At 39.9% G+C, this 143,499-nt stretch overlaps 3 protein-coding genes across 9 annotated transcripts; all 3 read left to right on the forward strand.

The window, feature by feature from the left end:
* The first annotated feature begins 22,846 nt into the window (after positions 1–22,846).
* Positions 22,847–60,053, forward strand: LIMS1 (LIM zinc finger domain containing 1). Of its 4 annotated transcripts, none has more exons than XM_030457661.1 (11): positions 22,847–22,961; positions 41,294–41,453; positions 48,242–48,308; positions 50,327–50,447; positions 51,243–51,392; positions 52,548–52,698; positions 53,906–53,998; positions 55,401–55,449; positions 57,646–57,721; positions 57,976–58,167; positions 58,558–58,642. In XM_030457661.1, the coding sequence occupies exons 1-10, from the start codon at positions 22,855–22,857 to the stop codon at positions 58,121–58,123; spliced, it is 1,122 nt and encodes a 373-aa protein (XP_030313521.1). In that variant the 5' UTR covers positions 22,847–22,854; the 3' UTR covers positions 58,124–58,167; positions 58,558–58,642. The 4 variants fall into 4 exon arrangements, with proteins under 4 accessions (XP_030313521.1, XP_008494586.1, XP_030313506.1 ...); XM_030457646.1 differs by lacking the exon at positions 22,847–22,961 and adding an exon at positions 38,684–38,989; XM_008496364.2 differs by lacking the exon at positions 57,976–58,167 and having other exon boundaries at positions 58,558–60,053.
* A 4,333-nt stretch (positions 60,054–64,386) lies between these two features.
* On the forward strand, positions 64,387–96,659 carry LOC103530800 (E3 SUMO-protein ligase RanBP2-like). 4 transcript variants are annotated; one of them, XM_030457611.1, is made up of 30 exons: positions 64,387–64,674; positions 67,023–67,090; positions 67,564–67,675; positions 68,627–68,779; positions 69,540–69,770; positions 70,184–70,329; positions 71,718–71,910; positions 72,594–72,684; positions 73,523–73,732; positions 74,249–74,427; positions 74,525–74,700; positions 74,999–75,122; positions 75,495–75,656; positions 75,990–76,127; positions 76,219–76,365; positions 76,829–77,011; positions 77,092–77,175; positions 77,653–77,791; positions 77,962–78,059; positions 78,579–83,304; positions 84,666–84,743; positions 88,879–89,064; positions 90,455–90,547; positions 90,787–90,983; positions 91,488–91,722; positions 92,243–92,341; positions 92,514–92,656; positions 93,489–93,762; positions 93,917–94,251; positions 96,084–96,659. In XM_030457611.1, the coding sequence occupies exons 1-30, from the start codon at positions 64,600–64,602 to the stop codon at positions 96,387–96,389; spliced, it is 9,381 nt and encodes a 3,126-aa protein (XP_030313471.1). In that variant the 5' UTR covers positions 64,387–64,599; the 3' UTR covers positions 96,390–96,659. The 4 variants fall into 4 exon arrangements, with proteins under 4 accessions (XP_030313471.1, XP_030313476.1, XP_030313485.1 ...); XM_030457616.1 differs by having other exon boundaries at positions 90,790–90,983; XM_030457625.1 differs by lacking the exon at positions 84,666–84,743.
* Positions 96,660–97,970: 1,311 nt separating this feature from the next.
* Positions 97,971–136,794, forward strand: CCDC138 (coiled-coil domain containing 138). Its single transcript, XM_030460963.1, has 15 exons — positions 97,971–98,033; positions 100,317–100,377; positions 101,049–101,130; positions 101,836–101,951; positions 103,943–104,127; positions 105,144–105,302; positions 108,612–108,731; positions 109,845–109,922; positions 110,002–110,112; positions 112,218–112,382; positions 113,178–113,294; positions 114,201–114,393; positions 118,846–119,022; positions 135,213–135,351; positions 136,464–136,794. Exons 1-15 carry the CDS (start codon positions 97,971–97,973, stop codon positions 136,633–136,635), a joined length of 1,938 nt encoding a protein of 645 aa, XP_030316823.1. The 3' UTR covers positions 136,636–136,794.
* The last annotated feature ends 6,705 nt before the right edge of the window (positions 136,795–143,499 follow it).

Consider the following 143,499-nt stretch of genomic DNA (forward strand, 5'->3'; position numbering starts at 1 on the left):
TGGGAAGGTGCATTTGAGCAGCGTAAGCAGACGTTAATGTTGGCCTGACAATAAAGCAGTCAGGATGCTCCCCTGAGCTGAGGTTGTTGCTCTGAACCCCAAAATACAGTTTTTTTCCTCCAGTTCCTGTTTGGAGGGCAACAGTAGTGTACAACAGTGCCTGCAGTCACATCCCACCATCCAAGTAGGTATGTGCTATTTGTCATAGTTGGCCTTTACAAATTCCTTAATTATTTTTTTTTTTAAATAATAATTTCTATTGTGTTTTACCCAAGTACAAATAACATCTTAAGAAAGATCTCCATAGCTGAAAGGAATTCAGCTGGAAATCCTGTGGCTGATCTGACCACAACGAAAATTTTATCTTCATTTGTCTTTCTTTTGCCTCTTACTTGCAGTATCTAATTGCTGTTCCACAGTTCCTGGCACTGGTGATTAAAGCTGAGGGATGATTTGGGATGATTTATTTTATTTTTTTTAGCATCTTTTGGCATCTATAGGCTGAAAGTTAGGACATGGAGAAACCCGAATTGAAAGGAACTTTGGGCGTTCTTTGTGGAAACCAGATTTAATTTCAAGTTTTAGGTACAGCATAGTTTAAGGGAATTTAAATCTGGATGATTTAAAAGATGTTTTTCTGTAGTAGTTCCAGGAAGGCACTGGGTTATGAGTCCCATTTTTGGAACTGCTTTCGGCAGGAATTCAAGATGTATTTCCCAACCTTCTTTCTGAATTCCCATTTTGCATAATATATTTCATATAATACTGTTGTATATCATCTTTTCTGGCTCCTTGAATCCATTTACTGGAATTCTTGTGCTTTCTTTCAAGCTTTTACTGCTAGCCACTAATAACTCTGGAACATAATGGGACTTGGTGGGATGTTGGACTTCATTGTTTCCCGTTACAGGCTGTGGCTGGCAATTGATCTCCTCTCCCTCCCACCCTTGGACATCAAAACTTCTCTCTTACTGCACCAGCCTTTTCTACCCGGGCTGTCCCTGCTCATTGCTGCCTCTGTCTCCACTTTCTGCCAGTGTCTCATCCCAGGGTGGCCCTGTTTGGAAAACATGACTGCACTTGCTTCTGCATGGGGGGCAGAAGGCTCCTGGCATGGTCTTCTGCAAATCCCATCTGATTCACTTCACAGATGCAGTGACTGCAAGAAATTTAAGTAACCTGAAGTGACTCAGAAGAGCAGCCAGAGTCTCAGTATGAGAAATAAGATTTGAAGTAAATAAAGAGTACATGCCCCAAATCACATCTTTTACTGAATTGTCTTTTTCATCCGTTTTGTTTTCATTTCAGGCATTTGAAATGGGAAGTGCATTTTCACATTTCTGTGACTACCCCATGTATTTTGAAGCTCTTACATACATACTTTGTTTACATACATACATACTTTGTTTACTACATAAACAAAATGTAGTAAAAAATGCATCCCTTAAATCTCTAGTTGTAGCAGACACCAGCATTAAGTAGCGGGTTTCATCAGCCCAGTCTGATCCACTGTCTCTTCCTGGCTTTATGTTTGCAGTCTCATGGCAATGAAAGATGACAAAAATCTTCCATTTTCCCCCCAGTTTCCCCAGCTCATAGGTTGCAGCATGGCAGAGCTGGAACTCCTCCCCAGCCATGGGGGTACCTGGGACAAGGCAGGGAATGGGGCATACAGAGATGCTGCAGGGAGGTGGGCACCTACAGCAGAGCTTCCTGATGAGTGTGGGTTTGTCCTTGGGGTTTTTGTGTGTTCAATAAAAACTTCCTCTGCATTATTTTTCTCCCTTAACTTAAGGGAACTCAAATTGTTTTTCCATGTGTGGTTTCAGATGACAATGCTTTTCTTCCTCTTTTTCTTTCTGTCAAAAGAATGAGTGGAAAATTTTTTGAGTATTGTTCAAAGAGCTATATTTTTTTTTCCCCAGGCTTACTCTTTATTTTGGACTGATGCCTTATTTTTCAGTAGCAGATCAGAGCTACCAAAAAATGTGTCTGCTAGATGAGCAAAATAACTTTTAAAAAATTAATTTGGTACTCTCTTCATAATTATATGTCATAGGCATTTCTTTGATCTAAAAATGGTGGTAAAAAAATATATATATATATTATTTGTACTAGCATTTCTGTGCTGTCCTGAATGAAATCTTCTATGGGCTGTGTTCAAAATAACTTGGGATCCTTGCAGCTCAGTGTTAGTTAGAAAGCAAGGAAGTAAAATTTGTAACTTCTTTCTGTTACTGTAGTGCACAGAATTGGTGTTTACTTTTTGTTAGGCAACATGCAGGAATTTCGGTTTCTTCTGCTAAATCTTATCTTGAGATAAGAGTGGTGACATTTACTTTGAAAGAAGCACCTCAGGTCTTTTTGAGCTGTATAGCAGCAATGTTTTCAAATGATTTCTTCATAAATTTTGAGTGTTTATGGAAGTCCTGTGTTAAAGCCCATTTCCTTTGAGGGGTTATGTTTTCCTCATCTATTCCTATCATTATAAATGTGTAACTTACCGTAAGAGAATAAATTAAGGAAAAAACCAAACATATAATTCTAATGTGTGTTTTGGTACTGCCCTTTATCTTTTTCACATGAATGTGAAAACTGCCCTATTTTTCACATGAATAATAGGTCACCTCTACCTTACCTCAGGCATGATGTTAATACTAATATTATTTATATGCTGAATACTTGATGTACTAATGAACTTCATGACTTACTATTTTTATAGGAGTTAGAAGTAAATGGAAGTAGAAATGGGAATGCCTGTTGTCAGAGGAAGCATGAATGATGTACCAAAAAAACATTGCAAATTAGTACTGACTTTAGACCTCAGTTTTTAACTGCCTGTTAAGGGTACACACTGAGAGTGATTCTTTATCTGAACATGATCACTTATATCCATAATACCAGACCCCCCTAGAATCCCCAACCCCCCCTCCAGGACCCCCACATCCACCCCAGGGACCCCAAATCTGCCCCCAGGGCCCCCATTGAGACCACAGACCCCCTAAGTCCCTCCAAAATTTGACCCCAGACCCACCCTATGGGACCCCAGACCCCTCCAGGACCCCCAGAGCCCCCCCAAAATGGGACCCTGGACCCCCCCACGACCCTAAATGGGGTGTCCTGGGGGGAATTTGGGGGTCTCGGGAGGGATGGGGGGATCTGGGGTCTCCTTTAGGGTCATGGAGGGGTCCAGGGTCCCATTTTGAAGGGATTATTGGGGTCCTGGAGAGGTCTGGGGTCTCATTTTGGGGTGACTCAGGGGGCCTGGGGTCTCAATGGGGGTCTTGGGGGGGGGGGGGATTTGGAGGTATTGGGGGGGATTTGGGGATTCTAGGGGCATCTGGTGTCCCATTTGGGGGGGTCTGGGGTCCTGGGACCCATTTAGGGTCGTGGGGGGGGGTCCATATTTAGATAGTTTCTAGGATCCGTGTGAATGCTCCTTCTTCACGTTCTTTCATGAAGGGTGTGTGCCTGGAGAGGCTTTAAAAATTACTTTTAAGGGAAAAAATTTCTGAGAAAGACAACACCCTATTACTCCAAAGAGGCCTTGTGCTTTTTTTCTTTTGGTTATGTTTCTTTTTATTTTCTTTTTCTTTGCTGAGATTCATGCTACCTGAAAGTTGCCCTGGGGTATCTGATGGTGATAGTGGCATAAAAGACTGCATGATGGGCTGATACCAGGGGACAGATGGCATTTGTTGCATCTGTAATCCCTCTTAAATTAGTGGTGTATTGTGCAAGGGATCATCAAGTTAAACCTAACAAATCCAAACAAGAATGGTTATCCTAGTTTAACCAAGTAACAGCTTTTCAACTACTGCAATCTTGATGTGTGAACAAATACACTTGCCTTCTGGCTGTTCATATATGTTCATATACCTTTAAATTTTGTGACTAACCTTGTCCCAGCAGAACCTGCAAACAGCATTTTTGCTAGTGGTGGCTCTCGGAGGAGGTGTAGCTGCAGGTGGGTAGAACTTGATGTGATCCTTATTTTGGTCCCCACCAAGGAGAGCAGGCTGTGGAGGGGCTGTGTGGGGACAACTTTCCTAGGATAAGCATTTGGGAGAAGACTAGGTGAAGTAGAAAAGGTTATAGAAGGCATGCAAAAAGGCCCAACCTCCTGCTACCCTGCTCTAGTCTTAATTTCCTAACTTCATCATTTGTCTGTAAATTTCCTAAGCTGGCATCAGACTGGGTGCTTGCATTTCAGTAATTGTCTGCTAGTTGTTGATATGAATCCTACTTCTGTCACCATATTATGTGGCACGACCATCCCCAAAGCAAGGTGCATGCACTGGACAATGCATTGGGCGGCAAGAAGAAGATATTAGGACTTCAGTAATATATACACATAATTTATAAATAAAAAATACCCACATACCAGGGTGCACACTAAAGAGTTTTTAGTGATAGAAGTACACGGTTAAAACAATTTGGAGAACACTGCACTGGGAGATGAAATATCACTTTTCTTTTTTCCCCCTTAATTTGCCTGCTGATTGTGACTCTGTTAAATCCATCCCTCAACAAATACAGCCTCCTTCCAACTTGTAGATGTTGTGTAATGAAAAAGAATCCTGCAGGCAGTTCTGGTGAATGCCACCCCTTCTGGCTGAAGAGAAAGCATCCTGCCTCTCCAGTGCAACTGATTGAAGTCCATCCACATGATCCCTTCCTTTGGATTTGAATGGGATCTGGATGGTTTCACTGTGCAGGCAACATAGCTGCCTGAAGAATTTCTCCTAAAGTTGAAATGTCTGCTATTAGAGGCTCAATTTACTGAAGGGAAAGAAGCACATTTGGGCAGTGGGGTGACTGAGGTGGGGGTCGTGTTTGTGTGCGTGTGTCAAAATTTGCAGGGCTGGGAAGGAGCAGAAAACACGGAGCTTGTGAGGTGACTTGGGCAGCATCCCTGCCGGCCCACCCTGCCGTGCCTCTGGGCTCAGGTTCCTCCCATCCTGCCGCTCCTTTTGTCTTGGAATGGTGCTTTCCTGCCCTCTCTGTAAATGAAGAAGTAGGAGCTTTGGAGGATGGCCTCCCCGATGGAAGCAGGGTGCTGCTGCCAGCAGTTGCCTGACAAACTTCGGGTGAGCTTTCAGTGTCACCCCTGCTGGAGTTATGAAGATGGGCTCGTGAAAATAGCCCCTGCCAGGGCACCCAGGAAGGCAGCTGGCACTGGGGAAGCAATTCCCTCCCTTTTGCACCTCCTGGTGTCAACGCTTAGACAAAGAATTAGGGTAAAAGGAGTGTGACACACAAATGGACATCCCCTGCATAGCTGTGTCCCCAGCCAGCACTTTCAGAGCTGGCTCTTAAAAGCCAGAACCCCCCAGCCCAGCAAATCCAGCTGAGGTGGGACAGTGCAGCTACTGAGTGCTTTGCTCATGAGCTTGAGAGCCCTGAAGTCCTTATTTTTTGTTAAGAGTTGAACTATTCTGTTTTTGTGCTTTTGTTCTGTTTTGTTTTTTTTTTTCCTTCTTTCTTTTCTACTAAAAAGCCTTTCTGCTAGAGCCTGTGACCAGACTTCAGGTCTGAGGTGAGGATCCAAGCTCAGGGTGAGGGTTGTTTCCTTGTGCTACACCCTCTCCTGCTTCTGGACCTTTGATAAGTGGTGTTGCCTCTATTCCAGCTCCACAGCTGCCATGGGAGCCCTGCACCCACCTCCCTGACCTACAGGAGTGCTTGAGGGCAAATAGTTTATGTGTTTAAGGTCGGACACTGTAGTCAGACCCATACACAGCAAAGGGAAGCACCTTGCAGAGGTCTGTGGTATGTAAAGAGGTCAGTTATCTGGGAAAGGGTCCCTGCCTTGACACCTCCTTTGTCCTACTTAAATTAAGCTAAATCAGGTAAAAATGCAAAAGGAATACAATGCTGGGGTCACAGTGTGTTTAATATTCCACAGGTGGAATTGCAAAAAAACCCCAAAAGATAAAAAACAAACAAAACACTGTTGATAGTAAATGACTACATTAATTAATTTTATTAGTCAGTACTAAGCAGTAGGGTGGTTGAACTTGATTTTAAATGAAAGTGGTTTTGTTTCTCTTTAATGACTGCTTTTGTTACACCTACAGAATGGAGTAGTACCTTGGGTTATCCTGCTGCTATGACTGCCCTGCTTTGATGTAAGGTGTTCTCATTTTTCAGGGGGGAAAAAAAAGCATGAGATTATAGTCCTCACTTGGAAAAGTTATTGGAAAGTTATTGTGTAGCTGTTGTCACATAAAGCAGAATTTATTCCAAGAGGTTTAAAATATGTGCAGTATGTGTATTGACTTTCTACAAACATGGACTCTTAGCAGTTGCCAACAGGATTTACGCTAAAGCTTTATGCTGGTAAGGTCAAAACAATACTTAAATGGTGAATGATTACAGAGAATTTTTTTTTTAATTTATGTTCTGAAGGGTATGCTTTTGGTCCTTTCTGGCTAAAACATACAGCATAGACTCCAGCCTCTCTTCAGCTGCATGTGATGCAGCAGTTCCTGCTGTGCTACTGTAAAAGCACTGATACGGAAAGCAAGTCCCTGGATAAGGCAGTGGGTGAGAGGAGGAGGTTGCTGAGGAAGGAAGGGAGGGTGGGAAGGGACAGGCAGTCTGCCTGAATGAAAAAAGGGGAATGAGATGCTGGGATGACTTCTGCAGAGGCATGACCTCAGCACTGTTGACCTTAAGGGGTGGAGGTGTTCTTGAGGGTTCTTGCACTGACATGCAAGACAGACATGTGGACTAGAAAGGGCTGTCCTGTGAATAAAAGTACTTCAGGCTATTATGGCCTTTCAGAAAGCAATGTTGCATGTATTTCCACTTGGTTAGAAAGTCCCTCTGCTTGGAGATGAATTCTTAGGCAGGTTTTTCGTTTTCTCTGTCTCCCAGTGTAGGGTGGGAAGAGGACAAGGAGCATGGTGGGTGAGATGGGAGGGTGACTGGTGAGGACAGAAGTTGTCAGTGTTACACATATGTGGTAATAATTTCTCCAGCTTCTAGAAGATGCAAATATGCCAACCAGTATGAAATGAAAAACTTCAAGGCAGCTTCATGTGGAAACACAGATTTATTAAAAATGGGGACCCTGTTAATAATGTGACTGAAGTCCAGTAATCAAAACTATTATATGCAGGTGGGATGTTTGAATCATAGAGCCTGCACTCTCTTTCTAAGTCTTGAAAGTACTTTTCAGTCTTGTGAGAGACTGTATTGAGAACACTTGAAATTTTGAAGTGTGACTCACTGTATTTTCCCTTCCAAACAATGAAGCTGCTTCACTGAGCTCATCTTCTCTGGTTTGATATGTAATAACTTGTTTTTCCCTCTGCTGCTGCCTAAATTTATTCCTCTAGTAGTGTTGCTAAGTGTGAACCTTTTTATTGACTTTTTAAAAAATGCTGCAGTTGATCAGCAAGCCCGAAGTTCATAGCTGCATGGAGGGTTGCCACATATAACGTAATTCTGTGCAGCTTCTTCATCTGGGCATTGAGCCCAGAAAGAAATCCAACCTTTGCAGCAAGGAGGTTTTTCTGAGTTTGACTCAGGTTGGGGCAGGTGTTTACGCCCCAGCTCTCTTCTGCTCCATGGTCCAGAGCTGACCAGGTGGGCAAGTCTGGACAGGTGTTAACCTTGGGCTGATCTTTCACCCAGAGAACCATGAGGTGGCTGTGAGATTCAAAGACAGAGTAAGTGTCCCCTGCTGCTGTGGGTGTGCTGGCTTTCTTCACCAGCTGAGATGCTACCATTGTCTTGCAAAGGCTGAGACATGGAACAAACCCTTGCAGTGCCCTGGTGAGACACTGGTAAGGAAAAATCATTTGGTATCACAGGGGGGAGAGGGGAAAAGAAACCATTTATACCCCCAACTCCTGCTGTGTGAGACCGTAGGGAGAAAAAAGGATCCTGTTGGAACTGGAAGCATTTCTTGAATGAGAGGAGCAAGCGCTGGCTCGTAGCAGGGCTTGGAGGGAGACAGGGGCTCAGAGGGAGGCAGGACAGCCAGCAGTGGCCAGCTGGCCCTGGGTCTGTGGCAGATCGCCTGGGAGGGAGATCCCTGGTCTCCTGCCAGTGAATTTGGGAGGAAAGCAGCTACCGATGGTGTTAGTCAGAGTGCAGCTGCTGAGGGCTGTTCAAAAAGCTGTAGCTACTGTAAGAATGACGGGTTGGACCTTATCTCACTTCCCCTTTTCAAGTAACCCCAGGGACAGGGATGATCATTAGTGAAACCCTAGTGGTGAATGGAGCCAGAACCAGGCTGAAAAGTGTATATAATTTCTCAAAGAAGATTTGTCTTTTGGTCCTTCGTATCATTCCACAGGCATAACCTTCCAATTTGCATTTTGTTTATTTTCCCTGGCTGTCACTGCTCCTGTTTAATCCTTAAGGATAGTAATCTGCAGTAATAATGCTGAAGAAGAATGTTTTTCTTAACATTAATGTCAAACAGGGTATAATACAATTTCTTGAATAGTTTGGCTTACTACTCTGTGCATGGTGCCAGCAGTAGTACTGTATGGTTCAGAGACTGCTGTAATGCTCATTAGCAATGCTTTTTCAGAGGTCATTTAAGATGCCCCAGAAGACATGCAGAAGGGTAAATGCAGTATTTATATTTGAAAATGGTGGCAAAAATAGGCTGCTGGAGAATTAAAGCTCAGTCAGCCTAAATTTGATCCCACCAAGGCATGAATGCAACTAACTGTCAATATATAAGCATTTACTGAATATTATAGCATTAAAAAAGCAATGAGGATTTCTAAGAAGAGATTGTTTCAAAGCAGCCAGTTTTCCAACTGTGACAGATGAGCATGCTTCACAAGCAGAAAGGAGGGAATAAATGAGGTGCATCTGCTGGTGCTGTCCCACGTAAAATTTCATGAGCAAACAAGAGACAGAGGCTCTGGAATTAGAGCCATGGTAATTAACTTTGCTGGAACACAAGCCTTGCAGCTTCTCTTCATCTGTGTATCCAACAATCTGTTCTTGCTACTGGTTTGTTGCTGTCCTAGACCATTCCAAGAAGTGCTGCTGCTACCACCTCCCATTCCTTCACTGACCCCTTGAAAGATGGGTTTGTTTGGTCTCCGTGCTAGTTTTCACTTCTGCTGGCCTTGTTGAAGTGCATGGCAGTTTGGAAAAAATAGTCTAGGTGGAAGTGCCTAGAAGGGAAGTTCCCTAGAAGGGAAATGGGCAGCTTCTTTAAAAGAAGTATTTGACCAGGAATTCAGGACCTTCCTGATGGCAACTTTCAGGAATGTTTCCTTTCCAACTTGCATTCAGTAACTTGATTAGTGACCCAGATGCTGGAGCTGCAAGTTGGCTAATGAAGTTTGCATATGTCCTTTACTTGGAGAAAACCTGTTGCGGGCAGGAGATGAATTCAAAATGATCTTGTCAGGTTGGAGGTCAACAATGAAGAAGTTGAAATTTTATGAAGTAAGATCTGAGAGTTGTAAAGGAGAATTCATATGGTCATGGGCTGGGCCATTTGGAGGATGTATTGAAATTACTTGGTATTTCTTATGATCTGCTTGTATAGAAAAACAGATCATGTTCTGGAAACATTATGTGTGAAATTTGAAGGAGGGACGACCGAGATTTTTTTGAAAAGACTGTGTACTCACTACTGAAAAAGCCTGAGAGCCATCCTGCCAGAGAAGGATAACAGAGAGGCCTTGTTAAAGCCAAAGGACTTGAAGAAGATTGGAAAGAGTGCAGCAGCCCTAGCTCGTGCGTGCTGCTTTGCTGAAATCGAGGAACATGATTTCATCTGTGGATTGCAAATGTATTTTGGTTGTGAGTTAATGAATCTGGAGTCTCTGTCAATGAAACAGGAAGAATACAATAGCTCTGCCCAGGAATTATGATCACATTTTTCTCTGGAACAGCATTTCCTCCTTCTGTCTGCTCTTCTGTCAGAAAGGTACAGCGGGGTAGGTAGGTGAAGTCAGAGGTCCTGAAATGGGACCCATGCCCTGATGTGTCCTTGATGTTTCTGTGTTGGTTGGAGATGAGAAGTGCCCACTGCTGTTCTGTCTGCATGTGACAGGGTATACGTCTCCCCATTTGTTGGGATGCAGAATGCAAGGAACTATCCAGCCATTCTGGCCAATATGTAGCCTTGCTCTTTGTCTTAACCCCATCCCGAGAAGCACAGAGGAGGCCAGTGAGAACAGCTGGGATGGTGTCTTCCCTTCCTGGCCATGAGGATCCTGGGGTTAGGATCTGGTCAGTGCCTCTTTGGCATTTGTCTTCAACAAGACCAAGTTGCTGAGAGCCCTGTTTCCAGCCTGGCCTTGAATGTTTCCAGGGATGGGACTTGAACCACCTGTCTGGGCAAACCATTCCAGTGTCAAAATTTCTTCTTTACTTGATCAGCTGCAGTTTTGACACCTTGCTTGAACCTGAATCATGCAGGTTCAGAGGCCCAGCTTCCATTTAAGTGAAATTGGTGTTAGCCTTCAGTGACCTAAAGGTAGCTGCTATGAACGGCAGCTTGGATGACGCTGAAAGGAAGGACAGCAAAGGGAAACCCCGGGGACTTTTTTTTTTTCTTCTTCTTCTTCTCCTTTTCTTGCGAAGGAAAGCTTTGATAAGGCTCTGCCTTCCCAACCTGTGGGGCTTTGAGGGGAGAGCGGCGGGCAGGGCTGGGGCTGACAGGAGGGCGGTAGGAAGGACCTTTCGGGGCGGGTAGGAGGGGGTTCTGAAGGGGAGGCTCTTGCTGGTGAAGGATCGCGGCTCTCCGGCTCCTCCTGCCGACTGCAGCCTGCCGGGACCGGCACCTGGGCCGGTGGGGCCGGTGGCCTGGGACGGCGGAGGAGGAGCAGGCAGGGCCTGTGGGTTGTCGTGCGGCTCGGATGCTGTCGTGGGGGGCATCGGCTTGGGGGCGGTGGCTGCAGGAGCTGCGGGGAGCGCTCGGCGTGAGGGATGCGAGAAGCGGTGGCTCAGATCTGTGGCCGATCTCTGGGCCACGACGTGAGTCGAGGGTTTGAGGTAACTTCGCTGGGAGGACGAGACAAAGCCTTGAGAGGGCTGGAGTCACAACGCCCTGAAAGGACAATAAAAGGAGTTCTCACGAAGTGCCCCTCCCTGCCGGTGCCATCCTGGCCGAGTGCTGCTGCCCCCCGCTTTCCTCCCTCCTTCCCGACCTGCGAGGTCGGGCCTGCTGCAGACCTGGATGGAGGAGATGTGTCTGCCAGTCCCGGGACAGTCATCCCTGTGCAGGTCCCTGCCTTCTCTCAGAACATCTCCCTTTTGCCAAAGTAGTGACATGCCTCTTCTCCCCTGCACTGTGTGGTGCTCACCAGTGCTTTGCTTTGCAGCAGCTGCATGCGTAGAACTACAGAATCATTTAAGATGGAAAACACCCTTCTTTAGGATCATCAAGTCCAACTGTTAGCCCAGTGCTGCCAAGTCCACCACTAAACCATGTCCCTAAGCACCACATCTACATGTGTTTTAAATACTTCCAGGGATGGTAACTCCACCCTAGGCAGCCTATTTCCAGTGCCTGACAGCCCTTTTGGTGAATAATTTTTTCCTAATACAAAATCTGACTCCCTTGGCGCAACTTAAGGCCACTAACCCATGTCCCAATACCCAGTCTTCTGCCTCAGCTGGGAGAAGGCTCTGTGAGCAAAAGAAATGGTCTCAAGGGGGATGCTGCTCCTTGTGGCTGGGGTGGAGGTGGGAGGAGGAAGGAGCGTGGTGGTGGAGGAAGGAAGAGCAGTGGAAAGAGAGTCACAGGAACTAGCCCTTGCCTTTTTGGTGGCATTGAGCTCCTAGATCAGCTCAGATGTCTTGTGTATACAGTCACAGCAAACAGGAACAGCTGAGCATGAGTATGTGTTTCCTTCTCTTATTTTGCTTCTGGTATGGCGATCTCACAGGGTGGTGAGAGAGACAGCTCCAGGGTGTGGCTGGCTGGCTTCTTCACCAGCTCCTGGCAATGAGGATCTCAAAAGATCTACTTGCAGAGGGTTACCCAAACTTACTGAATCAGGGTTTTAAAAGGACATAAACCATTGCCAGGAGCAGCAGAGCACTGAGCATCCTGGAGCAGCTCTGGAGATGTGTCTATACCTGTGTGCTGCTGTTCTGGTTCAGGGTGGCTTGCTAGAGGAGCAAAGACTAGTACAAGAAATGTTGTTGTGAAGCAATGGTTCCTTCCCATAGTCAACCTTAGTTTGACAACACTGCTCTAATTTCATGTCTAGCCCAACTCTAACCCTCTCCTATACCTTGGGACCTTCATCATCACGGCAGAGCTGCAGCTGCCAGTCTCATCTTCCACTGGTGCTGGAAGTCCTGGCACTAGGACCAAGGTGATGGGCTTGGTTGGCTCGTGTGACTTTGTCTAGAGATGTTCATATGGCTCTGTGCTGCTCTTCCCCTTAACACCTGGTCTGGGTGACTGCAGGCTGCTTGCTGGCCTTGCCCTGCTCTCCTCAGCTGGGATTTGGTTCACAAGTTTTCACACCTCTTTTGGAAAACAGGTTAGTGATACAATGGGGCCAACAACTGAACAAAACTGAAAAACAGTTTGGCCAGGCTGGACTGGTTAATAAATTACTCAGATGTGCTTTAGAAAGTGTTAATCGAAGAGTTAATGCTTGTTTTTCTAGTTCCCTTTAAAGAGGTGCTTATTGGCATTCTCCTTAAGGACTCAGAGCTTTTACAGTCATTATGAATCACTAAAATGTCCGTGGTTTCCTAGAAAAGTGGAACTGCTGGCATATGAGCGATGTAAGAAATAATATGGATTGCAAGACTAAGCGAAGCCTCTCCTCATTCTGTATGGCAACTGTTTTATTGTGATTTTCTTCAACCTTGAGAACAAACTGCTCTTACCTTGACACTTGCCACATTATTTTGAGAGACAAAGCTGTAGTGCATTCTTTCTCCTAGGTTAGTAGCTGTCTAGTGATAAGGTTAATATAACTTAGCTGCTGTTTTTGTACTTGAAGGGCCTTTGCAGGATGAGATAAGAAGTTCAAATGAGGAAGCACTATGTGGTGGTATGGGAAACAGCAGCTTTGAAAGATAACTTAGATTGTTAATTTGTCCACAGAAAAGGGTTAGTGATAAAGTTAAGTGGCCTGAGCAGAAATAGAAGGAGTAAGAAGGAGGATGTCGAGAGACATGGTGGAGATGAGAAGGCAAAGCAAGGCTCTGTTGGTACAGAATAGCATTATTTGGTGCGTGTGGTGAAAGCAGGTAAGAAGGATTAACCAGATGCACGTGCATTTTCTAGCAAAAATCTTGTATGAAGGCAAGGTATTGTGTGTCAGGCTTCACCAAGGTACAAATTTTGCAGATAGATACACTACAGTGCATTAAGGACAGTTTTAGTTACCCAAAGAGAGAAGATTTCTGCATTGCCTTTAGGGTCACTGTCAAACACCAGCATAAATGTTGTTACCTCAGAGCAGCACAACAGTTCCTTGGTTAATGCTGCCATGGGACATGGATCTGGGCCTGATGCTGCTTGGTTTCACAGCTTTGGAGCATGGAGGGCAAGTAGTTATGTTTTCATGTGATGTTTTAAGTTCCGTTCACTAAAACAAATGCTAGGCTGAAAAAGACAGGAATGCTAATAGTGGTCTTGCCTGTAAACAAAGTAATAAATACCCTTCTGAGAGACAAAAAAAAATATCCATGTTCTTTTCATGTGATATTTTAAGTTCCGTTCGCTAAAACAAATGCTAGGCTGAAAAAGACAGGAATGTTAATAGTGGTCTCATCTGTAAACAAAGTAATAAATACCCTCCTGAGAGACAAAAAAATAGCCATGTTCTTTAATTCCTTTATAAACTCTACAAGCTTGCTACTTTTCAACCCCAGCTGTGACTGAGAAGTTAAGTAATGTTAGGAGGGTTAGATATTTGTGATCACTGCTTTAACCTTCAAAGGGTTGCCTTTGCCCTTTGAAAAGGTGTGCAAGTTTCAGACTGCTTTAGGAAAACTGAGTTTATGCCTCTGTCCACAGATGAGAGACACAACTCAACTCTGGTTTGGTCATGCAGGTTGTTCAGGTCATCCTGACCTGCTCTTGGAGGTGAGGGTTATTTTCTGTTCCCAGTTGTCAGAGCTGTCAGAGGTCTTCTAGGAGATGGGGAGTGACTGGCTGCTTTCATCTCAGAAAAGAAGAAAATCAGAGGATATTCCTTGCTTCTCAGCAGATGAGAGGGCAGGGAGAGCCAGTCTTCCCACTCTCTTTGGCATTGACAGAGATGCTTGCAGTGGGGTAGCATGGACTGGTGTGGTGATCACTGCTCACCAGTGACTCCAGGGGTTCCTCCTCCCAGGTGAGGACCTGGGACCCTCTCATGCTTGTTGAGATGTCTGAGGTTATGTGCAGAGTTGTTACCCGTTCCTTCTCTCTTTGTCCTCTGAATAATACTGTAAAAAGCCCCAAATTAAGGTGTACCTCTCGAGGGACTGAAGTTGTTACGATCATCTTCAGTCCCTGGAATATCTGGACATAGAACACCTCAGTGATCCCAAGAAGTGGATCTACAGCTTCTGGCTCTTTTCCTGTCAACATTTTTGTATTTTTGTCATTTAAAAAATGCTGATGGTAGGATTAAAGCTATACCCTTTCTTGTGGGGTGGAGGATTTGCTTCCTTTACTCTCCATAGCAATTTTGGGGTAGAAAATTGGTGTTACACAGTTTGTGGAACCAAACTATGAACTTGGATGAATTTCTCCTCCTCTTTACAGCATGCATTTTTTACAGGGTGAAAAAAGGAAGTGGTTTGCTAAGTCACTGTCTGGTTTGGTTGTTTTTTTAAACATGTTTTATCACAACTACCAGTTATAACCACAGGGAAAACATGCAAACAGTGAGTGTTTGATGTAAAAGTATATATGGGAAAGGCTGCTCATTGTGAACCTACTGTCAGCGAGGCTACACCCTGCCAGTAAGTATCTACATGGTTGCTTGGGCTGAGGGTCTCGTGTTTGCCTGAGTGCACCTTGTGCCTGGCAACAAATGATGTGATCTTTTTGGCATTTGTGGGTAAATTCTTATGAGCTGGAGCCACATGAGGAAACAGCGATAAATAGAATTATGAGGAGATGGATAATAGTTTTGCTTGCTGAGTTTTGTAACTACTAGAAGAAAGTGGCACTATTAACAGAGCTTTGAGAAAAGTCCTTCACTGTTCTTGAAATATGTGGAGGTATCCTGGTATTCCCAGTAGTTTTTTGTCTGTTATTCATCTGTAGTGTTTTTAGGGATGCTATTTTGTCCCCACCCAAAACAGAGGATTTGTGGTTAGTTTGAAGGTACCCTGTCTCTAATGGGGGTTTTTTGAGCAATGGGATAATTGGCAGTGAATGAGCAGGAGGTGATGAACTCAAAATTGTAATTGAGATTGAACCCAGAAGATTAGTATTAGTGGAAGTAATATTTTTTTATAACTTCTGAAATGATTTGAAGGAGTCTTCATATTGAGAAGTCAGTCACTTTTCCAGCGAAGCAAACCTTCTACAGTAGGACAGCTGTGCACTTTTGGTTCAAAGCTTTTGCTCTAATTTAGGAAACCTAAATATTTTCTTCATGTGCTTTAAAATATTATGAAAAGTCCATGTAAAATTGTATTTTATTTTTTTGTGCTGAATTCAAAAGTCATTTTTGCATTGATAAAGGGAGGAGGGTGGTATTTCTGCTTTACGGTATCTGAATTTTCAGGTTGAATTAGTTTTGTTTCTTTTGCATTGTGGCATTCCTTTACAGTGTTGATTTTTCTGCATGGATGTGGACTGCAAGTTTTAATAGCTTTGGAGCCAAAACATACATACTGGAAAACTAATATTTTTTTGGAGTTGCTGAAAATTGCACCTTACCTCTGGTTTCCTAAGTGTTTACATGTGTTTGGCTTTCATTTTCTAAACATATGATCTACTCTGTATATTATACTTTAGGGAGGACGTTCATTCTTACACTAGAAACCACCAAACTGCTAATCTCTGATCTTTTAAAGGATATAATCTCTAGGAAAGCATTGTTTTCAACCTTTCTTGAAAGTGCTGGTCAGAGTATAGGACCACCTTTCAGTGTATCTGTTCTCCCTTGTTATCTCAAATTTGTTGTCTCTTTGCCCCCACTGTCATCTCTCCCCTTTCCTTTGTAATGTGTTTCCCCATCCTTGCTTTTTGAGCAGTACAGGCTATGTGAGGTGGCTGTATGGGATGTTCACAGAAGTACAGCCCAGAGTGGTTGCTTCTTCTGGGATGCTAAATTGACCGTCCCTCACCATTCAGTTCTTCTTACAGCCAGCAGCATTCAGAGTTTCTGAATACCCTCTCAGGACCTCAAAGATGTGTTGTCCTTCTAAAAACCCAGCACCTTCAACCATAAAGTAGTGTCACCTTCTGTCTTGGCCATTGTGCTTGATCGTGTGCCATAAGGTGGATGGAACCTTCAAGCATGGGTGTGTTGTCAGGATCACCCTTTGCAAGGGAGTATGCTTCCTTTTCTCCTTGGCAGTTTAATTTAATTTCAGCATAAAGAATGCAGAACCTTGAGGAGAGGTTTTTCTTTCTCTATGTGTAATGTAGCATTAGTCATTTGAAAAGTATTTGTGAGATGGAAAGCAAAGGGGCCAGCAGAGTCATTGCTGGACAGCCAACAGAGGAAGCAGTTTGTAGGCCGCTGTGTTTTTGTTATTGAACCTTGGTGAATGGTGTTTTGGGGAAATCTGAAGAATTCCCAGTATTCCCATTCCTTCAGTGAAAGACAAGGTCAGCTTGGAGCCTGTTTTGAAACCTCCCATTAACTCTACAGCAAAACCACTTCCCAGCAATTGCCCATCTGGAACACCTCAGACCTTCTACAGGTCTGGAAGGGCTTGCTGGCTTTCAGGGCACAAACCCAGACATCAGAGCACGTAATTCCCTGGGATACTTTGGGCAGCAGCTCTATGGGCAGTTTGCTTCTTTTGGCAATGATTTTCAGGTTCTGCTTCTGGTTTTGTATTTTTCTTGGAGGCTTCCTCAGTCTTTTGTAGCATCTACTGGTTAACTTTTAAAATCACTCAGTAAGCCAGCTGGCACCAGGGGCTTTTAACCTCATTTCCAAAGGCATTGTATCCCATTACAGTAAAGTAAACATTCTGCATATATTTACAGTTGTAGGGGGCAACTAGAAGTTAATTTCTTTAAAGATAGCTTTTTTCAGTCTTTCTTCTTTTGCAGACTTAGTATCCTCATGCGTCATAAACTAAATGCTGAAATGTAAAAAGTAGATTTCTGACAGGGTTTGAAAACTGCTTTTGGAAAGAGACTTGCAGTTCCAAGACAGCAGAAAGTATTCAGAAGGGAAGGTCCTGTATCTAGAAAATAAATTGGGAAATCTTGGTATTTTTCCACATGTTCCATGCTAATCTGAACTCTGAATTTGCTGGCATTAAGCCCTCCTTCCTCCCATCACTTCAGTGTGTAGCTTTTTCTTTTCTCTCTTTAGCTGCTTATCCCATATAGTTCAGGGTCCCGATGAGTAATTTTCCCCATCTTAAAGCTTCAAGTGCTTGCCAGCTTTTTACTTTTTTTAAAGTGTCTTATGTACAAACTGAACTCCAAAACTGCTGCCTTGTTTTTTCTTAGCACAGCTACTCATGTGTTGATCATTCACCAATTAACCACATGAATTTCCAGCTATAATGCCAGCCTGCAAGTTCAGCCACTGCTCTGTCATTCCTCTCTGCCCTCCTCTCCTCTCAGCTTAGCCCCAGTCTAAATTATTAAAGCAGATGTAGGTTAATTCATACCTCCCTCTGGCTGTAGAGAGAAATACAGGCACTGAGAAATAAGGCAGCCTTTTCCCAGTAGAGGGAGGTGTTGTAAAGCTCAGCCAAAGCAGGATTTAAGTTGCTGGAGAAAAATATGCCTTAAGAGGTTTGTGGGGTGGTTGGTTTTTTTATTTTGATTGTTGATGTTTTGTTTTTGTTTGGTTTTGTATGGGTTGGGCTTTTTTGTGTTCGTTTTTGTGGGCTTTTTTCGTCTGAGTTTTAGGAATTCATGGGGCAGTGTCTGCAGAGAGCTTGGAGGAAGCATCCAAAAGGCCTTGCTTCACATTCATATAGACAGAAGATTTTTTCCATGCTTATTTTTATTATTATTATTATTATTATTATTATTATTATTATTATTATTATTATTATTATTATTATTATTATTATTATTTTATATTGTTGGTGGTGGTGGTGGTGGTGGTGGGATGGAAGCAGGGACCTCTGCCTTGCCTCACCTAAACTTTATGGGCCACCTAGAGTGGAGGTGGAGATGCCTTTGGTACCACAAGGGTGAGGAGGGATTCCTATGCCCACTGAAACAGCCCCTCTGCCTTCCCTACTCCTCCTCAAATCCCAAAGAACTGTGGTGGGTCGAGTACTGTGCCTCTCTGAAGGGTATTTAGCACACCATTCTGTATTTTTTTTACTTTATATTGTGTGGCAGGGAAGTGTATCTATAGAAGTTTAAAAAAAACCTCAGTAAATGCCATGAAATTGCAGCAAATGTGCTTGCTCAGCTGGAACGTGGGCATGAATCCATAGTACTGCTTTGCAGTGTCCACACAATCCTTAAGGTGCCTCAGGATTTAGCCTATTCCATGGGTTAAACATCCATGTTTCAGGACTGATTGCTGGGCGGAACAGGGCAAGAAACATCAGAACAGATGCTGGAGTCACAATGGACAAGGAAGGAAAGATGTAATTAGTTAACTTAACTCCTTGAATCAACAATTAGAGCTTCAGTGAAGCTTTGGAAATTTTTTTCAAGGTTCACATCCTTTGATCTTTGGCTTGTTTTATCTCCACTCGTTTATCACTGCTTGCACAGTAGGCTGTTCCTTGACACTCAGACCCATCCGTGGGTATTTGGCCACAGCAGCCTAATTCAGAGAGGTGCAAACCTTCATTTCTGCTTGGCACATCACTTAACTGCTTCAGGGGTTCTTGCAAAACTGCTGGAAGGGTTTTGTTCACCTTCCTTCACTTGCTCTATTGAGTCCTGTGCATTCCTGCTGATACTCAAGCCTTTTCCTTGGCTTTAAGGAGTGTTATTCTTCCAGACCTTGAAAGGAATAGCAGAAAGTCAACACTTTTGGACACATTCCTTTGGAGAGACTCATCCCAGTGATAAGCAGGGCATAGGGAATGGAGAAATGTACTCCCTCATAGCAGCCACTTTTTAACCATGTGCATGCCAGGTTCACTCCTATGCTATTCTTAATAATGCTCTTCCAATTACTTTTTGACCATTTATGCTGCCCTGAAAACCAGATTTTTCTGTCACTTTGAAAATCTTTAATGAAATTTAATTTAATTGAAATTTTATGGTTTCTTTAAAGTCTCAAAACAAACCAAAACAAGATCATGCCACTGAAGTAGAAAAAGTGGTCGGTCACATTGATAAAGGCTTCTCTGCGTGGAATGAGAAAGCTAAAACTTTGTCTTCTCTGGCTTCTGTAGTTAACATGCATTCAGTCTAAACGCAGAATTCTGAAGAAATAGACTGAGTTTGAAGTATTTGGTGGGGTTTGTTGTTCCTAAATTCAATGACATGGTTTCCAGCATCATGGATTACTATTCACATCCGCTTGAGCATAGTAAAAGTACCGAGACATGACCCATCTGTCTCTAAAGATTCTTAAATTGCAAAGTTCTGCTGAATACCCACAGTCACCAGAACAGCAGTACTTTCACAGAAATTCAAGAGAGGCCTGGTATAGCAAGATAAATGCTTTCCAGGACTGAAATGAAAATTCAGGTGTGAGCTTTGTGCCATGTAATAAAAAGTTATTTATTGTTTGGGATGAATGAAGGACTGCATAGTACCTTTGTAGGTCCTACCTTTTGCTGGACAATGTTTTCCTCTAAGGAAATACTGATAATACCATACTTATCCATCAGTTTGCAGTAGCAATTTTAGCTTTCTCTGAGGAGGGCTGGTTGCATGGGTGAAGAAGCACATACTGGAAAATGAAGAGAGAACCTTCAAAGAACAGGATGGAAAAGCAGGCTGAGAGTTAGCGGTAATAAGAAAAGCCATGGTAACTTGGCCAGTCCTCAAAAATCCTCACGGAATGTGAAAGGTCCAAGTGGCCCCATCCCATGCAAGAAGAATGTAATCTCTTTTAAAAAAGGGATTATAAACATCAGATAGGGGCTGGAAGGTGAAAGAGGGTGTGGGGAGCAGGAGGCACTCACTGGGCAAATTCCTCTTCCTGCGGAGCAAGGTTTGTCTGAGTTGTTTTCTGACAACCTTTAAACAAGTTAGTGGAGAAGTGTAATTTTCATTCTCCAGTGCTTCTCCAGAAAATGCCCATACACCATACATTTGATATTCAGAACTTAAGGTTCAGTTGGTTGAGTAATACCATTTGAGGCCTTGTATCTTGTGAGGATTAGTAGAGGATCCCACAGGGCAGAAAAGAAGTCCAGTTTGGATTTCTTGTAGAAAGCTTTTGGCTTGTTCTCAAGTTCTCCAAGAAAGTCTTTTCTAAATCAGCTTTGACTGCTGCTGGAGTTTGCTGAAGAAGCCTGTGTAATAATGATGTTGCAGAGCTGACTCCCAGGTCTCTTTAAAAAAATTAATCATCTTTCCCTGCCTTATATTGAGGTGGATCTGTTCTCTATAACAAACTCATTTTTGTGTCTGGATTTCTCATATTTCTTCAATTTCTTCAATGTGCACTGCTTGGTGGCCTTGATTTTAAATTTTAATAATACCTCTTTGGTGCAGCTGTGGTTTTGAAGTACATTTTAGTAAAAGCCATCGTCCCGTAGGCTGTCCAGGCACGGCAGCTGTCTGTGCAGATAAACATGAATTTTAATGCTACGTGCTTCACACTCACATAGCTTGCAGCAAAGTGGGTGATGAGTTGTCCTTTAATTTTTGATAGACTCATGTCATGATTAATACAAAAGTATTCAGTATACACTGAAGAGACTGCTCCTGTAGTGAATAAAAATCTCATTAACAAATCTGTAGGTAATAGTTCAGTCTCATTGGTTTACAAAGAGCTCTTGACAGCAAAAAAATCTCTTCAGTCTTCACTTTTTATATTGTTATTTTCTAAAACAGTGTTTGGACCAAGATAAATCATCAGTACACTGATATTTAAAGTACATTCAAAACTGTTGGTAATGTCTGAAAGCCAATGTGCTGTGAGCATCTGTCATCTGCTGTCCTTAACATCCACTCGTAGCAGCATTAACTTTTCATTGAATCCCTGATTGACTGCAGGGAATTGGCATTTAACTGTGTTTAAGCTTATCCTACTGTGTATTGAGAAACAGTTTTAAATACTTTGTTTGAAACTGGAATGCAGCATGTTTAGGCAAATATCACGACCATTCTTTCTTTTATTTTCTGAGGACTGAAGCTCAGATATGTAGCTCTTGTTGACATTTCAGTGTGTGCAATATCATATAAATCACTTGAATTTGTCCAACCGTATCTATTTGGCATGTTATATGATTTCTTTTCCAAAGTAATTTCTCTTATTTTTCCATTGTGTGATGCTTTTATATGATATGTTGATGACATTCCAGGGTGAAGTATGCTGCTAGCATTACATACAATGCTTCATTTGTGTTAAGTCTGGTAATCCTGATGAAACTGGTGTCTGATAACACAGACAGTATTACACGTGTTACACTTTTCTCCATTCAAAAGTGCTCTCTTGTAAGTATTCCTCTACAAAATAAACACTTTGATAATGAACTGTGATATTCGTACCACATAGAACTTGTTTCTGATCATAAACAGGTCTTGAAAATTGTTAGATTTCTTGTCTTTTCTTTTAAAAAGGTCATTTGTTTAAAAGATAGCACCCCTCCCCCAGCTCTCAACATGGAGATAAAAACTCTGAATTACATTTCTGTTTATATGCATCAAGGATAATGTCAAAGAAATTGTAAGAATATTTTTTTAAAATGGCAAGCTTTTTGGAAGCTTCCTTTTAAGTTGAAATTAAAAGTTTTTTTGCTGAAAAGTTGCTAAGTGAGATGAGACTCAAGGGTTTGCAAATCCCTGCTAGTCACCTTCCTGTCTTACAGGAAACCTGCGCTTTCATTCCTGTTTTACAATTACACAGAACACTCCATCACTGCAGCGTGTGACAAAGAGCTGCGGTGGTTATGTTTTGATAGCTGAGAGTAGGAAGAAAAATAGATCAGGGTTTTCTTCTGATTTTTCAGGATGCTTGGAAAAGAGCAATGTCTGACAAGCCCGGTGCTACTGTGTTTCTAAAAGTGTATTTTTACTGAAGTTACTTTGCTGAAGACTTTGCTGCAATAATCTCCCTGTCGGAGTTTGCTCGCACATAGCTCCACAGTGCAAATCACCGTCTTTGTGTCATAAATTATATATCACATAATTCATAGCTCAGGGCAGCCCTTGGAGATTTTTAGCTGATTGCAGCAGGGCAGAGTCACTCCGGTCGCTCCAGCCCGGGAGAGCGCAGAAAGCCGGAGGGAATCCGGTCAGCTCTCCGCTGACATACATCCCTGAGGTGTGCTCGAGTGATAGAAGGAAATGTGGTGCCCTTCGGGAGGGTGTGTACCTCGGAGGAGAAACAGGAAGCCGGGCAGCGGCCTCCTGCCTGCCCTGCCCGCAGAGGTTGGTGGCTGGGGCGGGCGCAGGTGTTGCCTCGCAGCCTCTGCTCTCCAGGCATCTTGGCAGGCGAGCTCCTCGGCAGCAACATCTGGAAGAGGCGGGAGAGGGGAAGCAAGAAGCCCAACCCAAAGACAAAACATTTTTTCTCCCCCCCCCTTCCAACCACCACCTCCCCCTGGCTTAAAAAAAAAAAAAAAAACCCAACAAAAAACCAACCCTCCAGGTAGAGAAATATGACGGCCTTGCAGCTGAAAGAGCTGTCACAGTCGGGTCTGTACAGGAGGAGACGGGATCGCCCTGATAGCGTGGGACTGCCCGGGTTGCATGAAGAGAAGCTGAGGTGAGTTGTGAGTTGAGGGGTACTGCCGGGGCACCCAGTCCTTTTCAAACAGCCTGCTTGCTGCCGTGGTTCCAGCAGAACAAAAATGCAAACCACTGCTGAGGAAAAAAATCGCCGCAGAACACCCGCATCCAGAAGCGTTACGGGAAAAAAACCCAAAAGAGGGGGTAACAGGAGGCGTAGGGTGACCTTGTGGGGTTTGCTGATAGTGTGGCTACCTTTCCTAGCTCTGGGAAGGGGCAAATGTTAGCTGGTGTTTGCTTCTGACAGCCAGCACTTGCAAATCTGTAACTTGGCATAGCCTGACAACTTTGCTCCGTCTGATACGAAGTCAGCGTTGGGTCACCTGGGTGCTGTGGGTTGTGCTGCTTCTTGGGGCTCTTGGTGGCTGGAGGGGCTGGGGCTGCTCCTGGGCTCTGGCTTTCTTCATGGGGGGGTTCTTTGTTGTGGAAAGGAAAGGACTTTAGACAAAAGAATGCAGCAGGACCACTTAGCCTGACCTTAATCAGGAAGGGTGACCAAAAATCGGAAAGCCATTTAACGTCCAGGGTTACCTTCCTGATGCTGTGTGCCTTTGGAAAAATTAACAGGGAGTTTTCAAACAGTCTTGGAGCTTGTTTGCTCCGAGATTGTTTGTAATCTGAGTAAGCACAGACACAGACACACACAAAAGAGTGAAAATGCAAAGTTTCCTACGTGTGCTTGGTGTGAAAGCAACCACTTCAAGCTCCTCAGAAAAGGATCCTAGTATAAATGCTAACAAAAGCCTAACTAGGGAGGAAGTACTTCCTACCTCCTAATGCCTGCTCCCTCGTTGTATTTTTAGATATTTTTTTTTTAGGTGGTGGTTGTCAGATTTAGGTGGTTTAGTCAGATTGGACTGCTTTGTAATTTAAAAGGTTTTGTGTTACTTTACATTAATTGCATGTGTTAGCAATTTCAGAAGGACATGCATTCATATTTGGGGGATTTACCCTATTGTTATAACTAGCATCTTTATCAAAAGTTATTGTGGCAAAATGTGTAATTCTAACCTACTGAGATTATTTGACATGAGATATCAGAAACACTAGATTGTAGAATACTAGTTCTAGGAATGTGTTAACTTGCAAAGCTGATACATGTGCTTGGTATCTACAGTATTAATTCTGAATTGATTTCCTAGATGGATTTCTAATAGTATTAGCAGTGTATATTATATGACTATAGATGGAAGAATGATGAGACTTAATAGAGATGTGTGAGTTTTTTAATGTTAAATTTCTTTTATACAGAACTATGAGTGAGGAAGAACAGATCTTGTTCAGGAAAAGAAAGCTGCTTTTTAAAGAATGTTCATAAAAGTGGGTGCTATCTCTATTGCTGTATTGTTGTTTTGTTTATTTTTATATATATACATTCATGATGGCAATAAGGTCCTTTGTGGGCTGGAAATAAGGATAGGTTTGTCTGTCCCAGCATACAGCTAGGTCTTTTGATCCTTTCCTAAGCCTCTACTGATTAAAGATAAGAAATATGTGAAACAGGGATTGGTTTTGAGAAATAAAATCCAAGTGGAGGAAAAAGCAAATCAGGGGATTTATGGCTGTGTATTGAAGATAAAAAAAAAGGTAAATAGATGATACTCCTAGAGCAGGGGGACAACATGTAGCTAAAGTCAGAACTACTCTCTTATTTGCTGATGGCTTAAGATGGTTCTTATTCAAACTAAACCTTGCTCCTTCCTAACCCACTTTGTGATATTTCAGTGTGCTGCCAGGCAGCCTTATTTGTCATATTTACTGCGTGCTCCATGACAGAAGGCCATGGCATTGTAAATAAAAAATAATGACATGACAGGAGGGCAAAGAGCAATCGAGAACAAAGAGAAAAAATTCTTTCATTTTTTTAGAACTGGAAACCTCTGGCTTTTTCCACGTGCTCTCCCTGGCAACACTTAGATGCCTGTCCTTAGCAAATACTTTCAGAGTATCCAGAGTCCACAAGAAAGACAAGAGGTTTCTTTTATGTCTGCTAAATATAGCTTGCCATCCTCCATGGCTTTGCAATGCCCTCCCATATATTCTCTCCAGCTCTTTGTTCTGGTGCCTTTGTGTTTCATTTTACATACATATTAATCCGCATGTATTAAATAATATCAGCCCTCAAGGAACAGTTCCCTGAAAGCTGCTTTCCCAGTTCAAGTACCATATTTTTCTAATCCTGGGCCAAAATGTACTCGAGCTGCCAGTGTCCTGAGGCTGTCCTGTGAGAACTTCTGTACGGGTTATCTGCCAGGTTTCCCTTTACAGCCTTTTACACCTTACCACAGTATGAAGTGTCTCCCTCCTTCCTTTTTTATAGAAATGCCTCTTCTTTGGGAGCAGTTTTCAGGGCTGGGGGCTGGGGTGTTCCTCTGAGAAGGAAGGTGGTAGGCAGCCTTCCTCACCCCTTCTCCTTGGCTGCTGGGTGCCTTGGTCTGACCCTGTGCTGCTGATGCAGCACCAAGCACCACTGTGATTGGGGTTCCTGGGTCCCTCACAGCAGGAGCAGGAGCAGGAGCAGGAGCAGGAGCAGGAGCAGGAGCAGGAGCAGGAGCAGGAGCAGGAGCAGGAGCTGAGCAGTGCAGGATGGGGACTTGTGTGCCTGCAAACTGGGGGATAGATCTAGCCAGGTGTCAGTATCAGCACTGCAAAGCAGCTCGGGGAGGAGGGCTTGGTGTCCAAGCCTTTGCCCTTTCCTGAGAATGTTGGTGTCATTTGAATCTAAAACATGTGAGATTACTGACAGTTCTGAAATATTAATAGTTCTTCAGGGACACCCTGTAGCATCCTAGTACCTGAAAGGAGCCTACAAGAAAGATGGAGAGGGACTTTTCACAAGGGCATGTAGCAGTAGGGCAAGAGGTGATGGTTTTAAGCTGGAAGAGGGTAGACTTAGGCTAGACATTAGGAAGAAATTCTTCACTGTGAGAGTGGTGAGACAGGGTGTAAGGGAAGTTGTGGCTGCCCCCTCTCTGGAAGTGTTCAAGATCAGGCTGGATGGGGCTTGGAGCAACCTGGTCTGGTGGGAGGTGTCCCTGCCCATGGCAGGGGGGTTGAAACTAGATGATCTTTAAGGTCCCTTCCAAACCATTCTGATTTTATGATCGAATTAGGGCCCTGTGAAGCAGTATGCTGGAACTCCTAAACATGTACAGGGCATATGTTTGTCATATAATGAATCACATAGATTTTATTTTCCAAGAACCAAATTTTCTTGAAACAATTATCTTTACAGTATAAAAATGATTTCCTGTGTTGATGTAACTTCATGGTGGGATGTGTGCAGTTGGGACTCAGAGCTCCACAGCAGGAAGGCAAAGGCAAGCTTTACCTTCTGCCTCTCTGTCCACTGATGTTACTTCAGCCAGAGGTTTGACCATAATTATCTTCCAGATCTGCTATTCAGTTTAAAAGTCAGTCTCTATGCACATTTTTCAAGAGAGACCTGTAGCGGGAGGAGCCATTCTTGCTCCTGAAGCTCGACGAGCTGCAGGTCTCTTCCAGGACTCCAGCCACCACACAGCGCTTCCACGGTAGAAGTGTAGTGGGAAGAGCCTTTCTTGCTCCAGAGGCTCAACGAGCTGCTGGCCTCTCCATGCCTCGCACCAGAGTGAGCTGAGCTCTTCTCTGTGGGTGTGTGTCCCACCTTTATTGGCCCCCTGGTCTTGCTCATGCCCAATAGGGGCCTGTCCTAATCAGGCACAGGTGGACTCACACCCACTCACTGGCAATTCAAGGCACCTGGTTTATCTGGTTTCTCTACAGAGACCATAGGAATATAGTTTGGCCCTTTCCATTTTTTTTTTTCTCCTGTCACCTCTTGCTCTAGCAAGTTGGTGTCAGGTCATCTGGAGGTGAACTTATCTCATGCAGCTGTGGCTATCTGTGGTGCCTGATTCACAACAGCAGAGCTTACTTTAGTGTATGGTTTTGCTCATTTTGTTTATCTGGTCACTGTGATTCCTTATCCCCTTGTGGAAGGGTTTGACACTTTGCATTGCAACCACATCTTTTCTGGAATTTATAGCCTGGTGCTCAAAATCTACTCCAGCTACCTCAGTGTTGCAGGTGGTAAGGTCTGGTGCTGGTCCCAACAGCAGAAGTCTGGACCTGAGAGGGCTGGGGAGGACCAGCAGAGTCCATCCAGTTAAGGAGAGTAAGGGCCTTTCAAGGGATCAAGGGATAACATCCTTAGCGATAAAGAGCCCTAAGCTCATCTGGGATCAGGACTGGGATGGGAGAGTAGGGTTCATACTCTTGTTTTCAAAAACTGTCCTAGGATAGAGTGAGTTGTCCTCCCAGGAATCCTCTCTCATCCCTTCCACCCCACGCTGTCCTGGTGTAACCCACGCCCATTATCCCATCATCTGAGGTGGAAGGAGTCCCTTGTACTGACAGCACAGCACATTGATGGAGATGGGAAATGTGGCTTCTCTTTTTATCTCTTCCACTCCTTGGATCACCTATCAGTTCACTCTGACAGCCTTTAAATCTACTGATATGGGTGTTACTGACAATTTACTGATGTTACAGGGAGCTGGAGCCTGCCCATCCCATGCATAAGGTGGTCTGGATAGCTCATGCTTTTCTTGAACTTGCACAGCACAATTATGGTGTTCAGATCTCTCTGGGAACTAGGAGCAAGGGAAGGCAGAAAGTAAAATCTGTTTGCACTTGGGAGCATTATTGGTTTAGACATCCACTGGGCTAGGGATGCTGAATGGATTCCTCCCTTCCCTTGCTTGAGCTGTGCACACCAATGCATAGACCTTTAGTAAGGAGGATGCTCCTCAGGTGCATAGTTCCTAGTGCAGGGATCTGCCTGGCACCTTCATCTCCTCAGTCTGCAGCAAGTTGAGCAGTCACTGAACAGGATGCAACCTGAGAAACCTTCAGAATGGAGAGGAAGGCTTCTTTTCTAGCTATATTGATTTAGTGGAAAAAAGTGACAGCTCTGATAAATCTTGTCTTTCCTTGTCTTAGGATAATGGCACGTAAAAAATTCTCACTGTATACTGAGCTATTCTTTCTTCCTTTTCTTAGCAAACAGGATGCAAAGGAAATTGTATGCATACATTTATGATTAATCATTAGGAGTCACTTTAATAGCAATATGCTTGCTATTTTTGCTCTTTCCCCTTCTCAGCCCATGGCCTTTGTAAAAATAGAATGATTCCTCTAAAAAATTTGATACTATTAATTTCCTGTGCTGGTTTTGGCTGAGGTTAAACCACAACATTTCCAACACTCAATACAAGGTACTTTTTTTCTTTTTGACAACTACACTTAAAATGAATTTGATCAAAGTGTTGTCCATAGCTCTTTTTAAATTCTTATCAGTTCAACAATAGAAAATAATCATTGGCCAGCTTCAGTTGGTGGCTGTCAGCTACTCAGGTAGTTCACTTCTCTGTTCTCTTGTGCAGAAAGCACCGTAGACATTTTCCACATTAATAGCTTTAAAGTACCTGCTTTCCCTTTGCACTCTGCTGCTGAAGCTGATGAGTACATCTGCGTGAGTAGGTGCAGGCAATCTTCTGCTGGCTCTGTTCAGGCTCCCACCTGCCTCTCCACACTGACTCGAGGCTGGGAGGCATGTGGATTTGCCCCAAAATTTCATGCACAAAGACTCCCTCGCAGATGAAATAGGAGACATAAGCACATTCTTACGTCCCACTGAGCCTCGGGGGGGAGAGGCTCTGCACTGCAAAGCTTGTAGGTGAGTATAAAAAGAAACAAATGAATAAAATCCCCCAAACATCAGCAATGCGGTAGGGCTGAGTGCCTCTCTTTCTTCATGAGGTACAGAGAGTTTTGCAAGGTCACAAATCTCAGCTTGCCATCAAAAGCCCATGTATAGCAGCCAGCCAAGGTGTGCAGCTGTTTCCAGACACACGTGCTCTCTGAAGACCTCCTGCTCTTCTTCTAGGAGAGAGAGAAGATGCTTGTCAGAAACTGTCTGAAGAAACAGGGACCCTGTTGGGTGTTCAGATGTCTCTGGGTACTTGAGAAGAAGGGAAGGCAGAAATTAAAATCTGGCTGCACTTGGAAGCATTCTTAAATTTTATTTCCAGGGCTAACATTTCTTAATAGTATCACAAATGTTAATATTTATATAGCCTCTTTCTTTATGTAGATATTTCACTTGCTCACAGTGCTAGTGTCAGCAGGCAAAGATGTAACTATTGATCACATTGGTTAAAAAAGACTAATTTATTAAACCAGAATGAGCTTGAAAAGACATGTTAGGCCACAAAAAAATTATACTTCTTTATTTGTTGTGGTTAGAAACTCTGCTGGAATAGTAGAGAATTAGGACCTAGAAATGCTCATTTAAATCAGATGCTTGGCAATTCTTGATTGAAAAACTCTTTGGCTCATCTGCTAGGTGTTCTACATGAAGAAGGGATTTGTCAATGTCAATGTGATACTGAGTTACTATTATTAATTATTGTAACTTCCAGCCAACAAAAATGTGCTTCATGGTTATACTTTAGTATTACAATACTTAGAATTGAGCCTTGGTTTGAGGTTATCCAAATTATTACAGGCTTTACTGTTCATTTGTGCTGTACTTTTCTTTGCTCTAGGGGTTAAAGTAACAGGAGGAACACACCCTTTTTTCTTGCCTTCTCTCTCACCCCTTGTCTCCTGCATTGCATAACAACTCCTCAGCAATTTTGTTTGACTTGCTCACCCTGACTGTCACCTCCCATGACTCCAAATGACCGGGGGTAGCTGCTTGTGTAACAGAAACCCAGGCAATTACTACTGTTCCTTTTATGATTGCCTCATTGGAATAATCTATTTCAGTAAATTGTTAAGCTTCAATTAGAGCAATTAGGATTTTCATTGCTTTCATTTTCATTAGGATTAGCTGGCTAAACATGAGTTGTAGGTTTCTTTTTTTTTCTTTCGTGTGTTTTGATAGTACCTCATCAGAGGTGTTCTCTGCAGAATATGTACAGTGAGTGCTCCTTAGTCTTTATTGTAATTAAGCTCTCCTTCGAATGCAGTCTATCAGCCTGCAGTGAGCAGGGATGTCTTCACCTAGATCAGGTTGCTCAGAGCCTCCCCCAGCCTGACCTTGAAGTGAATTTACACACAGAAGTGTTCTGAGGAAGAGATAAAAATTAAATTATGGCAATGTCACCATTTAATTAAAATTACCAGCTTGCAGGCTTTGGTGAGAAGAAGCTTAAAGGTTGTTAATTTTGCTTTCCCTTTCTCTTTAATTTCTGTTCTTGGGGTCTCTGAGCTGTTCTGGGAAATGCAAAGCCAACAGACACGGTGTCCTTGAAAGTACCAAGGAGCATTTTACGTGATGCTGTCCAGACATGGGAATGACTCTTGCCTGCCAAGTATGTTGCTTCTGACAGTGGCCAAAAGCTGATGCCTCTGGAGGGAGGTGTAAGGAATGAGCTGGCCTTTTATGGGATTTCCTTTGATAGTAATCCCAGTTTGCCACTAGCTGTGCCTCAGAGGCTTCCTACAGAGTTTGTGGCATTCAGTGTTTTTCACTTCAGTTAACTCCTCCAGTCTCGCCTCACACCCAGCAATCCTGATGCATTTTCCAAACATGAGTGATGCTCTTGAGTGTTCATGTGTATTAGCTGATGGCATTGAGAGCATGGTTATGTGTTCATTTTTTTATGTGCCTGACGTATCATAGCAGCTTTGGGCATCTCTGTTCAGTTTTCATCTCTGTATCTGCTAGATTTATAGAAACTTCTGATTTTAGGTAGTTCCTGGTAGCATTCTAAAAAGATGGTTTTACATACAAAGCTGTGTGAGCTGTGGTTTTGGATGATGCTCAGTTTTGCCAGTGGGTTGCAAATGATCCCCTGATGCACCTCTTTACATAGCAACAAAGGGAAACTTTGTGATCTTTTCAAGCCTTTTTACAACAAGAGGGGTTTGGTTTATAACTTTTGTGACACATTTTCCTGCAGCATTCATGCTTTTTCTATCTGCTCTAATGGCCATGGTAGGGATAGAAGAAAATGAGCTATTCATCTTAAAGGAAGTAACATTTTGTCAGACACAGCTAGCAGTACCTACTTGGCAGCATTTCTCAACTGTGTGTTTGTAAATGAAAGATCCAAGAGATAAAAGTTGTTCCAGCAAGGAATGAACAGATGAAGGTGAGGTGGATGTGAAATGGTGTTTTTATTTTCCAGCATGTTAAATCCATGCATGCCACACTCTCCATAGATCATAAAGTTCTTGATCCTGAGTTGAGTCTACCTTTTTAATTTTGTGCAGCTATTGGAAAAAATCTTACCCATTTGGTGTCATGACTCAAAACTACCCTGGCTAGAGCCCTTCTTGTCCTGGTGTGGAAAGTTTGCATTGAAAGCTGTTTGTCTCGCTTGATGTTTGGCTTTGCAGTTATTGTCTTGTGTGTATCTCCTTGCTGACTTTACAAACTGAAGCATACACTATCTTTGTAATGTATTTAAAAGGACATTATTTTTTAAAGGATGTGGTAGCAGTGCAGCTTCAGGATAGTTCCTTGAGTTACCAGGCTGCAGGTCATGAATTTTGTGTGAAGTCTACAATTAACTGCTTAGTTTTAAACTACATTCCTTTCTAAAGCTAAAACTCAAATTATACCCAGTTTTCCATGATAGATAGCAAAAGGGAAGGAGGATTGGCAGAACTTCTCTGATACAAAGCACAGAACTTCATTGTTTACCCTTTTCCCTTTGCTTCTGTCCTGCCAAGCAAATCACCTGCACCCCTCCTGCAGATAATCCCAGCAGTCCACTGTTGCAAGGGGGAATTTCTGCATCTTCCCTCACCATAAGTGTAATAATATGATCATTCTGCATTACTGTAATAATTCACTCCTGCTTTATGTTCTGGATAAATCAGTTGTTGGGGTGCAGATCTGTTACACTAAGAAAACCTTATAATAGTTACCAAAACCTTCAGTTCCCAAAATATGTCGAAATCTTGCTTTGCACTAATTGCTACTGAAGTTCATTCATGCTGATTTCACAGCTCTGCTACAAGTATTGAACAGCTAATAAAGACATGAAGACATTTGAGTTTGCGTTACTCAAAACATTAAGACCATCATAATGAAGTACAAAAGCAATGCCATTTTGTATTGCTTTATAAGGGAATACAAAACATATAAAGCAATACAAACATTACTCATGCTTGACTCTTAAGACTATAAATTGCTTCTGGTTAATCTCTTGAACATTAGGGCCACTATTTAAGTCCACGGTGTGGGCTGCAATCCCCTGCTCTTTTAAAGCCTGGTGATGCTGCAATGAATGTGGAAATTGAAAACTGTTAAACAAAACCCTAGAGTGACTAATAATTACAATTTAATTTGTGTGAAAGAGAAGAGCAACAGCTGAGGAGTTGTTTTTTTACCGCATTCTACTTCTGCCCAAAATAAATCCATTCAATTAAAAACTTTGCAGTTTCTCATAGAGAACAGAAAAACAAACTTAATGAAGGTGAAAAATGGTTTCAAGAGGTAATGTTGCTGGAGGTGTAGATTAACAGTAATTTGGGAGGATTCATGTATGGAAGTGACGTGCTGGTGAGTAAAGCTGAAGGTCAGCCCTCAGCATGATGTCTCCAGTGGAAACATGAGTATAATCAAGATGTCTCTGTGAGCCACAGAGCCTGGTGTTACAGTTCTCTCTGCCCTAAAAAAGAACTATGTGGATGTATTGGAAGTCTTGCCTGGTAGCCAGGGTGTCACGTTGAGTCATGGTTTTAATTATAGCTCTTGGATGAACCACTCGGGTCATGGTGTCTGCTGTGTGAAAACATGGGTTCCAGAGTGTGTGGGCAGGTGCAAAGGCAGAAGCAAAGGCTGGCTTTGCACTAAGGATTTGGTGAAGAATTTCCAGTGGATTTTAGTGACAGATTACTTGAACTGAATATTGGTGCTAGGAAACTGTTACCCTGAAGAGAAATATGCTAGTACAGCATTTTAGAATCATGGAATCCTTTAGGTTGGAAATAACCCTTAAGATCATTGAGTCCATCCACTAACCTAGCACTGCCAAGTCCACCACTAAATGATGTTCCTAAGTGCCACATCTATATGTCTTTTAAAAAACCTACAGGAATGGCAACTCTACCACCTCCATGAGCAGCCTTTTCCTAGTGCTGGACAAGAAGAAACTCTTCTTAATATCCAATCTAAAGCTTCCCATGGCACAACTTGAGGCCATTTCTTCTTGTTCTGTTGCTTGTTTCTTGGGAGAAGAGACCAACACACAATTCTTTACAATCTCCTTACAGGTAGTTGTAGAGAGCAATAAGGTCTCAGCTCAGACTGCTTTTCTCCAGGCTAAACAACCTCAGTTCCTTCAGATGGTCCACATAAGATTTGTTCTCCAGGCCCTTCACCAGCTTTTTTTCCTTCTTTGGACTTGCTTCATCACCTCGATGTCCTTCTTGTAGTAAGGGGCCCAAAACCGACATAATATTTGAGGTATGGCCTGTCCAGTGATGGGAACAGGGACAATAAAATCACTTCCCTACTTCTGCTGGCCACACAAATTCTGGCAGAAGCCAGGATGCTGTTTTCCTGGAATATCAGAAAAAGGCAAAGATCAACCACATTCATTTTTACATATTTGAACTTTAAATTTCTGCCTTAAGCAATGGGGAGAAGTATACATACACTGAGCTGGAATTAGCTTTCAGCTGCCTGATCACAGTCTATTGTGTGTCCTTTGTCTTTCCAGTGGCTTGGTTTCCACCATTTTAATATTATTCTGCTCAAACACTTTCAGATTTATAACTTTACTTTGGTGTTGTGAAGTTCACTGTGTGTATGTCCAAACAAAGAGGACGCTTCTAAGCTTGGTGGGCCTGATCTTGTCTCGCTGGTCTTGAAAAGATGGTTCTTGTCACACCAGGCGTCTCAGAGACATTTTATGTGCAGCCCCTCATGGCTGACCTTTTTTTTTACTATTCTGGAATTAAAAACGGGGATAGAACTATTGTTATATGAAATGCATTGTTGCAAAGGCATGTTTAAAATGTGTTGAACTTTAACAGTTTGGATACATTTCTTTACCTTAGTTAAGTGTACGTGCAGTCGGCCACATAGGGTACAGATTTTAAGAATAACTGTATCTCATGCAATGCAGCTATATTAGAGCTCTCATGAGCTTCTCATATGTGGTACCATGTATTTTTGTTGTTTTGCTTTTCCTGTCTGTGTAGGATTCAAAAAATAGCAGGGTAAGAGGAAAAAAATGGCTTTTTTAAAGTACATAGAAGTAATTCCTTGTTTTACATTGTTTGGATTTTAGTAATGTTTGTAACCAACAGAAAGAAAGAAAATACAAGTTTTTTTTTTTAATATTATAGCAGGAAAGTGATGTAATGAAAGATTGCTGTCTCTATGAATTCTGTCAGAGACTGATTTTTCACTGTCTTTGTATGGCTAATAAAATGTGTGTGTGGGAAGGTGCTGCTTACCTGTTTATTCCAGTTATATTCATTTCCTTATGGAGAGATGGAATGTGAACCTTCTCTGTTTGTGGAGACCAAAGCATTTTTTGGACATGTTTATACTAGAAGAAATTTATATTGAAGTATATAAAACAGCTAGAGTTGCCTTTTTGTTTGCTCTGTTTAAACTCCCACCACATAAGCTTAATCATGCTTTTTGTGGCAAAGACTAAAGGATGGAACTTCTAGAAGCACTCAGAATTCATCGGGTTTTTATTGCAGTGGTTTTCCACCCTTTTTACTAGAAACAGAAGTTAAGAGCCATGTTAGGCGTATGTAAAAAATCCTACCCGTAATGTGCAGCTTTATTCTAGAAAAGATTTATACTTTCTTTAAAATTGCCTTAGGAGACCAGCTAAGCATGGGAAGTATTTTATTGCTTAAGAGGTAAACAATTGCAGCAACCAGAACTCGAGTGGTTTGAATTTCAATGAAAAAAGATGCAAAAGGTCAATGAGTGCTTTAAAAAGCTGATGCAGAAATCAGTGCTGGGTGCTGCAAGCCCACTCATAGTTTACAGCAACTTCTGTTCTCCTTGTTCTGTATTTTGTGTGCGAGGACCTTTGCCTAACATCTGAGTTAAAGATAATGAACGTGAAATCACCCTTACCTATGTGGGAAGCAGAGGGATGCACTGTGCTTCCCTTATCCCTCCCGGCACACTCCCATGGGGCACACGGCCTCCCCACAGTGCTGGTGACGCAGTCGTGTTTCGTGGTGGCATGAGTAGGTTGCCAAGCAGCAGCTGCTTTTGCCAAGCACCTTGTTTGGAGCCGTGACTGCTGGGCACGTCTATTTGTGGCATGGAGCATAATGCTCAGCGGGGCTGGCCGGCCACACAGCCTTCTCTGTAAGAGTCCCTGTCTGCCTCTGGCAGCCACTGGCATGGGCAGCTGGGTTTGAAAGCTCCCCAGAGAAAGCTGTGTGTGTGAGCGGGGTGGCAGTCATCCATCAGCAATGATAAAGCAGTGAGGTTTATCCTCTCCTCTCCTCTCCTCTCCTCTCCTCTCCTCTCCTCTCCTCTCCTCTCCTCTCCTCTCCTCTCCTCTCCTCTCCTCTCCTCTCCTCTCCTCTCCTCTCCTCTCCTCTCCTCTCCTCTCCTCTCCTCTCCTCTCCTCTCCTCTCCTCTCCTCTCCTCTCCTCTCCTCTCCTCTCCTCTCCTCTCCTCTCCTCTCCTCTCTCCTCTCCTCTCCTCTCCTCTCCTCTCCTCTCCTCTCCTCTCCTCTCCTCTCCTCTCCTCTCCTCTCCTCTCCTCTCCTCTCCTCTCCTCTCCTCTCCTCCTCTCCTCTCCTCTCCTCTCCTCTCCTCTCCTCTCTCCTCTCCTCTCCTCTCCTCTCCTCTCCTCTCCTCTCCATTTCCTTCCGTGTTTTGCCCACCATCGGCTTTGGCTTCTGATAAGATCTTCAACGTGCCAGCCAGAGCCTCTCTCTTCTTCCTTCCCATGTACCTTTTCCAGTTAAATACTCAAGTTCTCCCTTTTCTCCTTGTCACTGCTTCCTTAACAGCTGGCTGGTAGGTTTTGTCCCAGATCCCAGGTAGTGGCCTTGGGAAGCTGCTGCAAATCAACAGGTCCCTACATTCTTCTTGCTCCCCATGAACAGCTTCACCTCTGAGTAACCTAAAATTCCCTAATGAAAATCCTGTGTATTTTTAACAGCAAATTTCTGATCTTGGCTTCATGCCTCCAGCAAAATGACAGAAAAGAGAAAGACAGCGAGCTGCTCTGCGTTTGTGGATTACTGTAGAAGCTGTGCTCTGCTTCAGTAGCAGAAAAGCCCTTTTAAACTCATGGCAAGCTCCTTTTTTGCTTAATGGAAAACAAACTGGGAGGAATTCCACCAGCAGCAATGGCCACAGGCCTCAAGAACCAGGCAGATTCTACTTAATGCACATACAGAGTCACATTATCTTGTAGAACTGCTTCCTGCAAAAAGCTAGGATATTTACAAAAGGAGTTCTGGATGCATCTTGGTACACTGACTTGCTGTGCTACTTGCTTTGCTATATCCATGCAGAAGGCTGCACAGTAGCAAGCTGAAGAAGCAAACAAGTATTTTCCCACTGATCGCAGAAAACAGAAAAAAAGGCAGCAGAAGTGGCTTCCAGCCCTGGTAGCCTGGGGATTTCATGTTACTGCAAGGACTGGAGCAGTCCACAGGGAGAAGGAACTCTTCAGGGCTCTCTGATTCAGTCTCCCAGGAGAATTGCCTGCAATCTGAGACAAAATACAAGAAAACAATTGAGGAGATGGTCAGTGACTTGCTATTTCATCTCTAAGTGACTTGGTGCACCTGCACTAATCTTGGATGAATCAGCATGGTTGGAACATTTCAATCAGTCTACCTGGATTTTCTCATATTCACAGAAGCTCAGCATTGAGCTGTTCAGGAAATGTTGGGAAGCAGGATGGAGAAGAAGAGCTGGCATCACTATGTCTGCATCTCTGTTGGCAAACAGCACTCATTTTCATCACTGGTGCTCCAGCAAACACAGAAACCTTTTCTTCCAGTACTGTTTCCTGCAGCAGTGCTCTGGCAAGTTCACCATGGCCTGGGGCTACAACCTGAGCATTTGCTTGATCTGGAGCTTGCTCCAGGACAGATAAAAATAGGGCTTGAGCTCCAGCCAAGCTGTATCATCGGTGAAGGTGCAGCCCCTGTTAGCCTGTTACAACTTGTGACTCCCTGTAGCTCAGGTACAAGAGGGATAATCACACCTAGGGATGGATAAATTAGCAGGGTCATGGAGCCATGTTCCCACTGAACACGGTGTCCCGTGGCATAGGGGCATAGCTTGCCCAGAAGTTCTTCCTCCTGAGGAGAGGTGAAGCAAAGACACCCAACCAAACCTATCCCACAAATCTGGCAGCAGCAGAAACGTAGTGCTGTGCTGGCCAGGCTGCAGGGAGGAGGCTCCGTACAAGCCCAGGCCTGTGGTGATGAGTGCTGTGTGTGCTACTGCTCTGCAGCTGAGCAATCTGTCCCATCGAGTGGGAGGAGATTTGGCCCCAGACTGTCACAAAATAGACCCTCTGCAGTAGGTCCTAGGAAGATCATTAAAAAAACCCCAAACCAGTAGCTTTCTGTCAAGTCCTTTGTCACCTTTTAGTCCTCATTTTTCTACTTGTTCCCTCTGTTGGTCTCCTTCCTCTCCTTCTCTGCTTTCTTAAGCTCCCTTGCAGACCAGCAGATTCTTTGAATATGAGCACAAAGTGCACATGGTGTTGGAGTTCAGGCAATTGCTAGCAAGACTGTGTTACTACAGTGCTAGAGGCAGCTACTCAGGATGGCTTCCCAAAACTTTGTCTGCTCTTACAAGTTGCTGGAAGCTGAGCATCCCTCGTTGGCTGCAAGTACTGCATTTCAAGCAGGAAGAGCTTGCAGGACTTTAATTATTAGATGCAGAAATGCAGCTAATTGACCCTGCGTTCCTTAGTAAGGAGCACGCAACATGGTTTGAAACAGAATGTAACTGTGAAATAACTGCTGCTTTAGAAGGGAATTCTGAGATGAAGGAATGATTAATTTTGTTATTTTTTTCTGGTCTTGCTCTCTCAGTTCCCTAATGCCCACAGCAAGTTACTTCAGTAAGTGTTCTTACAATAGATAACTGTTCTAAACACAGCACATCACTGGAAATCAAGCTTCACTTTTCCTCTTTCATATATTGCCCATGATAGCAGTTTGGTTAATGACTGATCTGTGCCTACACCTTCTCCAAAGTGCTGGCAGGAAGAAAGATGCCTACAGATATATTCAGCACATACAGCTTAGAAGACACAAGTGGAACATTAAAGGCCATTTTTACACTGTAGCTAATATACTGTAGCATTAAAGCAATATTTACCAAATAACAAGAGTCTCCTCTGTGCTTTCCACTGATGGTTTGCCCATGATAAAGTATTATTGGAATCTGCCTCCCCCTCCTCAGCAGAAGGTAGCTCTGGACAGGTTTGGCAGTGCTCCTGTAGGTTACCTGCAGGGTAGCTCTCCTGGCAACTCCTCTCAGCAGCAGCCGGCAGCAAAGCCTCTTTCTAGCATCTAAGTTTGCATGAGGGGCTGGCAGGGAGGGGAATGTGCTCCCTTGCTCACAGCCAGTGTCAGTAAATCCCAGCTTGACAGGCTCACCGCCCCGGCGCTGAACTTTTAACTTGAAGCTGTGTCAGGGCACTGAGCAGCTCCGGCTACATGACACGGGGCTGTGAAAGTAAATCACTTGGCTGGGAACAAGGGGAAGCCCAGCGTATTGTTTTGCAGACTTTGCCTGCAGCTTCTTCTCAGAATAAGCGCGGAGCATATACACCTGGGGAAGCACTTAGAGAGAGATGGATTTCCAGGGCAGAGCTCACCCTTATCCCATCCCAGAGGATGAAGAGGTTGCACACAAGGTCGCTCCTGATGCTCACAACTCCGCAGGAAATGAAAGCGAGAAACCGGTGTCAAAATTGCAACGTAGGCACAGTGAGATAAAGCTCTACAAAGAGTTTTGTGACTTTTATGCAAGATTGTAAGTTCATTCTCTTCAGTGTTGGGATGTAGCTCCGGTGATGTTACTGGTGTGTTGTACATATGTGTTTTATTTGAGCTCTGGGCAGGCTGTACAAGGCGTTTCTCAGTGCAGCCTTTGCCACGGTTCTGCTTGATACATTGCCAGTCGTAATCATGAACAAAAATTTGAGCTGTTGCTTTAAACTTCATCATTAATTGTGACAGAAATTCTTATTGTCAGTTGAAACAGGATTAGAATTTGTCAAGTAGTTTTTTCTGGCTTTAAGTTGTTTGCCTGTTATTTTGGGCAAATGGATAAACTGCTTCACTAATGCAGAAGGATTACATGTATAATCATGTACATATAATCATGTAAAATATACATTTACATGTATGTGTAAATCTCCAGTTTACATATATGATGTGTTTCAACTCAAAGTACTTCTGCATACTGAGGGAGGAAACCTTTATGCTTCCATTTGGTTTTGAACTTTGTTTTATGGTTTTGCTCGGATTATTCTGTGTGTCTGGCAGCTCTTAACATTAAATAGTTTTTTAAGTTTAACATCCTTAGTGCTTGAGAACTGTTGAGGTGAGAATGAACATCCTGGTCTCTGTTGTGATTATTCTTCACTTAGATTAATAAGGAGTAGGGGTGAAGTGGCTGAGATTTTCCCCTCACAGAAAGCATACACAGTTCATGGAGACCATGAATTTATAGTTTAAGTGAGCTTTATAGTTATCCACAGTTTATACATGTAGTCTCTGCAGTTTGTCAGCTTGTCTGTAATGTGTGGCATAGTATGGGATAAACCGTTTTCTGTCTGATCTCCTTGTTTCACTGAGCAGGCAGTGAATATTTGGAAAGCAGTCACTGTTTTCCTCTTCTGCAAAGATCTCTAAAGAGAGAGAAATAAAAAAAAAAAAACAGACCAGCTAATAATAACTGGTCAGATGTGACCTTGTCTAGGGAACTTCTGTGGGACAGTTAAGAAACAGATAAAGCACATTCCTTTTTGAACCACGTGCTAGGTGTTTGCTGACTCCCTCAGATGCTGAACAAGGAATTAATTCAGGACCTTCTGAACCTGGTGAGAGCCAAAAAGTCTTATCCCCTCAGAGGGAAAGGCTTGGCATCTTTCAGAGGACTAAGGGCTCTGCTCTTACAGGTGCAGCACGATACCTGTATCAAAACATGTGCGTGTGTGCACGTTTGTTTAAAATAATATCAATTGTTTAATCAGCTTCCAGATAGCCAATGCTTTTGTCAGCTGTGGTCAGATTGTAAAGTAACTAGACCATGGCCCTGCACTTTCTCTCTGCTATCAGATGGTATTAGGGCAGAGAGGTGATCCTGAAAGGCATGGCTGTGAGAATCTAGCTATAAGAAGAAAATGCTTGGGAAGGAAGAATCAAGTGAGACTTTTTCTGGCAGAGGAGCCTTAATTAACTGAAACACAGCTGCACTGTTTGCTGCAGATGTGCACACAATCCCAGTGAAGTAGCCAATTCCTCTGATGGATTGCAGCTACTGTGCTGTCATTGTGTGGTCACTTGCCTTTGAGAAGCAACCGAGGTTGCAATTTGGGTAATTTTTGCATCCCTGGCATGCCACATGTTGGCCTACATGTGGGCTGCAGCGAGTCAGCTGGAGAATTCACACCCTCCCCCTTGGCCCTTTTGACTGGCACAGGCATGCCATGAACTGATCTCCCTGAGATGAACACTAACAAACCAACCAAAAGTTGCATGGCTTCAAACTCAATTTGTAAAATGATTTCAAGCTATGCAAATCTTACGTAAGGGATAATTGTGTACCTGCTCTGGATTTCAGTAATACCTGTCAGACTAGATACCACACAATCTTTCACATTGTTTATTGAGAGCTTTTGGGCCAACGCTGTTACGTATATTTTATAATTAGGAATGATTTTGGAATTACCATTTACGTTTCCTGATGCGATACCATTATTGTCAATATTTCCCCTTGTTTTCTCTCATTCTATTGTATTTTGTCATTTTTGTAGTACTTCCTTGAATTACTCGCCTTTTCTCATCACAAAAACCCTGTAAATATATCTAGTAACAATTTTTAAATTAATGGTTATCAGAATGCATCATGGGGTTTTGATTTCTGAAGAGTTTGGGAGCAGGGGAAAACAGCAATTTTATTTCTGAGGAGATGCCACAAGTCATGAAGTCCATTTAAAAACTTTGAGCAGGAAAAAAAAAAAAAAAAAAGAAGATGAGACCCACAACCAGTGGTATTGCCTGTTTGGGCTAATTTCTTTTTATTCTTTTTTTTTTTTTCCCTTAATGACAGCAACATGGCGAACGCCCTTGCAAATGCCATCTGCGAGCGCTGCAGAGGGGGCTTTGCCCCTGCCGAGAAAATCGTCAACAGCAACGGGGAACTGTACCACGAGCAGTGCTTTGTCTGTGCCCAGTGCTTCCAGCAGTTCCCCGAAGGGCTCTTCTACGAGGTAAGGTCTGCACAGTGCTCCCCCTGAAGCCCCCAGCACTGGCCTTCTGCCTTCACTCCCCTGCCAGAAGCAGCTCCAGGCAGCTCGATAGCTTAGAAAGTCCCGTGGTAAGAACTGAGCTCTGAAAGGATGTGTCCCAAAGAGGGAGAAAGCAACAGATGCAGTTCTGTGCCAATGTGGAGGGCATCAGTGTGGGGAACCTTATTTAAATGTGTAAGCCTCATGGTATCAGAGCTGGGTGAGGAGTTGCTGGAGGTTTCTCTCTCACTGCAGACTTTTTCTATTGAAGTCTGTGAAGACAATCTGTATATCATACTGGAAATATAGAGAAGTTATTACTTCTTAGAGGAGAATCCATGTAGAAGGAAATCCTAGCATACTGTGGTCCAGAGGAGGTTTATTGCTGAACTGAGTAAGGCCAGCACAGTGTGTGAAAAGTTACTTGTAGTGATGAGCTGTGAGCCGTCACACTGTGATCAGGCTGTGCTGACAACTGAAGCCAGACAGGGCCAAAACAGTGTCACGGAATCGTAGAATCCTAGGAAGTCAGGGGTTGGAAGGGACCTCAGAAGATCATCTAGTCCAACCCTCCCTGCCAGAGCCAGGTCACCTACAGCAGGTCAACTCTAAGTTTAACAAACTGGAGCATTCAAACTTAGCAGTCCTTACACACTTTCAAGGGCTAAGACCCACTCCCACTGATATTTCTCAACCCCGGGTAGATTTCCCTCAGCTCAGATGGGTATTTTGTTATCGGTGTCATTTTCTTCTGCCTTCCCCTCTCGTGGAGATTCAGCATGTGGCTCTGCTCTCTTAAGTACAAAGTAGCTTTTGTGAAAGCTTTAGGCTAGTTCATAAAATATGAAGCAATTGGTATAAGGGAGGGTAGATGATGTAAGACAGGGGTTACTGTGTGAGAGATAAGGTCCTGCTCAAGTAGCTTGTTGTCCAACTTACAGTTGCAGCTACAGGATTTATGTCAAACTGTGTTTGGGAGGGGGAGGTGAGCGATGTGTTTTAAGCACAATGTTGTGCCCTCACTGTGTGCCATCTTTGTGGTAAGAGTACAACTGTTTATCTACCAAAGTAGTTTTTATAATTTTACGGAACCAGGTTGATGAGGAGAGGCTGAGGGTGGAGTGTGGATTGGAAAAGGGACTGACAAAGGGGATTCCTTTCTCTCGTCTTGTTTGAGGATCAAAAGATTTAAAGTGCTGTAGGGATCGTATTGCACAAATTATGGTAAATGAGCCACCAGTGTTCCATAAGACATCAAAAGGTGAGCTGCAAGGCAGTAGCAATTAGAAAAAAGCAACAAAAAACCACCCCCACCCTCTAGACACACATTACCTTGCAATTGTAATATATACTGAGCTGCTGCCTGCTTACAGGCATGGTAAAGGAGTCCTGAAGTGTTAGGACCCGAAGCAAACATAAAGTGATACTGATGTTTCAAAACTAAAATATTTGTAACTGTGTTAACAAAATTGTCTTAAAACAATAAAGAGTATTTGAGTATTTTCTCTAATAATAAGTACCTTATTCATCCTTTTTCTAACTCAAAAAACAGTGGGTCCAGGGGCCTCTTTCAGAAAGTTGAATGGTCCTTTGAAATAAAAGTTTGAGAAATCCTGCTCTAGGCAGCCTGTATCTTCTAGAGTCTGGCGGAGGACCACAATGGACATAAAAGTCTTAAATTTGCTCATAATTCAGGAATATTACGGTGTCTCTGTTGCTTACATTGGCCATACCTGAATGTCCTTGGCAGGGGTAATTATCCTGGTGATGTTCAGATATATTGGATGTGAGCATTTTGTTTCCTGATGCTACCTAGTTGTCATTCATAGCCATATTGGCCTTTGAGCACTCTTACTGGAAAGTGATGCTCCATGATAAACACAGTAAGTCAGAAGTAAGTGTTGATAGATTGTCCTGGGAATGAAAACAGCCTCATGTACTAAACTTGTTTTGATTAACATTGCTAGGCTGTTGTTTTGTGGTTTCTTTTCAGTCTGGGTAGATGCTTCATTCTTAAGAACTGTTACATACAAAGTAGAAAGCTACAGTTAAGAATAGAAACTTTTTGCTGCAACTTTTACAGAGGTAAACAATTGTGATGAGCATTTAATGACTATGTAAAGACTTTTTTGTGGCTTGAACTTCACATCACCATTTTGCCTCTAGGCCTTCTAGTGTCCACCACAAGATCTTGCAGTTTCTCTCTGCACCAGCAAGTCTGTCTGCTGCTGTTGAAGAGAGGTACTTTTTGATTTGTTTAAGCTCTCTGACAGCCTTCAGGTGATGGCTTATAAAACTTACCCAGCCTTCCTCCCCCATTTATACTGATCTGTCCTGGGCATCTTCTAGGGAGTGAAGAGGTCAGTAGATAGTGTTGGAGCCCATGTGCCTTTAGGGCTTTTTCATCTGGGAAATCTTTGTCAGGGCTTTCTCCTTTGTCTGTGCATTCTTCAGGGTGTCCACGTGTGTCCTGTGCTGCCAGGATGGCTCTCAGTTCTCACTGAAGTGGTCAGTGAGACAACTGCAGTGAAACCCTGGCATGTTTCCTGGTGATGCTGCTCAGGAAGAAGGGAGGACAAGGCCATAATTTCCTTTCATTAAGCACCTTGGCACAAGTGTTTGGAATGTCCTGGGTGACAGTGTTTGTGTGAGGCAGAGGGACAGCCCTAAGCAGATAGAGGATGGGCTCAGTTTGAGCAGTGCTCTGGAGTTGGCCGACAGTGGTCTGAAGACTTGAGACAGTTTGTATCACTGTCAAAAAAAAGTGATCGGAGAAGACAGGCAGAAACAGGATCTTCCTCTGACTGGCTTAATGCAATCTTTGAGCAGACGAGTGTGTTTGGAGGTGTGGCCAGGTAAAGTGCTTTTCTGATCACATTCTCCATGGGTAAACACAGTCAGTCACTCAGTGTAACTTTGTGTTTATTCTGTGCCTGGTTTAGCTTAGCTGGTGTTTCTTGGGCATGATTTCCATTGCTCTTAGCAAGGGGGAGGCAAATAGTTTCTTCCCCTGCTTATCTCAAACCTTGCTGAGTTACCCCAGTTAGTCATTAAGCCACTTACCATATTTGCTGTTAGATGCTGCCCTGATAAGCTTTCATGTTCTATTCCATGAGTAGAAGCTGAAATGGTCAGACTACGTGGGAAGAAATGCTAGTGCAGTTCTTCTGCAGCATGGGATGTGTCTCCAGGCTGCTTGCAGGGACCTCTGTCAGCACAGCTCACCATGGTCTGGTGTTGGAACTGAGCTGCTTGCAGGTACGAGCTGTGCCATACCAGAGCAGCAACCATCTGTAGCACAGCACAGCAGGAGTTGTGTCCTCATGAGCCTATGTTAGAAATTATAATGTGGATTCATAATCAGCCAGTGTCTGCCTTTTGCCTAAGGGCATAAGCAAGAGCTGTGTGCCTAATGTTGCATGGGACCTGCTAGGGTGTATTTCTGTTCCAGCTTCCTCAGTATCATCAGTTTAGAATGTGTGCTAAACCAAAACAGATATTAGCAAAAGCATAAGCCAGCAGAGTTTCCAAACTCAACATGCTTTGCCATCAGATGTGAAGTGGTAGCAGTTCTGGTTTGCTTTTACTCTGTCATCTTGAAGCTTCATATTCCCTATGTCTGCTCTTTCAGAGTCTTACAGCTGGTTGCAGCACACTGTCCTGTACTCACAGTAGCAGAACTTCAGCAGCAGTGAGCCCAGAGGCACAGGCTGGCCCCACTGTAGTCAGGCAGAGGGCATTTCTTCCAGCCCACATTAATCTCTTATTCAAGAATGGCTTCTCCCTTCTAGAGGTTGCCTGTCTGCCCCACTGGGGATTCTAAGCACCTCACTTACAGAAAAGGGAGGTTATGAGAGGTAAGTCCTACAAGTGGTCCAACCATTCATTAAGAGACCCTGCTGGGTGCTTTCAGAAAAAGCCCAACCTGCTCTGTCTGTGCTGGGGGTTGAACAAGACAAGAAGGGCTTAGAGAGGTGCATCCCACAACAGAAGAAACACATTAAAATCCTTACAAAGTGCTCACAAGAACTATAATTGGGGAACCTGGATCATTATTATTGTTGCTGATGCTGTTGTTGTTGTCATTATTGTTCTTTATTATTATCAAATGGCATACTACTCTTGTCTTCTAAATTAGAGGGAGTTCCTTTCAGTTTGGGTTGTTTTCTAAGATATCTGAAATAAACCATGGAAAGATTAAGAGAAGGCCCAGCTGCCATAAGCTTTTCGGATTTGTTTTGATTCCAGTTGCACCTGGAATGTTTTCTTAAAATCTGCTTTACCAAAAACCAATCCTTTGTGCATGTCTTTCCACTAAGTTAACTAGAAACTTGGAGATCAGCTGGAGGCTGTGTTGTGGTGAAATCATAGAATCACCGAATGGTTTGGGTTGGAAGGAACTGTAAAGATCATCTCATTCCAAGCTCCTTGCCATGGGCAGGGACACCTCCCACTGGACCAGGTTGCTCCAAGCCCCATCCAACCTGGCCTTGAACACTTCCAGGGAGGGGGCAGCCACAGCTTCCCTGGGCAACCCCTGCCAGTGTCTCACCACCCTCATAATGAAGAACTTCTTCCTAATATCTAATTGAATTCTGCTTTCTTCCAGTTTGAAGTCATTACCCCTTGTCTTGTCACTACACACCCCTGTAAACAGTCCCTCCTCAGCTTTCCTGTTGGCCCCTGCAGGTACTGGAAAGCTCCTATAATATCTCCCCAGAGCCTCCTCTACTCCTGAACAACCCCAGCTCTCTCAGCCTTTCTCTAGGAGAGGTGTTCCAGTCTTCTGATCATAGTTGTGGCCCTCCTCTGGACTTTCTCCAACAGCTCCACATCCTGGAGAAGTACTCCATGCAGAGCCAAACATGTGGACCTTCAGAATAGAAGTGACATGACTTTGCATTTGAAATATGTTCTGTAGGTTTTATTATAAAAGCTCAAGCCCTTTGCTGATGGATGAACTGCTGTGTCATTCACAAAAGGCAGCACAAATGACCTGAGAAGGTTGAAAATATAAACAAGACCCAGTGGTATTCAACCTGCCTGATGCAAGCCAGTGGAGAAGAAAGCCTGTTTGGTCTGCCCAGATCAAGATAGAGTGGCTCTGAAATTCAGGCAAACCTATGCATCTCCTGTTGGCCCACCTGTTTACACAAAACAGGAAGTTTTGGGATTTTTTTTCAGTTTAAAAAGGTTGTATCCAACAGGAAGCAAGCAGAGTTCTCAACCAGTAATTTCCATTAAACTTTGAAGCAGTAATAGTGCTCTGTATCTCAATATATATATACAAAAACAAAAACAAAAACAAAAACAAAAAACCACCCCAGTTTAAAAAGTCATTTGTTTTAGAATATTACACTGGAAAAACACTTGATACATTGCTAGCAGAGACAAATGAAAGAGTTGGTATAGAGCTCATGTCTTTCTGTTTCTAGTAGGTGCAAAAAGTTTAAGGAAAGGCTGGATGAGGCACTTAGTGCCATGATCTAGCCAGTGTGGTAGTGTTAGGTCATAGGCTGGACTTGATGATCTTAGAGGTCTTTTCCAGCCTCAATAATTCTGTGGTTCTGTAATGCAGGCTGGGCACAGGAATTAGTTTCTGATCTCAGTTATCTAGTGACTTTTAGAGTGTTTTGTTAGATCCACATCCTGCTGGTGGCTCAGTATATTGCATGAATAATCACTAAACTTCCATTATACTTGGTCCTTGGAATTTCATAGTATCAAACAGGTAATCTTGAAGCCCATTTCTCTGTTTCAAAACTTAATTTGTGGGTAGTATTTTATGCTCTTCACTTTGTTTTGTCTTAGACCAAGTAAAAAGAAAGGAATGGGGTTTCCTGCTGTCCACCTTTTTCCAGTGTTTTAAACTGATGCATTCAAATTCAAACATTGCACAACATACCTAATATTGTCTGTCTGGTTTTGACATGCTAGTTGACTTGTGTGTCTAGTAATGATGTGCCTGAAGGTATCTAAACATTTCCCTTCCTTTCAAGACATTTGCCTACATGTTTTTACATATTCTTCTGCAAAGTTGCTAATGCAGTGCTATAGAACTTTATTTTTTCCCATATGTTTTTTTTTTTCTATGCAAGCTTGAACTGTAGCTGAACTTCTCTAAGCTGGAAAAAAATTGAGATCCAAATCTCATTTCATCTGGTCTATGTAGTAAACTTTGTTCCTTAGCATTTGGACTTGATGATCTTAAGGGTCTTTTCCAACTGAAATGATTCTATGAAATAAGCATCCCAAAGGAAAAGCCTTATTTCCCTTCATGTAATGGCTGCACAATAAATTGCAAAGATTTCTGTCCCCTGGGTGTTCTTCCTTCCCCCATACTTATTTCCTCCGGTATGCTGGGTCACTCTTGCAGGAAATGTAGAGTGGGGAAGAGATCAAATGGGTTGAGGGAAAACACTTCCCCTCAGGAAAGGTTTTTGTTAGCTCATTTCCTGACCAGAATTTGCTCAATTGCATCAGAGTTTCTGCTGTCTCAAAATTCAGATGTCTCTTGTGATATAAATGGGTGATGGAAAACGTGTTACACTCCCAGCACAGAGGACTGCTGTGCTATTGATGCTACATGCTAACCAGTAGCTGAATTTGTGGATTTAATGCCTTGCACATGCTCTTTTTTATTTTATTTTTGTGTTGCCCTTCATGTTTTAGTACCTAATTGCATCTGGAAACAAACTGGTGTGTTACAGTATCTACGTTAAGGGCATGCTCCCTATTCCTCTAATGCTCAGATTTTTTTCCATTTGCAGTTTGAAGGGAGGAAGTACTGTGAACATGATTTTCAAATGCTTTTTGCCCCTTGCTGCCATCAGTGTGGTAAGTTTTACTCTGGGGTGCAGCACTTCAGACTGAACAGAAATGGGAATGTCATTGTGGGAGGATGTGCATAACCCCTGCTGTAGGGAGGTGGCCCTGTGGGGCTGAGAAACTGAACCTCCAGATTTAGCTAGACTTAATAGAATTTGGGGAGCTAAGGTCACCTAAAGGTCACCAAGCAGAGGGATTTCAAGAAAAGTTTGCACTTTTTGAATGAGTAGTTTAGCTGTTGATGCAGTGATCTGATGAACAGACCATTCATGACTCCTCATTATATACACCTACGTGCATGTGCTTGTGCAGCTGAAACCCTGCAGCAAGTATTTGTCATCTGCTTTGACTGTTGTAACCCATCCGTGCTGTCCTACACCACAAAAGCAGGGAACAGTCTTTATCAACTAGTCTTATAATCATCAGACAGGCCAGCTGGTCCCCATTCCTATTTTTGAAACAAATACCTTTAAGCTTCAGGGTCTGATGTCGACCCCATGTAACCCTGAGGTTATTTTTATATATATATATATATATATATATGTATATATGTATAAACACACCCTGCTGTGTTTTATTTGCCAGTGTTGATGTGAATGCTTGCTTGTTTGCTGCACTGTCATCATTGCATGGTATTTTTTATTGCCTATGTGTGACACATCATGCTTGGGCAGGGCTGTGAAGTCATTACTTGACTATTGCTTACACTGGTCTGGAAGCTTTTGTGTTTCCATGGCACGTTGGCAAGGTGCTTCAGCTTTCACTTATCCCAGTGAGGCCTTTCCCATATAAAGGGAGGGGTTGCACACCAAGGAAGAGGGAAGCAGATGTTAAGGACCTTTGAATTTGAAGCTGCAGATATGAACAAGCTGAAGAAGAGGAAGAAAGAGGTTGGTGGTAATTTCTGAAGAGATACACTGCCTATCTCCTGGACCTTCCCTGCCCAACCAGCACAGCTCCCACTGCTCCTGCCTTGGCTCCAAGTAGTGGCTTAAAACTCAACAAGGTCCTGGTCAAAGCTTGGCTTTGCCACTTCTTGGTTTTAATAAGAACAGCCAAATCAATGGGGTAGTTGTCAGTGACATTTCTGGAGTCCATCAGGTTTTGTTCTGGAAAAGCTGTGGCTTCATGGGAATGCCACAGAGCTGTGTGTTGGATGTGACCCTCTGCATTGGTCACCTGCCCGATTGCTCCCCTGGGGCAATTTGAGGCACACGTTCTCCAAATCCAGGACTCAGCCTCCTTGGGAAGTTGAGGTCCCAAGACATTTTGAGCAGACTTGGCACCACTCAGGGGCCTTGACTACAACATTTGTGTGGAGAACGACTGAATCAGGTGTGTGATGGAAGTGGTTTCACTGCCTGTGCAGTACTGTCACACCCTGCATGCAAAATAGTAGTTCTCGTGCTATTTTTTGAAATCCCTCAGAGGACAGGACTCCTCATGGTAGGTCAGAAGTTGTGTGTGTTGGATTGACTGCTCTGTAGCTTCACTATGGCTTTGCATCTTGATTCCATTTTGCTGGAGTCCACAGCCACCCAAGCTCATTTATGTTGTGTTTTGATTATAGAGCCCTACCAAGGCTTGGTCCTAGTGGAGTAGAAACCACTACTATGTACCTGACAAGTTAAAATCATCATCTTCTAAACGAAAAGAAGGAGAAAGATGATGAGGATGCAAGAAAGCCTTATTATATAAAGAACTAATTTCTTGAGTTCAGCTTGGAAACAGATAACAGGGAAGTGACTGCAAAAAGGATGATGGCAGAGAGGAGGAGTGTGCATGTAGAAGGACTTAGATGGAAGGAACAGAGCAGCAAGGATGTTTTCTTCTGACCCATGGCAAAAAAACTCCCAAGCAAACCCACATGCCACGGTTTAGAACCAGAACTGGGCTACTGAAAGCAACATATCCCACCAGATTTGGGAAGGAGGAAGAGAATGGTGACATTGTAGCAATGTGGTTGAAGGTTGCTTTTAACTTTGTCTAGCACAGCATTTTACACCCTGGTGTTGTCTTTCTTACAGGTGAGTTCATTATTGGTCGTGTTATTAAAGCTATGAACAACAGCTGGCATCCAGAGTGCTTCTGCTGTGATATCTGCCAACAAGTATTGGCTGATATTGGATTTGTCAAGAATGCTGGCAGGTAGATCTTCACCCTTCCTTCTGTTACTGATCATGAATAAAATGAACTGAGAGAGAGGACTCAGAGGTTTTGGTTCATGAAACTTTCCAGCTGAGGTGGAGCATCTTTTGTCAGGAAAAGATCTAAATATGGGTAGCAGTTTACCTACTTTAGCACTAGATTTCTTGGCAAATGTGTTCTCCAGCCAGGGACCTTTTAGGGCCACTAGTTTTACATAGTAAGAGAAAAAAATCAGATAGAGGCATTGTCTTTATTTTTTTTAATAGAAACTTTGACTTTCTTTTTCCAATTGGGTTTCCAGTTTTGGTCTAGTTTGGCACTTTGTTTATGTATAAGTGCTTGAAGTTCAGTGGGTTCCATCAGAGCAGGGTATTTTTACCAATTGTGTTGAGAAGAATGTTTTACAAGTGGATTCTATGGCCACTGGTATATATGTGATATGATATACAGTTATCTACAGAATTAGGACATGCGTGATCATCCAGTTTCCAATCCAATTTTTTAAGATTTTGAGTGTAGAACATTTAGCAATGAGAATCTAGAGCAAACATTATTTTTTGTGTTTCAGCACAGCTTAAACTCAAATCAGCTGAACAAACAATACTCCTGAGGTGACAGAAAATAAAATTATCAGCCTGTCTTTTCTGAACTTGTTTTGCCTAGCAAGGAAATTTTTAAAAGACTATTTTTCCTCCCCAAAGGGCTGATTGGAATGAGATTCTAATAGATTTTTCTTTATATTTTGCACTGTAGTACCTGATACCAGTACTTACTTCTCTTTTTATGGTGTTTCAGACATCTCTGCCGTCCTTGCCACAACAGGGAAAAAGCCAGAGGACTGGGAAAGTACATTTGCCAGAAGTGCCATGCCATTATTGATGAACAGCCTCTCATCTTCAAAAATGATCCTTATCACCCTGATCATTTCAACTGTGCAAACTGCGGGTAACTTGAATTCTGCAAAGGAAAAGAGGAAAATGTTGGGTTTATTTGCTTCATTGATTTACATCTAAAGTTAAAACCTGTCCTGTACAAATGGCAAGAGGGGTGAGGTTTGGGTGCCTTGTGGCCAAATGTGTGTTACTGCTCTTGGGATGGTGGAGTTGAGCCTTTAGCTGGAAAAAAAGCTGAGTTGTTGGGGAGTAATGAAAAGGTCAGACTCTGCAAAACAAGGTAATGCCTTTGGAAACGTGGACACAGATAACAATTTCTGTAGCTGCAAAATGGTAGCTTGTTATTCTTTTAGAAGAGGAAAAAAAGTGATCCTCTTTGGCAGCTTGAATTAGCATCTTGCCTATGTTAATTCTTTTTAGTTGAGTTGTATGCAAACGTTGTCTCCTTTCAAAGCCTTTTAAAGCTTTCTCCCACCTCATTTTATCAGCTTCTGTAGCTGCACGCTACAAAGCAGCACATTTCTGCACTGATGCACAGATCATGGGACACTGCAGAAAATAGCATGGATTATTAGCTGTTCGGGTTTGGTGCAAAAGAAGCTGTCGTTTCAGTGCAATAGCAAAGGCTGATTTGAGTAACAACACGTAGTGTTGTGTCAGTGACAACCAGCTGAGGGCATTAGTGAGTATGGTCACATTTAAAATTTAGCTTTTCTAAGTATTTGACTACTCAAATTATTAAAAAGTAGAGATTCTGCAATTGGCAACAGAATTGGCAATAGCTCATGTGGGGCTGTTGTTTTCTTTCTCTGGAGTTGAATACAACAAGAAGAATGTACCTAGAAGTACAGGACTACCTTTTACTTTCAGTTACAGTTATGCAAATCTAAAATAAACTGGTATTGAGTGCCAGAACATAAACCAAACATGTCTACAGCTTGCACACATACATTTGTGCTACGAAACTGGGATGTAAAGTGACAGTAACTCCATAGAGCTTCAGAGAAACTTTGTGCATCTCACTCAGCAGCTTATTCTCAGCTTTCTATGGACTTGAACAGTCTCAATGCTGCTGCATTTCTGCAGTACAAATATTATTTCTAAAACAAATGCTTAATTTTTTTTTTTTCTTATCAGAAAAAATTCTCAAGAGTTGACATTTTTCAGCACCTTTATTCATGCTCTCAATTTGTTAACTTTTGAACAGGAAGGAGCTCACTGCTGATGCTCGTGAGTTGAAGGGAGAATTGTACTGCTTACCCTGCCATGACAAAATGGGTGTCCCAATCTGTGGGGCATGTAGAAGACCAATTGAAGGTCGGGTAGTGAATGCTATGGGCAAACAATGGCATGTGGAGGTAAGCATCAAATGATACATTGTCTTCTGTAAGTGTTAATATCCTCATCTGTGATTTTGCTGATCAATTTCTATGAAAGGTTTAGCAAAATCACAGAGAATCACAGAGAATCACAGAATGGCTTGGCTTGGAAGGGACCTTAATGATCATACAGATCTAACCCCCCTGCATGGGCAGGGGTGGAGATCCCCTTTAGGTGGGTCTGCCTTCAGTGAAGGAGAGAGAAGGCTCTGGGGAGACCTTAGAGCACCTTCCAGTCCATGAAGGTGGCTACAGGAAAGCTGGGGAGAGGCTTTTCACCAGAGAGAGTAGTGACAGGACAAGGGGTAATGGTTTTAAATGGAAAGAGGGTAGATTTAGGTTCAATATTAGGAAAGAAATTCTTCATCATGAGAGTAGTAAGATAAGATAATGGAATAGCTTGCCTAGAGAAGTTGTTGCCCCTAACCTGGAAGTGTTTAAGGCCAGGTTGGATGAGGCTTTGTGCAGCCTGGTCTATGCAGCAATAGTTAGGAAATGCCTTCTAATCCCGTCTTCAGCCTTCTTGTGGCTAGTCTTCCACAGTGAAATAGGAGTTATCTTGTACCTTACAGAGAGCTTTAACTCTAAATTTTAGCTGTGAAGCTAGAATTGGCAATCAAAGGAAGCACCTGAGGTCCTCATGAAAGAAAATATCAGAGTGCAAAACAGTACAAGGCAGTAAAATTAGGTGACAAACATAATATTGCTGAGCACTGTAATCCTCTTATGTCTTCCACAGTCACCTGCCATGTAAATATCTCTAAAACACTTTACGTGAGGGGTCATATTTCAGGGCTATGTACAATATTTAGGAAGATGAACAGTCTATTCCTTTTGTTGTCTGGAAAATCTCCAGCAAACACTTTCTTCACAAGAGTGTTAATTTTGGTAAAATTATTTAAAATGTCTTTGTTCTGGTAATATATAATGTATCAGAATACCTTTGGTTTTTGTTTCTTTTTAACTTTTGGATTGAAATGCTGAAGATATTGAGAGGAGCATTATTTAAGTGGTGTAAATAAAGAAGGAAAAAAGTTTCAACTCTCCTTTTCAGCATGGCACAGCTAGCTCAGTAGAATTCAGTCATGTTCAATACTAGGCTTGATTGATTTTTGTTCCAGAAAAAGTACCATTACTTCTAAGTAAGCTAGCAAATAACAAAAAAATTATGTATTTTTCTTTGTAGCATTTTGTTTGTGCAAAATGTGAAAAGCCATTCCTGGGTCATCGTCATTATGAGAGAAAAGGCCTGGCCTATTGTGAAACCCACTACAATCAGGTAAGGTTGAATATTTAAAAAAAAATGGGGTCAGTTAGTAAACTCATTTATTAGTTTTATTAGATAGAGATGGAAACCTGTGGACATTCTTCTGTTTTCTCACAGACACCTGTCAACTAGCAGTGTAATGTCCTGTTGCAGTTAATTTATATAGTTTCTCTAGGTAGTGGTCTTGTACCGAGAAATAAAGCTGTAGGTATTTCACACAGGCTAGGCAGGACAATCAGTAATGAGTTGTTCTTCAAGCTTAGTGTTACTTAAGTAGAGCTGTTTTGAGCTTTGACACGTCTGTGAGATCAGAGCAGCTCACGCCATCCAGTCCTTCCCAAGAAGCTAAAGAAGTTCTGCCACTCAGCAGTCCCTCCCTGGTGACCAGCAGGGATCTCCCGACAGCTGCTGCTTTAAGATGACTGTGTTTGAACATGCACTGCATCACCACCCGGCACATTCATCACCTTTCTGAATACTTCAAGGACTGAATTTGTCAGAGGACACCACCTAGTGACTGCTTGCATTTACATAGGAGTGATACACCATGGTACCATCTTGCTCCAGGCTCCTTTGGTCATATTGCCCAGCACCACAGACCTGTTTTATGTGAAAGCCTTCTGCCTTCTGCTTCTGTATCACATCCACCTCTTTGCCTGTATACACACAAGAGTAGGGGTTGGAGACATCTGGGGGTTGTAAGGCATCTGCTAATTACAGATGGATTCTTAATCTGTCAGTGATGAAGGGCAGATGATTGAAATGTTGCTCTCATACTTTAGACAATAAATGCCATGATATTAATAGTAATAGTGTTGCAGACATGGTGAGGCAAGTACATATACCAGTCAAGAACTGTGTGTAAAGTGGATATCTTTTACTAGGTTAACTACTACAGATAGGAAAAAAAAACCAAAATTTATGTAATTTCTTAATTATTACATTGTGGACAAATGTTAATGAATGAATAACTTTTGGACTAAATTTTCCTTTTTTCTTTTTTTTGAATAAAAGTAACATTTCCATATGATCTTTGCCAGAAGCAGCAGTATGTTTTTCAAATGATAAATTGACAGATCAGTAGCAATATGTATGGGACACCGACTGCTATATTTCAAAAGTTCAGGATTAGAAAAATGTTAAAGCAAAACAAAAAAAATTGTGTTTGTAAAGGATCAATCAGGTGTAAAACAATTGTTTTCACCTTTAACATTGTGAAGACACTTTGTGATGACATGATGTAAAAAGTACTTGGGAAACCAAACCAGACTGTCCCACATTCTCTTTATTTTACTGAAATAAATAGGAAAGCTATTGTGCTCATCACCTGAAACATAGTTATGTTGTTAGCTTGAGAAGCTGCCCTTGATAAAATAATTACATTAAAACTTCATTATTTCTCTTTTGTCCTCAGCTATTTGGTGATGTTTGTTTCCATTGCAACCGCGTGATTGAAGGAGATGGTAAGCACTTTCCTGCTTCCTAAGTGTTCCTCTCTGATGAAAGTTCTCTTCAGAAGTGGGAATGAGGGGAGAGCAGCTCCCTGTTGAACCCTTCTGTGTTCCCACTAAACTAAAAACGGCCATTCTCTTAATCAGAAATCAGGTCAGAGCTAATTAGTCAGAGAATAAATGGTGTTTCATGATTGTGTGGAAGACCACTCTGTGACTGAAGAGAACTTGTGGTCAACTGGAAAGAAACCCTTTTGCGACACGCAGAGGTCAGAGGTGCTGGGAGATGCACAGAAGTGGCTTTCTGCCCCACTGACCTCAAAAAGAGCTCAGGCAAGAGTGAGGATGACCACACAGGCATCTCCTCAGCAGATCTAGAAATGATGAATTAAATCTGAAGAAGTATTTAGATATTGAAAGACTTGGGTGTGCACTTCAAGGCATTCTATAAAAGTGCCTTGTTCCCATTGTGTCAGTTTGGTTCCTAGAGATATCTACCTCTTATTTGAAAATCTATGTTGATGATAAAGTCACAAAACCAGGAAAGAGCATACTTGGCAAGAGGTGTCCTGTAAAGGAAGAACTGGAAGCAAGTGGTTCAAGTTTGGTTGTTGTTTGGTTGAGGTTTTTTTCCAGGGTGGTGATGATTTTGAGGGGGTTTCTTTTTTTTGGACAACTGACTATGATGAAATGCCAAAAGCAAATTATTTTACCTGAAATAATGGAAGATGATGTGTTTCTTTACCCCTGCCCAAAGTAAATACCAGTGTTAGCCTCACGTAAGGCAAAGCAATTAGCAGAGTGGGAGGAAGCCTCAAGTGTGTAAAAAGAGACATAGTTTATAATCATGTAACTATAGGGTGAGACCTGCATTCCAGACATTGGCTTTCCCTGCATTTTCTCAACTGGACTGTACCTGCAGAATGATGATCCAAAACACCTTGGAGGAAACAGTGTCCTCCTCTTTAGTAAACTACTAGAATGGGCAGAACTGGAACTTGAAATGAATGAATAAATTGAGCCTTGTCTGATAACTACATCTCTGTATGTTTCTAACCCTTCACCGTATCATTTGGCGCCCATATTATATGTTTTGCTCTCTGAACCAAACAGAAAATAGTGTAATGCAGTAATTTCTTCATTTCCAATGTACATCATAATTACATTTCTTCTTTCATTTCTGCACACAAATTCGACACTGCTGTCAAAAAGTATGAGCATCCAGTATTAATTTTTCTCTGTTTAGTGAAACAAACATGCATGGCAGTAGTTTTTCAGGAGAGTGTCTGTTCCAGAGGTAGCTTGGGAGTGAAGACTTTCATCTGACTACTATTATTTTGGCAAGTGGTGTTCTAACTACTCTTCTGCAGATGTGCTTGCTCCGTAGTGCAGGAAAAAAAGCTCTGCATGACAGAGTTTTATTTCTGATCATTGCTGACCAACCACTGTATTTGATGAGAAAACCATTGTCCTGCATCTTCTTACTTAGATTAAGAAAAGAGGCAAATTCTGGCAGGGAAAAGTGGGAAGGTATGTTAAAAGAGAGGACGCACAGAAAGCAGATTGAGATACAGAACAAAGATAAAATATTTACTGCCTCTACAAAACAGAGAATAAAAATATATCCAAGTTTCTCTAGAACAACTGATTTATCCCATGAGTCCATAAATATTTTCACCTCGTTAGTGCAGATTTATTATCAGTGTCCTGAGTGCTGGCTTCATGTTATTTTCTTTGGCTGGGCAAGTGCTACTATTGATGGCACTGCAGCCTGAACAGGAGCTGAGAAATGAAACCAAATGAAAACATAAACACCTTCCTGCTGGATTGCTGTCAGCTGAAAAAAGTCTCCTGGCAAAGCTGGAAGCATGGCCTCGTAGAAGACTTGCCCGAGGTCGGCATGCTATGAGATGAGGTGGAAGCAGGGAAGATGAGGCAGGAATTGGTTAAACTGGTCTTGCTGGTGAGCACAGGGTGTGTGTATGTACCTGAGAGACAGCTTTACCAGTGCTTCCCAGTCCTGCTACACCGCACTCACAGGTGCCTTCCCAGCCTTGCCATGTTACTGTTACATGCCTTAATGCTTGATACAAGAATAATCTGACTGTTCTTCATCCCTCACGAATGTGTGAGCTTAAAATTTTTGTAGTACCTTTTTTTTTCTTTTCTGTAATGCTAATGGTGTCTTTTTTTTCCCCATCACCCCAGTGGTGTCTGCTCTGAATAAGGCCTGGTGTGTGAACTGTTTCGCTTGTTCAACTTGCAACACTAAGTTAACACTCAAGTAAGTTTGTGGATAAGTGTGATGCCTTCCAAAGGTATCAGTGGTTATCTCTGAAGTGTAGATGTTGCTGTAGTGTAACTGTTATGGTATGAAAAACATGGAAGCCACACTGAGAAAATACTTGCCTCTTTTTCCCTCTTGCTCCACTTACTAATTTCCATCTTTTTCAGCTGTCTGTTCAGGTCTTCCTTCACTTGGCCTTCCTAACTCTTCTCCTTTTCTGTCCTTTATTTTTCCTGTGTTGAACTCTAAAGGGATAAGTTTGTTGAAATTGACTTAAAGCCTGTCTGCAAACACTGTTATGAGAAAATGCCAGATGAATTTAAGCGACGGCTTGCCAGGCGGGAACGTGAAGCAAAGGACAAAGAGAAGCAGAAAAAGAAAAAGCCAATCTGTCTGTAAACTTTTTTTCCTTCTCACCACCACCTCTGCTTCTTTCTTCTTTGGTCAGTGCTAAGGTTGCTTTTCTTTTAAGTTTTTGCATGAATTTTTATGCCAATCAAACCCAAAATATTTTCCATGCATTGCAACTTCAAATACGAAGTTATTACTCTATTGTTTTACGTTTAGTTTGTTTAGCTCTACAATTAGGTTTCAAAGGCTTTTTAAATGACACAGCTAATAAATATGGACATTTGGGTAAAAAATGCCTAAGTACCTCAAGGGGGTACTGTTAATTACTGTCTACAATAACCTTGTGAAAATAACTTCCTACAAATATATAAATTGCAGGTTCAATTTTTTACCTGTGCACATGCAATAGAATACTTTTAATGATTAGTTTTTTCACTCCCCCTGCTGCTAAAATTTTGCTTGGTTTTGCTTTGTCATTTTAGAAATAAATTCGTTGAGTTTGATATGAAGCCTGTCTGCAAAAAGTGCTACGAGAAGTTTCCTTTAGAGTTGAAGAAAAGACTGAAGAAACTAGCTGAAACTTTGGGAAGGAAGTAAAGGCTTCACCTGCTCTCCCTTTCCTCTGAGAAAATCTTTTACATATTACTTGGTAAAGGGCTGCTCCGAAGCTGCAGTCAGACAACAAATAATGATGTATGCCTTCTACCTAATGGAAATATCTTAAGATTCTTTATACATGTACATGTATGCTTATTTGTTGATAAACAGACCACTCTTCCAGACTAAATTAAATACCAGCTCACCTGAAAGGTTTCTGACCCAGGTAAGGTGCTTGAACTGATGCAAAGTGGCCCATTCTGCACAGTCATCTGCAGAATTTGAGAGACAGCAGCATTGCTTATGAATATCTGCAAAGACAAACTGTGCAAATATGTCCACCTTTAAGGGCATGTGTTGTAATTTATATTAATGAAAGTATTAAATTTCGTATTAAGCATGTACACAAGTTACTGGGCAAGAAACTAAAGTACTTTGCCTATGGAAAAATTCATGCTTGGATTTCAGGCCAAGTCATCTCATTAAAGGAGCCTTGTTTCAGATGGTTTGAAAGTATCATATTTCTAAATACTGTACAAATGAGCTGCTTCTGATAGATTATGCTTACATGATGAATATTTTTGCATCAGGCTTAGCATGAAATACCTTTATAAAATATATATTCCTACTGCAAGAAATGAGCATACTCAGAACTACTTGCATTTTGCTGTATTCCACTCAGAATAACACATTAACTTTTATATATGCCTTTGCATTCTATTTACTTTTTGTGCCTTATTCTGCTGGACCATACATAACAATGTTCCATTAAGTATATATATATATATATATATATATATATAGTTTTATTTTTTATTTCATATTTTTATGCAGAAACTAAATGCAAGGTATTTTCAAAAGATAACATACATTGCCTTACTTATACAGGATGCAAGGAGTATTTTATTTCAGATGTGAACACCTAAGCTTAAAGTTTAGCTTCTAGACTTCATTAATTTTCAGGAAAATACTGAAAATGTGTATTTCAGTTAACTGGTAATATTACTTTTACACCTTTGAGTGTAAATATGCAAGGTTTGATCCTGCTAGGATCTGTTTCTTTAGCCATCCTCAAAAGCTGAGCTCACTAATAATCAGAATTCCTTATAATATACATTTAATTTTTTATGCTTTCGACTTCTGTCCATGCAAATCTGTTTTATTTTCCCCTTTCTTATAGAAAATACAGTTACTTAGGACTTCTTGATGGTACTGCATTATGAAGTATACAAATTTTTTTTAATTTTTTTATATTAGTGGCTTAAGTTTTATATAATTACGTCATAGGAAGTAAAATTTTCTTTCCCTATTATTAAAACTTAGTTGCTTTAAAACATCTGCTTTCCAGTGTCATCAATAAAGGCTATGTTATTAAACCTTGTATCACCTCTCTTAAATGAGTGCTTTGAGAAGGGTGGGAAAGCAACTGGATTCTCTTGGTTCCCGATGCTTTTATCTGTGACTGTACACAAATACTTCCCTACTGTCCTGATTTAAAGGAGACAAATGCCTTTCCTAAGCATTCCACTGTAGTAATTTTTTTAGGTTTATGAGAGATACCACGGTTTGTTTGGGGAAGAACACCTTGATTCTTCTGGATATTTTCTAAACTGGCATAGTCACTAGGTTTTCCTAAAAAAAGCATCATCTTTTGAGTTTAAAACACACACTTTTCTATCAACTTTTATTCTCCTCCTTTCACTGTAGTACAGAGTCTCACCACAAAAGTTCCAGTTGAGTGCTAGGTAAGGTATTTTTAAATTATTTTGTCCTGTATAGTTATTGAAGGCCGCAACAGTTCAGTAACTGAATGGAGTTCTGACTGTGTTAGAGGCTGGAAAATGTCCCCAGAAAACATTGACACAACTCTCGTGGTAGCACTGTTGGGATTTAGGACCATGGATTGCCATGGATTCAATAGACAACACCTAGCAAGGCTTCTTTTCAATTGTAACTCACTTTTTACTCTAGGTTTTTCACACTATACTGGCCACACATCTTTTCCTTCAGCCCCTGCCTGCACAGCCTTACTGCTCAGAGCTGGGAAGGATCCCTCAGCCTGAGGCTGAATGCCAAGACGTGGCTCAGGAGTTACACCCCTCACATCGTCCAGCACAGTGGCCTCGTTGATGCTGTGCAGCCACAGGTCCCCTCCTGGCTCTGTAGCCCTGTGGCCCTACCATGAGAGGGGTCTTTTATTGTTTCCAAAGTTGTGTTTTCTACAGCTGAGACAGTGGTTTCTGTATCATGAAGAGGAGCGTGTGCACCTGAGACCTCATGACACAGCTCTGAGAACATCTGAAGGTACTGGAGAGCTCAAAGCCTGATGAATCATGGAAAAATGATGGTTGGAAGGGACTGCTACAAGTGAGCTGTCCCAACCATGCACTCAAAGGACGTCTAAGTTCAAAGTTTAGTCAGTACTGAAGGCCTTGCTCAGTGTCTCCATGGAAGGAAATTTCACAGACTATTTGTAAGCAATAAGTTCCAATACTTCATCTCCCTCATGGTGAAGTTTTACTATTATTACTGGAGTCCTGTCTCAAGTGAAGGGTTACCCAAATCCACACTGCACTCTTTGGAGCCAACTGTCATTGAAATAACATCCCTGGACACTCATGAGGAGGATTAATTAAAAGGAGTAGCAAAACAGAGCCAGGGAGCAAGCTAGCAATTAGGCAGCCAGGACAGTCACAGGTCTGGTGTTTAAGCTTACTTCCTGGCCTGTCAGCATCAGAAATACTTTGCATAAGTGCATATACTTTCCTGAAAAAGGTAGAGTTTATTACTGGGTTTTTTAACCATAAGCCCTAGTGGGTCTCTCAAAAAAGGCTACCAGGGGATATGGGAACGGACATCTCGGAAGCTTTGCCCCTTTCTGCTGCATGGGATGAGTTGTGCACGGGCAAGAGAAACTCCTTGTGAACACCCTGCTGGGACTAAAAGTAGGCAGCACTTCAGAAATCCCAGTGGATGTAACTGCAGGGGGAGGAAGCTGAGCCTGAAGCCTGAAGCTTTCTGTCTGCCTGTGCTCTGCTCCAGCAGACAGGTAGTGAGCCACGCTGAGCACAGCCAGGTTGCAAGGGCAGCACGAGCCAACCACTGTCCCCCCTGGCAAGCAACCTTCCTGGTGTTGTGACCTCTAAAGACACCATGGAGGGTGACACTTCCCCAGGGATGGGTGAGAAATGGTCACCAGTGTCCAGGCACTGGATCTTCTCTGTGTGAAAGCAATTTCTCATGCCTCCCCACCAGCTGAAGAACAGAAACTTCCTACAGGGAGATGAGCGAGACAACTCCTGGCATTCTCCTCTGGACTAGCAGCAAGATTTTTGTTAATCAGCCTGGCAGGTGCTGATAAATTGTTTGGCAGCCTCAGCTGTAGACACGATCATTTGAAAAAGTACAGAGAAGAAAAGATGTCTCTTTTTAGGAAATTTTATCCTAAATAAATATATTACCCTTAATAGAGCAAATTCTAAGAGAGGATTAATTCTTTCAGTCAGGGTGTTACATGGGTGCTGCTGATCGCCTTACAAGAACAAGTTGGGGTTTTTATTTTTCCAGCAAAGATGGTTAAGAGCTTTGGGGATGCCTGTTTTTCAGGTGTAGCAAGAAATGTGTGGCTGTCAATGAGTTGCTTGAGACTGAGAATGTGACAGAGCCCAGTGGCCTCATTTTCAGGGAAGTGTCCGTGCTAGCACAGGAGTGACAAGATGGGTAATTGCAGCAAGCCTAATCTGAGGCAGTCAGCTGGAAACAGCACCATGGGTTCCACCACTGCTGCTCAGAACCACCCCTCTTAGACCTGCAACTTCTGAGTTTCTCATGTTTTGTGGGCTGCTGACTTCACCACAGAATACCAGGTCGGAAGGGACCTCAAGGATCATCTGGTTTAACTTTTCTAGGCAGAATCATGAGTTAGATGTGATGGCCCAGTGTTGTCCCGAAGAGTGGGGTTTGTCACCCAGTGTGCAGGAAGCTGATCTGCATGCAGTCAGGATCCTGGCTTTAATACCCAGGTCTGTGCAATGCAAGCTGCTTCCCAAAACACAAGGGTTACTTTTATACACAGAAACATGTAAAGTTACTTTAATTATAAGCAAAGAACTAGTTAACTAGTCCTGTATGGGAGTGATAGAATGTTAATAGTACAATAATATGCTCATGTTACTTCAGGGAGTCCTTCCATCCCTTTCATCTGTCTCTCAGCCTTGTATCTGAAGCTGTTTCAGTGTTACATAAGCTCCATTTTAATTCTGTGTGTCTCTTTGTTCTCCTTCCCCAAACAATTTTTACTTATTTCAATTACTAACAGACATCACCAGCACCTTATCAAGCTGAGTTTTAAGTGTCCAGTGTTGGGGAATCCACCCCTTCCCTGGGAAGATTATTCCAACGTGCAACTGTTGTTACAATTAAATTTTTTCTTCTGTTGTGCAACTGGGATCTCCTCAGGAGTGGCTGGAATCTCCTCAGCAGTGACTTGCACCCATTACTCCTTGTCATTTCCGTGTGACTTGTTATATAAAGGGAGTCTCCATCTCCTTGGTAGCCACCCTTTTAAGTACTGGGACATGGCAAGATCTCCCCTACTCCACCCTTTTTCTCCAGGCTGAACAAACCCAGTTCTCTCAGCCTTCCCTTGTCCTGCAGGCTTCCCAGTCCTTTGATCATCTTCTGATCCATGTTCCTAGCTGTACTTTAGGATGATAACGAGGAGTGCAATTATGCAATTCACACTACCTGTAAAATTGTTTCTCACCATAGCCACTACAGCATTTGGAAACTCATTTTCTGGAGCATTGGCTCTCAGCAATAAGGCTCTCACTTATGGATTGGATTTATGGTTGTTGAGCTTCAAAAAGGTGAGAAAATCACTGAATCACAGAATTGCTTAGACTGGAAGGGACCTTAAGAGATCACCTACTCCAACCAGGGAGGGATGCCTCTCATCTAGACCAGGTTGCTCCAAGCCCCATCCAACCTGGCCTGGAACATCTCCAGGGAGGGGGCAGCCACAGCTTCTCTGGGCAATCTGTTCCAGAGCCTCACCACTCCCGTACTGAAGAACTTCTTCCTAAGATCTAGTCTAAACCTATTCTCCTCCAGTTTAAAACCATTTCCCTCTGTCCTATTGCTGGACACTCTTACCAAAAGTCCCTCTCCAGCCTCCCTGTAGGTTCCTTTCGGGTGCTGGAAGGCTCCCAAAGTCCCGGAGTGTGGCTGCAAGACCCGTAGATCTGTTCCAGGGGCACAACGCCCACACACCAGGGGACGACTGGAAGGAACCAAAGATCAGTTTCCCCTTAAAATCCATTGGGATACAAAGGCCAGGCAGCCAGGCTTCCCGTTAGGCAGCACCATTACCCGAGCCTCGCTCCTCTCGCCGGGCCGCGCACCGCCCGGGAGCCCTGCGCCCCTCACCCGGAGGTGGCTCCAGCCCACGGCCTGGCGGGGGGGGGCGAGGAGAAGATCTACGATCCCTTCAGCGACCCGGACCCCTCAGCGGAAGGAGGAAAGATGCCTGCGCTCCCCCGGTACCGGCATTACCGAACGGAGCCGACCACTGCGCTTCCCCTGCGCGCCCCCGCTTCCCCTCTGAGGCGGCTGCGCGCTCCCGCTCTCTCTGCCCTCCCGCCCCCGGCTCACTCCTCCCCGAGGCGCATGCGCGGAGTTGGCGCGTGCGCAGCGGGCGGAGCCGCCCGAGGCCCCGCCCCCGCCTGCGGCCGTTGGCGCTGAGGGGCGGCCGGGGCCCGGCGCCCTCTACGGTTGCGCGGGAACTTGCGTAACGCGGGGTTGCCGCCGCCGCTTCTCTCTCCGTCGCTTCCTCCTTCCCCCGCTCTTTCCCTTCCGAAAGGCCGGCGGGTGAAGCTGTTCCGCCTGCAGGGAGGCCCGGGGCGCGGCCCGGCTCCCGCCGCGGCGCCATGATGAGGCGCACGAAGCCCGAAGTGGAGCGGTACGTCGCCTCCGTGCAGGCCGCCGCGCCTTCTCCCAGAGAGGTGAGTGCCGCCGGCGGAAGGCCCCAGCGGGGACCGCCAGCACCCCTCCTATGGGCCTGCCCTTCCCGGCCGTACCGGTCTCGGCGGGAGCCGGTTCTTCCTGGCTCGGTGCGGCCCGTGGTGGGGTCCCTTCCCGCCTCGCGTGGCGCCGGGCCTGAGCAAGCGGCTTTGCCTCGCTCTCTGAGGGGCGATCGCTCCCCTCACAGCCGGGAGGCCTGAGTGCTGCTCCTGCCCGCACGGAAAAAACCCGGGAGGGAGGACTAAGGGGGGACCGGCTGCTTTCTGAGTGTGTTGCGGTTCTAAGGGTTAGTCTGCTCTCCCCCCGTTCGGTCCCCGGCGGTAAGAGGAAAAGGGAGCTGAGGTGTCTCCGGGAGTATTTCTGAGCCCACGTTTATTCAGGGTTTTGCTGACTGGACGTGCTTTCCTTAACCAGGAGCAGTGGTTTACCAGAGGTGTCCACCTTCCACCTGCCTTTTACACCTGGTGACCCCCAGTGTAGCTTTGAAGAGCCCACAAGTTCTCTTAAGTATAGAGTTTAGTTTTGTGAGGGCAGGTCCTAAGTTTCCAAAGTTTTGTTTCTCTCTTCTGTGTGCTGCGTGATTCTTGGCTGTCCGACTGCTTTGTGAAGCAATAGTATTGAGAGAAGAATATTATTTTTTTTCTTGTATTTTAGTAACTGGGCAGAAGGATGAAGAACTCTGCATAATTGGTTGCCTTTCCATTATATCTGGAAAATTGTATACAGGTCACAGTGAGCAGTCTTATGCAATTCATGGCAGCTATTTAATCCTGAAAGATCCTGTTCTGCTGCTCTGAATTGATTTTTATTGCAGAGGTAGAATATTCAGCAGTGAGTTGTATAGTGTGAATGCATCCATGTTCACCATTATGTGGTAGAGCCTTTATGCTGGACCTGTGAATATCATCATTTGTACCTTTCCCAACAGCAACAAAGTTGTCTTGTGACTTTGTTTAATGGATTTGGGTGCTGTTTATACCAGACAATGTCAAGTGCATCACTGACAGAACCAGAGATACTCTTTAATTGCTTTAATATTCCTATTGAATTCAACAAAAAATTCCTCTGTTGTGCTGAAGACTATGTGGTGCATATCTAGGGTTGGTTTTAGTTTTGTTGTTGTTAGGTTTATGTGTTTTTTGTTTTTTTCTTCTTTAAGTAATGCTTGCAGCTAATTGTAAAGCACAGTCAAGGGTGGCAATAGTTACTGTTTTTCTTGTTGTGTTGGTTTTAGGGTGAGGGTGCTTATAAGGCTGTGAAGCATTTGTTTTGAGGTTTCTTTTCATCCACATTTAAAAGGAGATGCCAAGTATGACTCCACTCTGACATGTTTGAGGCTTTCCTTTTTATAAGGTACTTAGAAATAAAGACTGAAAAGCTGGGAGACCCTGAGGAGGCCTGGTTTCATTCTAAACTACTTCTCAAAATTTTGCATGAATTGCAGAGATGGGAAAGGGAGGAAGCTGGCTGGCTAGTAATTCAGGCACATTCATAATGTGCACACTTTTTGGAATCACAGATGTAACTAGTTCCAGTATTTCTTGGTTCACAAGCAAAGGCTGCTTTTGAACTGATAGTGGGAGCTGAAGCTTTAAGTTTGTCTGGTCTACTTCTGCCTTGAGGTTTTTGCTTGTGACTTAGTACTTTATCTCAGTCTTTTCACTCTTTTCCTCATGTCCACGCTTCTGCCGTCTTGTCCTCTGTGTTTCTTTTTTCATTTTGCTTTGGTTGCTTCCCCCCAAAAATACCCTTGGAGAGATTTCAGCTTTTGCCTATAGAGTATGTTCGAGCTCTCTTAGGCCAACTACTCCAGAAGTAAAATACTGCAGAAATACATTTCTTATTCAAACTGAGAATGACTTTAATAGAAATTGTATTTTTTACTCAAGTGTATTTAAGCAGTACTCTGATGACAGCATACTGGAGCAGGATTAAATTATAGGTTTCTCTTGGTTTATAAGTTATTTTTTTCCTTTGCTGCACTGCAACAAAAGAGATCACACATTGCTGATGCCATTCTCCCACTCTCTAATTGGAAGTGTTTATGAAATGTCACATCTGTAAGGGCGTGTTGCTTGCCTCACTCCTAATCTCTGTTTTGTCTAGTAGTAATCTTTGCCAGTTAGAGGAAAAACTCATAGTCCTTTCTTAATCGCACATCTTTCAAAAACAAATCCTTAAATATGAAGAGTGGATTCAAACTGAAAAATAGCTGTCAAATTCAGTAATTTAAAAGCATTACACATTGCAGAAAAAAAAGGGTCACCCTAATAAATTATTTTTAAAGTACCATGTATCTAAAGTGTGTCTTGTTTTTTTTCTCTTTCAGAAATCTATGAAAGGATTCCTCTTTGCTAAGCTCTATTTTGAAATAAAAGAATATGAACTTGCTAAAAGGTAATGTGTCAATGTGTGTTTCTTTTTCTATTCTTTAAAGTGTAAGAGAAAAGCTAAATGAATATGGAAGAGGCCAGAGAAACCAAGTATAATGCTGCTTTAAGATAGCAGTAAATGTGGCTCAAGTGCCACTCAAATCTTTATAAAACAAGAACTTAAAAGAAGATTACTTTTATGGTACTGACAAACTTACCTGGTTGAAATGGCTTTTTTTTTAATTATTATTCTCTTGTAATATATAGTCTTAGCATTTCTGGGAACTAGTGGTTTTTTAATGAGCAGAAATATTTGCTGGCAAGTAAGTATCACTTGTAGGTGTAAAATAGTGTTGCTATTTAAGGTCTAGACAATGTATCTCGAATTAAATAAATCTATACTTCTGGTCTGGCAGATGAAGTTACCATTTTAGATTGGGGAAGGAGTCTTAATGAAAAATATTTGCCATATAACTGACTTTTTTTTCACCTCCATAGGTATATATCTACATACCTCAACGTACAAGAGAGAGATCCTAAAGCACACAGATTTCTTGGACAAATTTATGAAGCTGAGGATAACATAGAAAAAGCCTTTGGGTGTTACAAGGTAGGTATTACACTGAGCCCTAATGTCCCACTTTATTCCTTTGTGAATGGACTTTAAAATCCTTCTATGCTGGACATTCTCAAACCCATAGAAGACAATGTGTTTCTGGGAAAACTATAGTTTATACACATTGGATACTGGAAGGCACATGAAGCACTGCAGAGGAGATTCTTCACTGGATATCACTTGCTTCAGTAGTATATTTTAAAGTTGATTCTTCTAATATATTTTTTTTTAATTATTTTTGTTCTGGACTTGATCTTTTTACTTCCTGTTTTTAAATTCTTCCCATGTCAAATATTCCTTTTTGGACTAATGATGTTGTGGAATTCCTTTATGTGAACTGATGAAAACAGGAACCTAGTTGCTACAAGAAGACTGTAGGTCCAGTGTTTTTTTTAGTTGGTTGATTATGAAGAGGATGGGGGCAGAAGGGAGTGGCAAATCTAATTTGGATTAGGCATGCATGATAAGTGTCAAATTCCCAATCAGAAGGTCTTTGTTCTGGTTTTGGGAAAGGAGGTGATGTGCTCAGAAGCCTGGTTGCCATGCAACTCCATGAAGTGCAATCACACTTGTTAAACTGGGTGTCTTATAATTATTTTTTTTTCTTAAGTGTCCACATCTGGGTACAGACCTGTTGTCTGTGTATAGCAGTAGGTAGTGATAGATGCGGAGGAGATGGCTTTTGCATTATTTCTGTTACACTCTTCTGAATTCCAGCAGTTGTCCCTCGGTACTGTAAGACAGTGGTGGGTGACATTTAGAAAGTTTTAAAAATAATTTCTGTATCAATAGTTACAACTAATTTGAATAGCTGTCTCTGCTTTTGGGGGGATGACTTACTTTCCTGTTTAATATGGATCATAAGATCAAATTCTGTTTGTTTTTTTTTTATTTCTTCTCCTCCCCCCCCCACCCCTTCTTCTGTGTGTCCATGGGGAAAACTAGCGTTCTGTGGAGTTGAATCCAACACAGAAAGATCTTGTATTGAAGATTGCAGAGTTGCTATGCAATAACAACATAACTGATGGAAGAGCAAAATACTGGGTTGAGAGAGCTGCTAAACTCTTTCCTGGGAGTCCTGCTGTTTACAGGTTGAAGGTAAATTCCAAATTACCTTTGTCCAGTGGCTTCAAGAAATTCCAAGCAAAACTCATTGTGGCGAATTATTTTAGAATCTTTACTATCCAAACCATTAGATACTACTTTCTTCATAGCCTGACATTTTTTTCCTAACTTTAAACAACGCTGCAGCTACAGGCTTTCTTACCCTTTTTAATGTTTCAAGGTTAATCCTCTTCAAAAATGCCAAGGAGCTGTTATCACATCTTCAAAGTTGAGACTAGGGAGGCAGTATTGATATTTCTGCAGCTGGCAGAAAGATAGCAGGCCTTTAGACTCAGGCTTTCTTCCTCTATGCAGATTTTTGTTTTTTAACCTGCATTGTGATCAACCAGTGAGAAATACTGTAGTTTTCAAATACTGTGTAAATATTTTCAGTCAGGCAATCTCACTTTTTGCACAGGTATATTTTGTGTAGCTAGGCAGCAACCACATTGAAGCCTCAAGTTGTTTGCTTTTCTTTAAGCAAGATAGTCTATGGCAGGGTATGCTGTCATTGAACCAAATGGTTAGACAAGCATTACCTAAGAGGCAAGTTTTGAAAATTTTCTTCTACGATGGTTATCTCTGTTTTTAAATGTTTGAGTATCTCATCAAACTTTGTGTAATACCTGAAAGCTATTAAGAATAGTGTAGTTTGAGTAGTGTAGTGGAGGAGAGATAACTATGTGGTACTGTAGTTGCTGAAAAGACTTGTATGGGAAATGAAATATTAACATGTTGCCTTTATGTTTAACAGGAACAGTTGCTGGATTGCAAAGGTGAAGATGGATGGAATCAGCTTTTTGACCTGATTCAAGCAGAACTTTATGCAAGGCCAGATGATGTCTACATCAACATCAGACTAGTTGCACTCTACCGTTCCAATAATAGATTAAGAGAGGCTGTGCTCCATTGTCAGGAAGCGGAGAAGAAAATACCTTTGCAGTCAAGCTTGGAATGGTGTTCCTGTGTTGTAGAGACATTTGAGGTGTTTAATCATATTTTGATCCTGTGATAGTCTTCCATATTTTTTTAGCTGGTCTGTTTCTCTTAGTGTCCTTACTCTTACAGCTATTTCAAATACAAGTCAACTGAAACCAGTGGAATTACAAAATACTTCTTGTTTTTTTTTTTTTAATTGAAATATTCTCTCAAAATTAAGCCTTATAGAGCTCTTGAGTTTCAGACTTCAAAAGCTGAGTTATACGCAGCAGTTCCATTAAGGATAAAATTTCTCAGGCAAATAGTTCCCTGGAATTTTGCTGCTGAAGAATACTGTAGGGTCTCACCTGTGAAACTGGATTATGCAGTAAATACTACTGATAGGTTTTGGAGAAGTACTGCCCTTGCATTCATGGAAGGATGACTGTTCCTTATCCTGTGATGAACTTTCTTCTTTAGGAATATCTGGAGTCTTTACAAGACTTGGAGTCTGATAAAAATAACTGGAGAGCTATCAAGAAAGATCATCTGCTGGCCTATTCCAGCTTTGTCAAAATGACACTTTCTTCTAGAGATGTGCAGGAATGCAGAGAGGCATTTGAAAGGTACTGTTTTAACTTTTCTAATAGGAAAAAAACCCCAACAGACAACCTCTAAGAATCACTCTTTTTTGGGGGGGGGAGGACGTGACAGGGTGTATGTGTCACAGATAATCTACCAAGCTTCTGTTTTGCTGCTTGTTTGTGGATGGGAGAGGAAATTCTCTGTATTAGCCACTAAGAATTGTGCTTAGTGGGTTTGAACCCTAAGCCATCTTTTGATAGAGATGCAAGTCTTGTTTGGAATAGTCAGTATGCAGGCATGGAGAAGGCTTATTGGTATCCTGAGATGAGAATGTTCTTCTGTACTTCAACAATTGACTAATTCAAATTTTTCAGACAATTTTTTTTAAAAAATCAAACACCCAACAACAAAAAGCAAGAACCCCAAACCACCTCTTGTGTATCAGCTTTGTTCTGGTTATTTTGTTCTAAATTAACACAATGCATACAGGAATAAGGAACTTCAGGAATGCAATATAATTGAGAGGGTGGAAGCTACTTGCAGTAAGAACACTGCTTCCAGAAAAACTGCTGGCATTATAGAGCCAGCTAAACCAGCTGACTCCAAAGCCTATCATCTCTGGTACATGTAGGGTAATACAAAACAGTATTTGTAGTCAATATATTGGCTAAGATCTGTGTTCCTTTTTTATCTTTCCTTTCTTACTGGCTTTTATTGACTTTATTTTTTTACCTCAATTATGTAGTGGCTGTTAATTGTGTTTTGTAAAAAATATTCTTCAGTCTTAATCTTGACAGAGTATTTGCAGCAATACAGCTAATGGATGAGAAATACTTAATGCCCAAGTATGGTTTTTGTTTTCCTCCTCCAATACAGACCAAAACCATTTTGAGCTTTCTGCTGCTGTTTTTTTAGAGCCTTATAGTTCTGTCAGATTGGAAGACTGTTTCAGTTGTTTTCTAGAAAACCTCTCCTGGGAGAGGTGATTGTGTACTAGCCTTCAGCTACTCAGATTTCTACAGTACCTTCAGTTTACAAAGAGCCTTTTCAGTTGTATTTTGGGCCCTTCTGATAAGTGAAGGAAAGGGAAATGCAGCTATGAGTGCTTCCTGCGTGTCTCTAAATCTGCTGTAGTGAACAAGTTTATCCATATGGTTTGGGAGAATATTTTTGCAAGCAGCTGTTCCAAGTTACGCTGAAAATGCTAAGTATCTAGGTAATATTTAGTATGCTTTACTTCAATAATACATGCTGAGAGCTTTGGGAGTTTGAGACCATTATTGTACTTTTTAGTGCTACTCAGGTTTGAGTGACAGAGACAGTACTAACCATTGACTCATGAAGTTACTTGATTTATGGTTAAATAACATCAGCCAAAAGCTGCAGCTTTTCCTGGGACTCTGTTTAGAATGAGTCTTCTCTGTTTTAGTTTTGATCGTGCGCTTCAGTCGGTGAAGCCATATGTGATTGGGGCTGATGAGTTGTCTCGTACCTTTGTGGAAATGAAAGGGCAGCTATACATGCATGCTGGAGCTTTGCTACTGAAAATGGCCCAACACAATGAGGCCCAGTGGAGAGGTGTGTGTCAACTAGCAGCACTTTGTTATCTGATAAGTTTCCAGGTGAGTAATTTTTCAGTTGATCCAGTTCTTGAAATGTTCTTGCTGTACATGTGTTGAACTCCTTCCTGTATTCCTAAGATAAACTACTGTTTGTGTGCTCAAGGGAAGGCTCTCCTCGCTCACCCTTTCATAATTCTTTAAAAGAGGTAAATGACATGAATAGGGTAAAAGTGTATCTTCATCTGTTTTCTTTGTCACAGTAACCAGATTCTTACTAGTGTGTTTATTTCCTAGGGAAGATTCTGTTTCCTGTAATACACCTGAGCATGTATGTCAGGTGTTAGGCTTATTGCTATAAGGAGGGAAAGGCATGAACTGAGTAGTTTCCATATACTTGTGTAGACAGTAGAACTAAAAAATCAAGCTTAAGTCTTTGCTTCATGAAGTAAAATTTGTTGTCCTCCTTATGTCACTGCTTGAATTCCAGGTAAAACTTGCTCTTGTGCATGCTTTATGCTACTTGCAACAGCTATAATTGTCCACCTCTAGATTTTAGGGTGGTTCCCTGCCCTGTCCTCCACCCACCCCCTGGGTAATGTGACATAGAACCTTCAGAATGAATTACGTATTTTTTTTCCATAGTTTTCTAATGCTAAAAAGAAGCCTGTTCCCAAGCTCTCAGGAATCGTTTAAATGATCTGCTCATATTGTAAAATAGCTGTAACAATTCTCTCCTTTACCAGGTTCCTAAACCAAAGTCAAAAGTAATAAAGGGGGATCAAACTGGACAAGATGTGCTAGAAATGTTGGCCTGTGATCGAAAAAGCCAGTCAGGTAATAAAAATAGCTACATAGTTCCATTTAGTGTTACAGATAGTTACTTTTAGAGCTTTGTTAAAAAGCTCATTCCATTTCTTGAAATACAATGTTAACAGTTCAATAAGCTAGAAAACCTAGACTCTGACTACATAGGTAAAACAAAGTAGTAGTTTCATCCTGCCACCTAGAGGTTTTTTCTTCTCTTTAGTAGGTGCGTTCTTTTTTATGTGTGGTTTTTTTCCTCCTTTTTGCCTCTCCAACACACTTAGATAAATTTTAACTTGATATAATGGAAATGGCATCTGCTTGTTGGTACTATTTTGCAAGTATTGTTAATTCTAACAGGAAAAGAAAAAATTACTTTCTTTGTCCTTTCCATACATTTTCTTGTTCATCAGCTTTGCTTTTTTTGCAGCTAGGTGTAGATAGTTTTCAGTCTCCAGGCTCTTTTCAGGGCCTAGGTGTAAACAAACAAACAAACCACCTGCTAGATATCAGGTTCATTGGTTTCAGAATGGATTTTGATAAGAAAGACTTCTGCTTGTATTACAGCTGCTTATTATTTTAATGACTGTTGCAGTGACCCTAGAGTAATAATAATATGAAGATAGCTTTGTTCTTCATAAGAATTGGATTTGTGAATGCCTTTGAATTGTTGTGACTAAAGCTTGGAAAGCCTGTGTGCTTGAAACACTGACCTAATTACACTGAGAGTATAACAATCTACAGGTTTCATAAGGGGAGATCCTGATTCCCACCTAGCCCTCGACAGCAAGAGCAGTCCAATGTAGCAAATATTGCTTACCTTATGTTCACTGCTCTATTTATGTGAAGTGATATTTTTGTCTACTAGGTCATATGCTGCTGAACTTAAGCCATGGCAAGCAAGACTTCTTTAAAGAGATTGTGGAATCGTTTGCAAACAAAAGTGGTTCATCTACGTTGTTTGACAGCCTGTTTGAGAGTGGAGCTTCTAGAGAGAGGTCTTTTATTGGCACGGATGATATTGGAAATGTCAGTGCACAAGCACCAGTGCAAATGGAACTTAATAGATACGATATTGGTAAGAGTTGTTACTTTCTGTAACTCAGCATGAATTTCTGTAGCAGAAGCTATTCTACAAATACCTCATATTGCAATTCAAGACAAATACCTGAAATAGCTGCCCAAAATTGCCCTAATGTCCTAGGCAAGCCTTAAATTTTACTGTAAAGTAGAAAAGTGCTTCTTGAATAATTCCTTAAAGACTTCAGGAAGTAAAAAGGTTTGCTAAAAGTAGTTGCTATTGGACTGAAAAGGGTAAGGATGGAAGTGAAAGGAAATCTGAGAGTCACCTCCTCAGAAGCTTTTAAGGGGCTGATGGCTTGAGCACTCAGATGAACTGTCCACTTGATCTGTTTGGCTAATTTTAAGCCTGCAATCTTTCATAAGTGAAAGTTGGAATCCTGATGCTCATTGGTTCTGGAGGGTATCTTTGGCTGATCTGATGGAGTGAAATGTGAAACGCAGCTTTCGTCAGATACAAATCTTGCTGACCTGTAGGAAGTTGAAATCTGTATCCAACTTTGCTTTTTCACAGGTGCCATTCGAATGCACAATGGCAGTCTCCAGCACCTGGTGTGGCTTGGCTTGCAGTGGAACTCAATGTCAGTCTTGCCCCCCGTGCGCAAATGGTTAAAACAGCTTTTCCACTTGCCCCAAGAAACATCAAGACTTGAGACAGATGCTCCAGAATCCATTTGCCTACTGGACCTTGAAGTAAATAAACTTTCATAATCCTTTAATGCACTGTAAAATTTTAAGACTTTTAGTATTTAATACCTTAATTCTTATTCATTTATTTCTACAAAACTAGGTATTTCTGCTCGGGGTGGTATTCACAAGCAACTTACAACTGCAAGAGAAGTTTAATTCTCAGTACGGCGCACATCAGCCTCAATTCTTACCATTGCCAGTGTGCAAACAGCTCTATACTGAAAAACAAAGATCCTGGTGGGATGCTGTTCGTGCTCTTATTCAGAGAAAAACAGTGTAAGACTTTTTCAGTTTGGAAATGTTTGACCAAGCCTTTAGGCAGTTTCTACTACAGCACCTTGGGTTGATTCCAACAGGTTCTCGTAATATTAAATTTCTTTTTTTTTTTGACATGTTTTGGATGTGGAAGCTTCTTGAAAGATTTCTGAAAATGGAATTTTTGTTTCTAACTATGCAATTCTAAACTAGAAGCAGGTTAGGACTAAAACTGGGGGCTGTATTCATCAAGCAAGTGATGTGAACAGATGAAAACTTAAAAGAATACTAACTGAGGACTGTTTCTTCTAATATTCAGACCAGGAACAGCAGCAAAACTGAGGCTTATTGTTCAGCATGGAATAAGTACTCTGCGAACACTGGAGAAGCATGGCCTTCAACCTGCCCTAATTATACACTGGGCAAAAAGCCTGCAGAAAACAGTAAGATGAGATTTTTTAATATGTTGAAGCTTAGGTGGTTTTCCCTCTATTTTCCAAGCTATAAACAGCTTGGGGGGGCTGGTGGGGGACCAGATGAGTATGTATTATTGGGAACCATTGCTTATTTTGTCAGATGAATTATTTGCTCTAGTCACCTTACAGAGTATTCTGTCTTAAACTGCAGTGTTTTGTTCTGCATTCATGTTATTATACGTAGCTCTTGAGATAAAAATGTTTATCTCCAAAGTTTATCTCCAGTATTAGAGAAGAACTTCTGGAACTTTTCAAGGAAATAGGAGAAGGATATGTATGAAAAGCATTTTGGCTTGAATTTGTTGAAATAACATGCTTCTATTCCCTTCTCTTCACTAGGGCATTAGCCTTAACTCCTTCTATGACCAGAAGGAATACATTGGACGAAGTGTCTACTACTGGAAGAAAGTTTTGCCTATGCTGGAAATTATTAAAAAGAGAAGGAGTATTCCTGAACCTATTGATCCTCTCTTCAAACACTTCCATAGTGTAGACATTCAGGTACAGATTGATTAAGATAAGGTTGAAGTAAGAGACAATCTATGTCAGAAACTTACACAGCTGTGTGATTTTTCTCTGCATTGTACAACTCGTTTTTTTATTACTATAAATCTGCTAATGATGAGATTTGGTAGTATCAGTGTCTAATAAAGGGGGAAAAATCCCTACTTACAACTTTATTCTTACCTTTAAAACTGTGTGATTGGAAGGCAATGAAGATGCTTTAGTAACAACTTTCTTTAAAAGGTATTTTTCCTGTATTATAGGAAGCAAAATAAGAGTGGATGTGTCACTCCATTGTTAGGTATGAGGTGCCTTTCATTTTCTTTGTAGGTCTCCCAGGTTACAGTGTATGAAGAAGAGGCACATATAGCATTTGCAATGTTGGATGCAGTTGATGGCAAAACTGATGATGCTTTGTCAGCATTTGAGGCTATTAAGAATGTAGTTTCATACTGGAATCTTGCCCTGGTAAGTTTATGAAACTTCACTACCCCAAAATGCTCTCCTTTAGTCAATTGCCATCTACCAGATTCTAATTAATCTGAGTCTTGTTCTTTAGATCTTCCAAAGAAAGGCAGAAGAGATTGAAAATGATGCTATGCTGCCAGAAGAACAAGAAGAGCACAAAACCTATCTTCTTAAAAGCAAGCATTATCTAATGAAGATCATGGAGGAAAGTTCCTCAGATATGTCAGTAACTGAGAAAGTAAGTAATTCATGCTTTAAAAACATGTTTCAAGAGATACAGTGGCTTTGGGTACAAAACCCTTCGCTGTTATATTGGTGTTTTTTAAACCATGCTTTGCATTATGGGAAGTTAAACTAATTCCTTTGCTGAACACAGCCTGCTTAACAGTGATTTGATAAACTGTGTGTGACTTCTGTAACCTGTGATTCTATGATTCTGACTAATCTGTGTATGAAAGCTTTAGTCTGAACACAAATAGCTTTTGCAACTATGTTTTTATAGAGGTTAGTCGTTTGAAAAAACAGAATTAATGTTTGTGTGGATTGTTTTCATACATCAACCTTAAGTTCAGAGCTTTGCTGAAAAAAATCCCAGAACAGTATTGAGCCTTGTGAATTATTTTGCCAGAATCCTGAATGTAGTCTTGTTTTGCTCTGAGGGAGAATTGTAATCATGACTCATGTTTCAAAAAATTCTCCAGCTTCCAGTCTCTATTGAAACTGTGAGGGAAATGCTAGACACAGTGATCCAGGAACTTGGTGAGAACAGTGAAGAGGGAAGTCCTGCATTCAGAAACGGTCTGACACAAGCTGTAGATTCAGAGCTGAAACATTCCACCCCATCACCAACTAAGTTTTCTGTTTCACCAACTAAAAGCTACAAGGTATGTTAGCCAGCTGTTATTTCAGGGAATTTTTATTTTTGGATAAAAATTCACAAAATTTAAATTAACTTTTTTTCTAGTTTTCTCCTAAAACTCCTCCTCAATGGGCAGAAGATCACCGATCTCTACTTCAAATGATCTGTCAGCAAGTTGAAGCTTTAAAGGTAAGCAAATTTGTCACCATATTCAGTGAAGAGCAGGTAGCATTTTAGTTACAGTAAGGAAAACTTTTAGACTACTCCTTAAATCAGTGGAATTACCTTCTTTTAAACATCGGCCTAAAATGAGTGCAAGGATTAATCTCTATTCCTTAAAAACTTCTTTGGGACTTGGGCAGAGGTGCAGAGGCAACTCTTCGAAGAACTCTGTGCAGAAAGAACTCTGCTTTCATCAGCTTGATTCTCATCCACTTGGCTCTCATTGGTGTTTTGTTTTTACTTTGAGATCTGAAAATCTTAACAATCTTAACACTTTGTACTGCGTGGGCAGGTCTTGGATGATTCTGGCAGCTACCTCTTGATTTATTTTTGTTTTCTGAGCTTGAACATGTTTTTAAGTAGCAAAAGGGTAAGGAGAATTTCTTACATTTTCTTTTACAAATTTTTATGTAATACTTCTTGATTGGCACACTGTCTCAACAGAATGAAATGCAAGAACTGAAACTTAATAATTCCAATGCAAATGCATCATCTCATCGGTGGCCTGGTGAAAGCTTTGGAACAGATTCAATGTCAGAGGGTTATCAGAGAGCACAAAATCTTCATGAAGCTCCACTAACGGGTAAGCTGCTGCTGAGTCATTTCTGTAAATGCTTAGCTAAAGTAGGTAAGACCTCTAAAAATATTGCAGAAGTGTTTTAATGATTCACAGTAAAAAACTGATAGCTGGGAAGAGTCCACTTAAACAACAAAAAATAGATTATGAACTGGTTTTCTGTTGTTCCTTTTCAGTTGCTACCACTGGCCCACCTGGTTACTACAGCCAGTCACCTGCCTATAACTCTCAGTATCTTCTCAGAACTGCTGCAACCAATGTAACACCAACAAAGGTGAGAACAAATCTATCTACTTAAGGTACTTGCAATTATCTACTGAAAATGACTACTTTTTATTCTGTGTGTAGTTGGATGTAATTGCAGTTCCTTGTATATTATTTTATAAACTTGGACTGGTAAACTGATAATTTTTCTGCCTAATTTTTGGCCTGTGGTGTTTGGGAGGAGAAGCTAGCAAAATACGTCTAAGATATTAATACATTTCCCCTACAGGGCATGTATGGTAGCACTTAATCTTTTTTTTCTCCCAGAGTAGAGGGCAAAAGAGCATGGGGCTTTCTAGGATGATTTTTTTCATAACAAACCACCCCACTCATCTTGTGCCCCTTTTTCAATGCTTCTTTTCAGGTGCCCTTCGAGATTTAAACTAAGTCAAAATCAGTTTAGATTTGAACTCCTACAAAAACATGTCTTGATTTGTAAGAGTACCTTCATGTGTGGGCTTCATCACAGTCAGACACTTGCCTTTGTTACCCTAATAAGCAAGTAATTTGTTTCCTGCTTTTTCTTTAGGCTCCTGTCTATGCCATGAACCGACTTACACCTCAGCAACACATCTACGCTTACCAGCAGCCGATGCATACGCCACCTCTGCAAAGCAGTTCTGCTTTTATGTTTTCCCAAGACATATACAGCACACCTCTGCGTTTTGATTCTTCTGGTACTGGACTCATTTCTCCTCATGGGGGGGATGATTACTACAATTACAGTGTTCAGCAGGCAAGCACTAATCCACCACTGCCTGAACCAGGCTATTTCACAAAGCCTTCGGTTGCGCCGCCGACTTTAAAGCCTGTAGAATCAAAAATGACAGAATTTCCAAAATCTAAATTTGGACAGCCAGGAACAGCAGAAGGATCAAAAACGTCGCTTCCAACACCAGCACAGTCAAATCAGCCAACTTTTAAATTCAACACTAACTTCAAGTCAAATGATGGAGACTTTACCTTTTCTTCTCTTCAAGTTGCACCGCAGCCTCCGAATGCAGGTTTTAACAGCAGTGAAAATCTCTTGGGTCTTCTGACAAATGATAAACCTTTACAGGATGATAGATACATTGAACAAAAAACAGTTAATGATCACACAAATAGTTCAAGAAATGTTTTCAATTTTGGGAATAAACCTATTACAAGCATCTCTTTTAGAGATAATGTGGGACAAAATGTACATAAAAACCTAGGTTTTGAGAAGAGCGATATGTTTAGTGTCCAAGAACCCAGCAAGCCTGTATTCATGACGTCAAACTCGGACTTGGCCAATAGAAGTCATGAAACAGAGGGAGGAAGCACCCATGGTGGAGATGAGGATGATGATGGTCCTCATTTTGATCCTGTGGTGCCACTCCCTGACAAGATCGAAGTAAAGACAGGAGAGGAAGATGAAGAGGAATTCTTCTGCAACAGAGCCAAACTCTTTCGTTTTGATGCAGAATCTAAAGAATGGAAAGAAAGGGGTATTGGAAATGTGAAAATACTGAAACATAAAGTATCTGGCAAATTTCGTCTCTTAATGAGACGGGACCAAGTGCTGAAAATCTGTGCAAATCACTACATAAATACCGACATGAAATTAACTCCAAATGCTGGATCAGACAAATCATTTGTATGGCATGCTTTAGACTATGCAGATGAGTTGCCAAAACCAGAACAACTTGCAATTAGATTTAAAACGCCTGAGGAAGCAATGGTTTTCAAAAGTAAGTTTGAGGAGGCACAGAATATTTTAAAAACCTTGGGATCAAACGTTGACGCATCCGTGATTCAGAGTAGTGGGACTTCAAGGGAAACAGCAAATCAGGATGTCAAGGAGCCCAGCAAATCTGTTTCTGGGACCCAGACCTTTGGCTTTCAGTTCTCAAAAGATGGAGTTAGCAGTGAATCTGATAGCAAAGGCAACCTTCCAGCTACATCAACTGTGCCTGGCCCTACCTCTTTTTCATTTGGAACAGAAGCCTCGAAACCCTCCTCTGGTGGTTTTGGGCAACATCTCCTGAAGAAAGATCAGTGGGAGTGTAAAGTGTGTTTAGTTCCAAACGAAGCAGGGGCAAAGAATTGTGTATCATGTCAAAGTCCAAATCCAGATAAGCGGGAAACACGTGGCACCCCATTAACTGAATCTGCTGCAAGTTTCAAAGCCAGTGGTAACACTGTGCAGGACACATTTGGATCTGCTTTTGCTAAAAAGGAAGGCCAATGGGAATGCTCTGTCTGTCTAGTAAGAAATGAACCCACTGCTTCCAAGTGTATATCCTGCCAGATTCCAAACAAAACCAATACAGCAGTATCTAGTCAACAAACTTCCTTTAAATTCGGCCAAGCAGTTTCTCCAAAGTTTATTCAAAATGACTTGGGAACTCCTTTTTCTAAAAAGGAAGGTCAGTGGCGTTGCTCTGTATGCCTGGTCCAAAATGAAGCAAAAGATGTGAACTCTTGTACCTGTCAGAATCCCAGCTCTCAAAGTCAACCTACTGTACCTTTACCTACTGTTCAGGCATCCTCAGCTCCCAGGTTTGGTTCTGTTGCTGACACAAGTAAGGCACAGAAAAATGGATTTGAAGGGCTTTTTGCTAAAAAGGAAGGGCAGTGGGATTGTAGTACGTGTCTTTTGAGGAACGAAGCTTCTTCACCAGCCTGTGTAGCCTGCCAAGCACCAAATCCATCTGGTAAGATTGCTGCTGGTGATGCTTCATCGACTCCTACTTTTGGCTTGAAAAGTAAATTGTCTGAGCCTGGCAGAGGACAAGCAACGGGCTTTAAGTGTGATTTCTTAGAGAAGAGTTTTAAGTTTGGTCATACTGAGCAAGGCAAGACACCAGCATTTACATTTCAGATTCCTTCTGATACTGAAGCTAAGCCTGCAAAGGGAGGATTTAGCTTTTCAATGCCAGTGCCTGCAGATGGATTTAAATTTGGGATACAGGAACCTAGTAAAAATGCCACTAAGAAAGATGAGCCATCCAAAGAGAGTACAACTGGCTTAAAAAGCATTGATGAAAAAGATAAAAAGGAGCTGCCTTCAGATAGTGGAACTGCATTCCAATTTCAAGAAACAGGAAACAAGGAGAAAGGTGACTTTGTTTTTGGGCAAAATACCAGCACTTTTGCTGAGCTTGCAAAAAGCATTGATGAAAAAGACAAAAAGGAACTGCCTTCAGATAGTGGAATTGCATTCCAATTTCAAGAAACGGGAAACAAAGAGAAAGGTGACTTTGTTTTTGGGCAAAATAGCAGCACTTTCACTTTTGCTGAGCTTGCAAAAAGTACTCCTACGGAAGGCTTTCAGTTTGGAAAAAAAGACCCTAACTTTAAAGGCTTTTCAGGTGCAGGTGAAAAGTTGTTTTCTTCACAGGATTCTAAAGTGGATCCCAAAGCAAACACATCTTCTGACCTTGGTGAGAAAGATGATGATGTGTATAAGACAGAAGAGAGTGATGATATCCATTTTGAACCTATAGTTCAGATGCCTGAAAAAGTAGAACCCTTTACAGGAGAGGAAGATGAAAAAGTGTTATACTGCCAAAGAGTAAAGCTGTTCAGGTTTGATCCAGAAACAAGCCAGTGGAAAGAACGTGGGGTGGGCAACTTGAAGATTCTTAAAAACGAAGTTAATGGCAAAGTAAGAATCCTAATGCGGCGTGAGCAGGTATTGAAGGTGTGTGCAAATCACTGGATAACAACAACAATGAACTTGAAACAGCTCTCTGGCTCAGATAAGGCATGGATGTGGATGGCCAATGACTTCTCTGATGGTGATGCAAAGTTGGAACATCTGGCAGCAAAATTCAAGACACCAGAGCAGGCTGAGGAGTTCAAACAGAAGTTTGAGGAATGTCAGAGGCTACTACTAGATATACCTCTGCAGACACCCCATAAACTTGTTGATACAGGTAGGACAGCTCAGCTAATACAGAAAGCAGAAGAGATGAAGTGTGGCTTAAAAGATCTCAAAACTTTTCTGACGGATGACAAAACTAAACTTTCAGAAGAGGAAAATGTCAGCTCTGCTTGTGCCAGCAGTACTTCTGATGTGGTTATAAAGCCACATGCTGAAAGTACGGGCCCTACTCTGGAGTGGGATAACTATGACTTGCGTGAGGAAGCGCTGGATGACAGCGTGAGTAGCTCTGTATATGCATCACCTCTTGCAAGTAGCCCTGTTCGGAAAAATCTGTTTAGATTTGGAGAGTCTACCACAGGTTTTAGTTTCAGCTTTAAATCTGCCTTGAGCCCATCAAAATCTCCTGCCAAACAGAACCAGAGTAGGACATCAGTAGGGACAGATGAAGATTCTGACGTTACTCAAGAAGAAGAGAGAGATGGACAGTACTTTGAACCTGTGGTACCTCTGCCTGACCTCGTGGAAGTGACCAGTGGTGAGGAAAATGAACAAGTTGTCTTCAGTCACAGAGCTAAGCTGTACAGATACGACAAAGATGCTAACCAGTGGAAAGAGAGAGGTATTGGGGATATCAAGATTTTGCAGAACTATGACAACAAACAAGTGCGTATAGTCATGAGAAGGGACCAGGTACTAAAACTCTGTGCTAATCATAGAATAACACCAGATATGAATATGCAACAAATGAAAGGATCTGACAGAGCATGGGTATGGACTGCATGTGACTTTGCAGATGGAGAAAGGAAAGTAGAGCTTCTAGCTGTGCGATTCAAGCTGCAAGATGTTGCAGACTCATTTAAGCAGATTTTTGATGAAGCAAAGCATGCCCAAGAGAGAGACACGCTGATAACACCTCTTTCTTCTCGTGCCAATACGCCAAAGGAATCTCCATGTGGTAAAAACGCTGTTGCTGTACTAGAAGAAACTACCAGAGAAAGAACTGACCTCAACAACCATGGTGATGATTCTTCTGACGTAACAGTAGAGGTTGCAGAGGTATCAAACACTTCTGAAACACCAGCGAAAGCAGTGGTTTCTCCTCCAAAGTTTGTATTTGGATCTGAATCTGTCAAGAGCATTTTCAGTAATGAAAAGTCCAAGACGTTCACATTTGGAAATACTTCAGCCACTAGTTCTCTCTTTGGCTTCAGTTTTAATCCTCCAAGAAAGAGTGAAGACAGCATTCTAATGTCTCAGAACACAACAGAGAAAGAACTGGAAGTCTCTAAACCATCAAAAAGCTCTAGTACTCCTCAGAAGCCTCCAGACAGCAAGGTAGACAGCTTGCCTACTTCATCACAAGATGGAGCCAGTAATTTCTCATTTAAAATTCTGGAAAAAGGTGAGTGTCAGTTGAACGAGTAATTAATTCAGCTACGCAACTTACTAAGTAGTCATCTCCATGCTATGTACTAGTCTTTGTTGTTTGAATAATACGTAGTTTCTTTCAGTTCTAAGGCTGGTACCCACATCTTTTAAGGCTGAGAGGGGATCTTTAAATATCTGAGGGTGAATGTCAAGAGGAATGGGCCAGTCTTTTTTTCAGCATTGCCCAGTAACAGGACATGGAATAACGGGTTTAAGCTAGACCATAGGAAATTCCACCTCAACATGAGGAGAAACTTCTGTGAGGGTGACGGAGCCCTGGAACAGGCTGCCCAGAGAGCTTGTAGAGTCTCCTTTGGAGACTTTCAAAACCTGCCTGGATGCGTTCCTGTGTGGCCTGCTTTAGGTGGCTCTGCTTTGGCAGGGGGTTTGGACTAGATGATCTCTAGAGGTCCCTTCCAACCCTTAACATTTATGATGTTCACAAGTTCTTAGGATTTTAATGGAATGAATTTTAAGTCATAATTATTGTCATATAAAAATGAAAGTGTGTGATGCAGGATGGAATTTTGATTCAGGTAGGAGCTATAACTCTTCAAAGTGCTGTACCTGAGTCTCAGGCTTAGGTGCTGAAAGAGGAGCCATGTTTTACTTTTTGAGAATTAAATAAGTATTGTCTTGGCAGTGTATATACCTGGGCCTTTCCTCTGAGTGGTGTAAGTGTGAGAATGGCAAACTTATGCTTCAGCTAAAATTAGAATTATCCCCATGATTGAACAGAGAGGTCCTCTATTAGAATTATCCCCATGACTGAACAGATAGGTACTCTAAAACTACTCCCTGCGAATTTGTTTCAAGTCCTAATTGTTGGCCTCTGCAATTTCAGATGTGTAGCTGAAATAACACCAGCTGTTAGCTTCTTTCTTAGCCTGGAAAGAGATCATGTGATTATACAGTTAGTTTCCAACAAAAAATGTGCTTGCAGGAGCTGTGGCTGTGACATGACCACAACAATGTGCTTGTGTCTCTGAGAAGAATGACATTTACTAGTATTTTAATGATGGAGTACTTCGAAAGCTTCATGTGCAGCTTCCCAGCAGTGCAAGACTGTTAAATCAGTTGATAGTTTTTAACGTACATAATAGTTGCAGAATTATGAAGACATACTGTCTCTAACTGAAGTACAGTGAAGCGACATGATGGAAGGTGGAAGCTGCTGTCGTTACCATGGGTTGGATAAACTGGTGTAGAATTAACAGTTGAAATTTCCTGCTGTGAAATAGGACTGTGAAATGCTTCTGGAACCATAGATAAATCTGTTTTTACCCTTTTAAAATTTCAGGTAAACTCTTATATCCAAACAATTTATTTTTTTAGGATTTAACTTTAACCTTTTTAAATCTAATCCAATGGCCTTTTGGACAAGCACATCTCCCTTGCAACCTGATAGTAAAGGTATTTATGTACTGCACTGAATGTGATAGAAACACTTTAGCAGGCATGGACAGTAACCCAACTATGGCAAAGCAAATGGCTCGGTAATCTTTATAATTAACATGCATGCTGAAGAAGGGTACTTAAAATTGTGTGTCTGATTACTGCATTTGTTCTATTGAAGAATGTTAACATGAGCTATCACAATGGATGGCCCTATTTAAGCTTTGGGCTTCTATTTGCCTTATTTTCTGAGGGTATCTACCTTACAGTTGTCTGTCACAGTTTTAATGAACATGAACACTGTGTCTCTCAAATTCCCTTTTTTAAGAAATTAAACTCTCCTGTTACTTTTAGAGAATGCGTCTCATAGTACTTGAGGTCTTCCACTCAGCAAAATGTATTTCAAGAGCTCAAGACAGATTATCCAGGAAAACACTTGAATGTATTTAGCCTCCATTGGAAATGTTTAAATCTGTTTCAATACATCAGGTATTTTTTAAATATGTCAACTATTGCACTTTTAAAAAGTGCACAGAAATGAGCTCATGTGTGTATACTTGATGTATACTTTGAAGTCTACCTTATCTTGTTAGAAAACTTTTTCTGAGTAATTTATTAACAGTCTGAACCCATAACCAAAGCTGTTTCAGCTGTAATAAAACTAAGCTGTTAGTTTGATAATCATTGTAAGATATAAGTAATATTGCTTCTTGCAAGTATGCTTGCTATAAGCATACTCACAATTCAACAGTTTTAATTTTAAAAAGCAAATTTTAATTTTTGTCTGCACAAGTCTTCAAATGTCAGTGTCTTACACTGATTAAAAATGGAAAAAAAAATTCCCAAAACTGTATTTCTAGAGAAGCTATTCTTATTTAAACAGTGAATTCCTGTTCTGTATACATGATCTAAAATCAACCATTCTGTTTGTAAGCATCCTGTACATGGATTTTATTAACAATTCAGGTTTTTTTCACCATTCAGTGATGTCCATAAAGCAAAGTCATTAAACATGCTGTGCTAGTGCAGACATGAAAGAACTTTAGCTACCTCAAATTGTGGATCTTGTTTTTGTATTGGGAGATGTGTGAGAGGGTGGGTGTGTGTGGTAAAAAAAGCCAACAACAAAATTAATGCTTTTCTCATACTTCAGACTGCTCTTCACTCCTACTTTCTTGATAATTAGGATATGATTATATGCTTAGTGATTTATTTACAGCTGATAATTGCTTTTAGTGTAGCTTTTAGATGGCTTTGTTTTGAGCTCTTAACTTAATAGCAACTGACTTTGAGAAGTCCTTTCTAAATTAGGTGTTCAAGACTACCCCATACAAATATAATCTGAGGCTCTCTAACGGGCAATGGGTTTTGGGGAGCTGCTTCTGAATTGTGCTAGGGTGACCAAAAGTAATGTAACCTTAAAGTAGTTCTGCACCTTCATGCAAAAGTATTAAAAGTCAGATCATTAGCTTTTTCTAAGTGCTTTACAAGACTGAATCCAAGCTATGTCAGTTGCATGTTACTGTGTCACTTACACGCACTGAGGTTTAAACTGGTGCTTTTCTGTTATATCCAGAAGATACTCACTGCTACATGCATGAGAAAAAATACCAGTATTGCTACTAGTTAGATAATGAGTCCTACCTGGTGTTAGTGTTATTTGAAATAAGAGCAAAAATGTAATACACCAGTGAAAAGAACTGTTGTGCTGTTGTTCGTCATGGTGTTTCTGCCATAAACTAACAATGTTTTCTGCGGATTTGTCTGCTTCAATAGAAAGTTCTGTTATCACAAAATCAAGTCTTTTAAGAATATGTTGTATGTGTGCATGGCTCTTTGTTTTCATGGTTGCCTGTGAGATATATTTAAGCTGTTTGCAGCATTTTTGAATAAGAAGTTAGTTTTCCTGTGGGGAGGGTGAGTAGGAAATGAATTAACTGAGTCAGTGAATGTCTTGCTCAGCCTTAATATTCTGAGGGTAATTTTAATCTTTGTTGTCGAACCCTTTTGTCACTCTGAGTTGATGTTTGGAAAATGAGACTCTCAATCCAGTGTTTGATAGATCAGTTTAATGGAGAACCTTACCTATGGATTAATCTGAAGTGGCTTTTTAATGTATTTCTCTTATTCAGCTAGTTTGCACAAAAGCTACTGAAAGAGACTGCATGATAGTTCTTTGGGAGTGCTGTCTGTCAAATATAATTGACTAAAGCTTCTGTTGCCAGGCTCTTCTAGCTAGCTTTATAGTGCTCAGATAAAGAGGGTTCAAACCTTTACCCTCTACTTCACTGATTTGGGAAGATTTTGTTGTTGTTGTTGAAGATACACTTTGAAAATTTTCTCATCCCAAAGAAAGCTATTTACTGCAGCCTTTAATGGCTGTAAGACTGAACACTCCACGATTAAACTTCTGTGTTGAACTTAAAATTCTCTGTTGAGGAATTTACCCTACATTTACTTTATACACGCTCAGAGAAACTATTAAGTTCCTTACAAAACAGTAAGCAAAAAGGATTGCTTTTCAAGACTCTGTGTTGGTAATGAGTTTGAACTAGGCTCTGGTATATCAAGACCTGAAATGGTTAATTTGTAATCAAAGAAAAAGTAAATTAGGGCAAAGGTTGGAGAGGGAGCACCTCAAAATAAGACTTAAATCCATCACAGAATTCTGCGATTCTGTGATTGATTTCTTAAATGTGAACTAATACTTTGGATTTATCTTGCTCTCCTGTCCTTTATATTACTCAATATACAGGGCGATACTAGTAGGAAAGTACTTCTAAAAAGCACATTTATTGTAGGGTCTCGGTTGTGTCAGGGGATCTAGGAGTAGGTCTGTAAACATTACACTTTTGTCCTTGTCTCCTTTTGCTGCAATAATGCATATCAAGTTGCATGAGCAGGAAAGCTCATGTTCTTCAGGACTGTGTAGTAGCCTGGTTCATGGTAGAGGCTTCAGGTTCCCAGAGGTTACATTGTGCCACAACCTTAGCAAATATTCTCTAATGAAAAGAGCTGTGAGCTTTTGAGAGCACCCTTCAAATTGTGCTGACTAGCTTAACTCAAACCTAGAGAATGCTAACAAATAAGCTGACTTACTGAAGCAGTCAAATTATCTTAGACCTGATGCATGGATATTGATGTGCTTATGGGGTTATTCTCATAAATAGTTAACAAATTTGTTTCTCACACCTTTATCCCCAAACTCCTCCTCTCAAACCAACACCAAACTCAACCCAAATAAACAAAATCCCAACCAAACAATGCATGATTTTAAAATTGGTATATACTCCCTTTTTGCTTCCTTTCTCTCATAGTAAACACAAATCGTTGTTTCCAAATGTCTGTTCTTACAGCCATAGGTTTTTCTGCAGTTTGCTCTAGGCTGTACTTTCAGCTTTAACCTTTGATTAATGCCCTGTTTTTTCCAAAACAAGTGGAATGAACAACTCAAATTTGAAGGAGGAGAAAAGTTGTGTAATAAAATTTATAGTGATATTTGTCCTTGCTGGAGAAGCTGGTTAAATAGGTTGAAAGCATTATTTGTTGATCAGCAGTATGGAACTCAAAATCACTTTTATAACAATGAAACTTTCAACAACAGCTATTTTGGTAAAATTGAGATGAGCTAATATAAAGCTTCAGTTTTCCATAGGTAATCTGAAATAAGTTCTATTCAGCTGTTTAATACTTTCTAGAACTTAAAGCAGTTTGAAGCAATTTGACAGGACATCTTTCTGTAAACAGCTTCACTTTTTGTTTTCAGGCCTGAAGTTTCTCTACTTCTATCTAACACCTATATCCCTGTAGTTGTATTTTGTTTGATGTGAGACCTTAGTTAAATAATCCTTGTAACAATATACAAGCCTTGTAACAGTCTTGTTTCTGATACTTGTCTTTTAAAGCCAAATGTACAGGATGTAGCTGGACACATAGGTTAGAATTTAAGTTTTGACAGGATGGTCCTAGCATCTTATAACTTTGATTTTTTTTTTTTTTTCCTGGTGCTCAATAAAAAAGTACATAAGCTCTAAATATATTTCTAACTGCCTTAGAATTAATCTAGCTCTGTACTAATGGCAGTGTCAGGTTAATGTTATTCCCTGTTCTGAAATTATTCCATTTTAATGGTTTGTTCCATTTCTGTAAAAAGCTGAGAAAACAGCCTCAGAAGATGATCTTCCCTCTTCTAAGGACACGGCTTCATCCGATGAAGTTATAATAGTTTATGAGTTAACACCTACTCCTGAACAAAGAGCTCTTGCTGGCTTTCTCAAGCTACCTTCAACATTCTTCTGCTACAAGAATAAGCCTGGATATGTGAGTGACGAGGATGATGGTAAGGAGTGCCAAAGTTTATCTTTGTGTTGCCTTTTTCAGGGGGAAAAAGTGTGTAATACACTGCACTATTGTGGCCCTGCCTTGAGTGCTACGTGCAGTTTGGGGCATCTCTATGAGGAGGACATCAGATTACTAGAGAGGTTCCAAAGGAGGGTGACCAAGATGGTGAAAGGCCTCAAGGGACAGACTTAGGAGGAACAGCTGAGGTTGCTTGATTTTTTTTTTTTAAGCTTGGAGAAGAGAAGGCTGAGAGATGACCTCACTGCAGTCTACAGCTTCCTCAAGGGGGGAAGTGGAAGAGGAGGTGCTGATCTGTTTATTGCTGGTGACCAAAGGAAATGGAATGAAGCTGTCAGGGGAAGTGGAGATTGAGTATTTAGGAAGTGGTCAATCACTGGAGCAGGCTTCCCAGGGCCAAGGGAATCAAGGGGTCATGGCACCAAGCCTGTCAGAGTTCAAGGACCATCTGGGTGATGCTTTTAGTCATATGGTTTAGTGTTAGGTAGTCCTGTAAAGAGTGGGGAGTTGGATTTAATTATATGGATGGATCCCTTCCAACTGGAGATATTCTGTGATTGTGTGGGTACTATAAAAACCATTAGACACTTGAATAGTTTTGTTTTGACTGTTGGGAAATAGTTTTGTCACTTCGTTATGGCCAAAGATGTATACTCAGGTCTTCCAGACAGAGTAGTACTGTGAACGCCCTACTATGACTAAAGGAAATTTGTGTTGGTGTCTTATGGGTGTTGATACTTTTGTTACCAATGCCTTCAGTTAGGTAAGACTAAGTAATACGGTGTTTTTGAGCCTCATTGAAGCAAGAAGCTTACTTCAGTGACTTTTTTTAGAGATAAATACAAGGCAGTCTCTCATAAATGCTCCTGTTCCCTAAATGCTGGGCTTTTGGCGTATTTTTCTTCTAAAGCAAATTCCTAACACTAAAAATGGAAATACTTTGTCAGATCTTACTGCATGCAATTAAATTACTTTTCATCTCTTCAGCAGCAAATATGCTGAGTGGAGTTCTGAAGCACTGTATTAAAAAGAATGGGAGTAGACAAGCCCTCACAAATACCTGAGCTTGCTAGTATGACATAAAAAATCTTCAGCCGCCTTTCCTAATTCCGTTTAGTGCTACTCTTAATAAAATCACTCAGTAAGAAATGTGTTTTCTGAAAACAAAACCTGTGTCACACATCTAGGCTGAGAAAAGTGTCAATAGGATACTGAAGCATTTGTATGTAAAATAGAAAGTGAAAGCTTACTTGCTTACCTGTGGAACTCTTAAGCAAAAATGATGCATGATTTGCTCAATTTGTGAATCAGGAGCAGACTTCTCTGTACTACTAAAATGACTGAATTTACACTTGTTTCCTGTGTTTAAGATGAAGACTATGAAACAGCTGTTAGGAAACTTAATGGAAAACTGTATCCCAGCAGCTCAGAAGAGAAAAAGAAATTGCAAGATACTGTAAAAGGTATGTCTTAAAATACAGTGCTTAAAATTTCTTGCATACTGAAACAAAGCTCTAAATCTGAAGAACATGTTTGCACTGTGATAAACTTTTTGATACTATTTTATACTATTATAGTGTGTATATGTATTTTATAATAATATACTATTGGCTATTATTATTTTATAAAGTAAGTGCCAAAAATTACTTGGGTATTTTGCTGCCTTCCCAACTATTTTTCACTATTTTTTTATGCTTCCCAGTAGGCATTACAGGAAAAAGTGAATTCAACAATGAAAGAGAATGTGTTACTGCTTTGGAAAAGAAACCAACTCCAGAGGACACGGCTAAAGCAGAAACTCTGCAAGTCCCTTCTACATCTGCCCATGGTGTCAGCAGTGACACTGAGGATGACAGTCAAGAACACTCTCAGACAGAAGTTGAAACTGAAGAAATAAAAGTAAGAACTAAACTTCTTGTAATTAAGCTTGTACAATTATTTTATATAAATGCATGAGACTTAACATAATTTTCATCATGTATTAAATAAAATAACCAGTGGTGAAAAACTATTTGGCACTTGGGGCTGTTCCTCAAGTTCTGCCAACACTGATTCATAAGCTTAAATATTAAGCTCTTTGGGAGGAGAAGCTATTCTCAAGTATAAACTGCTTTGGCCAGTAAAATAACTTCTAATCGATAAATAAGGACTGATTTTGGAAAGTCATTTCCTAGTTTTGGAAAGTAATAGTGTATTTTTTGAAAGCATGCTACTTCAAAGATACTTCGGTTTCTTATCGAGTTAATGGCCAGTGTGTGTTACGTATAATGAAAAAAGTAAGCTTACGAAACCAGATTTTCTTGGTCTTCTTTTGCTTTTCTGAAATGACTCTTCTTAGTCTTCCAAGGAGATGTTTTAAATGCCAGGCTCTTTGAGATTGTTTGCTTACTACTCTTCTGTTAGTCTCAGGAGAATACGGTTACAAGCTCAGCTGACTTAACCTGTATCAGTGAGGAGGAAGTATCTACTCCATCAGCTGGTGAGGTGACAGAGTTTGTCCAGTCAGCTACCAACAGTGAAGACCCAGATTCCACAACAGAAACTGTACATGCATCACAGACTTCATCAGGAGCTGAGGAGAAACCTGTAGACTTGTCAACTAAAAAAAGTGATTCTGACTGTTCAGAATCAACACAGGGTAAGGACAGGGGTATGTTCTGTTGGGCTGGGTTTTTTGGTAGGAACTTGCATATGCTTTTCTGTGGATTAGTTTATCTAATGTAGTTGCTGCCTTGGAGAGCAGAAGTACCAATACTGAATTAGAAGCATGTGTACCAATCTAGTGAAAATGTGACTGGGGATTAAGATAATCACAGAAAAGAAACTCTGGTGTGTTTAAATGGCACTACTACAGAGCAGTGCTCTGTTGTATAATTTATATATAATTTTTATTAGTTTATTGTTAAATACAGCATGAATACTTACTAGAGCTCTGGATATTCATACTAGTAGTGTGCTGAAACTATCTCAGTCTCAAATACTTCCTTTAAACCACAATAAATCACTGTAATTATGACAAGTGGCTTGCAAACTTTACATTTATTGGAAAGTAAAAATACCATAGAGACTTCTCCAGTTTATTCTTATGACTGTGTAACATTAAACACAATTCCTTTAAGAAAGAGAAAAACCTTTGACTTTCCCTTCTTATTCGATAGACAACAGAATCATCTCATTTGGTTTCGGCAATGCTGCGGGCTTGTCATTTGCAGATCTGGCTTCCAAAAACTCTGGAGACTTTGCTTTTGGCTCAAAAGGTGAGTTAAACTCTGAGACACTCAGCTAGTTCTGCCTAATGCAATGCATCATTTGTGTACCAGATTTATATTGATCAATCAGGTTAACAAGTTTTTTTACAAGTTTTTGTCTAGAAGGGGGGCGGGGGGGGAAAAGTACACCAAACTTAAAATTTAAATCTCTTAATTGTAGATAAAAACTTCAAATGGGCAAATACAGGAGCAGCTGTGTTTGGAGAGACAGCCCGAAAAGCAGAAGAAGATGAAGGTGGTAGTGATGATGAGGTGGTACATAGTGATGATATCCACTTTGAGCCAATTGTGTCCTTACCAGAGGTAAGGGGACTTCTGCTGATATAAATCAGCATTAAGATAATTATGTTTACTAACACAACAAGTTTTCAAAAACTGCTTTGCTTAAATAATTTTGCTTTCTGTGTTGTGTGCTTTGTTATAAATTTCTTGCACTGCTGATGGAGTTACTCCTGTCTTTTTAAATCCTAGTACAGCTTAGCACTGGGGAACTGTCTGGTCCATCAGTTAAAATCTTTCAGAGATTATTTCTTTATATCTTGACTGAATGTTTATCACTATGCAAATTTATACATAAAACTAGTAAGAGCTAAAATTCATTAGCACAACAGGAAACCACTGGAGGGAACTGTGTAACTTAGTGCTAATACAACTCAGATGTAGCTTTGGAGTCATGACTTGTAGATTCAGATCTGCAGAAGTCATGCCAACTTGATGTTTTTATACTAAGCAACAGAGATGTAGTACAATAAACCTCACCTGAAGGCTAAGGAAACTGTTAGCTTGAAAGTAGATTTTTAAAGAAAAAAAAAAACAAAACCACAAACCACAACCACCCCAAGTAACAGATCACCCCAAAGCAAAACCAACCCATCAAAAACCCTATACAGCACGGCAGAGTAGTATTGCATAATTAACTAATCTCTAACAGTGGAGTTTGTCGAGAACTTAAATTACTTAAAGGCTAGATGTTTTACTCATTTTGGTATATGATGAGTATGGTGTTTGAGAAGGGAACATACTTAATTTTCCATTGGTAATAATTCAGTCATCATAAGTATGTAATACTAGCTAATATTGTTGGTGACAGCAGCTCTCTGGGAAATCACAGGTACTTCACTGTCCTGTTTTCTAGGTGGAGGTAAAATCTGGAGAAGAAGATGAAGAAATTCTTTTCAAAGAGAGGGCAAAACTTTACAGATGGGACAGAGAAGCCACTCAGTGGAAGGAGCGTGGTGTTGGAGAGATAAAGATTCTCTTCCATACACAGAAGAAGTGCTATAGAGTCCTAATGAGAAGGGACCAAGTTCTTAAAGTTTGTGCAAACCATGTCATCACCAAAGAAATGAACTTGGTGCCATCAGATACATCAAGCAATGCTTTAATTTGGACAGCCACAGATTATGCTGGTGAGTTTCTTGGGTGTTTTATTGCTGTGGGGTTTTTTTCTAGATGGTACGTACTGTCTGTGGCTTTGTTTTCCCTGGAGATAATGCAAGATGAAAACTATTTCTGACTATACTGAATAGAACTAAAGAAACCTGTTCTTGGGTTTACTTTCAGATGGTGAAGTCAAAGTAGAACAACTTGCAGTCAGATTTAAAAGCCAAGAAATGGCTAATTCTTTCAAGAGGAGGTTTGAAGAATGCCAGCAGAACTTGTCAGAACTACAGAAAGGACACTTATCTCTGGCAGCAGGACTGTCAAAGGACACCAACCCTGTTGTGTATTTTGAAGTTTCTGCTGATGACGAACCTTTAGGACACATAACCATGGAGTTGTTTTCAAATATTGTCCCTCGAACTGCTGAAAATTTCAGGGCCCTGTGTACAGGAGAGAAAGGATTTGGATTCAAGAACTCCAGGTTCCACAGAATAGTCACTGACTTTGTGTGTCAGGTAAGCACAGTGGGAAGATTTTTCAACTAACAATGGTGCTTCAAAATAATAGCACCTTCTTGTTGGTGGCATGAATCCAGCATGGAAGATGCTCTCATCTGCTCTTTCCCTACAAGAAGTGATGCAAGCAGAACATGCTGCCCTAAGCCATAATTCTTTTTACCTGTGTCTGCCAGATGCTTTAGTGTTTACTAGTGCTGCCATGCTACTGCAGAATAACAATCTGGAGATCTCTGTCTCCTCTTACAATACCTGCTTCTGAACAAGAACACCAAGGAAAGTAAGGGTTCCCAAAACTACTGTTCAGCTTCTTCTCTACAGAGAGGAACTTTGTATACTCACCTGTTAAGAACACTTAGTTTCCAGGCTTCTCTTGCATTTTAAAGCACACTTTGCATTTCAGATAACATGCAAAAACTGGTATTCCAAATATTTTAGATACGTTTCTATCTAAAAGAAATCTGCTAGATCTCATTTATCATGCAGTGGCTTGTTCCTTAAGTTCTGGACTCTAATTTTTCACCAAGAGTATCAGCCTGCAGTGCATCTGAACCCCCATACAGACAGTGCTGGTTTTAAATCTCTGCATTCAGTAGCACTAGCAAGCTCTGTACAAATGCTGAAAGCTTAGGAGATTGATCACAGCTCAGGTAGACATTTCCTATTATTCTTATGAATAATTCAGTGTGAGCCTCAGTGACTTGTAACAGGCAGAATGAACCAACTTCTTTACACACTTCACTAATGCTGCTGCATGTTACTACCTCCCTGAAGACAGGGCATGACCTGCAAACTCAGAGGTCGAGAGTAATATATGAATGGCTTTTTGCCAGAATTTAAAAATTACCCAGTCACCTGTATCTGAAGTATGCCCTTTTTGTTAAAACTTTGTGCCTTTCTGATAAAAGGACCACAGCATTACTCACTTAGGGTTTAAGATTGTTTCAGGGTATTTCACATCCTGTGAAAGAACTTTCTTAAAACAGTTATTTACACTATGTGTATGCTGACAAAAAGTTATCTTTTATCACATGAAATTAATATATTTAAAGTTAGCTCTGCTTTGTCTGAACTTTCTCTGGGTAAGGTAAAGATTTTTAATGAGAATTAAGACTTTTCCTTCAAAAACATGAGAACCTATATTGTCACCTTTATGTGTCTAGCCAAATAAGGAACCAGAAGCTTACTGACTTGCAGAAGGACAAAAGACACCGCTTAGAAGCAGTAGCTGTGGCAGTAATGTGGCAAAACTGCTGCCTGCATAGAAGCAAGAAATTACTGATCATTGGTACCTTAACCTTTTTCAGGTGATCAGTTCTGTGCCTGCAGGGCCTAGGGAGAGGCCTTGCATGAGATCAGACATTGGTATGGGCTGCCCAGGGAAGTAGTGGATTCTCCATCCCTGGAGATATTTAAAAAGAGACTGGATGTGGCACTCAGTGCCATGGTCTGGGAACTGCAGCGGTAGTGGATCAAGGGTTGGACTTGATGATCTCGGAGGTCCCTTCCAACCCAGCCAATTCTATGAGATGATGCAAGTTTCAGCTCTCAGGGGCAGGAAGCAGGCCTAGAGGAGTGCTCACCATGTGAAACAGAAGAGAAAATGCTGTGTTTTGAATAAACAAGGGATAAACTTTCCACTACTGCTTCCATTACCACTAACAAATCACTAACTGAGAAGCCTTGCATCTAAGTAAATATGGTACTTGTTGAAAACTCAGTATTTCCAAAGCAAAGTCTTTACTGTTGAAAGGGAATATAATGATGCTGTTGGTTTATGTTTTGGAACTTTTAAGTTAATGCTGTACTTTTTTTGTTTGTTTGTTTTTAAGGGAGGTGATATAACTAACCATGATGGTACAGGTGGACGATCAATTTATGGCACAGCATTTGAAGATGAGAATTTTGAAGTGAAACACACTGGTCCTGGATTGTTGTCAATGGCAAATAAGGGCAGGGATACGAATAATTCTCAGTTCTTCATAACACTTAAAAAAGCAGAACACTTAGACTTCAAGCATGTTGTATTTGGGTTTGTCAAAGATGGAATGGATGTTGTGAAAAAGATTGAATCCTTTGGTTCTCCTAAAGGGCTAGTAAATGGAAGAATTGTCATTACAGACTGTGGGCAAATATAGAATTATTGCATTGAGTATACAGATGTTTAGCGGTATAAATCAGTATTTAGATGTTATTGACTAATTATTTCAACTTCTTAAAATGGACACTTCTGATGTATAAATGTAAAATTACACCTTATAGTTGGGTTTTTTATGTGTTCTAATTGATCTTTTGCATGTTAAATAAAGTTCAGACACTGGTATATTTCGGGTGTATTTGTGTTATCCTGACCTATTTGTATTGAATGTCAAATTTTAAGAATAAAATCTTAGTCTTGTTAAAATAAATGTCTTGTCTTCACTCTGGTTTGTTTAACAAGAAAGAAAACTTACCTAATTTGCTTCCTGCTCTTAAAAATCTGTTTTGAATATACATATTATAGGTGTTAATTGCTGGCCAGTAAACTGAAGGCCTTTGAAATTCAGTGTTGAGGTGCAGGATGAAAGTTGAGGTAGCAAGCAGGTAGATGCTGGCTTGTGCTGTCTGAAGTCTCTGAATAGCACTCAAGTGTGTGAAAGCTTGAGATTAATTCTTAAAATGTCTTGATTGCATTGTTGGTGAAGAAGTATTCCAGCTTTTTTGTGTGTGTGTACATAGAGTGTTTCTATGTGACTTGGTTTAGTGAACAAACTACACAATTCCCACTGGGATGCCTGGAGCATTCCCTGGTGCTTACTGCTAAGTTCTCAGTGTTTATTGGCTTCGTTTCCATTATCTGTAAAGACTTCAAGTCTTCTCTGCCAAATTGGTGATTTACTTGAGGCAACCTTAAAACTTTGTGATTAACTGTCCTCTTGATTAATTGTGATTAATTGTCCTCTTGCCTACTTATCCCAGGATGGCCTCACCTGGTGCTAACTGTGGTACTAATTGCATGGCTTTCTGACTGCAGTTTTAACTTCTATATTATATGGAGTACATCTTGCACAAAATAATCATATCAATCCAAATCTGAGTTAGTTTTCAAGATTCATATTTTAAAACTCTTTAGTAGTGAACATGCATGAATAAGAGACATTTTTTTAAAAATACTTCAGCTCAGAGCTGGTGTTATCGAGGTTTTTTTTCAAGGTAATGATTTTGGCATTATCATCAGTTAAGTTGGAAACAAGTTACTCAATCTCCTGAGCTAATGCCTCTTACACAGAAGCATAAAACTGTCAAAACAATATAAGTAACCCGGTAAGATTTTGCTTGTATGTGCATTAATACAGAATCATAGAATGGTTTGGGTGGGAAGAGGCCTTAAGAACCTTCAAGTTCCCACCCCACTGCCATGGTCAGGGACACCCCCTATTAGACCAGCTTCCTCACAGCCCCACCCCAGCGAGGGGACGGCCACAACCTGCCTGGTATTTGCCTGCCTGTTACAACTGTTTCATTTCACACCTTTGCAGTTCATCCTCTGACTCTGACTGACACTTCTCTCCCGGTGCCAGTCGGGGCTGTACCGCTCCCGTCCCGTCCCGCCAGCAGCGGCCCCTCTGGGGATCTCGCTCCCTGAGGGGCGGGAAGCTCCGCGCCTGCGCCCGCTGCCTCTCGCGCCTGCGCCCTGGGGCGGGCGGGTGCCGGCGGTTTGTTTGGAGCGGCGGCGCGACATGGCGGGTGCTGGCGGTACCGGTGTGCGGCCCTCTGCCCGGGGTCTGCGGGGACCTGCGGGGGTGAGACGGGTCGGGGGAAGGGGGAGGGCGGCGTGGGAGGAAGAGGAAAGCCGTTCCTCTTCGCCCGGTCCCTGACGGGGCTGAGAGGATTCAAGGGGAGGTGTGTGTCCCTGTGCCTGCCCGGCGGGGTCTGTTGTAAATCTGTTGTAAAGCCTGGAGAAGAGGAGGCTCAGGGGAGACCTCATCACCCTCTACAACTCCCTGGAAGGAGGGTGTAGCCAGGGGGGGGTCGGTCTCTTCTCCCCAGTAGCTCCCAGTGAGACAGGAGGGCATGGACTTAAGCTCTGCCAGGGGAGGTTTAGGTTAGGTATTAGCAAAAAATTCTTGACAGAGGGTGATCAGACATTGGAATGGGCTGCCTAGGGAGGGGGTGGGTTCTCCGTCCATGGAGATATTTAAGAAGAGACTGGATGTGGCACTCAGTGCCATGGTCTGGGAACCACGGTGGTAGTGGATCAAGGGTTGGACTTGATACTGTCAGAGGTCCTTTCCAACCCGGCTGATTCTGTGAAATACGGTGGTGGTTGCGTACAGCATGAGAGACAAAAATGGGATTTAAGCAGGCTTCAGGAGGCTACCTGCACAGCGTGTTTTGTCGAGTCCAGCTCCTGTCCCTCTGCTCTAATGGCTCTGGAGAGTTTGAACGTCGTATTTCCTTGGAAATTGCTTTGACACTTTCCCAAGCACACAGTCCGAGCAGGCTGTTGGGCAAGGTAGTGAACGAGTCCTCTTAAAAGTAGTACACTAGATATGTGTGAAATACATGGAATAGGAGGACTCACTCCTTTTACGTCTAATTTTTAGAATATTTTAAGAATATTGGTGTGCTCTCATAAAGCCTAGTGGGTAGCTATGTTTTCAGGGACTACTAAGAAGTTGTACCTAGTCAGCGGGAGGGGACCCAAGTTGATAGTTCATAAGAGACTTCCACAATGACAAGACAGTAAATTATAATTGGTATTATTCCCTTGCCAAGGTAAGTGCTAGTTTATGCCAAGTTCCTTGCACTGATACAAATTAAGGAACTGGATTGTGATTCCCCTCTTTCCATTACATATGTGTACATAATTATTTATGGCTCTGCACAATGGATTAGGAATCTCATCTACCTAAGAGTCCAGCAGCAAAGACAACCCACACTTTCCCATACTGGTGTTTCAAAAGTCATTGATACTTCGTGGAAGGAATACTCGCTGGCTAGGCACTTATATTTTATTTGAAGTCTTTCCCTGAGAAAAATCTTTGCAGTTGCTTTTTTGCATCTGTATTCTATGGGTCAGATGCTTCCAAGTGTGCCCAGGGAGTAGCAGACCTTAAGTATTCAAAATCATGCTGCAAGGGAAGTAATGTGTTGTAAAAATACCCATAAAGAGCCAAGGGTTGAAAGAGATTGAAAGCTGGATTCAGGCTAGACACATGATTGGAGTAGTCCTGGGTGCTATCAAATGAGTATAGAAACCAGCCTTTTTTTGTGAGGAGGTGTGATTCTGTTATTTTAGGATCAGAAACCATCCCAAAAATGAGGTGAAGATTTCTGGTTTTTAACAGCTAGAATCTGGATGTATGGGCCCTTAGTTCCTCCAGAAGGATTTGCCACTTAAGTTAGAATTTTGTGATTCTCTAGAAACTGTTCTTGTGTTGCTTTTTGTTTGTTTTGTTTTGTTTTTTTTAATATTCTGCTTAGAATCTCATAGCTATTCTTTAAAGAAAAAAATTTCAAAAGTTATCTTTAAAAAACTATTGCTAAAACTTTAAAGTGTAGTCCTTGCAAACAAGTAAATGCTAGATTTGTTTGTGCATGTTGATTTTTTTTTAAAGCATTATTTAAGTACAAGAAAATACAAGAGTTGATCATTTAGAGCATAGCAGGGATGTGTAGTGAAACTCAACTAAGATCATGAGAGTTGCTTTGAGTCTTGTATTTTCTAATGTACATTTAATTGATTTTGCTTGTACTCTTAATGCTTCTGACATTTGTTTTTTTAGGAGGTAGTTACAAGTTACTGGGAAAAAAAAGAACAGGAAACTGACATAAAAAGTCTAGATGTAAAGCTAGATGGCAGTGTTTCTATGATTATCTAAACTTATTTTTATGCCCTTACTTTATGTTACTGTCTTCACTGTGTGTTATAGTGCCTTAAATACTTTAACATACAATACTGGATATTTCATTTTTAGACCATTCTTATGGCACAAGATGTGCCATAAGTGTTAAACAAGTTGCAATGGACACTTTCCCTGAAAATTCTCACTATATTATGGAGGTTTTGTGCTTTCTTGTAGGATTGTCTTTTCAGAGCATTACATACCAAGTACGAGAGAGGAAGGTCCCTTATGTACAAAGGTAATAAGAAGCAATGGTGCTTTGGTGTATTTTGCAAGGAAAATATAGACTAAAACTGTGTAATTCCTAAATTTATTTTAAGTATTCTAGTATTTTCTCATTTTAAAGAGACATGGTTTTGGTCAAGGGTTTGTGATATCTGAGACCCAGCTTGGGAATGTTAACATTCACATGAAGAGCACAAAGGATGCTTTACAGTGATGGTAACCAACCTGTTTGTGTTTAAGTCCTGCTTGAAGCAGTTGGTAGCAGTGCACCTGATAGTGCATGCATGTGACTTTAATTTAAAGTTACATATACTTTTAATATTTACAGTGTCTATGGGCTTCTTGAGAAACTCATTGCTGGTGCATGCAGACAGCAGGGTAAAACAGTGTGCTTGTCAAACTGTGTAGAAAAAATTACCGTTTGAAGTCAAGCTGTGAAACTTCAGAAAGATAAATCTGCTTTGAAAATGTAATAATTTGTTCTATGGTTTAATCTGTTAAAATTCTTCACTTGTCAGGCTGAAGTAGGGGTTTTTTGGTTTTTGTACATATATGATTACATTTTTAGTAAGACGTTGTCAATTTCTTAATGTCAGTCTCAAATATGAAATATTTTACATATTCCAGGTGATAGGGACAGCTCATTGGAAAATACAACTGCTTCTTTATCCAAGTGTTCTTTAGAATCAGAATTTATTGAAAGTGGAACAGAGAACAGTATCAGATCATCTGGTCATTTCCTACAAAGTTCTAAAGACTGGGACTGGTAAGAAGTGTTTTCGCTTCAGCTCTCCTTTGTCATTTATTATCTCTCATAATCCAGATAAACCATAAGTAAGCAATCCGTTTGGGTTGCACAGATCCAGGAGTAATTTTAAGGTGCTTGTTTACTTGTTAAGTAAATAACTGTGACCAATGCATGAAATAATATGAATGCTGACTTTGATGAGTATTGTCTTGCTTGCTTTCTAACCTGTGTGTGCTGGAATTGCTAATGGGATGCAGGAATGATACCAGCTGAAATAGGAGGAAAGCAGATAGCTCAGACTGATGATCAGCTTTGTTTATTTAGAGATACTTCTTGGCTTTTGAAATTAAATTATCTCTTCAGGGCTACATTACAGCAAATATGAAAAAAAATAATTTAAAAAGAGTATTTTTAGCTTTCCTGGAATTTGGTGTTTGTTGTTGAAAGTGTTGGTTTTACATACTGCATACATGTGTTTACAGCATGAAAATTCTAGTTATTGTTACTACTTTTGAGTCAGCAACATTACCAATTGTTGTGATTAAAATCTTGAGGGTAATAATTCCTTCCATCCAAATTATTTAACTGCTGTTTGTCATCAGTTAAATATCAAAATTTTAGATTGAGCAATGTTCATATTTTTATAAAAACTTCTCTCTATGCTATATATGCAGCATGTTAGAGAGGGACTGAATAATTATGGCTTTGTTTTGTTTTTTATAGTTTTGGTGATGAGCAAGATACTTTTTGTGAGTCAAGTGGCCTAGAATTAGAAGAAAGGACCCTTACTTGTTCTGAAACTGATTCAGTTCAAAATACAGCTATTTATGTGGAAACAGGTAAATATGTGAAGAAGTTGCAGTGGAGGAGCTTGTGAATCAATGCAGTCTCTTGTGAAGAGTTTTAGGCTTAGAAAAACATTACTGAGTTCTTTTGAAAGTGAATATGGAGTGGGGAATCAGCCAGCCAATCCTAAAGGGGCTAAAAGGAATCTCAGAAACCAGGCAGAGCAGATCAGTGGAACTGTAATGGATTCTAACCGTGACTTGTATTAAATGGATGTCAGGAGTATAAGACTAGCTTTCTGGAAAGAAAAAAAAAAACAAAAATTAATTGCACCAGCAAGAATACATAGCTCACAGTATCTGGGATCAGAGGCAAAATAAACAAAACTCTGATAAATATCACACACATTTGTTTCAGATAAGACTACTTTTTTTTCTAGTGTCTTTCCCCATTTTAGTCCTTATGCTTGTTATACTTATGCTCATTGTACTCCTTATGCTCTCCTTTCCCAACCCAAAGCAGACACCCTATGGCAGAACAGCAGGTTTGGTTTATTGCTGTGCTTCAGCTGTGATGGGTGATCAGCCACAGGGCTTGCTTGATGCATAGCACCAGTTATCCTTGACTTCATTGGTTGCTCATCTAATAACTTTTTTGCCTGTTTCTTGATGCTATTTGTCTTTCTTTTTGCTTCCTCATTTGCCTGCTGAGTAAACCTGTCCCTAATTATTTTATCCTGACTGGTTTGAGTTTCACTACCTCTGTACCTGTTGTGTTTTGACCCCCACAGGCAGCTCAGCTCCACACAGCTGCTTGTTCACTTTCCACGCACCCACCCCAACTCCCAGTGAAAAGAGAGAGATCATGGAGGTAAAAGTGAGAAAACTCATGGAATGAGATAAAGGCACTTTAATAGGTAAAGGAGAAGCTGAGCTGCAAGCAAAGCAAAATAAGAAACTAATTTACTGCTTTTCAATGTCAAGCACGTGTTCAGCCATCTCCAGGAAGTTTGGCCTCCGTCATGCATAACATTTACTTGAGAGAACAAATGCCACAGCTCTGAAATTCCCCCCTTACTCTCTTTCCCCCCAATTTTTATTGCTGAGGATGTCATTTTTTAGTACGGAATGTTTCTCTGGACAGCTGGGGTCAGCTGTCCCAGCTGTGTCCCCTCCCAATGTCTTGTGCACCCTCAGCTCACTGGTGGGGTGGTTGCAAGAAGCAGAAAAGGCCTTGATGCTGTGCAGGCATTGCTCAGTAATAGCTAAAACATCCCTGCACAGCCCCATCACAAAACCAAAACCTATCAGAATACCTGGTATGAAGAAAATTAATGCTGTCCCAGCCAAAACCAACACAGTACCTGAACTTCTGTTTTGGATTCTGTCACCTGAGTAATCTTGGCCTGATGTGGTACCATAGTGAAGTTGGCCTTGCAAGATGTCTCTCCCCAGAAGATCACAGTACTTCCCTTAAATTATCTAAAAATGTTGGCTGTTTTACTGTTTATGAAATGCAGCCTCACTGTGCTATTTGCAACTTTCATCAGTTTCTTACAATGTAACCTGTCACTTCTTGCAGTTTTTCATCTTGTGTCAAGTAGTTTCTTAGGTTTTGTTCTCTTAGATTAGATGTCAGGCTAAGGTCTAGTCAGCAGCAGATCAGTTTCTTGAGGCCCATACAAAAAATAATTGGATATTTTAGCTACAAAGATTTCATACAGATATCTATGGGATTTCTATATTGAAGTGGAGGACATAGTTTTACTTACAAAATGCCATTGTCACTGATGTATTAAAACAAGTCATGGAACACAGCTTTGAGCAATTCTCAAATTGAGAGTATATTAATATAAATGAGTATATTAATTCTTTATAGTATAATATATAATTCCTTTCTCATTTTTATATGACTTGCTCTATACTTGTTACTCTAAATACCTAAATTTGTATTTTTATTTTTTTTTTATGTTTTGGAGCAACAATCATGTCGTTATTTATCTAGGTCTAATTTTTAAATGTAAAATGGGTTTTCCTTTCCATAGGCAGCACCTTACCATTCCATTTAGCTACAAGGACACGAAAAAACAGTGACCAAAATAGTGCCAATGGCTCGGTAAGGAAAATTATGAGTGGAAGTAATGCTCAAGCATGCAGTGGTCAAGACTTAATGCCACCTCACATCAGTCAAATTTATGACGAGTTATTTGTCATACATCAGAAGCTCCAGGTAGGAACTTGAATCACCTTAAAAATTCTGTTGACTGATGTTATGAAGATTCTCACTTCTGACAGAGAATTCAGAAATTACTTATGTATACTAAATCACTACTTCTTATATACTAAAATTTGATGACTTTTATTCTAAAACCATTACTTATATTAATCACAATTACTTACATACTAAAACTCTGTCGTTGTCTGCCTCTTTCCCTAAATAAATTCCCTGATTTGGTAGTGGTGCTTTGACTTGCATAGCAGGTAAAAAAAAGACAAAATTCAGCTTAAGGGAATTTGAACACAGTGATGCTACATCCAAGAGCATGTGACACACTCTGGGCATGGGGGGACAGGCAACCCTTGTTTCTGCTGAGAGCATCTTGGGCTATTCTCCTAGCTCCAGATACTCAAGAGTGCTTGCCTTGATGGCCTCCTGTGAGAGCCCTCTATTCCATTTTATCTTTACTTTGCTGCTGCTGGGGAATCCCAGGAGTTCATCCTCTAGCAGGTGTAGACCACTAACAGAAGAACCCTTATGAGTTTTTTCTTTAATAGCTCCCATACTTCTGCCAGGACTGTCTTTTGCAAAGATAATTTTGTATCTCTCTTTCCTCACCACTTTCTTCAGGGGTGCTTCCCACTAACTGATGAAACATACAGTAATCTAGTATTCAGGGCAGTTATATCAGCTCTGTTTAGTCTTATAGGTAATACCATTATTCAAAACTTTTGAAGCAAAAGCCTGAGTTTAATTTTCTAGGTTTATACTTGAAAAACTGCAGAGTTGAATTTTGTATTTTGGGAGGCTGAGCCATCCCAACACACATTGAAGTCATGGGTTAATGTGTGGGGAAAGGGAACTTAGATGTCCATCAGGATACTTTTAGTTACTAAGTTACTTTGTAATACTGCATAATTTTCTAAAAAGATAACCATATCTCTGGGAGAGAAAATTTCAATTCATTGTTAAAGTATGATAATTTCATGGATTCTAAAACTGTTTCAATATTTGTTTTCTTGCTACAGAGGGAAAGTGCAGCACAGCAGGAATATGCTCTGCAACTCCAGAAAAGGGAGCATTTTCTAACAGAGCGAGAAACATTGCTTTTCAGACATGAAGCAGCTTTGGCTAAAATAAGAGGTGTTGAGGAAGAGGTTCGCACAAAATTTGGAATTATAAAAGAGGTGCAGCAATGTATTTATGTTGTTTGTTGCTAGACACACCATTTAACTTGCTTGTAGTTATCTTTAAGTCATTGTGTGTTTGCTTGTTTCTTTAAAGTACCTGAAATCCTCAAATGAAAAGTTTTTGTAAGAAGTACAAAAAAATATTGTTTGGGGTTTTGTATGGCTTCTGTTTCAGAGTGGTACATTTGTTTGTCTGATTTCTAGGTACATTTTACTGTTACAATTTAGAAAAGAAAGGTAGCCTATTTCTAAGTTAGCAAAACTAAATGACTGGTATTAGAGAAAAATTGTTGTCTATCTGTATGTAAATTAAATGAGAATATTTGCATTAGCTTTAATTGAAGTAGATTTCCTTGGGAAGGCTTAAGACACAATGAGGTCTTATAGCTATTGCAGAGACTATTAGCAGAAAAATACTTGAAGGTCAAGGAAAAGATTGACCTGATTTTGGGGAGAAAATGAAATGGTGTAATTTCAGCAATGAAAAATTGTGGTCAACAACACTGTTCTTGGGGGGGGGGGGTTACTATTCAATTTAGGTCTTGTGAAAAGTCTTGGTTATTATCCAGAAGATGATGAAGATAAGACCCTCAGTCTGTGTACTTAGTGTCAAAAACACAAGTTGAGAAAGTAAAGTGCTAGTAAATGTGGAGATAAACCTTTACCACAAACTGTTGAGGGAGGATAGATTATATGTTAAAAAAAAGGGAAAAGGGTGTCAGAAGAGAGAGGCCTTGACTTTTGAACAGTGAAGGAGTAATTAAGATGTTAATTTAGATGTTTCAAATTCTCTGGCCCTTAAGAATGTTACACCAGTTAGAGAAATGGCTTATGAAAACCCAGGAAAAATTAATGGTTATATGTAAAAATTTGTGGAGGTCAAACAGAGTGTTAGAGGACTAAAAAATGTGGTGCCTGTCTTTAAAAAGGGAACCAGTTGTACAGTCATCAAATTAATGCCAGTTCTCAAAAGTAAGTAAATAAATAAATCCTGAAACAAGCTATGAATAAACCATTTGAAGCACAATGCAATAAATACTGTCATAGATGAATCATAAATTGCCAAATCAGTCTCGTTTCCACTACAGCAATGGCATTGCTAATAGAGGAGTAGTAGTTAATGAATCTCTGGACTGAATTAGAAATGTTTTATATAGCTTTGCGTGGCATTTTCATAATCATATTAGGAAAGTACAGCAGATGTAATGCAGTTGGAATAAAGCTATAGTGAAAGTGTAGTTCACAGTGAAGTTGAATAATGTACATAATGGATTCTGGCATATCTTTTCAGTTGGGTATTAGTAGTTTCAATAAGAAGCTTGATGGTGAGAAAAGCACATTTATTAAATTTGAGGAAAATAGAAAGTGAGGGGGAACTTCAAGCATGCTGGAAAATAACAGGATTAAAATTGATCTTGACAAACTGAAGATACATCAGGTCTGAAAAAAAACATTATGCTGTTTAGAAAGTATGAGTGTACTTTATTGCATTTGGAGTATCAGCTGCCAAAAAAGATGATGATGAGTGGATGCATGGGTCCTATATACAGAATGAATTGAGGATGAATGTGCCAAGCTTCAGCTATGTAAAAGGCTGCCACAAAGAAGAAGGAACTATTTTTTTTTCATGTCTGTGATAGGAGAAGTAGTAGTAGTAAGGGCAGATTAGGTTAAAAATTAAGAAAATCTAAATCTAAGCAAAAATAGTTAAGCATAAGGACAGGTAGCTTGGCAAGACTGAAGTGTTTTCCAGGATTGAAAAACTTTAGAACAGACTAAGCAGACATCTGGCAGGAGTGAAATGATCTAGGTGGTTATGATATGGATGACATCACCTGAACTGCTTTTGAAAATGGTGGCTTGGACATCCTGGCATCATCTGCAGCCCTATGGCTTAACAACTGAATTGGTTCTACTTACCTTTCAGAGTAATATTCCCTACTGATTCTTACAAGAGCAGCTGTTGAACTTCAGAAGAAGCTCTTAACTGCATATGGAGTTCTTAACTTCAAATGCATATATGCATGTCATATGGAAATGAAAGATTCTGTGTGATGTGATAGGGTGTACTCTGTATACTGGCAGTGTTTATTGGTATGAAATGGGGATCTGTCATTTCATGCCATCTTAGCCAAGTGTGAGTAGAGGCTTCAGACAAGAATGCCGATGGCTGTTCTGGTCCTATTGACAGAAGAAGGATGGCAGCTGAGAAAAAAGGAATTTTAGCAGTTTTTTCTGTGTAGCTGTGATGAGGTTCATGTGCTTCCAATCAGAAATATGGAGAAGGCAGGGGGCTTGCTTCCTTTACATTCTGCTGTGCTTTATTTCTGTAGTTTGCACATGCAGGAAGAGAGGATACGTCTGGAAATGGAAAAGTAGAAAACTAGCAGTTGAATGAATGAAGAACAGTGAATTCATGGAAGGAGAGAAATCATAGAATGGTTTGAAGAGACCTTAAAGTTCATCTAGTTTCAACTCACCTGCCATGGGCAGGGACACCTCCCACTAGATCAGGTTGCTCAAAGCCCCATCCTATCTGGCCTGGAACAATCCCAGGTTGGGGGCACCTACAGCCTCCCTGGGCAAGCTGTTCCAGAGTCTTACTACCCTCACACTAGAGAATTTCTTCCTAAAATGAGAGATACTAAGTATATATATCTGGAATATTTGCGGTAAAATTAAAATTTTCAGTTTCACCAAATCTGGGGTACACCAGATGCCCTGGTGTCCCAGAGAAGATTAAATCTAAAATAAGGGTCAGGGGAATGAGCAGCACAGCAGTGGATATGCAGGTTCTAGTTAGCAATTCATATGCTTGTGCTGTAAATGAGATCACTGATCTAAGAGGTATAGGATTAGGTTCTTGTTGTACACGATTCAGAGTGAACAACACCAGAAAAACTAGTTGAAACCTCAAAAGTTGCCACAAAACAGAACCACTCTTTATTTTGAAATTATGTGGAAGAATAAGCTGTAAATAAAAACTTCGTATTTGGTTATAGTTCACAAAAGTTTTGCACATTTGTCTGAGAAATTTATATATTGATAGAATCTGTGTTGTGTAGAATCTGGAAAGAGTAAGATCAATTTGCTATGCATGTTGCTCTTAGGTTCTTTATAGAGTCTTCTTCATATGCAGTTTTTTCTCTCACTACTTGTTGAGCATGCAAATTTGACCCTGCAGAATTAAAAACATGAGCTTTGAAAACGTGTCCTATCATTTTAACACTAAAATGGAGATTAGCTCAGAATTGTTTCTAAAATAGTCTCTTGTAAGTCATGTTTTTAAAATTGATATTTCTATAGCAACACGAGGCAGAGGTTAAACAGCTGACAGAAGCATTGAGAGAAATAACTAAAGAAAACAGAAGGCTGAAGTCATCATTTGACACCTTGAAGGAAATGAACGACTCTTTAAGAAAACAGGTAAAATAAATTACTTCCTGTTATCAATAATTTTACAAGCTAGAGTTAACATTAGCTTGAGTTGGACAGCTTAAGTTTGCAAAATGGCAGATTTTTTGTTTCTGTAAGACAAGAATTGAATGAATGACTGTAAGTACTTTCCAGAACTTTTTCTAGTATTTGAAATTTAGCCTCTCTTGTCTATTATGGTATAAGAAAAATTGGACTTACTCCTCTGACCCAACAGCTATTTGTTAGGAAGAAATCCATGTCCTCTGAAGCAAATTGAGAGTGGATGAAGAGAAAGTATTTGATAAGATTATAGAATCCACCTGCTGAATTACTATGTTGATCCTATTAAATAAACGCTAGAATGTGTATTTCTAGCTTCATGTTTGCTCAGTAATTTGAATTATTTTTACAAATGTTAATTAAGGCAGTATTTTCTCAGTTCTTAAGCTGAGACAGTGGTTTATAGTAATAAAGAGAGTGAGAATTTACATCTCACTTTACTATTAAGTCTGGCCTTATATACTGATACACAAATTTAATTCTAAACTATTTGACAATGGTTTATTCAGAGAATTAATTAGAGTTCTTATAGCTTGAGTATGATAAAAATCAACATCAGAGGCTTATTCTTTCCCTTAGAGAAAGACAGACCTGCTACCTAGAATGTTGATGGTTCTAGTGCAATTGATAGGTCCATTTCCTCTCAGTACAAAATCTTTGCAATTCTGTGCCAGCTGAGGGCTTTGTGAAAATCATGCAGCTATTTGTTCTATGCACAGAGCATGTTTCTTGTATGTAAACGGAGGTTACAGTTTTCCTCACCATTTTCTCTCAGAGTAAATGGGTTTTGTAGCATAGTCAGCGTGTGTTCCATTCTGCACAAAAGGAAACTTTTACCCTCCCCATTAACAAGATCATTCTTGAAATGTGTGCTCTATTTTCATGTCACTTCTTCATGAAAAGTGATGAAATTTGGTTCCTGTGTATCATCTATCACTTTACATGCTCAGAAGAACTTGAACTTGGTTAATTTACTTGCTCGGCAACATCAGATTATTTCAGTGTGATAAGTAAGTCAAGAAGTGAATTCGCTGATACTTTGATATCTTTTGATTCTTTCAGCTAAGTGATGTAACTGAGCTGAACAAGAAGCTGGAAGGTCAAGCAAGAAAAGTACAAGCTCGTTTAGAGAATCTGCAAGTAAGGTTTGTTCCTACATGGACCTGCTTCCTTTTTAGGTAACAAGTAAAATATAATTAATTGTTACATTTTGTTGTAGAGGAAGCATGAGTTCTTAATGATACAGAAGTCTAAGAATACATGTCAAGTGGTGCAACAAAGTAAACCTGTCAAGCAGGAAAAAGGGATGGTAATGTCAAAAATTACTAAGGTAAGAATTGGGCATTCTAAAGATAGTAAGTAGGCAGTCAAACATTTTCTGTGTATCTGCTAGAAATTAGAAAATGTAACTTCCAATTTTATTTATGAGTTAATTAGTTATAGTAAGAAAAGGCATTGTATTGGAGAGAGTATTGTCTGTTGGATTTCATATTGTGTATGTATGTGTTTTCATTTATTTGGTATGTTTTTCTCCTGTCACACCATCATTCATCTCAATTAAAATGATAGCCTGCTTACACTGTTGCTGGCTTCTTTTGCTGTGTAAGAGCAAATCTTAAGCTTTCTGGTTGCTGCTACAGTACAGCACTGTTCTTATGAATACACTAGCTGAAAAGTAGTCAATCAGTGATATCACATAAGGAATTTTAGATTTGTAAGCCAGAGGTGATTATACTACTGCTATTTTTTTGAGGAGCAGTTTTTAATGGTGGAAAGAGAATATATGCAGTGTTGACACACAGTTCCAAAATGATCAACTTGTTTTCCTTAAAATACCACCTAGCATCACTTAATTAAATGCTTTCTGTCTCCACATTGTTCCACTTAGTAGCAAGTCCTCTTGTAGTACTCTGCCAACATTTCCCAACTGGTAATGATCTTCTCCAGCTAGAGGCTAAACTGTGAAATGGAAAAGAGATTCACACCATCCTACTTAATTACTTACATCAGATGCCTTAAAACTGCTGTCTATATATAGCAAACATATTTCTCTGTTTATATGGGGTTTAGTGTACTTCGGTTGCAAGTGAAATATAAAATTTCAATAGTTATAGCTATGAATGGAGAGGAAAATTGTCATCTGAAGTTAGATAAAGAAAACTTTTCAAATCTTCAGAGAATTGTTTGTGCAGCCTGTCTTCAGGTACCTCTGTGTATGAGTATTTCACTGTGGTGTAGTACAGAGACAGAATGACAATTTCATGAAGTTTTTGCTCTTTTTTGGAAATTTTATATGTTGACTTTACCCAGTTAACTATTAACAGCAGTGCACTGTATGGTCTCAATGCCTGGTGCAATGAAATTAGAATTTCCACATGCAAAGGACTTTTAAGAATTTGCTTCCTTCTGTAATTCATTTCGCCAGAATTAATAAATTGAGTGATTTTGTATGTGAAAACCTTTTCCTAAGCCTTTTATAGCCATTTGTCTAAGTACAAAATAAATTATGTGTGTATTTTTCACACCCAGAAGACATCACAAATAGTACATGTTCTCCAGGGGGAATGGGAGTGAGGAGTGACAGGGAGAAATTGTGCAGAGTTCTTTCTGTATGTCTGTAAGAAGAGTCTGTTATGGCTTAATAAATGTTTTAGTAAGACAGAGTAAGAAGAAGAGTATAGGTAATGACCAAATCTTACATCCTTTCAGATGCTGGGAACCTCATGTTTGTGCAGCATCAGGTGGAGTATGGGTGGATTTTTCCCAGGGCAGGTCCTTTCCTTGGAGAGAAGCTCCTCCTTTTTGGTCATTCAAGCTGTTATATGGTTTTCTTACAAAAGATAAGCTCTGTTTATCAAGGACATTCAGAGAATAACGTCTTGTTGCTCTGAAATTTTAGATAAAGGCATAGCCAGGCAGAAGGTATGATCACCAGCACCAGGCTGTAAGCTGCCTGCAGACTCCTGTTAAAGTGAGCTTAAACACAGGATAAGCTGCAGTTAAGAGGTTTGTGCAACACAGGTTGCACCTTCTCAAGTTAATTGTGATGTGGATCTCTTTAACTCCTCAGTGTACAATGGTCTCTGGGATAGAATTACTGCCTTCTACCCCTTGATCCACATGCAGTTTACTTTTTGCAGAGATATTGTAAGTTACAGGTTATATTAGTAATGTTTAGGCTTCTCAAACTGGGTGCAAGACACAACAGAGCACACATGGCCAGTTCAAGATGTTTCCTAAAATAAATTGTTTTCCACAAGCTCCCAGTACTGTAACTTGCCTCCCAGATTATATCAGGCATATACTCAGCATCCCTTAAATTATGGATGATATTTCAGAACCAGTGTACTCATATATTTCTACCTGTTACTTTTTTGGCTTAGAAAAGTCATCACCTTGAAAGCTGAAATATCTGATGCTTTGGATGTGTTACAGCTACCACTGAATTTACAAGTTTATGAGCTCGTAACTTTACTTATGGATTGGATCTCAGACCAGCACCTTAGCAAAATAAAAATACAAGAACAAAGAGAGAACAGTCATAATCTTCTGGTTATCCAAACCTCAAAAAAACCCTGCACCCAGGAAAGGTGTATGAAGGTAAAGGGGAATGGATTCTTTGTTTCTGTTATATGTTTTTGAATATATGGCTTTTATTAAATGGATTTGAGAATATAACAGGTCAGCCTATTTTTTTACATGCTTTGGATACAGTAATTAAAACCCTCTCTTAATAAGTCAGTACTAATTTTGGCAGTGAGATATAATAAGTAATTTGTCATAAAGCATACAGATCATTTATAAGGAAAAGAAGTATGGTGTTCCGTCTCAACTTGGGTTTCAGCATTTCATATCAAGTCACTTTTGTAAGCTGATTATTTATATTGTGTTTTATGTGTAGTACTGCACAGAATTTCTATTTTTAAGGAGATCAGTATGTCTAATTTAAAATATTTTGATTCCCATAGTAGATATTAAGGCTTCAATTTATTACTGATAAAAGGAGATACTGTGCTATACTTTTAATATAATTACTGCATTATTCCTGTGGATACCAAGGTCTGGAAATCAGCGAGGTGTTCAGAAGGTCTTCTTTTACTGTTTTTCTTAATGATATTAAAGATTTTTAGCCATTGTTATTGCATTTACCAAGACTGAGCTCATGTGATGTATCTCCATTTTCTATGTAAACCTCTATAAAGTTTAAAATCTGTATATGCATATAGTTCTGTAACCCATCCTGGATTTGCCCAGTGAGTATTTCCATATGTAATTCAGTAAACTCCAAGAGAATATTGGGAGGTTTGTTTGGTTGGGTTTTTTATTTTTTCACTTAGTTACCTTATGCAGTAGTTCCATATCCTGCATGTAATTTTACTTTTTATATTTTTACAGCTTTTGCCTATAGTTGCAGAGCAGCTCCAGTGGATGCCTTTTGTGAATCCTAAACTACACATGCCTGTGATTAAATTTATTTACTGGTCTATAAGGCAGCTAGACAACGATATCCAGGTATAACAAATAGTCTTCTTGCAGTATATTTTTTAAAAAACTAAATTCTCCTAAGATATTAATGGATTTTGTGTTTTAAATGCGTATGAAAAGTTATTTTTAAATTTTGCGTTAGGAATTTAAGCATAGTTTTCTCTGTTAGTGTCTAAGCATCTCTAATTACATTTTTACGTAAGTATTTACAAAACTTCCAAAAGCAGTGTTTGCCTTCAACACGAAATCTGTTGAAATTGATGGAAATTTGTGACAAAGTTGCATATGAATTTTTTTTATTCTCTGCTCACTATCTAAACACAAGACATTCCTTACTCCCTTTGACTAGACTGCTGTAAGATAATACTTAACAGTATAATAAAGAAGAGAGTAGTAATAAATACTCACTATAGTGCATAATTCTGTCAGTAGTGATATTGCTAAAGCAAGGGTAGAAAACTTTGTAAATATCTTTAGTTTAAATTCAAGAGAATAGTAATTTTTTTGTTTTAGTGCCAATAAGAACCTCAACTTTAAATTATCATATTGTGAAATATGATATTCATATTGTGAAAAACAGGTATCATATTGTGAAATCTGGTTCTGAAGTATTATTTCTGTATTGTTTCTGATGAAAAGTCTAATAGATCTTAGTTGTTCAGTGTTCATGTTTAGACCTTGAATCTGTAAATGCTCTTGCAGAATATAACTTCAGACATCCTTACAAAATAGGGTGGACTGAAACTGAGCTTCTTCTGGAACCAGAGGCACCTTAAATAATACCAGCATATCAGGGGCACTCACTAAGTAGTCTTGTTGTCAAGTATGTGTTGATGAGGCACAGTAGGAATTTTCATCTGCTGTTGGAACGTGGAGTAATATCTTCTATGCATATTATCTCCCTACTCTAACTGTATGCATTGTTTGAAACAGCATGCAATGGTGACATCAACAATGAGGAGGCTTGGTGAAGATATTTTCAAAGGCATAGTAAGTAAGCAAAGCCCACGTAATTCTTCTGAACAGTCTACAGAGAGTAAATCAAAACCAGCAGCTTTCTTTAAGAGTACCTGTCTGCCTCTGAGGTTTCTGTCAACGTTAATTGTGCTTAAAACAGTGACACAAGGTAAGTTCTGATTTTTAAATTTTTTTTGTTTGTTTGTTATTTGTACTTGGACAAAAAAATTTCAATGATACTTCAGAGTCTCTTATTCTTTATTAGTGAAAAGTGGTTTTTGTCTTGAGTTTTACTGCCCCATGAAGCAAAATATACTGGAAACAAGTATGATCTTCTTATTAGTACTTTCATGATGGAATTTGTGTGTTCATTTTAATATGATGACTTCTTGTGAGACAAATCAAAATTTATGAAGAAGGGAAAAAGAGATGTTGGTAATTCTGTCAAATTTTCACTGCAGCAGTGACTGGTTTGCCAAGACCTTTCCTGAATGGCATGACCTATATAGAATGGCATGACTTGTTGCTCCTGTAAAACTGAAATAGATTTTGCACAGTTCTAGAATTTGACTGTCCTGCTTTAAGCTAGTAGGTTGTTTACCTATGCCCTGAAAGGCTGATCAGCTGCAGTGTCAAGTGTTTCTTTTCTGATAGTTACAACTTTGCTGCATTTTTCTTTGTAGATAAATCTGGTGTTCATAGGAATTTCTGTTGTATCTGTAGTCACACAGAGGAAGCCAGTTCTCTAGTGGATTATAATGTACATTGAATTGTGATACAATATATGTCCTGAAATGGATTTGTCTAAGTTTAGCATACAGTTCATATAATCGCCCTGACCTGTTGTTTTTCCCCTTTTCTCCTACTGTCTGCCACTGCAAAGGGCTACTTAGAAAACACTGTCAACATTGAAAAATGCTACACTATGAAACTGTTGGTTCTTAACATGATTTTTCATTCAGATTTCACTGTTAAACCAACCCACTTACAAGGCACCGTGTTCTCTTTCAGTAAAAATGACAAGGTCAGATGAGAACATAACACAGCTCTGAAAACAGTGACTTCTGCTTCAGATCATGATAGGTTACTCCACTTCTGAGGTTCTCAAGATTATGTGGCACATCATCTCAGTGGTACTTCTTTGAAAACATACAATCTGAAAAGACCAAAACAATTTCTTTAAGTAATTGCAAAACCAGACTGTTTATTGTTAGCTTGTGAGTGTTCTGTATATTATGAAGGAGGCATAAACTCATATTTTTTTTTCCTTATCCCTTTGACAGAGAGATTGGTGTATGCCTTTGTATCAGAACCCAAAGAAAAATTTCAACCAATCTGATTTATAGAGATATTTTAAAATTAACTTACAGACAAATTCTGGTAATTTAAGCATATTTCTATGTATTTCTATATATATGACTTCTTTGAAAACTTTGACAGTAGTGTGTAATCTGATTACATATTACTACATATATAATAATTACATATATACATTACAGTTCAAGTTACTGAAGGTTCTTAATATGTAAATCTGCAGATTTGATGAGTAATCCGAAAGGACGTCTTATTTTGATTCTATTGTTAGCTTTCTCTTTTGACTTAGTTTCTTTAATTCAACAATGGCTTCAATGATTGCTATAAAGCCACTTTGTACACCTCTGTAAAATGAATCCATCAGCATGAAAGCAGCAGGGTTGATAGGTCCCCTCTGAATCCTAAATGCTGTGTAATTGCCACATTACCAAGTTGAGTTTCTGACTGTATAATGACTTTGCTTTTTGTGGATTTATTTTTTGGGGGGAAAAAAAACAACTAACCAACAACAAAAAAAGAAAAACTAAAATATCCTCTTAAACAAATAGTCCAGAGAGTCTTCAATGGCTGTTAGGGGATTACTGTGTCTGAAGCAGCTACCTCGTTTTTCAGCTCATGCTTCTGCCTTTTTTTAACCAAAAGCATTGGTCTCCCGTAGCATTCTCCTGAAAAACAAATACAGTATTTCAGATGTTGGAGGTAACTATTTCTGTCAAGATATTTTGGTGAAGCATGGCTCAGACAGGAGATTCTGTGCTGGGTCAGGAACTGCTGGAGGCCCCCAGAGAGTGGTGCTGAACGGTGCTGATCCAATTGGCGGCCGCTCACCAGTGGTGTCCCCCAGGGATCAGTGCTGGGCCCAGTTCTGCTTAATAACTTTATTGATGATTTGGGTGAGGGGATTGAGTCAGGCATTGGAATGGGCTGCCCAGAGAGGGGGTGGATTCTCCATCCCTGGAGGTTTTTAAGAAGAGACTGGATGTGGCACTCAGTGCCATGGTCTGGGAACCACAGTGGTAGTGGATCAAGGGTTGGACTTGATGATCTCTGAGGTCCCTTCCAACCTGGATGATTCTGTGATTGTGTAGGGGGGTATAACAGAGTGAGTGACTTTTTCCTTTTACTGAGTTTTTTTGTACTTCTTTGTTGCCAGAATCCTCCCACCTTTCACACTAGCAGAGATGTATAATAGTAATGTAAAGTAGAATTCTCTACTTAAAACCTACATATGATTTTATGTTGGCAAAGAAATTAAGGAAGCTGGGTGTTCTCTGCCTTGTGGGAGAGGGAACAAATAAAGATTTCAAAATAGACACTGTGAGTTAATAAGAATTAGGTTGTGTCCAGACAGGGTGGAAAAAAACTGGAAAATACATCTCAAAGAACAGGGTAACTCTTTGTTAACTGCCTTCTGTTATGAAGCCTTTTTCTCTCCAATGAAAACAGGGAACAAGAGGTGTTACAAATCCTTTTTATGGAATTCAGGAAGAAAACACAAATTGTTATTTATACAGATATATATTAAGAGCAGGTGTAAGAGGTGGTGTAGTGCCGTGGCGCTGCATAACTGAGGTTTTATACAAGAGTAAATTTTGCAAGGATAGCATAAAAATGAGTGTATCTATAACCCTCTGGTGTTTCTTTGTGATGTTAACCACCTGTTTTTCCCTTTTCAAGGATATTTTTAAAGCACAGCTCATTCTTTTGGCAAAAATTGGTTCACTGGGGTTATCTAACCTAACTTTAGAAATGGCCCTTCTTTGGGCTGAAGGGTTGGAATAGATTCCAGCCTAAATTTTTCTTTGATTCTCCTTTTACTGTCTTTTTTCTCAGAATAGTATATATTTTTAAATGTCTTTACTAGTAATACACCCCTTCTGCTAGTAACAGATGGGATCAGGATCAACAGGTTACTGAGATGATAATTTTCGAGGTAATCCTGAAAAACCATGCTAGAATGTCATAATCAGATGCCTGCTTTGGCATCTGAATGTTTTCAGTTGCTTGCATGAAATATATTATGAATTTTGAGCCATTTCTTATTCGTATTCTGAGCCAGCAGAAATACACATCACAAAATTGCTGCAGTTTCTTGCACCCTGATTGACGCTAATTAGGAATGTCAAAGATTTAACATCCACAGATAATGAACAATTTTCTTGTTCATGAAAGTCATCCTTCTGGGTTAGATGGGTAAGAAGATTAGTCTGTCTTTATGCTTAACTGAGCTGTGCAGTATTTATGTTGTGATCATTTACAGTAAATACAGGATTTAAACATGGTAGAAGACCACCCTGATATTGTTGGTGAATAAATACAGTTTTTCAGATGTTGGAGGGAACTATTTCTGTCAAGATATTTTGGTGAAGTCTGATAATTACTCTTAAACTGAGATTCACATTTCTAGTAATGTTTGATAAAAGCAACACAAAAAAAGAGTTGCAATGCAAAAAATAGTTACTGCAGAAATGCTAAACAGATGAACTCTGTCGGTTAGAATCAAACAGTTTAGCTTCTCGTGGTTGCTTTTTACTGCTGGCTTCTATAACATGGAAAATATGATCTGTTTTAAAACATATGTCAAATATCACTGTGTATGAATTTTAATCTCTCTAGCCACATGGCACTAATGATCTAGTGATAAAAGTAGCACATTTGGTTTCAACATATACCGTGTTTCCTTCAAAATGCCTGTATCCAGCAGATGGCACTGTAGTTAAACGTTTCTATTTCATTTCCTTCGCTCCAGATGATCAATGCTATTCCAAGATAGTGAGAAAGATCTGACATAAGGAAATTAAGAAAATTACATAGTTTCACGTAATCTACATTCTTTATTTGATTTAGTGCACACAACTATGGATGAGTATATAAAAAGTATGCACTGAAACTACAGCTTTTTATGGGAAGGAGTGGAAGTAGTTGCTCTCATGAAAGTAATTGCTCTTATTCAGACAAATCAGCCCTTGACTCTTTTTAATAGAGGTTTCCCAGATGTTGAAACCAACACTATCACAAACCATGCAAGCTTGTAATATCTTTCCTCTCAAGCAAAATCTTAGAATGGCTTTATGTTTGTGTGTTTTTCTACAGCTTATGAATTGTAGTTTTTTTTCTCTATTCACAACAAATTATTAAGGAATAAAAACAGACCAAGGATGAATTAAATAAAAATAAAATTTAACATTTTCCAACATATAACTTTGAAGTATATGTGTGCAACAGGAACTCTCAGGATAGCTGTTCATACATTGCTTAATGGAGCTGATTGTAGAAGGTTTATCACCTGTGTTCTGGTATCTTTCAGTGGATTACCTGGCTCAGGCATTTGATTCTCTTCGCATAGACTTGAAGACAGATGAAGGGAAGGCCTTATTTTTGGAATATCAAGGTGTGCCTGTCATATTAAGCCACTTAAAAGTGTCCAGCAGAGGTCTGCTTTCCAGTGCTCTTGATGGATTGCTTCAGATGACCATGGAATCTGGTAAATCTGGTTAATTTAAAAAAAAAAAAGTATTATGAAAATGAGTATGGTATGCATAAGTACAACATAAAAATAGCATGATTAGTCTGTATAAACTAATATTAGCATTTGCTTGTATTGTGTATATTCATTAGAGACATCAAGTGTACTTCTGAATTGTCTCTTACTGAGTTGTCTTTTATTTTCCTTTTCAGCAATTATGTTTTATATTTTACCTCGGCTGCTTTCTTATTTGTTAGTGTGAATTTTTGTTGCTATTTTTAGTTTGGTCTTTCAGCTTATGTCACTCTTTTACCATGCTGATGTTTTTCTGTGAAGTCAGGCTGTGCTAAGGAAACCATATCATAAAAATCTGCCAGCAGGTAGAGATAAAAAATAGGCTTTATTGAAATTCTTTCTCTGGTTTGAATGAACAGCTCATCTCCAGTCACTTTTCACTTTCTAATAATTGGAAATGGCTTTTCTAGAAAAGATAGTTATGTTTTGCTGAATTTTACTGTGCTGTGGCCCTGTAAAAGGGTTAATAATCTAATTTGTCACAGTGCTTTTCCAAGTTATACAGGCTAAGAATGAGTTGATAACCAATGGATGAACACAAGAGTAATGAAGCATTCCAGTGTTGAATAAACCTTCTAGCTATTTTTTTTTTGAAAGATTAAAATCACTCACTGCCTTTTAGAACAGAAGAAGGGAAAGGGGCTGCTGCTATTTTTGAGATGTATATTGTTATTTTCAGAGTATTTTGTTGCTATGCATTGTAGTGGTAAAAATAGAAAGCCTGTTTGACTTAGGATGGAACAGCATGGAGTTAAAAGACATTTTTTAGTGAGATGACTGGCAGAAAGGTTTAACTAAAAGTTTATTCTTCCTTGCAGACTCTTTCTGACCGTGTAGTTAGTGTAGTCTTACACTGAAGTAGCCTTTCTAATAGTCAGAACTGTGGCTGGGAAAGTGACTGGAAAGGAAGTAGTTCCATGCCCAAAAAGAAACCTAAGTAATCAGGGTGGGTGGTGTCTGGTATTACTTTGGGTACTGCCAGTAGCAACACATCTTCTGTTACCTGGCAGTAGTCATTCTGATCCCCTAGATGCCAGCAGTTTAAGAATAATGGAGGTATGTTGTGAGAGACTTGCTTTTTGCCTTGCTGCTTCTCAGGCAAGGTGTATATATGTGAAATCAGGGAAGGAGGAGTAATGTTTAATTGAATTGACATTTAATTGAGAACCTATTTCTCAGCAACTGCTTATAAAGCAGAGCCTTTCTCTTTGGAAGAATAAATTGTCAATACACAAGTCAAAGATATATTCTGCTCTTTTCTAGTGTATTGTTTTGCACTAGTGTTTTAGTAGTATTGTTGGTGGAAAATTATATTTTTATGCTATTGCAAGTTTCCAATTAAAAAGTCCTTAAAAGACAAACTAGAAGGTAGTAGTGGATATTCCAAGAGCTCTGTGTGTTTAGATTAAAACAGGAATTGAAATAAAATTTTAAAGATGTAATAATCTGCAGCCTTAAATATGAAATCATAAGTAGCTGGCCTTATGCTAAAATATGGGTTCATGTTACCCAAAAGACAGCATATGACCAACAGGAGGTAAGGTTTAGGCTTTTATTTTTTCTTATAAGATACGAAATCCTAGGCATTCTTTCAACTTCCTGCAATAATTTTCTGTCTGCATAGGAGTATTCTAATATTTTTCTCAAAATATTACCTTCAGAGCTGAAATTATTAGACATTAAGTTGAAAAAAAGCCAGTGCTTTATTTTTAAACATATTATTTTCTAGAACTTCAAAAATAAAGTTTTAATTTTTTGTGAATTATTTTTACATATTCAGATTTTGGTTGTCCAGACTGAAAGATGTGAATCAGATATGAAGCATCTCATATGTTGCACTACTCCTCCCTCTACCTGCTTGTACCTTCTTTTATAGTAATCAATGAATGCTAATGATTTTGTGCAGTACAGGCCTGTCTGAGGTTCTCATGGTTTCTCTTCCTTCTAAGAAATTATCCTCCTAATACGAACCAGAAATGAACCTTAGATTTTCCTCGTATATTAAGGAAAATTACTTAGGCTGCACATGAAATACCTGCTGGTCTAACTGTGCTGTGACAAAAGTTCTAACAAGAGTCTACAGTACTGCTTAAGCCCATTGACTGCTTTGGTTTTGGAATGCACATTTTCAGATGTTAGATGAGTATCATTGCTTCTGGCTTCGTAGCATACCTGATACAACAGGTCCAGGATCCACTGACAGTGCTGATAAGGCATGCAGTTACTGACAGTGTGATGTCACATGCAGCAGCTGAGGCATTGATATCATTTGGGGAAGATTAAAGCTATAAAAATCGCTTAAAATACATAGCTAAACAAAAAACAAACAAACAAAAGGTCAATAAATCAGGCTTTGTTTGGCAAGATCTACCTCTCTGTCATTCTCTAAATGTGTGTTGACATTCCCCATGTGTTTCTGTCAAGGTAAGGCTAACTGTAATAAAATAGATTGTTTACAAAAGGACTCCCACAGAGAAGCAAGAAGTAAAATCTATATGGTGAGAGGCAACTGATAGCCAAAATTTCTGTGTGTCATGCTGCCTTGCATGTAATGTGCCAACACGTGGTTTTGGATGTTTGAGCACATCCATGCCTTTAAGACAGACTGACTGAAAATAATGATCAGGGTTGGAGTTCAAGCCATAAAAAATAATTGATTTAAAGATCAGTACCCCTTCAGGTCAAAGGCTGCTCAGTTGGAATCTGGGACTCCTCTGTGTTTTCAGTGAGCTTATCCATTCCAGTCTGAAGGAAGAAGCAGACAATGTTTTTTTGTACTACACAACTCAGCTGTGCGAGGTACAAAGGAAGAAGCATAGGTTACTAGACCAAGTGACCTCTACACAGCTTCTAGTGACAGGTTATTTGGGGAAACTGTGCTTGGAATCCCCAGGTCTAACAAGACCAAGAAAGTGTGAGCACTGAATATTACAGATATTCAGTTCAGATATTACAGATATTCAGATATTACAGATATGTACAGATACAGTTTCAGTGGGTTTGTTCTCATAGAATCATAGAATTGGCTGGGTTGGAAGGGACCTCAGAGGTCATCGAGTCCAACCCTTGATCCACTACCGCTGCAGTTACCAGACCATGGCACTGAGTGCCACATCCAGTCTCTTTTTAAATATCTCCAGGGATGGAGAATCCACCACCTCAGTTTGCAGCCTCATGCATTACTTTTCCAGTCCATGTTCTTGTGATAAGGTGTTGTTGAAGCAACATCTGAATGTTCAAATAGATGGCAGAGGAGAAGAAAATATAACTTGAATAATCAGAGATCAGGTGTTTCATTCCTCCTCCAAAGACAGAAGGAAAATATCAACTTATATTGACTCTGTTTGCTTCAAAAGGTTTATCCATTTGCTTTCTTGATGGTAAAACCATTTGTCATCATTTCCCCATTAGAGCCACCAGATGGGCTTTCAACCTTCAAGGTGCTCCTTTTGTTTCATCTCTTCATATTACTTTAGATTCCAGGCTGGAACATTGTGCCTTAACAGCACCAGAATTCTGTGAATAAATTATTAAGAATTTTGGTGCCCTTGGGAAGCTTATTTTTGAATGTTTCTTGAAACTTGAATACATCATCCTAACATAAAAAGATCCAGAATTTACATTGGAGTATACAATACATTCATATTACTTCTTGGAAGAATTCAAGTATTTATCAAATCAGGATGCCAAAATGCATATGTGTCACCAGACTATACTATGTTTTAGGTATGAGAACTTGGACAGTATTTCAGCTGCATAGGCATTTCCTAGATAGTGAGTTTGTATAATTATGAAGTATGATGCCAGGCAAAAATAATCTCACCATTTTGTCCCACTCATTAACAGCTTTGGAAATGTAACAGTATGTCACAGATACAGAATATACATATATAAATATATGTATGCCAATCTTACTTGCCTCACCTCTTTTATAAAAATGTTAAAGCCAAGGAGGAGGGTAAAATGTTATACTGATTACTATTCTTGTAATGCACAAAACCAACAAAAATACAGTTGGAACAAAGGCTGACTTTTAAATGGCAGAGGTGAAAAAAGTTGATGTTAGTTTTAACTAACTCCTTGGGGCTTAAGGGTGAGGGGAGCTGCTAGAGTTGTCATGCAGTAATTTCAGAGTTTGATTTTCAATTTACTTTCATGCTGTAATAGGGTTTGGTTTTTTTCTTGTCTCCCAGCACTCTATCTGATTCTGTTCACTGCTTTTACAGTTACTATATTTGAGGAAAGAAACTTTGCAACTGCATAAAGTCTTACCTAACCATTTGTTTTCTTTTAGCAAATACTTGCTTCTTTTAGCCAACAGTAGAAACTTGATGAATAGCTAAAATTAAGATGTAAGTAATTGTTAGGGTAGACAATATAATTTTACATCATTTATGTGTTATTTCATATTGTTTGCATATGGGAAAGATTCTTTTCCTTCAGATGAGCTCAGTGGCCTAAGTTGAAATCCAATTGGATTAGTCTGCTGTCTTCAGTTGCTTGCTTCTAGATCCTACAGTTGGGACCAAAGTTAACAGCTTGTTATAAACCTGACAGTATAAAATTACCTCAACAAGGATATTTTACTCCTTTTCTCTTATTACATTCTAAAATTTTTTGCCTATAAATGTCTGGCATGTTGTTTAAATTGGTACATTTCTACCTGTTCAGTTGTCTATTTTAAATTTACTTTCCAGTAGCTGAGACGTGTAAGCACAGCACTGAAGAAGAGGTTTAGCTACATTTTCACTGTAGCTGTCTCCTCAGTGCTGGTTTTGTTTCATGGTCAGATAGGATGAGTGCCATATCAGTTTTGCCCTTCTTAGTCTCTTATTTAGCTCTGCATAACCATTACCATGATTTCAATCCATCTTTGTTTTCTGGAAGATACCCATCTTTCCTTTGCTGCAAAGATTAATTGATAAAAACAAAATGAAGGGAGCAACTCCTGGAGGCTTTTTTTGATGGTAGTAGTATTTTGCTTGAATCTGGGGCTTCAAAGGAGTACCATAAGATTTAACTTGAGCCTCCTTTTGGTCTTTGAAATTAATGAGTGGTCTATAAAGACATCTTTCTCACTTCCTATTGAGTAATAGGGGAAGAGATGTATTCCTGCTGATTTGACAGCAAAGGAAGATTTCAGTAGCAAAGCTTTTGAAGATTTCCTTACCTTAGTTAAGGGAAGCAGGATACCAAGCCCATGGTGTGCAGTTTTTAGTCCCATCTATAAGCTGTGAACCTGCCTGAAGATACAATTAAGAACAAAAACTTCTCTGGTAGCATTTGTCACAGAAAGTAGATTTAGTATCTTGATAAACTCTAAATGGGCTCAGGAATACATTTCCACAAATGCAATCTGACTGCCTTTGAAATTTTAGAAGCAAAATGTATTAACTGCTAAATACTGGTATGGTTCAGGTTAGTCAAATGGCTTACAATTTATCTCTTGCTTAACAAAACTCTTACCATTTCTCATTTAAATTGCTATTAAAATTAATGTTTACTACTTGAAGAAACAGTTTAATTTAATAATCCAGTTTGCTACAGTATGACACCAGTGGCTTCCAGGGCATCTTTGTATCCCAGGGCTCTCTCTATATGACTACAAATTTCTTTTCTTAGCAGATCTTGTTTCTAGGACAGTAGTTGCAACACACTGTTCCAGAGAACTGATGCCAGACCTAATTTTTTTTCTGGAAACAATCCAGGAATAAGTAGCATGACCTCAGCAAGAAAATTTGTGGGTTTTGAAGAATATTGCATCATTAGTATTAAATCACCTTGTAGCTGAATACTTGCTGTATACAATCCTCTTGAGTACTGTTGTTCCTGCCTTCTCACTTCTCATGCAACTTACTGGGTTTTTTTAATTTATTTGTGAATCAGTGAGAAGGGTTCCAAAGGATGTAGTGAGTTTACAATCACCTCTCAAAACTACTGTTGTTGAACTGCAGTCTTGATTCATGCTTGATTTGAGATTTGCTGTTAGCAGAGAGGTGCTTGTCTCAGTTGCACCCTTTGTGCTTTTACATAAAGACACAACACGTTTTAAATTCATCCTGCAGTGACAGCTGAATTCTGTCACGTAGATTACTAGCTTCCCATTCCCCAAGCTTATGTTCATTCAAGGAAGTCAAAATGTTATTTCTCATTATACATTACAAAGCACTGGGCTTTGCTTCAAAGGAAGCTTACCTTTATCTTCAAGCTTTCTTCTTTTTTTTAGGGAGAATACTCTGCATTAGTGCCTGCTTATTCATAAATTGAGATGAGTGCAGATTGGAAAAAAAAATAATTCTGAATTGTGCTGTCATGCATACTATAAGTTAAGGCACATTCTGGTAGGGTTAAGTGTGATTTCTTAACCATATTAATATCCCAGAAGATATTTAGTAACTGTAAAAGTGAATCTTTTTTTTTTCTTTAAGAAAACAAGTCCATGTCCAGATTTACTCATCTGGTAGAGAAGTTAATCAAGCCAGTGGAGATGTAAAGATTCAGTTTCCGAGTAAATAATCACAACTTCTTCTAATGGAGAGAATCTTTTTGTGTGAACTGCCTATGCATAAACTCCATGTCTTCCTTCAATTTGGAATGCTTCCAGAACTAATGCTGGGTATGATGCAGTCCACACTGTTGTATGGGTGCTTTTAAAAAGTCACTGGTCAGAATCTGTCAAGGAGACCCAAACCCACTCTTTTATTTTTTTTTCTTGCTCAGCATTTTGAGACTTTAAAGACTACAAACAGAGAAGGTAGAGAAAAATGCCTATATGGTTAAATAGATTGAAACATATTAACTTAACAACATATTAACTTCACTGGTAAATGATTGTCGGGTTGAAACTTTTCAAATAAGCTTATTCTGCACTGCTAAAAGGGTGAAAATGTCATGTTTGTAAGTACCACACTAAGGTGGGATTTCCACTCATCTGTGTGAAAGGCATATGTGAAATTATTCTGAGGAACTGTTTGAAGCTATAGTGAAGGGAATAATTTACAGCTTATGTGGGATAAACACTGAAATGCAAACTGTTTAAAAGGAAGTCCTTCTATTATTCTGTCTTGATTTTTTGTTAATTCTTTTGAAAGCAGTAAATAAATACATTGGGTTAATAGTATTTGCAGTTTAATATTTTAACCACAGATAAGTATCTTACTACATTAAGTGCAGCCTATGGTAATGTTAGGACCAACCTGCCTACTTGCTGAAAGTAGGTAAGTACACCAAAAGTTTGCACATATTTTCATTCATTAGATGCAGGCTGTTTCAGTACTTTAATTTTGATGAAATATGTGTTTGTAAGTTTTAAAAATGAGTGCAGTAAATAGAATAATGTAATTTGATTTCTACTGAGGAAATAGAAGCCTTCTCTCAAATAAGAAAAAAAACAGTTTTGTCATTGTCTTCTTCTTGTACCAGTTATAAAATGCTGTCTCATCCACTCTGAAGTAAGAAACAAAAAGGAGCATTAAATATAAACTTATGCAGAGCCAAATAGTCACTTTGTAAGTAAAGCTTCACTGTTGATTCACGGGAATACTGTACTTCATAAGCAGTATACCATCTTGAAGATAGATATGAATGCTAACTTTTTAAAAAGTATTTGTGGTAAAAAAAGAGTTGTTTCTGTCAGTGCTTGGATATATATATGCCTTGTCAAAGCAATTTAATTTATTAAATCTTCAGATCAATAAAGTTTATACAAGTAGGATCTTGTTTGCTCATGTTTACTAAACTTGAATTTTTAGTAATCAGTTTACATTTTTGTAGCTTTTCATAAAATGGTTTAATTTAAAACAACTGAAGTATGATTTAAATAGAAAAATATTTTAATATGCTTTTTATGGTGTTTGACTAGCAAAACTACTGTACTTATTAGCTGACTTTTCTCTAACTTTCATGGTGAACTTAGAGCAGTGTCATAACTGAAAATAATTTTTTTTTTAAGTATATGTTACAGTTTATGCAGTTAGAGTAACATTTATGCATTGTCAGAGTTAAGACCTTACTCACCCCCATATTGCAATCTGATGTTACAGGATTACAGATCATACCAGGGTTAGGTTTAAATATGTAAAGCCTTTCTTATTTGAGTTTGTGATTGTGTGAAATTCTGTGGCTAGTTCTGAGCTGGTTATTACAGGAGTGGAGATAGGGGAGCAGGAAAAACAAGGCAGGTGAATTCTGACAGAAAAAGTGTTGGAACAAAGCTCCTTTAGGTGTCCTCTGTAAAAGAGGGCTGTGATTCCTTCAGTGAATCTGGTAGTTCATTAGGCTTTTTCTGGTTTCTTGAACAAAGTAGTAGTGCATAGCTTTAATTTATAAGGCTATCTAGTTTATTTTTAGTTGGGTTTTTTCTCTCCCAGGCCTCATTAGAATATGTCTTTAATGGCTAGATCATATTGGTTGCTTATAGACATACTGAGTTCAATTAGCACACCAAATGTTTTCATCCTCTCATGTCTCTAATCAGTGATTTTTCCAGCAACAATGTTTGTTGTTCCTTAGCATATTGTCTTTACACTTCTGTCATTCTAGCAAGTAAGGTAATTCTGGTTTTCATGCATTTTATACCTATTGCCTTCTAAATGGGCAGTTCCAGCATGAAAATTCATTAGACTACTTCTGTTTTCATGCCACAGTAATTGATTAATATACTGAATAAACACAATTTTAATAATCAATATTTACAACTAAAATTTGCTTTTCAAGGCAAAACAATTGTCTTTGCATTTTGCCAATTCCTTACACTGTACATTGTCCAGTCTTCATACTAACCTCCATCTTCTCCAATACAGTATCACCAGTATGTGTGGTGTATCCAGTTCCAAACCACACCAGTGGAGTATCTCCAATACAGTATAGTTGCTTTGTCAAATGGTACTGAAATCTAGCCAGGTTATAACTGCTGCAGCATTTATTGACAGAAGTATCTTAAGTACTGTGATGCAACATAGCTATAGTTTCTGTACACATACTTATAAATAAACCAATAGTACACTCTGTTTCTTTATTTGTCTTTAGTTCCTGAAGATATCTTTAGAGCCTTACAGAAGGGCACATGTATTCAGATTGCCTTTTTTTTTTTTTGGTCCATATCTAACATACGTGTGTTTCATTGTCTGTTCTCTCCTCACAGAGTGCTGCTTCTTGACTTGTTAGCAACAATTCTTTAACTAGTCTTGTCATGAACCTGAGGCAACATTTCTTTCAGAATCCTGAAGTCTGTTCTGGTGTCTCTGACTGAAGGACTCTTCTGGAATTACTAGTTTTGGAGCTGTCTTTTGAGTCTTTTTTATCAAGATAGCGCTTTCTCCTGAAAACCAGTGTATTACCCAAAGTGTGTACCCAAAAGACTAAAATGCCATTAATTTCTATCTCACCTTTCTTCTGCTGACCATAGGTGACCTCACTACCATTTTTTTCTTCTGTTTTTACTTAAATGTCTGGGAGAACTTCTTTTTTCTTTAACATGGTCTGACTTAACCTGGCTTTTCGTACTATCCCTTTTATTACAGTTTCTATAGGTCAGAAGGCAAGGCTTTCTTTTCTGATCTTTTTGTTGTTTTCATAGGCTTCTTTTTGTTCCAAACATCTGTTGTGACATGTGTTCCTGCTCATTTTTAACTTTTCCTATTAACATTTTTTTGTGGGCATAACCCCCAGTTTCCATTTGAGAATCTCAGTGGTCTCCCTGTGTTCTGTCTCATTTCTGCATGAATGTCTTGCACATCCTAGGAAACTGAAGAGCAACTCAGATCATACTGAGGTCAACATATACTGGGCTGACCAGCTGAAATTGCCACTTGGGCTCTTAACTCAGGCTTACTCATGTAGGCATTGGCAGTTAAGGTGCCTTATGCTGAGTGGAATTTCACCTTGTCTCCACTGTGCTTTAACCACTGACACATAACAAGGCCAAGTGCTGAGTCCTGCACTTTGGCCACAACAACCCCATGGGGAACTCCAGGCTGGGCACAGAGTGGCTGAGAGCAGCCAGGGAGAGAGGGACCTGGGAGTCTGGATTGACAGGAAGATGAACATGAGCCAGCAGTGTGCCCAGGTGGCCAAGAAGGCCAATGGCATCCTGGCCTGTATCAGGAACAGTGTGGTCAGCAGGTCCAGGGAAGGGATTCTGCCCCTGTACTCAGCGCTGGTGAGGCCACAGCTTGAGTCCTGTGTCCAGTTCTGGGCCCCTCAGTTCAGGAAGAATATCGAGGTCCTGGAGCAGGTCCAAAGGAGGGCAACCAGGCTGGTGAAGGGACTCAAGCACAAGTCCTGTTAGGTGAGGCTGAGGGAGCTGGGGGTGTTCAGTCTGGAGAAGAGAGAAGGCTCAGAGGAGACCTCATCACTCTCTACAACTCCCTGAAAGGAGAGGGTAGCCAGGGGGGGGTCGGTCTCTTTTGCCAGATGACTTTCAACAAGACAAGAGGGCACAACAAGACAAGAGGGCATGGTCTTAAATTGTGCTGGGGGAGGTTTAGGTTGGACGTTAGAAAGAATTTCTTTACTGAGAGGGTGATCAGACATTGGAACGGGCTGCCCAGTGAAGTAGTGGATTCTCCATCCCTGGAGATATTTAAAAAGAGACTGGATGTGGCACTCAGTGCCATGGTCTGGGAACTGCAGCGGTAGTGGATCAAGGGTTGGACTTGATGATCTCTGAGGTCCCTTCCAACCCAGCCAATTCTATGATTCTATGATAACAGCCCTGGCTATTGGTTACAGAAGAAAAAGTTAAATTCAGTTAATTGTTCAAATCTTAGAGGTAACTACTGTAGACAGCTGGTTACTAGCAACATGTAAGTGCTATTACTGTTTGAAGTGGTTCTGCTGTGGTGCATAGTTAGTTAACTTTTGCATTAGTTAACTTTTCCACACTAGCAGGCAGCATCACTCACTTGAGCCTGTTGTGCATTTTCCATTTTCCTGGCAGATGCTCTAGCAATTACAAATGAGGAAAAACCACAATCATTTATTTGTTAAGACATGGACTTAGAGTTGGCGTTCCTGATGGTCTTCATTTTCTGAGGTGGCATAGCTTTAGGTATAAAACAGAACATTCCAGATAAATATAACTGGTGAGGATTTATGCTGTGAGTGAGTGATTACTTTGACAGTGAATTTCAGATGAATTCTGTCAACAGTGATACATTGTTCCTTGTTCATTGCAGTCTGCCTATCAAGTTAAGCTAATTCAAGTACAACATGTTTCATTTTTTAAGAATACCAGCAGAAGCTTTTGCAGATTATTTTAAATTGTGACAAAGTTCCATCAGGATGGATTCCAGTTTATTTTTTCTGAAATAGTTAATAAAACCAAAATCCCTGCAAATCTAAACCACCAAAATATTTCAGAATGTGAAGTTTGAAGTATTTTAGTTCATCAGCTAAACACTCATTTAAATTATGTGCTTCTTCTGTATGTTTTCTGATTACTTAGAATATATTCTGCAAAAGCTTATCTGAAGTGAATATGTAGGCAGTGTACAAACAGTCCATTTAAATGTTTAAATGTGTGCCTTTTAAAGTTTGCTTTCACATAGCTGAACTTTTTGAAACTTGAGAAATTATTTTTATTTTGGATCTGCTTTTTTATAGTGAAAATCCTTCTGTCTTAAAAGTAATAACATATCTTTTATGTTCATCTGTAAACTTCACAGTTTAAACATTATTACTGCATATATATGTGTGTGTAAACATGTGTGTGTATATATATATATATTTATTTTTTTAATTAAATATTTTAAAAATATTTTTTTATTTTAAATATTTTTAAGGAACCAGTGAAGAGCAAGGCAGTAAAGAAATTACCAAGTCAGCTGACTATGGTATTCATTTACCGTTGAAGAAAAGGAATATAAAGTATTTTCTGGCTATTTAAGGATATTTATAGAAATAAATTGTAGGATCACCCTCTTAATCCAAGAAGTTTTATTACCTTCAGATCCCTCATGAATCGAGAGTTCAGCTGAGTCAGAAGTCATGTTAAATTAGAGGTTTCTAGAATTACTTGTTTTAACAGGCAATAGAAAGAAGAAAAGCCTTTCTTCTCAATTTACTTCTTGAACATCAGTATTCTCACATATTTCTTCACACTTTTCTCTTTTTACCTTTCTGCTAAACATCTTTTGTAAGTAAGAGATGCTGTTCCAAGTTTTTTTGTTTTTTAAAACATACCTCACCAGTGGTGCCGAGCAGATTGATAGGACCATTTCTGGTTTTAAGGGAATAGGCAGTCATTTGTAGGAACTCCAGGGAACTAGGAAAAAAATTGTAATGTGATTTATAGTCTGAGGTTTTTCTTGCTTTAGAGAAGGATATCACTTGTTGGTATATGTATAGAAATTTTACCTCAAACTTTGACTGAAATGTTTTGACACAAAGTACTCTTAAGATAGTAGGATTGTGTGTGTTGCTTATTTGCTGTTTCTGTTTGCCCTTGTCACCTCTTCCCATGGATTTTAACAAGTTAGACTCAATAGGGCATGATACCATCATCCTAGAAGTGAATTCTGGGCTGATTATTTTCCCAGGTTCAATATAGTCTTGTATGTATTTAATAACTTCAGAGTCCTGTCACAGAGAGCAATGGCCCAATCTTGAGCATGTCAGTCATATATCACTAAATTTAGCACTCACTGTGAACCCCTCTAAAGATTTTCTGCTTGCTATAATTGACAGCCTTGATTTTTCATGTCAAAATTTCTGAAAAAAAATAATACTTTATGCAGCAAAAGTAATGTTAAAAGAAATATTAAAAATAGTATGCCCTCCATAACTATATCCTGGGAACAGTGTATGTACATGCCAAAAGCAGAATGCAGTCAATTTTAATTCCTGTTGGATTCTTGACAAATTTGGTCAGTTCTGTTATGAATTGAGTTGTACATTGGAATAGTTCCCCATTACCAAGTTAAAGTTTCTTTAAGGAATATATGGGATATATTATTTTTTAAAATTAAATCAGCATTCTACTGGCCCATTGTTATATTTAGTAAAAAAACATTTTCAGGTAAATTCAAATATATATGGCAAATGGTTTCTTTATGTATAACTGTTTTATCTAAGTGTGTATTTGTTCACACATATAAAATGTATTTGTTCATTGTGAACCTTATTTTCTGACTTAAAGAGCCTGTGCCCTTTTCTTTGTTCACTTTAGGAATTCTCCTGTAACTTTCTATCTTCAATTCCTTTTTTTAATGTATTGTTCATAGAAACACAGTCATGGTTCATTACTCCCGTATTCTTGATGGTTTTCTTGTGTTAAAAGATGTCAGTGGTACTCAATACATTACTTCAGTCAGAGTATTTTCACGGAATCATGGATTTATTCTGATTGGAAAAGACCTTTAAGATCAACAAGTCCAGACCATTAACCTAACTCCACCAAGTCCAGAGCTAAACCATGTTCCTGAGCACCACATGTGATGTGCATGTCTTTTAAGACCTCCAGGGATGGTGATGCAGCAACCTCCATGTGTAGCCTAAAAAACCAGAACATTTATCTTTGATTGAAGATCATAAGCTAACATAAAATGAGAAATAGTATCTTTACTGACAGAGAAGAAAATTATGTATTTTCATGTAGAATTTTTTTCAGTATATTTTTTTACTGACTACCGCTTACTTTCATTCTGGCTTTATATTTGTTACTTTCAGAATTTTGAAACAGCAAATTGTAACTGGAAATATTAATAAAACCAAGAGGAGAGTATTCGTAAAACTATACATGGATTAAACATGGTAGGAAGAAGGCAGGAAACATGCAAGTAGAAGGAAACAGAAAAATAAATTAGTACATAACCATATAATAGGTATCTCTTGCAATAATTATTGTTTTGTGTTGGTTTGGATAAAGAACAGAGAATACCTGAGCTGTGCAAACTTCAAAGCATCTGCCTGCCTTTTTCAGACTTCATAGTACATCAGTTGTCATCTTGCTTTTCATTGCTGCAAGGTTGGCCCCTTGCTACCATCTCTGTAGTTTCTATCCACGCATTCCATTGTGTATTTTGTGGATTCTGCCTCTTGAATCCCAACTTTAAAGTTGGGAACCTTTCAAGTCAAGGAAATATTACATGTATCAGCTTCTCTGATGGTGCTAAAGGGATTTGCTGGATTTTGGACCCTTCTTATCATGTAAACCAGCAAAGGCTCACAAATTTCGTGGCCAAGAAAGCCAATGGCATCCTGGCCTGTATCCGGAACAGCGTCGCCAGCAGGTCCAGGGAAGTGATTCTGCCCCTGTACTCAGCACTGGTGAGGCCACACTTCGAGTACTGTGTCCAGTTCTGGGCCCCCCAGTTCAGGAAGGATATCGAGGTCCTGGAGCAGGTCCAAAGGAGGGCAACCAGGCTGGTGAAGGGACTTGAGCACAGACCCTATGAGGAGAGGCTGAGAGAGCTGGGGCTGTTCAGTCTGGAGAAGAGGAGGCTCAGGGGAGACCTCATCACTCTCTACAACTCCCTGAAAGGAGGGTGTAGCCGGGTGGACATTGGTCTCTTTTGCCAGACGACTTTCAACAAGACAAGAGGGCACGGTCTTAAGTTGTGCCAGGGGAAGTTTAGGTTAGATATTAGAAAGAATTTCTTTACTGAGAGGGTGATCAGGCATTGGAATGGGCTGCCCAGGGAAGTAGTGGATTCTCCGTCCCTGGAGATATTTAAAAAGAGACTGGATGTGGCACTCAGTGCCATAGTCTAGCAACCACAACGGTGGTGGATCAAGGGTTGGACTAGATGATCTCTGAGGTCCCTTCCAACCCAGCCAATTCTATGATTCTATGATGCTATGATTTCATTGATGTCACTGTAGAATATGATGCATAAGGTGTACTCATCATCACAGGGGTGGTACTGGGTCATTTTTTTGGTGTAGCCAACATGACATCTCATTGTTTTGCAAAAAAGATCTTCCTAACAGTCAGGTCTAGAAACTACTGGATTCTTATTGAATATTCAATATAATTGCCCAACTCTGAGAAAAGTATTTCATCTCTCAGGCTGACTTTAATTGCCAAGTTGATTTATTTTTTAAAGTCCTATTCCAAGCAGTTTTCTGATTTTGTATCAGTAAGCCTCCCAAAATAAATTAAAACCTTGAATTCATTCCAAGTCTACTTGTTATACTTAATAAGTATGTCCTTGGACAAGCAAAGGGGAAATTTGGACCAAGTTACATCCAGTCCTCTTTGAACTGATAAAAGCATCTTAACATCCTACTTGTAAATTACAGTATTCAGCATATGTGCAAAGATTTTTTTTTAATGTTTGTGTTTATTGGTTATATTGTAAATTGCATATTGCAATTTCTTATGAAGGATGACACAAAAAATATTTTTAACATTATGTGAACATGAAAGTAGTTTCCTCACATTGGAATTCTTCTAATGCAAAAGCTTTATTCTATATGAAAGGCTTCTCTTTTAAAAAATCAATTATTGCTTATTTTCTTGATGGTTTTCTAGAAAGTATTCTGTAATATCAGAATCAAGAATGAAATAATGGAGGAACAGATTTAACCTTATTCTGTAGTATTTGGATTTTGGGGAACAGGACAGAGAGGAATGTTATATAATAAGACTTAAAAATTCATCTACTCTCTTAGAGGAGTTTTGTTGGTATTTCAAGTGTTCTTATCCAGCGCTCACTTTTACCTCTCAATTGTTATTTTGCATGTCTTGAAACAGAGTACAGCAGCTTTCCATGTGATTTGCAGTTAAAAACTTTTCCTTGTGAGTTTTTTTTGCACAGCTTAACATTCTCCCCACATTATTGAGAGGAAAGAACCATGATAAATGAGTACCAAGTAAAGATAAGTTCAAAATAAGGGTTTTTTTATTTGAGCTTAATATTTCTCTGTTTCCTGATTTCCTTTGCTCTCGAGGGAATAGACCTTGTTTTAATACAGGGGTTGGTAGTATCAGAAGTCTTAAGAACTTGGATTTTTTTCAGTTCATTGGTTTTACCTCAGTTTTGCATCACATGCCCAGCATGAAGTGGATTATTTTGCTATTCTGTTACACAACATGAGACATTTAAAGCCCTATAAAAGCATAAACTGCTCTTTTACTTTTTCCTGCATCAAGCTCTGTGATATATTTTTTAAATTATTTTGTTTTACAGGTTACTTGCAGCCTTTTCTGGAAGCCTGCAGTAATGAGCCTTTCTTCCGTACTTGCTCGGTATTACTTCGAAGTTCTAAGCTGGATATTCAGATTTTGGAAAAGCTCTGTGTTATACTGCAAAAACTCTCCAGAATAAAGTAATCTTTTGTTACTATTATTCTGTTATTACTAGATCAGCAAAGGGATCATAAAGGGACCTTTATCTTTCTCCTTTTTGAAAAACTCATCTGTTTTGCTGTTCACCATAGACAATAAATGCTGGAATTTCTCTGTTAGCAGTTAAGTTTAAACTGTTTTATGTCACAGATCTGTAGGGCAAAACTCTCAATTTGCTTGTAAATCAGTCTTGTTAATTTACAGAATGCAAACTAAAAAAAACCTGGCCTAAATAAAGAACTAGCCTAAAGAGAAAATATTCCATATGTATGTAGTTGACAAGCACACTTATAAAAGGAGCCTTTTCTGTCCTCCAACATTCGGTTTTATTCAGGTACTTGGCAGTAATATCTGCTGAAAATGTAGCCTCACCTCAGACTTGTATTCAAGTTTCATCAGCTTTCATCTCCTTCAAAAACTAAATTTAAAGTGTTGAGAATTTGGGGATGTCAATCTTTATAAAATTTGTTCCCATGTTATTTATTATAACAAAGGTCTTAATCATATCACTAGTAATGTGCTGCTGAGCTCCGTTGGTGCTTTGCTTATTAGGATTGTTTCATCTGTGAAAGCAGGTATCTAAACTGAGCCATTTTTTACATTAATAAGTTGTTGACAAAACTGATGTTTTGATGTAACTTTATTAGGAACAAAATTGAACTCTAGGGAAAAAAACCATTTTCCTGAAAAATAATCTAATATAAATAATAACTTAGGTTGAAAATACACTAGAAGTAAAATTTGCTCAAAAATCCTAATTATTTAACTTCTTTAATTTATTGATTCTGGAATCATATTTCACATTAGTGAGACCCTGTTGTAGCCTTTTTTTGACCCTTCATTATGCTGCATGTAAATACAACTTACTCAAATGAAATAATAGTTTTTGGGGATTTTTTCCAAGATTTTTCTCACCATGCATTGATAGCCTTCTGCTTAGAGCCATTATATGCAATGTAGAAGAATTACATGAAAATCCCAACATAATGCACACGTTTCTTCATTTAAAGTAATTTTCTGTAGAAGCTTAATTGGTTTGATGAGATTTCTCAGTTTTCAATTGACAAATAATTTTATGTAAAATCTTTTGCAGAAGCAATAAGAAGATGTTTGAATTGTTCACTCTTCACCATATGATCCAAGAACTGCATAGGACAACAAATCCAGAGCACGCTTTCCTCTGTATAAACCTCAATTCAATTCTGATGAATTTGGGATTGTCAAGAAGAAACTCTCTTATCTCCAGTCCAGGCACAAGCTACTAGCACTGTCTTTCAATCTAATTATTGTTCTGTATTATTTACACCAACTGCCTGTGTTACTTGAAATTTGGACTTTTTGCTAGTTTCTTAAAGCAAAGCCTGAGTACTGTATAAGTTGCTTTGCATCATGTGGAAGCTCATTGATATTTCCCTCATTCATAAAAAGCAAAATGAAAAGTTGTATAATATGCTAAATGGCTTTCTTCAGTGCTTCTCAAAGAAGTGAAGTAACACTGCTTTTCTGAACAACTCATGCAATCTAAGGAACTGCATCCCTTGAGTAACCAGATCAGAAATACCAACCTTTCCTTACAGGTATGAATCTTAGTTACCTTTGACTCTGCTTTTATTAATTCTTTTCTTTTAGAGTTGATAAGTAGGCAGGTATCTTACCCAATTCTCTTTTGAAATAATTACAGTTTTAATTATTAAAACCAGGGTTTGATTTAACATAACTATATGTCAGAAATTTTATAAATTTATAAATCTATAAATGAGAAATTTTGTTGCTGTTTTGATTGCAGAATGTCTTAGTGTTTGTTTGAATTTTTCCTTTATTTATGTAACATTTAGTATTTTATCCTCCTTTTTATGTCCAGTGTAACTTCAGATTGTAATACCTCTGAAAATGTAAAAAACCCATTTCTTAAAGTGCCTGGTAGTAGTAATCCCAAATGTAAAATTATTATAATTTATTGTTTCTTCTATATTTTATATTAATTTGTAATAAAGTTGTCGTATGATCTCTTAGTACCCCATTTCTTTTTTGAGTGTGATGAATGTATTTTTTGTCTGCCACAGTTCAGAGTTCTTATAGATAGAAAATAGGGTACCTTTTAAAAATTCATCTTAGTCTTCCATTTCTGATTTGTACTGTAGCTACTGAAACTCTCTAATTGTAAAATTGAAACTGCATTTATAATTTAAAGATCATTAGTCTGACTAGCTCTGGCAGTCAGTATAAAACTACAGAGAGGTTTACTATTCATTTTCATACTTCTTTTTTTCTTGGTGTTCCTTTGTATTTTTTAACAGAAGTCTTTGAGCTGACTCTTTGAAGTTGAATTGTAACTGTAAATATTTCTCTAGCAATTTGATTTAAATTTCTGTCAAGCTGTGGTATGAAAGGAGTCTCTACCAGATTTGGCACCAACTATGTCCAGGAGAGAGAGCAAGCAGTGTGTGTGCTCTTTGGGCAGGAAACCAACTCTAGGTGATTCTGAGTAACACTAATCATAGCTAAAAGCTTTCACTGACAATGGATTATGCTTTGGAATAAGTATTTTTTCATCAGTAGTTCCAGTTTTCTGACAGATTTACCAGCAGAGCAAAAGCTTGCTATACTTTTGGCTGGAGATAAAATCCTCTTCTTCAGGACATGTGTCCTAAGCCTCATGTGCTGTTCCATCTGGCTGCTCATTAAAAACACTAGAAAACTAGTAACTAAAAAAAGTTAAGTTTCCTGTATCCACAGGAAAGTTGATCATGCTCTTGGCTTTCAGTCTTCATCACTGTTGTTTGTTAATCTACTAATCTTCCTTCTGTGACCAATGGAACATGGTGCTTTTTTCTAATAATGTCAAAGGTGATGTGGTGAAAGAGGCACATTCAGTGTGGTGTAGTTTTTTGTACTTGTATTTTACAGGCAGTAATGTTCACACTCTGGAAAGATGAATCACTCTTAATTTCAAGGTTTTCTGATCTAGAATGTTTCTATTAAAATGCAAAAAAAAAAAAAAAAAAAAAAAGGTTATTTGAATATGTTAAATATTAGTACAGTTAAATTAGTTGAACTAAGAATGACACTAGTGATTTTTATCTTAAGTAAATTTTTACTGAGCTGTGGAGAAAAATGCAAGTGCTTTATTTCACATTCATATTGCCCTAAGTACAAAAACTATCAGAAAAAGAAATAAATGAGCTATGCAAATTAAGTGTACTGTGAAGAGCAGACACTTCTATAAACAAGCTGCACTAAAGTTCTAAAACATGTATGTGATTTAGTGTAATAATTCTTGGGTAAAAAATTAAGTTCATTCATATGCTCTAATAACATCATATAGAGACTGGACTTGCAATGGTAGAAGTGGATTTTTTTAAGCCACTTATTGACTGACAACTTACAGTTGGTCCTTAGTACTTTGTAATAAAACTTCAGTGAAGATCTTTAAAGAATATAAACCATGAAACTATGGCATGTTTTTTCCCAAATATATTTCTAATAAGGCAGATTTCTGTCAATGCAGATTTTTTTAACAAAGCCTCCTTATACATAGAAAGGTAAAATATTGATGGATTTGGAATTGGTTTTCTTTGCTGTGAGATTTTCTGTTTGCCTTGAATTGCATCTGGAAATGTGCATGGTTTTATGGGACAGACAATAAATGCAAATGGTAAGATTGTCTTAGAGCAATGTGATTTCAGGATCAGAGACTTCAAGGAGAGAAAAATGCCAGTTTACCAAAAATGGAACTAAATATATTGGAAAGAAATTGGAAATTGAAATTTTAGATATATTCTGTTTCAATTTGTAATTGATCATCTGGAGTAATTAAGCTGACTAAGAACAGTACATTAAAAACATGTACAATCTAGCTTGACTGTCATTAACAGGCAGAAGTAGGTACTAAATACTGTGTCAAAATCAGAGTTATTTCAATATTTATGCTTCTAAATATTTGTTGTATCACATTTTTTACACCCCTACTTATGTGTTGTCTGTCTTGAACATCAATCTTGTGGGCCAGCCTGGTTTTCCAAGCCAGTCTTAAGTTGTGGCCTTGCTCAGACATCATCATCATCCTGTTATCCCCTGAGTGACCTTGGCAGCCTCCCTGAGGAAGGGGAACAGAGAAAACTGGTTGGATTCCCTGCTGTCATTTGTGGGTTTGGTTTTGATTCAGGAAGGCTAGATTTCTGCCAAGTTGGCCACACTTTGGGCATCTCTTTTTATAGTCTTGCCTTCTTAGAATCTGGAATTTCCCAGGGTTTTTCTGCTTTGGGTACTTAGTGTAAAATGAGTATGAATTTCTGCTACTTTATCCTTCTCTCTGAACACTGTCTGCAACAACATTTGGAAAAGTAAGCACCAGCTATTTCCTGCAGTTCCCAGTTGTGCTCACTGTCTGTCTGCATTCCTGAAAAGGTACACAGTATGAATATGAATTGAATAGGGGTGAATATGCCAACCATCTCTGGCCAGATTTGGTAGCAAGCAACAGAATACTGCTTTTCAACCAGTTTTTTGAGAGAATTTGAGATGAGAGAGAGAACTTATAAATACTTGCACTTAAAAGAAAGAGAGGGACTCTCATATTTTGTGGAAGCAGCCAGCTGATCAGTCAGAACATGTATTTTCAAATTAGCTACAATCTGCCATGGCTTGTTTGCATGTAGGTCTCCAGAAACGATTAACTACCATTAGTGGCATGAAATGAAGTTTCTGGTAGTCACAACCTATCACTTTAAAGGAAGAATTGTCCCACAGTTTTATGTTGCTGGGTTTTTAAACAGCTGTGAGAGACTGCATTGGGACAGTTAACAACCATTTTCTGACTTTAGGATAGTTTGTACCCCAGAAAAGACTTCCAAATAATACTTTTCTTGGGTTTTGCTTTGGTTTGTGTTTGTTTTGGTTTTGTTTTTTGCAAATCCATCTATTGTAGAATTGTAATCACCCTTGCTACTTATTGAAGGCTTCCTATTGATAAGTGGGCAAGACAGTGTTGCAGACCTGATCTACTAAGTTTAGTTTTGGCAAATCTCTAAGAAAGATTATTTCCCAGATAGGGGAAAATTCTATTTGCAGAAGTTGGGCAGATAAGTAGGCTGACATTCCCCAACCTGCACAGCTGTTCTCTGTTTCTTCATATTTGTGACTTTCATTAACTGGTAAAAAGTCTATTTCTTAAAGTGGCATTTCACAGTTACCTTCCAGTTCTCCTGAACATGACTGGCTTGCATCTTTTTTAATGCTTTATAGCTGAATTTAATATATTATGAGAAAAAAAAGTCTTGTAGCAGATAATCAATCTGAAAGGTGAAAGTATGCTGAAGGCAACATATTTTTGAAGAACTTTTATTCATGATCAGCATCAGTCTAAAACCTAAAATACGTGCTTTAACTTACCAGGCTAGATTGAAAAACAGCTGTAAGTAGAGCTCATAACTCAGAGCTATGACACTGGATCCTTTAATTATATACTGAATTATTTTTCACATAAAACTTACATGACTTTAGGGACCAAGGGTTTGATATAAAGCATTTGTCTTCAGGAAAACGTATTTAAGTTTAGTCCAGAAAGTCTGAAAAATTGATCTATGAAACAATCTGGAAATCCTCCACTTTCCAACTGGATAGAGAAACCACAGTGGCAAAGCAGTGAACCCTTATGCTCCTCTTCCAGTGGTTGAATGCTCACATGCTTTAAAAGCTCACAATCATAAGCTTTTTGTAAATTATTGTACAATAATAGTGCTGTGCAGAGTTGTGATCCCTCTGAGAAAAGCTGTGATGGGTAAAGGCTTCTCTATGCGCTACAGTGACTCCTGCAGTGTGCTGTATCAAAACCACTGCTATCCATTGTCAAAAAGTTGTGTTTTGGTCTGATGGAAGCCTTTAGTGCTATCTTCTGGGTGTGGTTAGAAACACTGCTGTTTATCAGATTCTGGTTTTCACATAATTTTGAAAGCAAGTATCTTGTATATCTGTGACTATCTGATCACGGCTAGAAGCGATAACTTCACACAAAACCGCTTACGGCTTACTTGGTTTAGCCACTTCTTTTGATTTAGTGGCCCTGAGTCAAAATTTAACCAGACATAACTCACAAGACATTCTGATCTGTAAAGGCACACTGAGAGAATTACCTGAGAAAAAGAGATCCTAGAAGCCATATATGTATCTTTTTTCAAAAACAATTCTCTCTATGCCTGTAATTCACATCTATTTAGCTGTGTGCTGGGCTCCATCAAAAGAACCATAACCAGCGGGTCAAGGGAGGTGATTCTTCCCCTCTACTCCTGTGAGACCTCACCTGGGTCCAATTCTGGAGTCCCCAGCAGAAGGTCACAGAGCTCCTTGAGCATGTCCAGAGGAGACAGAGGATTGGAATACCTCCTCTATAAAGACAGCCTGAGGAAGTTGGGATTGTTCAGCCCGGAGAAGAGGAGACTCCGATGTGACCTTTTAGTGCCTTTCCAATACCTGAAGGGGGCTACAAGAAAGCTGGGGTAGGACTTTTTGTATGAGTGTGTAGTGAGAGGAAAAGGGGTAATAGTTTAAAACTTGAAGAGGGGAGATTTAGATTAGATATTAGGAGAAAATTCTTCACTAAGAGGGTGGTGAGACAGTGGGACAGGTTGCCCAGGGAAGTTGTGGCTGCCCCATCCCTGGAAGTGTTCAAGACCAGGTTGGATGGGGCTGTGAGCAACGTGGTCTGGAGAGAGGTGTCCTTGCCCATGGCAAGGGGGTTAGAACTAGATGAGCTTTAAGGTCCCTTCCAACCCAAACCATTTTGTGATTCTATGATTTAGGTTCATGCTAAGGAATATTCCCCTGAATATACCACATCTCTCTGATCACTGCAGCTTAGTGGTAAGTAAGCCTTTGGTAGGTGTACACAAGGTAAAGCTGTAAACTCAGTGGCCAGGATATTGCTAATGGCAGTACCAGTGGAAGCTCAGTGTAGGATAGAATTCATAATAATTTTAGTTTAAGGTCATCTTCAGCTCCATAAAATGGCACCCTTGGTGCAATTAGTTATAGAAAAAAATAAAGAAAAATATTCAATCCAGCTTACAGGGGGAAAATGTATCACACCGTACGGGAGTTTCAACCAGGAGCACAACATTCCACCCACACATCAGCTTGTTGGAAAAGCAGTATGCCTTTGAAGAAAGTTGAAGATAACTAGTGTTGCCAGACTGGTTTTTGTACTTCAGAAGATTTAAGAGTTATTTATATCAGAAATGTAAGTAAACAATCTATTCCATGATCCTTCCCAAAAAGTAGCAGTTTGATGTCCTCCTGGTTTGTCCTCCTCCACACTGAGGGGTCACTGTGATATTTTTTTTTTAACAGCGGCCTTGCACGCCAAGGCCAAATTCCAGACAGACTCCTAACTCTGCTTCCTTCCCATTTCAGTTGTCTTTCTACTTGTATTTCTTCAGTGTTGCCTCCTGATTTTTAATTTTCTGCTGTATGATGGATTAAGTTGGGAAATTGTTTATTCCAAAACTGTCTTGCGAGACTAACTTGAATCCTATTACAAGCTTGTTTTTAAAGCAGCCTCTCTCACCAACTATAAATAAAATGAACTTTTTTTTTTTTTTTTTTAAATTAAATTGATGGACAAATGAGATGCCTGTGTCTGACCTGTTTAACACCTCATCACTGGCATCCTCTGCAGCAGAGCAAAAGCTTCTTATCATTCTTCTTTAATATAAGTATTCAGATAGTGTAGTTTTACAGAGCACTGGCAAAAAGGAATCAACATTTTTCTGCCCTTGAAAAGTGATAAATTAATGCCTGAGGTAACAGGTACTATGCATTATAAATCATACCACAATAATCAAAAGAGCTTATTTGGATGTGGGAAAGTAGAATAAGTATGTAGTATTATGTGTCTAGATATAGGTATAGATGGAGACAGTACATTCTTATCCTGTTTATATTAATATATTTACTGAAATGTATGCTTGGAAGGCTACCCAATGCATAATAAGGGCATGAGCACCCTTTGCTTTTCGTTATCTCAGAGGAGTATAGAGGTTGCTTGTAGAAGAATGACAGGAGTCATTGGTTTACCTCTAGGTCATGATTTTCACCTGCACCAGTAAGTTTTTTCCCCACTTAGCAAAGACTTC

The sequence above is a fragment of the Calypte anna genome, chromosome 1 (genome assembly GCF_003957555.1).
Source record: "Calypte anna isolate BGI_N300 chromosome 1, bCalAnn1_v1.p, whole genome shotgun sequence".
NCBI classification, from domain to species: domain Eukaryota; kingdom Metazoa; phylum Chordata; class Aves; order Apodiformes; family Trochilidae; genus Calypte; species Calypte anna.

Bases quoted from the DNA above. Each gene is read 5' to 3' on its own strand.
- CCDC138 (XM_030460963.1), top strand. From the start codon at position 97,971: ATGGCGGGTGCTGGCGGTACCGGTGTGCGGCCCTCTGCCCGGGGTCTG. The intron at 112,383-113,177 runs GTAAAGGGGAAT...ATATTTTTACAG, and splicing joins CCCAGGAAAGGTGTATGAAG to CTTTTGCCTATAGTTGCAGA. The intron at 113,295-114,200 runs GTATAACAAATA...TGTTTGAAACAG, and splicing joins AGCTAGACAACGATATCCAG to CATGCAATGGTGACATCAAC.
- LOC103530800 (XM_030457611.1), top strand. From the start codon at position 64,600: ATGATGAGGCGCACGAAGCCCGAAGTGGAGCGGTACGTCGCCTCCGTG. The intron at 77,792-77,961 runs GTAAGCTGCTGC...GTTCCTTTTCAG, and splicing joins TCATGAAGCTCCACTAACGG to TTGCTACCACTGGCCCACCT. The intron at 93,763-93,916 runs GTGAGTTTCTTG...GTTTACTTTCAG, and splicing joins GACAGCCACAGATTATGCTG to ATGGTGAAGTCAAAGTAGAA.
- LIMS1 (XM_030457646.1), top strand. From the start codon at position 38,808: ATGGATTTCCAGGGCAGAGCTCACCCTTATCCCATCCCAGAGGATGAA. The intron at 51,393-52,547 runs GTAACTTGAATT...ACTTTTGAACAG, and splicing joins TTCAACTGTGCAAACTGCGG to GAAGGAGCTCACTGCTGATG. The intron at 52,699-53,905 runs GTAAGCATCAAA...TTTTCTTTGTAG, and splicing joins GCAAACAATGGCATGTGGAG to CATTTTGTTTGTGCAAAATG.